At 47.6% G+C, this 123,297-nt stretch overlaps 2 long non-coding RNA genes across 3 annotated transcripts; one reads left to right on the top strand and one right to left on the bottom strand.

The window, feature by feature from the left end:
• Positions 1–1,684: 1,684 nt before the first annotated feature.
• Positions 1,685–29,219, bottom strand: LOC147084787 (uncharacterized). The gene is made up of 2 exons (XR_015075815.1): positions 28,966–29,219; positions 1,685–2,043 (listed from the first exon to the last, which is right to left on the bottom strand). It is a non-coding gene; the product is annotated as an uncharacterized LOC147084787 (long non-coding RNA).
• Positions 29,220–29,348: 129 nt separating this feature from the next.
• Positions 29,349–112,091, top strand: LOC147084786 (uncharacterized). 2 transcript variants are annotated; one of them, XR_015075855.1, is made up of 4 exons: positions 29,349–29,488; positions 41,255–41,385; positions 109,008–110,392; positions 111,802–112,091. It is a non-coding gene; the product is annotated as an uncharacterized LOC147084786 (long non-coding RNA). The 2 variants fall into 2 exon arrangements; XR_015075854.1 differs by lacking the exon at positions 109,008–110,392 and having other exon boundaries at positions 29,353–29,488.
• The last annotated feature ends 11,206 nt before the right edge of the window (positions 112,092–123,297 follow it).

Genomic DNA, 123,297 nt, shown 5'->3' with positions numbered 1-123,297 from the left:
CCAGCTAGTATATCTATATATATAAATCGGTACATCTGTCTGTCATTCCGTCTGTCTGTCATCGCGTGTGCGTCTGGGGGCTACGCGCTCAAAAGTTACAGGGCGTACATACGCACGCGTTACCTCCAAAGAAAGCTTACGCTTCCGAGACGGTTTTAAGCGTATTTACGTTTCGGCCGGGCTAAAATCGCGCCCGCGGTATCTGATAAACCTTCAACTTTCCGCTCATTAGCATCTCATTATCCGCTCATTAGCGACAGAGTGACCTCGAGGTCGACCAATCGTACGGCGGCTTGCTGCCACGTGCGGCCGGACCCTCCTACGGTCGAGTGACGGGACGATTGACCAATCCTACGCTTTGGTGACCTGACGGTCGACCAATCGGTGCGTGTGTGGACGGGCCTTATCGTTCTGAACCGAGGTGAGTCGCCGCCATCTTGCTTCCGTTCTTTTTCCTGCTTTCTGCGTCTTTCTTTTCAATTATACATTTCCAGCAAAATAAAATTGAATTTATTAAATTGTTTAAAAAAAAACTTCATTCATTTGTAAATATTTTTCTAACCTCAACATTCTTTTTGCTACCTTTCACCGTTTTTTTGTTAGGCCCTGAAAGCCTGGGCCTTTCTTGCCCAGCCAGGCCCGAGCTAGGGCTTCTGCTAAGCTCCTCACCACCCCCCAACCCCACGCGTCACGTTACCCGGGGCAACGGCGTCAGCCACGAGGGTCAGGGTGCGCGCGCAGCAGGAGCAGGTGAGACGCGCGTCTCTGTTCCGCGCTCGGCTCGGGCGGGGGGTGGGGTGGGGCTCGGCCGCCGGCCGTCTCCTCAGAGCCGCAATCAGGCTTGGCCGGGGGGGGGGGCGGGGGGCTCGGCCACCGGCCGTCTCTCAGAGCCGCAGTCGGGCTCGGCCGGGGGGGGGGCGGAGCTAGGCGGGGGTGGGGGGCGGGGCGGGGCTCGGCCGCCGGCCGTCTCTCAGAGCCGCAATTGGGCTCGGCCGGTGGGGGGGGGTGGTGGGGCTCGACCGCCGGCCTTCTCTCAGAGCCGCAATCGGGCTCGGCCGGGGGGGCGGGGCTCGGAGAGCGGGGCTCTCGGCCGGCGGGGGCGGGGCTCGGAGAGCGGGGCTCTCGGCCTGGGCACCCCCCGCCCCCCTCCCGTCCCCCCCCGACCCCCCCCTCCCTCCCCCCCCCGCCGCCCCCCCGTTCCCCTTCCCGCCCCCCTTCTCCCCCCCCACCTTTCCCCCCCTCCCTTCCCTTCCCCCTCCGCCCACCCCTTCCCCTTCCCTTCTCCCCCCCGCCCCCCTTCCCCCCCTCCCTTCCTTCCCTCCCTTCCCCCCGCCCCTTCCCCCCCCGCCTCCCTTCCCCCTGCCCTCCTTCCCCCCACCCCGCTCTCTTTCCCCCCAGTCACTCTCTCTCTTCCCCCCAGTCGCTCTCTCTCTACCCCCCAGTCGCTCTCTCTCTTCTCCCCCCCGTCGCTCTCTCTCTCGCTCTTCCAACAACAACATGCCCTCGAAATATAATATATTATTATAATATATATATATTATATTATTTATATTTATATTATTATATTATTATATTATATCTATAAAAGAGCTCTTCTGTCCGTCTGTCTGTCCTCTATACACTCAAAAGTTATAGAGCGTACCTACACATGTGTTATATCAAAAGAAAGCTTATGATTCCGGAATGGTCATAAGCGTATTTAATTTTGGTCAGACAAAAATTGTTCAGACGGTATACAAAAAACATTCAAAATTCCGCTGATTAGCATTGAGTGGCGTGAAGGTTGAGCAATCGGACAGTCGAGCGACACGACGGTAGACCAATTGCCGCATCACGGGGGCAGGTTCATTGCGTTGTGTGGGCGGGCCATCCTAGAGTTGAGTGACATGACGATTGACCAATCCTACAGTTCAGTGACCTGATGGTTGACCATTCGTGCGTGTGTGGGCGGACCTAACCCTTCTGAGCTGAGGTGAGTGGCCGCCATCTTGATTCCTAACTCTTCATTTCTTTTTCCCACTTTCTGCGTCTTTATTTTCAAATCTACATTTCCAGCAAAAAAAAGTGCTTTTAAAACACAATTACATTGTTTTTAAAAAAAGTTAATTAATTGGTAAATATTTCTCTAACCTCATTCATTTTCCTACTTTTCACCGTTTTTGCAGGCCTCGAAGCCTCGGCCTCTGTTCCCCAGCCACGCCGAGCTAGGCATCTCCCGTCCCGCTCAACAAGCGGCCCGCGATCGCTACCATCTTTCTAAAGGCTGGCCGGGTGGGTCTGAGCCGAGCGTAGCCATAGCCGCCATCTTAGTAAAGGCGGGCAGGGCGGGAGTCAGCGTCGCGCGCCAACGTCGGCCCGGAGCGCGACCTGAGCTAAGGTGACTCCAGCCGGGCCTTACGCGCTAGGTCGCGCACCGGCCGCTCTGAGGCGCTGATCTGTGGTGGGGGAGGGAGAGTCCGGACGGGCCTCACGCGCTAGGTCGCGCACCGGCCGGCTCTGAGGCGCTGATCCGCGAGGGGGAGGGGAGGGAGAGTCCGGCCAGGCCTCACGTGCTAGGTCGCGCACCGGCCGGCTCTGAGGTGCTGATCCGCGGAGGGGGAGGGAGGGAGAGGGGGAGAGAGGGAGGGAGAGGAGAGACAGGGAGGGAGAGGAGAGGGAGAGACAGGGAGGGAGAGGAGAGGGAGAGACAGGGAGGGAGAGGAGAGGGGGCGGGAGAGGGAGAGGGGGAGAGGGGGAGGGAGGGGAGAGGGAGAGGGGGAGGGAGGAGAGGGAGAGGGAGAGGGAGAGGGAGGGGGAGGGAGAGGGGGAGGGAGAGTGAGGAGAGGGGCCAGGGAGGGAGAGGGGAGGGAGGGAGAGGGAGTAAAGCAGGGAGAGACATGGGGAGGGAGAGAGGGAGAGGGAGAGAGTGAGGGGGTGGGAAGAGGGAGGGAGAGCTCGCCTTCTTCCTTCCTTCCTTCGCAGGGGTCCAACGGGCCAGGCTTGAGGCGCTTCGTCCCCCCTCTCTCTCCAGGTTAATCCCGAACTAAATCCAGCATTCTCTCTCTCCCCTCTTTCCCCCCGTCTCTCTCTCTCTCTCTTCCCCCCCGTCTCTCTCTCGCTCTTCCCCCGTCTCTCTCTTCCACCCCGTCTCTCTTCCCCTGTCTCTCTTCTCCCCCAGTCTCTCTCTCTCTTCCCCCATCTCTCTTCTCCCCCATCTCTCTCTTCTCCCTCAGTCTCTCACTCTCACTCCCCCATCTCTCTCTCACTCCCCCATCTCTCTCTCTCACTCCCCCGTCTCTCTCTCTATTCCCCCAGTCTCCCTCTCTCCCGTCTCCCTCTCTCCCCGTCTCCCTCTCTCTTCCCCTGTCTCTCTCTTCTCCCCCCGTCTCTCTCTTCTCCCCCCAGTCTCTCTCTCTCTTCCCCCCCGTCTCTCTCTTCCCCCCATCTCCCTCTTCTCCCCCATCTCTCTCTTCTCCCTCGTCTCTCTCACTCTCACTCCCCGTCTCTCTCTCTCACTCCCCCGTCTCTCTCTCTCTCACTCCCCCGTCTCTCTCTCTCACTTCCCCGTCTCTCTCTCTCTCACTCCCCCGTCTCTCTCTCTTCACAGAGCGCGGGGAGAGTGAAGCCAGCAGGTGAGTGGCAGCATCTCTCTCTCTCTCTCTTCCCCGCGTGGCGCGCAGGCCCAGCCACAATCGGCGGTCTTGAAGCCGGCTCGAGCAGGGGGCCGGTGCTCGGGAGGGCGGGGGGGTGGGGCCGGTGCTCGGGAGGGCGGGGGCCGGTGCTCGGGAGGGGGGCCGGTGCTCGGGAGGGGGGGCGGTGCTCGGAGGGCAGGGAAGGGTTACCCCGGCAACCAGCCCCGGCCCTTTCTCACAGCCTCAAGCCGGCTCACGCCCGGTCCCGGGGCTTGGCTCCATTTGCGGCCGCGGGCCGGGGACTCGCCCTCTCTCTCATCCTTCCCTCTGTCTCTCTGTCTCCTTCCCTCTGTCTCTCTCTCCTCCCCACCTCCCCTCTACCCCCTTCGTCTCCCCCCTCCCCCTCCTCCCTCCCCTCTCCCTCCTCCCTCCTCCTCCCTCCCCCTCCTCCCCACTCTCCTCCTCCATCCTCCTCCCCCCTTTCTCTCTTCTCCCCTCTCTCCTCCCCCCCCCTCCCTCCCCCTCCTCCCCCCTCTCCCTCTCCCCCTCCCTCCCCCCCCTCTCCCTCCTCCCCCTCCCTCCTCCCCCTCCCTCTCCCCCCCTCCTGCTCCTCCTTCCCCTCTCCCACTCCCTCCTCCCCCTCTCCCGCTCCCTCCTCCCCCTCCCTCCTCCCCTCCTCCCCCTCCTCCCCCTTTCTCCCCCACCCCCTTTCCTCCCCCACCCCCCTTTCCTCCCACACCCACCCTTTCCCCCCCACACCCTCCCTGTCCCCCACACCCTCCCATTCCCCCCACACCCTCCCATTCCCCCACACCCTTTATCCTTTCTCTCTCTCCCTTCCCTCTCTCTTTCTCTCCTTCCTCTCTGTCTCTCCTTCCTCTCTGTCTCTCTCTCCTTCCCTCTCGCTCTCTCTCCTTCCTCTCGCTCTCTCTCCTTCCCTGCTGTGTCTCTGTCCTTCCCCCCTCTCTCTCTGTCCTTCCCACACAGACAGACAGGCACACTCATTTGTACATAGAAAAATTAATTTTTCTTTTTTCATAACAGAATGCCCCCAAGAAAACGTCAAACCTTGGACGCAACACTTCTGCTGCTTCCCGGAAAAAGGATCAGAGAGCTGCTGCAACTGAGGAGCAGAGACAGGCTCGCCTTCAGGCTAACCAGGACAGAAATGCTGCTGCTAGATCAGCTGAGACTTCTGCACAATCTGAGGGATGTATTACTGCTGACAGAGCAAGACATGCCCAAGCTGATCAGCTGAGACTTCCGAACAATCTGAGGGACGTCTTACAATTGACAGAGCAAGACATGCCCAACGCCAGAACCTCCGAGACTCCTCAGCAGATTCAGGCACGTCAAGCTTCTGATCGGGTGAGCCATTCACAAGCCAGAGCATCAGATACTCCTGACCAGACTCAGTCATGTCGCCAAGCCGACAGTAGACGCAGCGGCATTGCCACATCTGACATTTGGAATCATTGGGTCGGAGCAGCCTTCTCCTATACACCCACCATCAATTATGAAGCCGACCACACAGTCATCATTGGCAAGATGACCATCATTTGCCCTCACTGTGGCACTCTCAAGTGGAAGGAGGAAACTGATGGGATATGCTGCAATGGAGGAAAGGTTAAACTTGCAACACTAACAGCTCCACCTGAACACCTACACTCACTTCTGTTTGGCCGAACTGCAGCTTCAACACATTTCCTCACTCACATCAGAAAGTATAACAACTGCTTTTGCAATGACCTCTTTTGGTGCAAACAGAGTGCGTGAATCTGGATTTTGCCCAACTTTTAAAGTCATGGACCGGTGTACCATACAATTGGCTCCCTACTTCCTCTACCAAATGAAAGACCTCAGTTTCTGTAAATCTACTTCTTGGGTGATGAGGCAGAGCAAGCCAATCACCGCAGGGAAGCTGCTGTTCTCCCCGCACAACACCACATCAAAATGGATAATTGCTTGCGTTACAGCAGATGCTTCATCAGCAAAACCCATACATCCAGAGTTTCAAAACAGCCATGGAACAAACTACAAATCAAGACCTCAAAGTTGTTATCAAAGCTGACAAGACTCCTGCAGATGAACATGAGCGACGCTTCAATGCTCCGACCACCAATGAAGTAGCCATTGCATTGTGGGCCAAGAATTTGAACAACGGGACATTGTCCTTGCATATGAGAGGTGGTCCACTCCAAAGAATTTCTGAGCTTGACAGGTCATATGATCCTATGCAATACCCACTTCTGTTTGCCATGGGGAGATGGATGCGATGCATATAACAAGATCCCAAATGTTGACCCCAAAACTGGTGTGCCACCTACAGCCCAATCTCAAAACTGGTTTCTGCCATGGAATTCTATTAATACAGGCTAATGGAACGACAAGCTGCTTCAAACCACCTCTTCTCTCTGCAGGACTTTTCCACCAGTACCTCACTGACATGTATGCAAAAATTGAAGGAGAACGGCTTAATTGGTTCCGCAATAACCAAATCATTTGAGCGTCACAGACTATATACACTTACGAAATGCTGTGGCCAATGATGGCAACACTCAGGACATTGGACAAATGGTCATCTTACCATCCACCTTTATTGGAGGTCCAGGTACAATGCATGAGCACACACAAGATGCCATGACCTATGTCAGGCACTATGGCAGACCTGACCCCTTCATCACCATGACTTGCAATCCCCAATGGCAGGAGTTCCCACCCAAAGCTGGTACTGAAAGGCATGACCTCATAGCACGGGTCTTCAACCTCAAAGTTAAAAACCTGATCAAACTCCTGAGTGTGGGCAAACTATTTGGTGCACACCATTGCTACAGGTACAGCATTGAGTGGCAGAAGAGAGGACTTCCTCATGTTCATCTTTTACTCTGGCTTCAGGCAAAGATTCACCCCAATCAACTTGATTCTTTCATCTCTGCAGAGCTACCCAATAAGGACAAGGATCCAATCCTGTTTCATGTTGTTGTAAAAAATATGATTCATGGTCCTTGTGGCCGACACAACCCTTCTTCTCCCTGCATGAAAAACAATGCATGTACAAAAGGGTACCCAAAGCCACTGCGCGAACAAACTCAGCATAGCGATGATGGCTATCCTTCCTACAGGAGAAGGGGCAAAGAGAGTGGAGGTTTCACCACTCACTTTAAAATGCGAACTAGAAAATCTAGCGACTCAGCTCATCAACTGAGACAACACAGGAAGGAAAGACATTGGAAGTTGACAACCATTGGATTGTTCCTTACTGTCCACTCCTATCCAGGCTCTTCAAATGTCATTCAATGTGGAGTACTGCCACTCAGTTAAGTCTATCAAATATGTGTGCAAGTACATCCATAAGGGCAGTGACCAAGCTGTCTTTGATCTTGAAATGGCTGGACAACAGAATCAAAATGATGAGATCACCACACATTTGATGGACCACTACATCTGCAGCAATGAGGCAGCCTGATGAACTTTTGGATTTGACATCCACAAGCGTTACCCCACTATCACTAAATTAGATGTTCACTTGGAAAATGGACAAAGGGTTTTATTCCGACCAGGAGATGCCAGGCATTGTGCTGAGGAACCTCCAAAGACAAAACTTACAGCATTCTTTCAGTTGTGCCAAACAAATGACTTTGCCAAGACATTTTTGTATCATCAGGTGCCCAAGTACTACACCTGGCAGCCAAACAAGACATGGCGGGCTCGCCACCCTGGGACAGGTCAAAAGGAAGTTCCTGGTCATACAGAGGTGTACTCATCGGATGCATTTGGCAGAGTCTACACGGTCCATCCAAACAACACAGAGTGCTTTCACCTTCGTCTGCTCCTCCATGAGGTTGCTGGCCCAACATCATTTAATGACCTCAAGACTGTCAATGGCCATCTCTGTGACTCTTTTCAAGAAGCTTGCCACATGAGAGGCCTCATTGAGGGTGACACTCATTGGAATGCAATGATGACAGAAGCTGCTCTGTGTTACTCCGCCAATAGGCTACGAAAACTCTTTGCCATCATCATTGCCCTTTGCAGACCTTCCAACCCGATGCAAATGCGGCAAGATCACAAAGACAGCCTCACAGAAGACATCTTACGCCAACTCGGCAGAGCCAACCCCACAATGGTGCTCAACTGCACTGATGCGATGTACAATCAGGTGTTGATCCTTTTGGAGGACAAGACTTTGGCATTGGCTGGCAAGTCTCTGACTCAGTTGAACCTTCCGTCTCCCAATAGGAATGATTCTCCAGGTCTCAGCAGCGAGGTCCTCAGAGAAACCACCTACAATGTTGAGGAACTGACCTCCTTTGTCACCGTCACTGAGCCTAAATTGCTTCCAGACCAGGAACAGACTTACAGGTTGGTTCTCGGTAGGGTGGAAAATAACACTGCTGGCATTATCTTCCTCGATGCACATGGTGGAACAGGAAAGACATTCCTGATCAATCTTTTGCTGGCCATGGTTCGCTCTAAAGGATTCATTGCACTGGCTGTTGCCTCATCAGGAATCGCTGCAACTCTTCTGCAAGGAGGTCGCACTGCCCACTCAACCTTTGCTCTCCCTCTGGATCTGACAAGACAAGAACAGCTAGTGTGTAACATTAGCAAAGGAACTGGTGCTGCTGAGATGCTTCAAAAGTCTCGATTGATTGTGTGGGATGAGTGTACAATGACCCACAAGAGGTCACTTGAAGCAGTCAACAGAACTTTTCAAGTTCTGAGAGGCAACGATAGGCTGATGGGTGGCATCACCCTCTTGCTGGCAGGTGATTTCCACCAAATCCTGCCAGTTGTCCCAAGAGGAACACAAGCGGATGAACTCAATGCATGTCTCAAGGCATCCCATCTGTGGCCACATGTGCAAACAGTCCATTTGACAACAATTCCTCCAGACTTTGCCTGTCAAATAAAAACAGTTGATGAGTTGATCTCAAACGTGTATCCAAACCTCCTCAATCATTTCAAAAGATCACAACTGGCTGTGTGAACGGTCAATGCTTGCACCCAGGAATGATACTGTCAACGACATCAACATGCTGCTTCTTGAAAAACTCCCTGGCCAAGGGCAAATTTATAAAAGCGTTGATACTGTTTGTGACAGTGCTGATGGGGTAAACTACGCCACTGAGTTCCTCAACTCATTGCAGCCTTCAGGAACGCCTCCTCACAAACTGGAACTAAAGGAAGACGCCCCCATCATGCTCCTAAGAAACATATCTGCACCAAAGTTGTGCAATGGAACCAGACTGGCAGTCAAAAAGCTCATGCCAAATCTCATTGAGGCTACCATCATCTCAGGCTGCGCCAGAGGGGAGGATGTTCTCATTCCTCCAATTCCTGTGATACCAACTGACTTACCATTTCAATTCAGAAGGCAACAGTTTCCTGTGAGAATTTATTTTGCAATGTCAATCAACAAGGCACGGGGCAGACTTTGAAGGTTGCTGGCATCAACTTACTCACGCCCTGTTTTTCACATGGCCAGTTGTACGTGGCATGTTCAAGAGTTGGTGCATCAAGGAATCCGTTTATTTTAACACCCTCAGGAAAAACAGAAAATGTTGTCTATCAACGGGCTCTCCAATAAGGCAGACTGCTTTCACCTTCGTCTACTCCTCCATGAGGTTGCTGGCCCAACATCATTTAATTACCTCAAAACTCTCACTGACCATCTCTGTGCCTCCTTTATAAAAGCTTGCCGCAGCAGAGGACTCATAACACACTGTGCGTTGCTGGGTATAAACACTCCTGTATATATATTATTATTACATATTAACGCACCTCGGTTGGCTATGGAAGATTGTATTTTTAAATCATAACCATTGTTTGAGTTTTTTTAAGCGGAATGTGGTCCCCTCATTAAAAGGCTCACGATTTTTAAATCATAATCATTGTTTGACTCTTTCTTTAAGCGGAATGTGGTCCTCTCATTAAAAAGTTGAAGAATTTAATTGCTTTTTACAATAATTCACAATCATTATATGATCATGACACATTAATGTCAATGATAACATTGCAAAATTATAATTCTGCTTGCTATCTCCAAAATGACATAGAAGGAAAACTGTGAAACCTGGAGTACGTGGCTGCTGGCGATTCTCATTAACAAAAAACGAAGTTAAAGAACCACCTCCTGGGTGCTTAGGAAGAGTTCTCTCTCTCTCTCTCTCTCTCTCTCCTTCCTTCTCTCTCTCTCTCTCCTTCCCTCTCTCTCTTTCTCTCTCCTTCCCTCTCTCTCTCTCTCTTTCTCCTTACCCCTCTCTCTCTCTCTCTCTCTCCTTCCCCCTCTCTCTCTCTCTCTCCTTCCCCCTCTCTCTCTCTCCTTCCCCCTCCCTCTTTCACTCTCTCTCTCTCTCTCCCACACAGACGGACAGACAGACAAACTCATTTATATATATAAAAATTATTTGTACTTTTTTCATAACAACATGCCCTCAGAAAACCCTCGGTACCGCTGGGCACTCCAGCTAGTAAAAGATGTAATAGCAGAGCACTTGGAAAGCAGTGACAGGATGGGACAAAGTCAACATGGGTTTACAAAAGGTAAATCATGCTTGACTGATCTACTGGAATTTTTTGAGGATGTAACTGGTAAAATAGATAAGGGAGAACCAATTGATGTGGTCATAGAGTTATACAGCACAGAAAGAGGCCCTTCGGCCCATCGTGTCTGTGCCGTCCATCAAGCCCTGTCCAATCTAATCCCATTTTCCAGCATTTGGTCCATAGACAAAAACAAGTCAGCTGGGAAGGCAGAGCAAATATGTGAAGGCAAAAGGGAATATGGCAAGGCTGGAAGGCATTTATTTTAATGCAAGGAGTCTTGCAAATAAGGTGGATGAACTGAAGTTGTTGTTGAACACATGGGAGTACGATATTGTTGCTATCACGGAGACATGGTTGAGGGAGGGTCAGGACTGGCAGCTCAATATTCCGGGGTATAGAATCTTCAGGCGAGACAGAGGGGGGTGTAAAAGGGGAGGGGGTGTTGCAATATTAATTAAGGAGTCAATTACTGCTGTAAGGAGGGATGATATATTAGCGGGTTCCTCTAATGAGGCCATATGGGTAGAACTTAAAAACAAAAAGGGGGCAAGCACTTTGCTGGGAGTGTACTATAGGCCCCAAAACAGTCAGGGGGAGATCGAGGAACAGATATGTAGGCAAATCTCAGAGAAGTGCGAAAATAATAGGGTAATAATAGTGGGGGATTTCAATTTCCCCAATATTAATTGGGATAGTCAGAGTGTGAAAGGCTTAGAGGGTGCAGAATTCTTAAAGTGCATCCAGGAGAGCTTTTTGAGCCAACATGTAGAAAGTCCTACAAGAGAGGGGGCGGTACTGGACCTAATTCTAGGGAATATAGCCAGGCAAGTGGTGGAAGTGTCAGTAGGAGAGCATTTTGGCGACAGTGACCATAATTCGGTGAGATTTAAGGTGGTCATGGAAAAAGACAAAAACGGCCCGGAAATAAGGGTTCTAAATTGGGGGAAGGCCGATTTTAATATGATAAGGCAGGATCTGGCCAAAGTGGACTGGGAGCAGCTACTTATAGGAAAATCCACATCAAAGCAGTGGGAGACTTTCAGAAGGGAAATAGAGAGAGTACAACGCCAACATGTTCCCGTAAAGGTCAAGGGTGGGACCAACAAGCAAAGGGAACCTTGGATGACAAGGGATATACAAAAATGCATTAGGAAAAAAAGGGGGGCTTTTGGCAGTTACAAAAGACTAAAGACGGAGGAAGCCCTAGAGGAGTATAAAAAGCGCAGGGGCATACTTAAAAAAGAAATTAGGAGAGCGAGGAGGGGCCATGAAATAATACTGGCGAGCAAAATAAAGGAAAATCCTAAGATGTTTTATAAGTATATTAAGGGCAAGAGGATAACCAGGGAAAGGGTGGGGCCCATTAGGGACCAAAGTGGCAATCTGTGTGTAGAGCCAGATGATGTAGGTGGGGTTTTAAATGAATTTTTTGCATCTGTGTTCACTGTGGAGAAAGACGATGTAGACATAGAAATCGGGCAAGGGGACTGTGATATACTTGAACATATTAGCATCGAGAGGGAGGAGGTACTAGTGGTTTTAGCAGGCCAAAAAGTGGATAAATCCCCAGGCCCGGACGAGATGTATCTCAGGCTGCTGTGTGAGGCAAAGGAGGAGATTGCAGGGGCTCTGACACAAATTTTCAGAACCTCTCTGGCCACAGGGGATGTACCAGAGGACTGGAGAACAGCTAACGTAGTACCATTATTCAAGAAGGGTAGCAGGGATAAACCAGGGAATTACAGGCCAGTGAGCCTAACATCTGTGGTAGGGAAATTATTGGAAACAATTCTGAGGGACAAAATTAGTCTCCACTTGGAGAGGCAAGGATTAATCGGGGATAGTCAGCATGGCTTTGTCAAGGGTAAATCATGTCTGACCAATCTGATTGAATTTTTCAAGGGGGTGACTAGGTGTGTGGATGAGGGAAATGCTGTGGATGTGGTATACATGGACTTCAGTAAGGCTTTTGACAAAGTCCCACATAGGAGACTGGTCAAGAAGGTAAGAGCCCATGGGATCCAGGGTGCCTTGGCACATTGGATCCTAAACTGGCTGAGTGGCAGGAGGCAGAGGGTGATGGTCGAAGGTTGCTTTTGTGACTGGAAGCCTGTGTCCAGTGGGGTACCTCAGGGATCGGTGCTGGGTCCCTTGCTGTTTGTGATCTACATAAATGATTTGGATGAGAATGTAAAAGGTATGATCAGTAAGTTCGCAGATGACACGAAAATTGGTGGGGTGGTAAATTGCGAGGAGGAAAGCCTCAGGCTACAGGACGATATAAACGGGTTGGTCAGATGGGCGGAAAAGTGGCAAATGGAATTTAACCCTGAAAAGTGCGAGGTGATGCATTTTGGACGGACAAATAAGGCAAGGGAATACACAATGAGTGGTAGGACCCTAGGAAGTACAGAGGGTCAGAGGGACCTTGGTGTACATGTACATAGATCCCTGAAGGCAGCGGAACAGGTAGATAAGGTGGTTAAAAAGGCATATGGGATACTTGCCTTCATTAGCCGAGGCATAGAATATAAGAGCAGGGAGGTTATGATGGAGCTGTACAAAATGCTGGTAAGGCCACAGCTGGAGTACTGTGTGCAGTTCTGGTCGCCTCACTATAGGAAGGATGTGATTGCTTTGGAGAGGGTGCAGAGAAGATTCACCAGGATGTTACCTGGGATGGAGCGCCTCAGCTATGAAGAAAGACTAAACAGGCTGGGGTTATTTTCCTTGGAGCAAAGAAGGCTGAGGGGGGACCTGATTGAGGTGTACAAAATGATGAGGGGCATAGATAGGGTAGATAAAGAGGAACTTTTCCCCTTAGTAGGGTGGTCAATAACAAGGGTGCACAGATTCAAGGTAAGGGGCAGGAGGTTTAGAGGGGATTTGAGGAGGAACTTTTTCACCCAGAGGGTGGTTGGAGTCTGGAACTCACTGCCTGAAAGGGTGGTAGAGGCAGGAACCCTCACAACATTCAAGAAGCATTTGGATGCGCACCTGAAATGCCATTTGGTGTATTTGGACTTTCAGAAGGCTTTCGATAAGGTCCCGCATAAGAGATCAGCGTGCAAAATTAAGGCACATGGGATTGGGGTCAAGGTATTGCCTTGGATAGAGAACTGGTTGGCAGATAGAAAGCAGAGTTGGAATAAACCGGTCGTTTCCCGAGTGGCAGGCAGTGACTAGTGGGGTACCGCAAGGATCGGTCCTAGGACCACAGCTGTTCACAATGGCCCAGTAATTCCTGTCGGGGGCTTGCCGCGCGTGCAAGCCCCCGATGTGCACTTACCCGGCGCGCCGGCATCTGTAACCTGGCCCGCAGTGGATTTCCTGTAAGTGGCCCGGTTCTGATCTCGGCGCGCTGTGCTAACCTGACCCAGCAGCGTAGTTAGTGCGATGTGCCGGCTGGGATCAGGTGAGCACTGTTCAGCCAATCAGGGGAGGGGAAACTTCATTCATAAGTTTGATAGTAAAGACTGTCAAACTCATGAAAAGTACGGCACCCCAAAACACTACTTAAACTTTAAATAAAATGTTAAAAAGCGTCCCAATAATTAAATTAACTGTGAATAACTTTAAAAAACTATTTTAAACAATTAATCAAATTTTTGAAAAAAATAAATCTTTTAAAAATAGGGTCTAAAACTAAACTTACCTTACTGTAGATTCTTTAAAAATAATAAACCTGTGGAAAACAAAAATTCTAAATTGCACTAAAAGACCACTGACCTGTAAAACTAAGTACTTACGTGTGGTTTTTCAATGCGTAAAAACCGGAGCCCTTTACACACGCGCAAATCTGTAAAAATACAGGAAATCCAAGTCGCACGCGCTGCCCAATACCGCGCATGCGTTCAGCCTCTTAACCCCTTGGGTCAGAGGACAGGAAATGCCGGTTTTCAGCGCATGCGCTGTGCATGCTGAAAACCGGCAATTCCTCCTGGCACACGCGCGAGTACCCCGTCCGTACTCACGCGTTGTGACAGGAATTACTGGGCCAATATATATTAATGATCTGGACGAGGGAATTGAACGTAGTATCGCCAAATTTGCAGACAACACAAAGCTGGGGGGGAGGGTATGCTGTGAGGACGATGTCGTGAAACTCCAGTACGATTTGGACAGGTTGGGTGATTGGGCAGAAACATGGCAAATGCACTATAATTTGGATCAATGTGAGGTTATCCACTTTGGTGGCAAAAACAGGAAGGCAGATTATTATTTGAATGGCAATAGATTGGGAGAAGGGGAAGTGCAAAGAGACCTGGGTGTTCTTGTGCACTAGTCGCTGAAGGTCAGCATGCAGGTGCCGCAGGCGGTTAAGAAGGCAAACGGTATGTTGGCCTTCGTAGCAAGAGGGTTCGCGTACAGGAACAAGGATGTCTTGCTACAGTTGTACAGGGCCTTGCTGAGACCGCACCTTGAGTATTGTGTGCAGTTTTGGTCGAATTATCTGAGGAAGGATGTTCTTGCCATGGAAGAAGTGCAGCGAAGAGTCACCAGGCTGATACCTGGGATGGCAGGAATGACGTATGAGGAGAGATTGTGTCGATTGGACTTATACTCACTGGAGTTCAGAAGAATGAGAGGGGATCTCAGCGAAACCTGTAAAATTCTGTCAGGCCTGGACAGACTAGATGCAGGAAGGATGTTCCCGATGGCCGGGGAGTCCAGAACCAGGGGTCATAGTCTAAGGATAAGGGGTAAGCCATTTAGGACTGAGATGAGGAGGAATTTCTTCACCCAGAGAGTGGTGAACCTGTGGAATTCTCTGCCACAGAGGGCGGTGGAGGCCAGTTCATTAAATATATTCAAGAAGGAGTTGGATATATTTCTTAAGGCTAAAGGGATCAAGGGATATGGGGAGAAGGCAAGGACAGGGTACTGAATTTGGATGATCAGCCATGATCTCATTGAATGGTGGAGCAGGCTCGAGGGGCCGAATGGCCTTCTTCTGCTCCTCTCTTCTATGTTTCTATGTAACTCCAAGACCAATCGGAGCCTCCGGCCGCTGCCTGACCGCCAGCTAGCTCAGCCAATAAGAGCGCAGCTTGGGCCGACACAGACCAATCACAGCATGGCTCTCACCCACCCAACCCCCGCCTCCCAAGGACAAGCTGGTTCAACCAATCGCTGAGCACCGCTGCTGCGCTCTGACCAATCGTAGCAGAGTCGTGCGGTTAATCTCCCCCCTCCCCCGGCGTCAATGCGTAACTCCGCTGTGATGGACAGGCGAGTCGGGGTGCTGCTGGGCGCCGGATCCAATGAGTGAGCGGAGGTGGGACAGCGTTCTTAAAGCAAAGCCGCGCTCTGAATTATGGTTGTACAACTATAGTTCAGTGATGATCATTAAAGCTGGAACCGGACTGCGGAAAGTCAGAGGGTGAGAGACGAGAAACCCGGGGGAGAGGAAGGGGCAAAGAAATTGTGTAAGGGGAGAAGAAATAAAGAGTCAGAGGTTTAGCGAAGGAATTCCAGAGCTTCGGGGCTCGGCAGCTGAAGGCCCGGCCACCAATGATGGAGTGATTAAAATCGGGGATGCTCAACAGGCCATAATTGTGGGAACAGAGATATCTCGGGGAATTCTAGAGCTGGAAGAGCTTACAGAGATAGGGAGTGGTCCTCTTTTTGTTAGACCCAATTAACTGTAAATTAACTGTAAATTAACAGAAATTTTAAATAAACCATATCAAATTAAATTCTAACGACATTACCCGGGGTGACGCTGCACTCCAGTCCCTGCGGCACCCACCAGTCTCGGAAGGCCTCAAGTGTGCCGGCGGACACCGTGTGCTCCATCTCCAGGGCCACCCGGGCGCGAACATCGCCTCGGAAGAGGCAGGCAATCGGACCGGAGCCCCCCTCGACCACCCGCTGACTGGACCTGTTAATGGCCACTTTGGCCAAACCCAGGAGCAGTCCCACGAGGAGGTCCTCCGACCCGGCCACTCCCCTCCGCACCGGGTGACCGAAGATCAGGAGCGTTGGACTGAAGTGCATCCAAAAATCGAGGAGCAGCCTCTTTAAGTAATGGAACAGGGGCTGCAACCTCACATATTGAATATAAACATGGAACATGGACTCCTCTAGGCCGCAAATAAGGCAGGCGGCCTGGGAGTCCGTGATCCTACTTAACAATTTATTGCAGATAGGGAGTGGTGAGGCCATGGAGGGATTTGTAGACAAGGATGAGAATTTAAAATTCCAGGGTTCTGGACCGGGAGCCAATGTAGGTCAGTGAGCACAGGGGTGATGGGTGAACAGGACTTGGTGCAAGTTAGGGTATGGGGAGCACAGTTTTGCATGAGCTAAATTTTATAGAGGATGGAAAATGGTAGGCCGGCCTGGAGAGCATGGGAAGAGTCGAGTCTAGTGGTGCCAAATTCATGGATGAGGGCTTCAGCAATGTTTGAACTGAGGCAGGGTCGGAGATTGGTGGTGTTCAACACCTGAAAGTAGGCGGTCTTGGTGAGGAACGGATATTTTGTCGGAAGCTCATCTCAAGGTTGCGAACACTCTGGCTCAGCCTCACACAGTTGCCTGGGAAAGGAACGAAAATTGTGGTGGGGACCGAAGACAGTGACTTTGGTCTTCCCAATATATAGTTGGAGGAATTTTCTGCTCAACCAGTATTGGCTGTCGGACAAGCAGTATCACAAATCAGAGGAAGTAGACGTGGTCGAGTGAGGTGGTGGTGAGGTAGAGCTGGGTGTCGTCAGTGTAGATGGGGAACCTGAGGTTGTGTTTTCAGATGATGTTGCCGAGGGTCAGAATATAGCTGAGAAGTAGAAGGGGCCCAGGATAGATACTTGCGGGACACCTGAGGAAATGATGCAGGAGTGGGAAGAGAAGTCATTGCAGGTGATTCTCTGGCTAAGACAGGAGAGATAAAAATGGAACCGGGCAGGGCAGTCCCACCCAGCTGGACAACAGAGGAGATGAGTTGGAGAAGGTTGGTGTGGTTAACCATATCAAAGCACGCTGACAGGTCGAGCAGGATGAGGGGGGATAGTTTAACGTTTAATGATTGAAAACAATTATTTTAATTTTTCAAAACTTTTTACGCTGGTGAAAGCGGGCCTTATGCCTGCTTTTAACAGGCGTAAGAACTTCACAGGCATTCGCTGGGCAGAATTTGGGCAAATAGCTCAACCCTTCGGCCACAGATGCCCATTTCATGGGGATGCATTGGATCTGCAAGTTCCAGGTTTTCAAGCACGCGCTTCACACACCTGAACCTGGATCTTGTGCAGTCCTTACAGGCATGCACGCCCCTCATACCTACCCAATGAGGCCGCAAATTACACACCAATGTTTCATATGTATACTTCAAATGAGCATTTATATAATTTAAAACAGTAAGTATGAATAAAATGGCCTATCTATAACTCAACATTAGAAATATAAATCCAAGCTTCATGTATATAATCTAAGGCAGCCTGTGTACAATGTAACCGGGTCTACTTATCTCCCAACATAGCATATATCGGCAATGTTGTGTTGTCAGCTAAAATTATTAGGGTTTTATATATATATGTGTGCGTGTGTAATTTACTGCAAATTATCTATAAATTCAAATGGCAATTCTTAAATTTCAGAAAACAAGTCTAACTTTAAACAGTGGTTGAATAATTTAAAACCATGTATTAATTCAAACAATTTGTACCTATTTAAAGTAGATTTCTTGCAATCAAAAACAGCCACATTTACACATCATATCCAGCATTTAAACCAGCATGTGCCTATCATAAGAACATAAGAACATAACATAAGAACATAAGAAATAGGAGCAGGAGTAGGCCAATTGGCCCCTCGAGCCTGCTCCGCCATTCAATAAGATCATGGCTGATCTGATCCTAACCGCCAATCCACTATGACAGGACTATCTCCTGAATCTAACAGAATTAGACACACGAAACAGGAGCAGGATCAGGCTACACGGCCCCTGGGCCCGCTCCGCTACCCACAGGGCCATGACCGATCCGCACCTAAACTCATGTCCAAATTCCTGCCCGCTCCCCGTAACCCTTAATTCCCTTTTCTTCTAGGAAACTGTCTATTTCTGTTTTAAATTTATGTAATGATGTAGCTTCGACAGCTTTTTGGGGCAGCATGTTCAAGGGCACGAGACACTGACCTGTTAAATGGGAACAGGAGAGAACGGATGACTTTTAAATGTGGATTCAATCTTCACTCCGTCCAATTACACCCCGCTCTTTCACCCAGCTCAGTTGGTCGCTCTCCCGCCTCTGAGTCACGAGGTCATGGATTTGAGCCCCACTCGAGACTTGAGCCCCCTAATCCAGGCCGATACTCCCCTGTGTCAGTACTGAGGGAGTGTTGCACTGTCGGAGGTGCCGTCTTTGGGATGAGACGTTAAACCCGAGGCCCCCGTCTGCCCCCTCAGGTGGAGGTAAAAGATCCCACGGCAACTTTCAGAAGAAGAGTAGAGGAGTTCTCCCTGGTGCCCTGGGCTGATATTTATCCCTCAACCAACATCTAAAACAGATGCTGTTCTGACGAAGGGTCATCGACCTGAAAGGTTAACTCTGTTTCTCTCTCCACAGATGCTGCCTGACCTGCTGAGTATTTCCAGCATTTTCTGTTTTTATTTCAGGTTTCCAGCATCTGCAGTATTTGGCTTTTCTATAACAGATTATCTGTTCATTCATCTCATTTCTGGTTGTGGGAGCTTGCTGTGCACAAATTGGCTGTCGTGTTTCCTACTTTACAACAATAACTAAACTTCAAAGGAGCTTCATTGGCTGCAAAGCGCTTTGGCATTTCCTGGGGTCGTGAAAGGCGCTACATAAATGCAAGTTCTTCCTTTCTTTCACCTGAGGACTACATGTGAACTTTCCTCCAAACTTGTTCAAGAGCTCTTACAGAAATCTCTTAGGATTCACTCTGCTTCATATCCTTGGCATCTCAGAGAGGCAATCGCAGTCTTCAGTCCGTCTTCCATCTCCTCATCCAGCAGAGAGAACTGGCCTTCGACTGAACTTTGCTCACACAAGCTGACTCTACAGTTATAACACCGTCAATCCTGGGACTGGACACATTGTCAAGGAAACTTTCTTGTTGGTCACCTTCTGAGTCCAGGTGTTAGCGTGTTTGGTGGATACTACACACTGAACTGGTTACATTTACATAATAATGTTATGTGACACCTTTATAAATCACTGGGTTAGGCCTCAGCTGGAGAATTGTCTCCACTTCTTGGGCACCACACCTCAGGAAGGATGTCAAGGCCTGGGAGAGGGTGCAGAGGAGATTGATCAGAATGGTACCAGGTATGAGGGACTTCAGTTATGTGGAGAGCCTGGAGAAGCTGGGATTGTTCACCTTAGAGCAGAGCAGGTGAAGTGGAGATTTAATAGGGGTGTATATAATTACAAGGGGTTTTGATGGAATAAATGAGGAGAAACTGTTTCCACTGGCAGGAGCGTCGGTTACCAGAGGACACAGATTTAAGATAATTGGCAAAAGAACCAGAGGGAAGATGATGAGAATTTTTTTTTACACAGTGAGTTATGATCTGGAATTCACTGCTTGAAAGGGCAGAGGAAGTAGGTTCAATAGGAATGTATAAAAGGGAATTGGATAAATACTTGAAAGGGGGAAATTTAGAGAAATAGCAGGGGAGTGGGACTAATTGGCAAACTCTTTCAAAGAGCCGGCACAGGCACGATGGGCCGAATAGCCTCCTCCTCTGCTGTATCATTCTGGGAATATTGAGGTGTAATACTCTCTGCTACCAGGAGGTGGCACCATTGTCTAAAACATCCCCACTCCCCCTAGAGGCCTGTTGGTGAAATGCAGCCAGCATTGACCCTCCCCATTTAACAGTAACTCTGGTAACATTAGTGATTAATTTACATTGATCTCTCCTTCCTTTCTCCCCCCTCACCCTCCGCAGGTACAGACTGTCGCTGAGGTCGGGATCCACAGACCTGAGCTGCATCACTGGAAAATCACCCCAAGGGTCTGATCTCCTGTGTCAGCCCAGACACTCAGTGTCAGCACCTACCAGCAGGGGGCACTGCTGACCAGGGGAGATAGAAAGAGACAGAGAGGGAGCGAGAGTGAGGGAGAGAGAGTGAGGGAGAGAGAAACAAAGGGGCAGAAACGGGGCAGAGAGAAAGACAGAGAGATAGAGAGAGAATGAGTGAATGATGGAGAGAGATAAACAGAAGAAAGACAGGAAATGAATGATACAGAGGAAAATATAGACAGAGCGGGAGACAGAGAGAAAGATCGAGAGAGGGAGACAGAGAGAGACAGTGAGATAGAAACCGAGAGCAAGTGAGAGAGAGACAGAGAGAAGGGGAGGGACAGAGAAACAGAGAGAAAATCAGAGAGCAGAGAGAGAACATTCTAGTTTTAGGATTAGTAGTTTCGTTTTTTTTTTAATATTCTACTGTTTAACCGACCTGTATGGCTTATGAGGGTAGCCGCTGTTTTACGAGCTCGTCCACAACTTTCCACTTTATTTATTATTTTGTTATTATTAAACAATTTTGTAAGTACTGTTTCTTCACTTATCCGCTACGACCGTCAATCACTTCTGGACATAAGATCGTCCGGAGATATAGGACCTACCCCCGATTTTTCGAACTGGGATTCTGCTGCTACTACCATCTACCCTCCCACCTGCTTACCTGACTTCAATCCTGTGATCAGGAAGCGACGACGGCGCAAGCGGGGCAGACGAGCAGGTACATTAGTGAAGCTGAGTTGACGTGAACACCACCCCCCCCCTTCCGAGTATTCTCCTGGCGAATGTGCAGTCACTGGACAATAAACTGGATGAACTCAGAGGGAGGCTCACCTTCCAGCGAGACATTAAGAACTGCAACGTCTTGAATTTTACTGAGACTTGGCTTGATCCATCGACACCAGCTTCGGCCATTCAACCAGAGGGATTCAACATTCACCGGCTAGACCAAACAAAGGACTCGGGGAAAAATAGAGGGGGTGGAGTATGCTTTATGATCAACAATTCTTGGTGTTCCGACGTGGAACTACTTACATCTTCTTGTTCACCCGATCTTGAACACCTGATGATCAAATGCCGACCCTTCTACCTCCCGAGAGAGTTCTCATCCGTGATCATTACAGCGGCGTATATTCCACCACAGGCCGACGCAAATAGGGCACTAAACGAGCTGTATGGGATCATTAGCAGGCTTAAAACTTCCCATCCAGAGGCTGCATTCATCGTGGCTGGTGATTTCAACAAAGCCAATCTGAAGAAAGTACTGCCTAAATACCATCAGCATATCACCTGCCCAACACGAGCCAAGAACACACTAGATCACGTTTACACTCCATTCCGGGATGGATACAAGGCCCTCCCCCGCCCTCCCTTCGGCAAATCAGATCATGACTCCATCCTGCTGCTACCCAGCTATAGGCAGAAACTGAAACAGGAAAAGCCTGTGATGAGATCTCTACAACGCTGGTCGGATCAATCAGACGCTATGTTACAAGACTGTTTTGATTCCACTGACTGGGATATGTTTCGGAATGCCTCGGACAATGACATCAACACATATACAGATTCAGTCATTAGTTTCATAAACAAGTGCATAGACGACATTGTTCCGAGGATTGTTGTACGAACATTTCCCAACCAGAAACCATGGGTAAATGGCAATATCCGTGCTATGCTAAAAGCACGGTCCATCGCATTCAACTCTGGGGACATGGATGAGTACAAGAAATCAAGGTACGACCTCAGAAAAACCATCAAAAATGCAAAAAGACAATACACGGACAAAGTGGAGTCACACTATCATAGCTCAGATTCGCGAAGGATGTGGAGTGGACTACAATCTATTACAGACTACAAAGGGAAACCCAACTGTGTCATGCCCAGCAATGCCTCTCTCCCGGATGAGCTTAACACTTTTTACACCCGGTTTGAGGCCAACAACAACTGGTCTGTTACAAGGGCGCCCGCGGCTCAGGACGACCGGGTCTTCTCAATCTCCGTGGCTGACGTGAGCAAGACCTTTAAGAGAGTGAACACCCACAAAGCACCCGGTCCAGATGGAATCCCTGGGCGTGTCCTTAGAGCATGCGCTGACCAGCTGGCAGCCGTGTTTACGGATATATTCAACCATTCACTGTACCAGTCTGTAGTCCCCACCCGCTTCAAGATGACTTCGGTTATTCCAGTCCCCAAAAAAACAAAAGTAACCTGTTTAAACGATTCCGCCCCATAGCACTCACTTCTGTCATCATGAAGTGCTTTGGAGAGGCTGGTCAAAACCCACATCAACTCATTACTACCTGACACACTGGACCCACTCCAATTTGCCTACCGCCCAAACAGATCTAGGGATGATGCCATCGCCACTGTACTGCACACTGCCTTATCACACCTGGATAAGAGGAACACCTATGTGAGAATGTTGTTCATTGATTATAGTTCAGCATTCAATACCATTATCCCCTCCAAGCTTGTCAACAAGCTCAGTGAGCTAGGACTTAACACCTCCCTATGCAACTGGATCCTGGACTTCCTGACGGGAAGATCCCAGGTGGTGAAAATAGGCAGAAACACCTCCTCCACACTGATCCTGAACACGGGAGCTCCCCAGGGTTGTGTGCTCAGCCCCCTTCTGTACTCCCTGTTTACTCACGACTGCGTGGCCACGCACAACTCCAACTCCATCATCAAGTTTGCTGATGACACTACCGTTTTAGGCCTGATCACAGATGGCGACGAGACAGGCTACAGGGAGGAGGTAAGAGCCCTAGGAGAATGGTGCAAGTACAACAACCTCTCTCTCAACATCAGCAAAACAAAGGAGATGATCGTGGATTACAGGAAGCGGCAGGGGGAGGGACACACCCCAATCTACATCGAAGGGGCTGAGGTGGAGAGGGTCAGCAGCTTCAAATTCCTGGGTGTATTCATTACGGAGGACTTAACGTGGTCCCATCACATCGACGTTGTAACCAAGAAGGCATGCCAACGCCTGTTCTTCCTCAGGAGACTGAAGAAATTTGGAATGGCCCCCGAGATTCTCACCAACTTCTACTGGTGCACCATCGAGAGTATCCTGTCCGGCTGCATCACTACCTGGTATGGCAACTGCACCGCCACAGACCGCAAGGCTCTACAGATGGTAGTGAAAGCTGCACAACACACTATAGGAATTAAACTACCTGCTGTGCAGGATATCTACCCCGAGAGGTGCCGGGGGAAGGCCCTGAGAATCATTAAAGACACGAGTCACCCCAGCCACAACCTCTTCGCCCTGCTCCCGTCCGGTAAGAGATACCGAAGCATACGGTCTCGTACCAGCAGGTTTCGAAACAGCTTCTACACCCAGGCCATAAGACTCATGAACGATTAATTTATTATTATTTATTACTGTTGTTTTATTTATTACTAGCTGGGGAGCCCCGCGTTGCGAGGGCAATTTTGGGGCGCTTGGTCTCCCTGCCCCTGTGTGTCCCCCCTCTCCCTGTCATGTCCTCTCCCTGTCCTATCCCTCCCTCCCCTCCCCTCCTCTCCCTCCCCTCCCCTCCTCTCCTCTCCCTCCCTCCCTCCACTCCCCTGTCTCCCTCCCCCCACCCCCTCCCCTCCCCCACTCCACTCCCCTCTGTCCCTCTCTCCGGCCCCTCCCCCTGCCTAGCGCCTGAGGTCCGGTGCCGTTGCGATAGCGGCCGTGCGGGGCCTAGCGCTTAAGGCGCGGTCGGGTTCTGAGGCCGGGACGGACTGGAGCTGAGGTCCCCTGCGTATCGCGTGGCTGATGGACGGCCGCTGCGGGCGGGCGGCGCATGCGCGGTCAGTGCGGGCGGCGCATGCGCGGTCAGTGCGGGCGGCGCGAGGCGGCCCGTGGGGAGCAGGCAAGGGTGGCTTGGCGGCCGTTAGCGAGGGGGAAACTTCGGGCGGCCCGCCCGCGCTCCGTTCGCGACACCGTGAAACCTGAGACGGGGAAGTAGAGAGAGACAGAGAGGGAAGAGGAGAAGGAGAGAGAGGGAAGAGGAGAGAGGGAAGAGGAGAAGGAGAGAGAGGGAAGAGGAGAAGGAGAGAGAGAGAGAGGGAAGAAAGAGAGAGAGAGAGAGAGAGAGAAATTTTTTGAGCTTCAGGCCCCGAGTCCCCCCTGCGCGAGGGTGAGGAGGAGGGGGGGGGGTTGCTAAACACAATATAAAACTCAAATAAATTGTTAATTAATTCCCTAACACATAATTCAAATATTTACCTTACTTCCCTAACACACTGAAAGTGTGGGGAAAAAATCGTGAAAAATCAAGATGGCGGCCACTCACCTCAGTTCAGAAGGATAAGGCCCGCCCACACACGCACCGATTGGTCGACCGGTCAGGTCACCGAAGCGTAGGATTGGTCAATCGTCGAGTCACTCGACACTCAACTGTAGGAAGGAACCCGCCGTCCGATTGGTCGACCTCGACGTCACACGGTCGCTAATGAGATGCTAATGAGCGGAAGGCTGAACGTTTTTTGGATACCGTGGGCGCAGTTTCTGTCCGGCCGAAACGTAAATACGCCTATGACCGGTCCGGAATCGCAAGCTTTCTTTTGAGGCGACGCGCGCGTCGGTACGCTCTGTAACTTTCAAACGTATAGAGAACAGACAGACAGACATCGGGACAGACAGAAGAGCTCTTTTATATATATAGATTACTGTCTTTCTATTAGTATTTCTATCAGTATTTTTATCATTGTTATGCCATATTTATTCCAATGTTGGGAGGACTCGTAAAAATCAACATTTCATTGTGCAGTACACATGTCTGCTGCATATACGACAAATAAAATTGCATTGAATTGAAAATTGAAAATAGGAAAGACAGGAGAAGACTGAGAGAGAGAGAGACAGAGAGAGATACAGCAGGAAAGACACAGTGGAAGAAAGAGAGAGAGCCAGAGATAGTGAGAAAAAATAGAGACAGAGATAGAGAGACAGCGAGAAAGAGACAGAGAAAGAGAGAGAGAGACAGGGAGATACAGAGACAAGAGGGAGAGAAAGAGAGACAACATGGAAGGACAGAGGGATAGAGAGAGGGAAAAAGAGAGACAAGAGGGAGAGGCACAAAGAGAGACACAAAGAGAGACACAGAAAGGAAGAGAAACAGATATAGAGCAGAGAAAGAGAGAGAGGCAGAGATAGAGACGAGGCAGCGAGAGAGACAGAGAAAGTGAGAGAGTGAAGAAGACAGACAAAGATGATAGAGAGAGACAGAGTGTGAGGGACCAAAACATAGAGACAGAAAGAGATAGTGGGGGATAGAGGGAAAGAAACAGGGAGAGTGACATAGAAAAACAGAGACAGAGAGAGAGAGAGACTGAGAGTGAAAGAGAGAGGAAGAGAACAAGATGAGTGACAGGAACAGAGGAAGAGAGATAAATAGATAGACAGAGTGAATAAAAACAGAGAATGCTTGTAATACTCAGCAGGTCGGGCAGCACCTGTGGAGAGAGAAACAGAGTTAAAGTTTCAGGTTGTTGACCTTTCATCAGAGCAGGTAAAAGTTAGAGTTGTAACAAGTTTTAAACAAATACAGAGGCAGGGAAAGTGGGTACAGAGGCAGAGAAAGTGGGTACAAAGGCAGGGAAAGTGGGCACAGAGGCAGGGAAAGTGGGTACAGAGGCAGGGAAAGGGGGTACAGAGGTAGGGAAAGTGGGTACAGAGGTAGGGAAAGTGGGTACAGAGGTAGGGAAAGTGGGTACAGAGGCAGGGAAAGGGGGTACAGAGGCAGGGAAAGTGGGTACAGAGGTAGGGAAAGTGGGTACAGAGGCAGGGAAAGTGGGTACAGAGGCAGGGAAAGTGGGTACAGAGGCAGGGAAAGGGGGTACAGAGGCAGGGAAAGGGGGTACAGAGGCAGGGAAAGTGGGTACAGAGGCAGGGAAAGTGGGTACAGAGGCAGGGAAAGTGGGTACAGAGGTAGGGAAAGTGGGTACAGAGGTAGGGAAAGGGGGTACAGAGGCAGGGAAAGGGGGTACAGAGGTAGGGAAAGTGGGTACAGAGGCAGGGAAAGGGGGTACAGAGGCAGGGAAAGGGGGTACAGAGGCAATGAAAGTGGGTACAGAGGTAGGGAAAGTGGGTACAGAGGCAGGGAAAGGGGGTACAGAGGTAGGGAAAGTGGGTACAAAGGTAGGGAAAGGGGGTACAGAGGTAGGGAAAGTGGGTACAGAGGTAGGGAAAGTGGGTACAGAGGTAGGGAAAGTGGGTACAGAGGTAGGGAAAGTGGGTACAGAGGTAGGGAAAGTGGGTACAGAGGTAGGGAAAGGGGGTACAGAGGTAGGGAAAGGGGGTAGAGGAGGAAAGAACAAAAGGGAAGGTCTGTGATAGTGTGGAAGACAGGAGAGATTAAATGACAGAAGGGATGATGGTGCAAAGCACAAGGGGATGGCAGTGGGACAAGTAAAGAAACCAAAGATGGGTCTAGAGGAGGTGTAAATGGCAATAGCAGAATCATTAACAACAGTGACTGTCCGAAAAAATGGTGGCAGAGGATATGATCAGAAATTGTTGAACTCGATGCTGAGTCCAGATGGCCGTAACGTGCCTAATCAAAAGATAAGGTGCTGTTCCTCGAGCTTACATCGCGCTTCATTGGAACAATGCAGGAAGCCGAGGATGGAGAGGTCAGAGTGGGAGTGTAGTGGAGAATTAAAGTGACAGGCGACCGGCAGCTCAGGGTCACGCTTGCGGACTGAACGGAGGTGTTCTGCAAAGCGGTCACCCAACCTGTGTTTGGTCTCCACAATGTAGAGGAGACCACATCCTGAGCAGTGAATACAGTACACTAAATTGAAAGAAGTACAAGTAAATCGCTGTTTCACCTGGAAGAGTGGGAATAAATGGGTTATTTTCAGATTAGCAGGCTGTAACTAGTGGGGTGCTGCAAGGATCACTGCTTGGGACTCAACTATTTACAATCTATATCAATGAATTAGATGAGGGGACCGAGTGTTATGTGTTTAAGTTTGCTTATGACACAAAGCCAGGTGGGAAAGTAAGCTGTGAGGAGGACACAAGGAGGCTGTAAAGAACATAAGGGCATAAGAAATAGGAGCAGTAGTCGGCCATTTGACCCTTCGAGCCTGCTCCGCCATTCAATAAGATTATAGCTGATCTTCTCCCTCATCTCCACTTTCCTGCACTATCCCCATATCCCTAGATTCCCTTAATATTCAAAAATCTATCGATCACTGTCTCAACAACTGAGCCTCCACAGCCCTCTGGGGTAGCGAATTCCAAAGATTCGCCACCCTCTGAGTGAAGAAATTTCTCATCTCAATCCTAAATAACCGACCCCTTATTCTGAGACTGTGACCCCTGGTTCTGGACTCCCCAGCCAGGGGAAACATCCTCCCTGCATCTACCCTGTCAAGCCCTGTAAGAATTGTGTATGTTTCAATGAGATCACCTCTCATTCTCATCACAACCATCTGCAGCTGCTTCATCAATGACCTTCCCTCCAACATAAGGTCAGAAATGGGGATGTTCGCTGAAGACTGCACAGTGTTCAGCGCCATTCACAACTCCTCAGATAATGAGGCAGTCCATGCCCGCATGTAACAAGACCTACTCCTGCTCCTACTTCTTATGTTCTTATGACCTGTTCGACATTCAGGCTTGGGCTGATAAGTGGCAGGCAACATTCGCGCCACAGAAATGCCAGGCACTCCAACAAGCGAGAGTCTGACCACCTCCCCATGACATTCAATGGCATTACCATCGCCGAACCCCCCACTATCAAAATCCTGGGGGTCACCATTAACCAGAAACTTAACTAGACCAGCCACATAAATACTGTGGCAACAAGAGCAGGTCAGAGGCTGGGTATTCTGCGGTGTGTCTCATCTCCTGACTCCCTAATTTCTTTCCACCATCTACAAGGCACAAGTCAGGAGTGTGACGGAATACTCTCCACTTGCCTGGAGGAGTGCAGCTCCAACAACACTCAAGAAGCTCGACACCATCCAGGACACAGCAGCCCGCTTGATTGGCACCCCATCCACCACCTTAAACATTCACTTCCTCCACCACCGGCGCACCGTGGCTGCAGTGTGTACCATCTACAAGGTGCACTGCAGCAACTCGTCAAGGCTTCTTCGGCAGCACCTTCCAAACCCGCAACCTCTTCCACCTAGGACAAGGGCAGCAGACGCATGGGAACACCACCACCTCCAAGTTCCCCTCCAAGTCACACACCATCCTGACTTGGAAGAATATCATCGATCCTTCATCGTCACTGGGTCAAAATCCTGAAACTCCCTCCCCAACAGCACTGTGGGAGAACCTTCACCACACGGACTGCAGCGTTTCAAGAATTCGGCTCACCACCACCTTCTCAAGGGCAACTAGGGATGGGCAATAAATGCTGGCCTTGCCAGCGATGCCCAGATCCCATAACACAAATTTTTAAAAAATGATTCTAAACTCTAGAGAATACAGGCCTAGTCTACTCAATCTCTCCTCATAGGGCAACCCCCATCCCAGGAACCAGTCTGGTGAACTTTCGTTGTACTCTATGGTAAGTATATCCTTCCTTAGGTAAGGAGACCAAAACTGTACACAATACCGCAGGTGTGGTCTCACCAGGGCCCTATATAATTGCAGTAAGACATCTTTACTCTTATACTCAAATCCTCTTGTAATAAAGGCCAATACACCATTTCATTTCCTAATTGCTTGCTGTACCTGCATGTTAACTTTTAGTGATTCGTGTACAAGAAGACCCAGGTCCCTCTGAACACCAACATTTCCCAATCTCTCACCATATAAAAAATACTCTGCTTTTCTATTTTTCTTACCAAAGTGGATAACTTCACATTTCACCACGTTATATTCCGGGCCCCTCACTGACGATCAAACCCGCAGCTTCTGCCCCGCAGGACAGACACGTCACAACCAACGGGACAATGGTTACTGACGTCACACAGCCCGGGTTGTCGACGTCACACAGGCAGCGTTGCCGGTTTGCCAACGTCACACAGCCGCCCTTTCCGATTTACATGAGGTCACTGGCGCTGAGGTGGTTTATCGGCCGCGCGGATGCAAATCGATCGCCACGCTATCACGACCGGCCCCGCCTCCGTCTGAGAATGTGGGCGGCGCGCGTGCAGCTGTGCCGGGCCCCGATTGGTGGGTGCGCTGTCAATCAGCTGTCTTCACCCAATAGCAGTGACTGAGCGCGCTCTGAGCATGTTTCAGGTCGGAGGCGGCTGGCGAACGAAACAAAATGGCGGAAAGTGAATCCGAGAGAGTGAAGCCGGAATGGATTGGCCGGAGGATCAACACCGGCACCGCCTGGACCCGCGGCCTTGGGAGCTGAGGGTGAGTGTCCCGCTGCTCGGAGTAGCCCAGGGAGGGGATAAGCGGGGCTGAGAGTGAGCCGGACCCTCATCTTCCCTAAAGTGCGGGGCCCAGACTCCAGCTGGGACTGAAGCAGAGTTTGATCCAGGCTCAGCACAGCGGCCGGACTCTTGTCCTCTCCCCCCGCCCGCCTCTGTCTGGAAAGCCCCGGATCCCCAGCACAGACATTATTCTCCGCTTTGTTCACCGGTGCCGCCACCTTCCGAGATTTGAGCACCAACACCCCCGGCTCGCTCTCATAGAAACAATATAGAAATATATAGAAGATAGGAGGAGGAGTCAGCCATTCAGCCCCTCGAGCCTGCTCTGCCATTCAATGAGATCACGGCTGATCATCCAAATTCAGTACCCGGTCCCTGCTTTCTCCCCATACCCCTTGATCCCTTTAGCCTTAAGAAATATATCTAACTCCTTTCTTGAATATATTTAATGAATTGGCCTCTACTGCCTTCTGTGTTAGAGAATTCCACAGGTTCACCACTCTCTGGGTGAAGAAATTCCTCCTCATTTCTGTCCTAAATGGCTTACCCTTTATCCTTAAACGGTGACCCCTGGTTCTGGACTCCCCGACCATCGGAACATCCTTCCTGCATCTAGTCTGTCCAGCCCTGATAGACTTTTATAAGTTTCAAGGAGATCCCTTCTCATTCTTCTAAACTCCAGTGAGTATAAGCCCAATTGACCAAATCTCTCCTCATACATCATTCCTGCCATCCCAGGTATCAATTTGGTGAATCTTTGTTGCACTCCCTCCATGGCAAGAACATCCTTCCTCAGATAAGGTGACCAAAACTGCACACAATACTCAAGGTGTGGTCTCACCAAGGCCCTGTACAACTGCAGCAAGACATCCTCGTTCTTGTACTCGAACCCTCTCGCTACGAAGGCCAACATACCATTTGCCGCCTTAACCGCCTGCTGCACCTGCATGCTTACCTTCAGCGAATGGTGCACAAGGACACCCAGGTCTCGTTGCACGCCCCCTTCTCCAAATCTATTGCCGTTCAGATAATCTGCCTTCCTGTTTTTGCCACCAAAGTGGATAACCTCATATTTATCCACATTATACTGCATCTGCCATGCTTCTGCCCAATCATCCAACCTGTCCAAATCATACTGGAGTTTCTCTGCATCCTCCTCACAGCACACACGCCCACCCAGCTTTGTGTCGTCTGCGAACTTGGAGATATTACATCTAGTTCGCTCGTCTAGATCATTTATATATATTGTGAACAGCTGGGGTCCTAGGACCGATCCCTGCGGTACCCCACTACTCACTGCCTGCCACTCGGGAAAAAGACCTGTTTATTCCAATTCTTTGTTTCCTGTCTGCCAACCAGTTCTCTATCCAAGTCAGTACCTTGCCCCCAATCCCATGTGCCCTAACTTTACAAGGTAATCTCTTATGCGGGACCTTATCGAAAGCCTTCTGAAAGTCCAAATACACCACATTCACTGGTTCTCCCTTATCTATTCTACCAGTTACATCCTCAAAAACTTCCAGTAGATTAGTCAAGTACGATTTACCTTTTGTAAGTCCATGTTGACTTTGTCCGATCCTGTCACTGTTTTCCAAGTGCTCTGCTATTACATCTTTTATAATGGACTCTAGCATTTTCCCCACTACCGATATCAGGCTTACTGGTCTATAATTCCCTGTTTTCTCTCTACCACCTTTTTTGAATAGTGGGGTAACATTAGCTACCCTCCAATCCATGGGAACTGTTCCAGAGTCTATTGAATTTTGGAAGATGACCAGCAATGCATCTACTATGTCTAGGGCCACTTCGTTAAGTACCCTAGGATGTAGATTATCAGGCCCTGGGGATTTATCGGCCTTCAATCCCGTCAATTTCCCTTACACCATTTCCCTACCAATACTGATTTCTTTTAGTTCCTCTCATTAGACCCTATGTTCCCTGACATCTCTGGGAGGTTATTTGTGCCCTCCTTTGTGAAGACAGAACCAAAGTATGTATTTAATTGGTCTGCCATTTCTTCGTTCCCTATTATAAATTCCCCTGATTCTGAGTGCAAGGGACCTACGCTTGACTTAACCAATCTTTTTCTCTGCAGATATCTATAGAAGCTTTTACAGTCAGTTTTTATGTTCCCTGAAAGCTTGCTCTCATACTCTATTTTCCCCCTCTTAATTAATCCCTTTGTCCTCCTTTGCTGAATCCTAAACTGCTCCCAATCCTCAGGTTTACTGCTTTTTATGGCCAATTTATATGTCCTCTCCTTGGATCCTATGCTATTGTTGTAGGAAAAATGATTCCTCGGAAACTAGACTTTGAGTAAGAGAGACAACTTTATTAAACGACAGAGCTCTGGGAGAAGCGTCTGCAACCACGCGGTCTGCGAGAGCACCTTCTCCCCGATTGTACTACGTGCCGAGCTTATATACAATTCCAAGAAGTTGGTTTTAGATCATTTACATTCATCCAATCAATTCGTTTATTAGCGCATATCGTTATTTTCCTCCAGTCAGGAGTTTACACACTTGTGTTGCCAATTCTGCCTCTTCAGGTCTTCGTTCCGTCTTGTTCCCCGGCGGAATGTGATTAGTTCGATAATAGGATACAAGTGATTAGTTCGATGATAGGATACCGGTGAACCTTGTTAGTCCTCAGTGATCCAATTAGTCCCAGACAGGACACGAGACGGACTTTGTTCCAGCCATGCGTAAGCGTGGCATGTCTCAATGTGCAGTGATTCAATTAGTCCCAGTCAACGAATTTGTTGTTTGTGTCTTTTCCAGCAAAATCTTGTCCAGCAATCTTGTCCAGCAAAATTTTATTCTAACAATATCCCTAATTTCCCTTGTTAGCCACAGTTGAGTCACCTTTTCTGTTTTATTTTTATGCCATACAGGGATGAACAAATTCTGTAGTTCTTCCATGCGATCTTTGAATGTTTGCCATTGCTTATCCACCGTCAACCCTTTGAGTAACATTCCCCAATCAATCCTACCCAACTCGTGCCTCATACCATCGTAGTTTCCTTTATTTAAATTCAGGACCCTAGTCTCTGAGTCAACTACTTCATTCTCCATCTTAATGAAAAATTCTATGTCATTATGATCGTTCCGACCCAAGGGGCCTCGCACAACAAGATTGCTAATTAATCCTTTCTCATTACATAATACCCAGTCTAAGATGGCCTGATCTCTAGTTGGTTCCACAACCTATTGGTCCAGGAAACCATCCCGTATGCACTCCAGGAATTCTTCCTCCACACTATTGTTACTAATTTGATTAGCCCAATCTGTATGTAGATTAAAGTCACCCATGATGACTGCTGTGCCCTTATTGCACGCGTCTCTATTTTCCCGTTTAATGCCATCTCCAACCTCCGCATTACTGTTTGGAGGTCTGTATACCACTCCCACTAACGTTTTCTGCCCCTTGGTATTTCTCAGTTCTACCCATACAGATTCCACATCATCAGAGCTAATATCCTTCCTTTCAATTGTGTTAATTACCTTTTTTAACCAGCAATGCTACCCCACCTCCCTTTCCTTTTTGCCTATCTTTCCTGAATATTGAATACCCCTGGATGTTGAGTTCCCAGCCTTGGTCACCCTGGAGCCACGTTTCCGCAATCCCAATCAGATGATATCCGTTTACCTCTATTTGCGCAGCTAATTCATCCACCTTATTACAAATGCTCCTCGCATTAAGACACAAGGCCGTCAGGCTTGTTTTTTTTAACACTCTTACACCTTTTAGAATTATTATTTACTGTGGCCATGTTTGATTTAAGCCCTTGATTTCTCTGACTGCCACCTTTGTTTTTCTCCTTCCTGTCTTTTGCTTCTATCCTTATTTCCCTTTCTTCTGTCTCCCTGCTCAGGTTCCCAACCCACTGCCATTTTAGTTTAAACCCTCCCCGAGAGCACTAGCAAACACTCCTCTTAGGACATCGGTCCCGGTCCTGCCCAGGTTCAAACCGTCCGTCCGGTTTGTACTGGTCCCACCTCCCCCAGAACCAGTTCCAATGTCCCAGGAATTTGAATCCCTCCACCTTGCACCATTCCTCTAGCCACATATTCATCTGAAATATCCTTCTATTTCTACGCTGACTAGCACGTGGCACTGGTAGCAATCCTGAGATTACTACCTTTTTGAGGTCTTATTTTTTAATTTATCTCCTAACTCCCTATATTCAGCTTTTAGGACCTCATCCCATTTTTTACCTATATCGTTGGTAGCTGGATGCACCACGACAACTGGCTGTTCACCCTCCCCTTCCAAAATGTTCTGCAGCCGCTCTGAGACATCCTTGACCCTTGCACCAGGGAGGCAACATACTATCCTGGAGTCACGTTTCCGGCTGCAGAAACGTCTTTCTATTCCCCTTACAGTAGAATCCCCTATTACTTTGGCTCTCCGACTCTTTTTCCTCCCGTCCTGTGCAGCAGAACCATCCATGGTGCCAGGAAGTTGGCTGCTGCTGCCTTCCCCTGATAAGCCATCCTCCCCAACAATATCCAAAGCGGTATATCTGTTTGAGAGGGGGATGGTCACAGGGGACTCCTGCACTACCTGCCTGCGCCTACTACTCTGCCTGGTGGTCACCCATTCCCTTCTTGCCTGTGCAGCCTTTACCTGCAGTGTGACCAACTCCCTAAACGTGCTATCCACGACGTCCTCGCATCGCGAATGCTTCAGAATGTATCCACTTGCAGCTCCAGCGCCGCAATGCGGTCTGTCAGTAGCTGCAGCTGGATAAACTTCCCGCACACATGGTCGTCAGGGACACAGGAAGTGTCCCTGATTTCCCACATAGTGCAGGAGGAGCATACCACGGCACAGAGCTCTCCTGCCATGACTTACCCTTTAATTAATTCAAATTAACTTAAATCAAATCAATACCACCAATTAAATGATATACTCAAGGGCCCTTGGTTACTAACACTAGAAACTATAACCACAAAAAATTAAGACCATCTAAACTTTATAAACTATGAACCTTAGCTGTCAAACTAACCTGGCCGTACTCACCCAATCAGCTGCTCCCTCCTGCCCGTGTCACATTTTGAATCGTGACGTGGCTCTGGAACACCGCCGCCGGTCTGAAATTTGTAAGAAAGCCCGCGAAAGTGATTTTAAATACTCACCGGGCCTCGGGTCTCTGGTCTCACCGCTCCCTCTCTCCTCGTGCCCCCTTTAAAATCCCCCTGTTTGGCTCCTCTTGTCTCCTCATTCTGCCCCCAGACACTCTGCCCTCCCTCACACTCTCTGTGCTCAATCCCACCGGCCCTGTGTCCGCCCATTCCACCGGCCTGTCTGTCCTCCTCACTCTTCACCACACGGCCCAGGCTCGGCTCATCGGCACGGCGCTCAGTCCCGCCCCGAGTTCACGGCAGCTTCAGGCCGACACAACCGGCATCAGAGCTACAGACAGTTTGATGGGACAGTGTAGGGGGAGCTTTGCTCTGTATGTAACCCATGCTGTACCTGCCCCGGGAGTGTTTGATCTTACAGTGTTCTCTCTCTCTCTCTCTCTCTCTCTCCCCCGTCTCTGTAATTGGTTATTTTGTAAATTTATCTGACATTTTTGAGCAATTGACAAGCGATTCCTGCTGATCTGCGCGTATTTCCATATAGGACACAGATGCTTCGGGGGAGCAGAGCTCTCGGTCATGTTGAAATAATGCTCAACAGATTATTGTAGAGACCGCCTAGCAGTGGAAGAAAACTGTGTCAGCAAAACTATAAAAAGAGTAAAATACATATCCTGGTCATGGGAGATTTTAACTACACCAAATGATCTGTCAAGAAGAGGTAGGGAAAGCGGAAAAGGGAATGGAGTATTTACAGTGTGCTCAGGTTTCCTTTCTTACCCAGTACGTAAGAAGCCCAACCAGAGAGGAATCACTGACGGATCTATAATGGGAAATGAACCAGAGCAGATAAGAGAAGTAAGCTTAGGTGAAAATCTACACTATCGATCACAACATAATAATGATTGAGAAAGACAGGAGTAGTAATAAGATTGTGAACAAGCTGATTTTGTGGTGATGACAATGGAACTCGGGAAGATAAACATGGAACTGAAGAGACAGACAAAGAGAGAGAACAGCAGTGGGAAATATTTAAAAAGGTGATCAGTAGAGTTCAAGAGAAATATATTCCATGACAAAACAAGAACAAACTAGCCAATAATAAAACACCAGGGCTGAATAAAGAGATGAGGGTAAAATGGATACTGATGAAAAATACAGACACCGAGTACAGTGACAATAAAGGAGAGGATGACAAGGGAATTGGAAGAGGCTGGGAAAGAATAAGAAAAACAATTAGGAAGGCGAAAAGAAACTGCAAAATTAAATTATCAAGGAATATAAAAAGAAATAGTAAAGTATCGTACAGGCACATAAATAATAGGAAATTCAGGATAGGGACAGAGCCACGAAAGGATCACAAGATAAACCAACAGGTAATGACAGCAAAATGGCAGAAATATTGGATACAAAAGCCTGACCTGCTGAGTATTTGCAGCACCTGACTGGCTGAGTATTTCCAGCATTTTTTGTTTCTGTTTCAGAAATATTGGATAGTTACTTTGCCTCAGTTTTTACCAACTCAACGAAAAAGGTGGACATGACATTGGAAGAAGAGATCAAGACATATAAAATAGAAAGGGTGAAATAATTAATAAACTAGCAAAAGTTAGAGGATAAAACCCCGATACTTAAATAAGCAAGGGAGAGAGAGAACAGAGGCACCATTATATATACTTGGGAATAGTTAGTGTAATTTCCAAATTTACAGATGACACCAAATTCTGGTGTATAAATACTGAGGAGCACTGTGACAAAATAGAAGATGTTAATAAACTGGCAGGTTGGTGTGTAAATGGCAAATTAATTTCAATATAGATAGATGAGAGATGCTGCAATTTTGGTAGGAGGGATAAGGAAACATACTCCTTGTAAAGTTAGTGTCTAAATGGGGTAGAGGAGCAAAGGGATCCAGAGGGACAGATGCACAAATCATTAAAAGCAGGTTAACCAGGCCATGAAAATGCAGACAAAGCACTGGGGTTCATTTCTAGAATGATAGATATACAAAGCAGAGCAGGTATTTTAAACGTGTATAGAACCTTGGTTAGACCACACATGGAGTTCTAAAAGCTTCCCCACCACCAAGGTTAAGCTGACTGGCCTGTAATTGCCAGGTTTATCCTTCTCCTTGTTTGAACCAGGGTGTAACATTTGCAATCCTCCAGTCCTTTGGCACCACCCCTGTAATCTAAGGAGGATTGGAAGATTGTGGTCAGCACCAACACAATTTCTACCCTTACTCCCCACAGTAACCTCGGGTGCTTCCCATCCGGACCGGGTGACCTCTTCACTTTAATTACCGCCAGCCTGTCTGGTACGTCCTCTTCATCTATTTTATCTCATCCAGTATCCCAGCAATCTCCTCGTTTACCATAACTTTGACAAATCCTCGTCCTTAGTTAACGCTGATGCAACGTACTCATTTAGTACCTCAGCCATGCCTTCTGCCTCCACCAGTAGTTCTCCATTTTGGTCCCTAATCGGCCCCACAACTCCTCTGACGACCCTTTTTCTGTTAATATGCCTAAAGAAGACCCTTTGGATTACCGTTATGTAATTCTGTGGTGAATTCTGAAACGACATGGTACAGCACTCGAAACAATCTTCAGCAAGGGGCTGGGTGTCAGAGGGTCAAAACTCTGACCTTTCACCCCTACCGATCTGAAGGTCTTGTGTAAAATAAATGTGGGGATTTCAAACACAGTCCTTGGTGAGAGGTCAGATTTGTGCCAAACTAGGCCGTTTGACAGTTCAAGATTTCCACTTGGCTTTGTGTGAAGACGCGCTTCCTGACCTCACCCCTGAATGGACTGTTTATAATGTAAATATTATGCCCTCTTGTTCTGGACTCCCACTAGAGGAAAGAGTTTCTCTGTCATTTTGACAAACTTGATTTGAGGCTTTTGACGAGGTAACAGAGGGTGGATGAGGGCTGTTCAGTTGATGCTGTGTATATGGACTTTAAAAAGGCGTTTGAAGAAGTACCACGTAATAGGCTTGTTGGCAAAATTGAAGCCTGTGGGATAAAAGAAGCAGCAGGGATACAAAATTGTCTAAGGGATAGAAAACAGAGTTGTGGTGAATGCTATTTTTTGGAGTGGAGGGGGAGGTATTCAATGGTGTTCCCCGGGGATCAGTACCAGGATAACTGCCGTTTTTGATACATATTCATGACCTGGATTTGGATAAAGGGCACAATTTTGAAATTTGCAGCTGACTCAACTTGGAAGTGTTTAAAACCGCGAGGAAGTTAGTAATAGACTTCAAGAGGACGTAGACAGGCTGGTGGATTGGACGGACACATGGCAGATGAATTGCAACACAGAAAAGTGTGAGGTTATACAGTTTGGGAGGAAGAATGAGAAGAGACAATGCAAGCGAAATGGTACAATTTTAAAAGGGGTGCATGAACACAGACCTGGGGGGATGTTTGTGCACAAATCTTTGGTGGCAGGACAGGTTAATAAAGCCAATGGGTTCCTGGGCTTTATAAATCGAGGCGTAGAGTACAAAAGCCAGGAATCGATGGTAAACCTGTATAAAACACTAGTTTGGCCTCAGCTGGAGTATTGTGTCAATTCTGGGCACCACACTAGGAAGGACGTGAAGGCTTTGGAGAAGAGACTTGCTAGAATGGTTTCAGGGATGAGGGATTGCAGTTACTTGGATAGACGGAGAAGCTGGGATTGTTCTCCTTAGAGCAGAGAAGGTTAAGAGGAGATTTGATCGAGGTGTTCTAAAATGAAGAATTGTTTAGATAGAGTAAATAGAACAACTTGTATTTATATAGCACCTTTAATGTAGTAAAACGTCCCAAGGTGCTTCGCAGGAGCCGCATAAGAATATATTGGGGCAGATGACCAAAAGCTTGGTCAAAGAGTTCGGTTTTCAGGAGCGTTTTAAACAGGCCATGAAAATGAAAACACAGCACTGGGGTTCATTTCTGGAGAGATCGAATTGCAAAGCAGCGAAGTTATGTTAAACTTGTAGATTCTGTTAGAGCCTTGGTTAGACCACACTTGGTGCACTCTGTACAGTTCTAGTCTCCATATTATGAAAAGGATAGAGAGACACTGGAGAAGGTGAAACAAAGATTGACGAGAATGATACCAGAACTGAGAGGTTCTAAGTATCCAGAATGTCTGACCGTGCTGGGGTCTTTTCTCTAGAAAAGTGAAGTCCGAGGGGTTATTTATTAGAGATCTGTATAATTATGAAGGGCTTTGATCAGGTAGATGACGAAGATGTTGCCACTTGTGGTGAATCCAAAACTGGGGGTCAAAAACATAAGATAGTCACCAATAAATCCAGTAAGGAGCTCAGCAGAAACCTCTTTACCCAGAGAGTGCTAAGAATGTGGAGCTTGCTGGCGCATGGAGTAGTTGAGGTGAATAGCAGAGTGCCTTTAAGGGGAAGCTGGATAATTACGAGGTAGAAAGGTATGGACGGATATGATGATAGGGTGAGGTGAAGTAAGGTGGGTGGAGGCTCGTGTGGAACATGAACACTGGCATGGACCTGTTGGGCTGAATGGCCTGTTTCTGTGCAGTAAATACTGTGTAATTCTATGGTGAATTCTGAAGAGACACGGTACAGCTCTCGAAACAATATTCAGCAAGGGGCTGAGGGTCACAGAGGGTCAAAACTCTGACCTTTCACCCCATCCAATCTGAAGGTCTTGTGTACAATGAATGTGGGGAGTTCAAACACAGTCCTTGGTGAGAGGTCAGGTTTGTACCACACTCGGCCCTAAATCGTTAGACTGGCTGTTAGGTGCTGATCAAGTGCCTTCAAAATCCTGTTTAAAACCTCTCTCTCCATCACTGATCTCAATCCACCTACAATCTTAACCCATTCTCTCCTGCTCAGTTTGTTTGTGTCTCTACATGCGTGTGTTTCTGTGTCCCACTATACGTGTGTTTTTGTGTGTGTCTGTATATGTGGGTATGTCTGTGTAGGTGTTTCTGCATGTGTCTCTTGTGCTGATGTGTGTGTCTATAAACAGAACCCTAGCTAATGAAAATATATCAGTCTGAGTCTTGAGCTTTTCAATTGAGCTCCAGCATGAACAGCTTTTTTGGGGAAAGTTCCAGATTTCTACTACCCTTTGTGTGAAGAAGTGCTTCCTGACATCACACCTGAACAGCCTAGCTTTAATTTTAAGGTTTTGCCCCTTGTTCTGGACACTCCCACCAGATGAAATAGTATCTCTCGATCATCATAAAACCTCAATGATCGCATCCTTAATTTTCTATATTCATGTTTATAAATTCAGGAACAGAAATGGTATGGAGTGGGGAGAGGAGCAGAGTAACAGTGGTAATGTCTAGGTAATGAAGAGGGAGCTCAGTATTTTACCTGCCTTTGAGGGCTCGATGCTGACACTATAAAGTGGAGGTAGGAACAGGAGTAGGCTATTCAGCCCCTCGAGCCTGTTCCCCCATTCAGTGAGATCATGGCTGATCTATCATAACTCTATCCGCCTGCCTTGGCTCTGTATCCTTTCTCCACCCTTGCCTGGCAAAAATCTATTGATCTGGGAATTAAATTATTAATTACGCGAGCATCTACTGCTTTTTGTGGGAGAGTTCCATACTTCTACCACCCTTTGCGTGAAGAAGTGTTTCCAAACTTCTCTCCTGAATGGCCTGGCTTTGATTTTGAGATTATGTCCCCTTGACCTAGACTCCTCAACCAGTGGAAATAATTTATCTCTCTCTACCGTGACAATTCCTTTTAACATCCTAAAATCCTCAATCAAATGAAATCGCCCCTTAACCTTCTATATTCCAGGAAATACAAGCTCAGTTTATGTAATCTCTCCTCACAATCCTGGAACTCCCTCCCTAACAGCACTGTGGGAGTACCTTCACCACATGGACTGCAGCGGTTCAAGAAGGCGGCTCACCAATATCTTCTCGAGGACAATTAGGGATGGGCAATAAATGCTGGCCTTGCCAGCGATGCCCAGATCCCAGTAACGAATAAAATAAATAACTTAACCCTTGGTACCCTGGTTACATTCTGGTCTATCTGTGCTGCACTCTCTCCAAGGCCAGTATATCCTTCCTGAGGTGCGGTGCCCAGAACTGAATGCAATTCTCCAGATGGGGTCTTTCCAGAACACTCCACAGCTGAAGCACCAACATTCCATTAGCCTCTTTAATTATTATTGTACCCGTCCACGAGCTTTTACTGATTGAAGTACTTGGACCCCTAAATCTCGCCAGTAAGAGGTGTGGGGTGTGTGTATTTTCTGTTTAAATTGGTGCATTTGATTTCATTTGATTCTGGTATTTAACAGCAACAAACAACTCCTGTAAACCCTCAGCAACTGAATCTCTATTTGGATTCGTTCACCAGTCTTGGCGACTGACCAACTCGCCCTACGTATCTCTCTGTCCCACTATCCTTCCCCGGTGGGTTCGGATGTTGCAGACCGACAGTGAAAGATCCAGTGTCTGATTCCCACCAGCCCGAGCTCTCCACGTTCTCACTGAATGAAACCTTCCTTCACGGGAAGCAGGCTCTGTTTGATTGTTTAGGTCCCGTAACCCCTGACCCTGTATTACTGCTGTCAGAATAATGGGCTGTACTCAGAAATAAAACTTACTGCATTGATCACAGCTTCACATCCGTGTCTTGTTTCTCTTTAGGATCAGTGTGCCGGAGGACAAGGTGTCCGGGGATGAAATGAGACTGGGAGAAGATTTGGGAATCGCAGGAAATGGGAAGAGGAAACTGGCACAGGGAATCTCTCCAAGTGTCCAATAACACATTCAGAAAGGTACTGAGATAAGACAGGTGTCCCAGAGTGTCAGCACTCTGACCGTTTGGGGTTTAAGCTGTTTAACTTGAAACGTTGCCTTCAGGCAGATTGAAAATGGACATCTATTGCATCAGACCCACAGATCGTTTGATGGAACAGTAGAGGGAGATTTACACTCGGTCTAACCTGCCTATCCTCTATCTTGGTTTTTTCTCTATCTGCCTCATTTAATCTCTCGCTCTCTCTTTGCCTCAACTCACTCTGCCTCACTCTCGTCTCTTTCTTTCTCAATGGCTCTATCTCTCCTCGCCTCATTTTCTCTCTCTCATTCACCTTTGCTCTGTCTCTCTTCTCTCTCTCTATCTCTCTCTCATTTCTCTCTGCCTCGCTGTGTCTCATGCTTTCTGCCTTTCTCTTCTCTGCCTCGGTCTCTCCTTCTGCCTCACTCTCAGTCCCCCTCTCTCTGCATGTATCGACTGTTGTATCCTAAAAAGTGGACCTGGTGTTGTGCCAGGTCGACACTTTCCCCCTCAGAGTGGACTAAGTGATATACAAAGTCAGCGCTTAGCTTTGGTACAGATGACAGACTTCGAGTGAAGGATGGTTCAAAACGGTCTTTATTCACAGGCCCGGGGAGAGCCTTCTGGGACCCCTCTCAGATCCGACTCCACTGATTCCCTAGCAACAATCACAGTTATACAAAAATCAAACCCCTGCCCTAGGGGCGGGGATAAAGCTTATCTGCATATACAGAGTTATAGCTAAATGGCAATTATAAACCGTGACATTTCATCTTCTTACCACCCACAAATCCCACATTTCTGTTATCGGTTGGTCCCGTCACCTGTGACTGTGGGCCTCATCTTAATTGCTCTACAACCCTCCATTTGCCCATAGCCAGGTGGTTTTGCTTGTTACATGTTGTCTTAAGGTAACAGTCCTCGTTAAGGCGTGCAAAGCACAGACTTTTGGCCTCGTCTCGGGTTACCTCTGCAAAGCAAGTGCATTCTGATTAGTCCCACCATACTTTGAAGAATGGAACCCTGTTGTGATTTACAACAAATGAATTCTTCGGTGTGTTATCTCGCATATGTGTTGCCTCGCCTGGCCAAACAGACATCCTCCTCAATCTTCCCATGAGTTGTTCTGCAGTTTAATCTCTCAGCATTTGAAGTCACTTAATCATGTTTTAAAACTTACCTGGGTAAATGCAGTATACAGACCTCTATATCGTTTAACTCCGGATAGGGATTAACCCATTATCTCCACCTTGTACATTGGTGCTGCATTATACATATTCTAACATACAAACTAAGATATAATAGTAATTTGACTACTTCAGTCCCCCCTTATGGCCCATTGGTCATTTTGACCCAATACGGCCAATATGCTGCAGTTTAAGATTGTTTGCTATGAGGACCGTCGCCCTAGTGGTACCAAGCCAGGGTGTCTAGTACTCATACTTCCGCAATCCTAAACGCAGTCTTCATAATGATTCTCCTCACGCCCTACCCCTTGCTTGTTGGTGGTTAGCAACAGTGTTTCTTTCTTTCTCTTCTTCCTTCGCTATTCGTTTGGTTATGGCCTGTGCGAGGTTGTGGTTCTTTTGCCATCGGCAATATCCACAAAGTAAGAACAAAGGGATCATTAATACGGCGCCTTGTACAACTGCCAGCACGTGTGACATGATCCTGATCCAGGGGTGTATATCGACATTTAGCCCCCAATTCCAGATCTTACTGTACCAAGGAGTTTCTGCTAATGTTGTGCCAATGTCTTTTTGCTGTTGCTGTAAGTCTTCCTCTATTTTATGATAGTACTTTAAAATTTCCTTCGTCTCCTGCCGTAATTTCTTCCAACCCTCCTCTTCCTCTAACTTAGCAATTGCCTTGGGCTCTGGTATGACATAAGCTTCAACCTCTTTATTAAGTACCATACGATCAAGTGACCATGTTTTCGTTTCCTGTGGTCTTGGTGGGTGTATATATTGATGTCCTATCTGTGTAGATATCTTTGGATCAAAACAAAAGTTTGGTTGGGGAATGGGACAAATCATCTTGATATTCATATTTCTGTTCAGTTGTGGTGACAGAAAATGCCCCGTTGTTCCTTGGTGCTACCCTTGTCCGGTGTATTCCCCTTGGGTGTGCCTCAATGGTGCAATTGGTGGTTTTTGTGAATCCGCACTCGGATGTGTTTCCCTCGGTGGGGGGGCGGTGTGCATGCCCATGTCCTTCCCTTGTGGTGGCACCCGTCCATTACCACCCCCCTTAAGGTTCCATTCTTCTGTTTATTATCTTCTTCCCCTTCCCAAAGTGCCTTGGTAGGGACATCATGATATTTAACCCAACTTTCCCTTTGTATCTCTCCTATGTTAATCACGTCGTATAGGGGCTGTCCCTCTTCTGGGAGTTGTGGGATGGCCAGTACAAAGCCAATCACCTTAGTCCATGGGGCCAGACAATTGTCTGCCCGGTATACTTGTCCCATTTTACGCCCCTTACATAGGCTTTTATTTGTGTCAATCCAAGGTTCCAGACCCTCATTAGTAATCCAGTCAGGGATCTGTCCATTATTTATTTGCCTCATGTTATGCTCAGCATTTGACAATAGCCATGAGCCATACATGGCACATACTAGTTCCTTATGGTTTGGCGAGAAGCATTGTCAAGTCGATCAATAATTGTATTGATTGTTTCTGCAAGCGGGGCTACTACCTCTTCCACCCCCAACAATTGCATTATTGTTTGTTTTCCTGCCAGTGCCAGTTGCTGGCAATTTCCAGTGGTTTGTTTTAGTAACTTCTTTATTTTTGCTTGTAGTTCCTCTACTCCTTCGTTTACTCATTCTATGTCCAAGTTATTAACTGTTGCTAACCCGGCCGCATACCCTGCTCCGGCCATTTCCAATACTCCCCGTTTCTTACGTCTTTGTAAGAGAGATTTTCCCTGTGGACCCTCTAATTGTTTTACCCACAGGGAGTTCCATATTTGTTTTGTATGATTGTTACACATCGCGGACATTGCTAGAGTACTCCTATTAATGGCAACCTTAATAATTCCATGTGTTACACTAAAGAATGTTAGAACGGATTCTTTTACCCTCAGTCTGTTTCAGTAAACACTGAGTCGAACAACTGGAGAATTCAAACGATTTATTATCCGCGGAGTCTTACTCTGATATATCGACACTGACTCCTGCAAGAGTCTGCGAATCCAACAGAGCAAGCAGTTTGTCCTACAGTGTGTTACATTATTATACTTGCATTTGAGAAGACATTAACACATCGTACAGTCTGCACCAATCCCGAGCTGTGCACTTATACAGTTAATTTGATTTCCTGGCCTGGCAGTTTGAAATAAAGAAGTCACATTTTACTGAATGGGTTACAGTTAAGTAAATATCCTGGTAATGGGTTCCTGATCACCTAAACATTATGGTAATGTGTTTGCAATCATGGTAATGCGTTTTCTGATCGCCTATTGTCTGTATAACTTCTGCACACTGACTTATATTGTTCCTAACAGCAAGGTGTGACATTTGTGGGCGCCAGCCATATTAGCAGCCAAAGATCAGTTTAGCCTTTTTATTTTACTTCTTGCTGCCTTCACAGTTTCTTGTTTCTATTTCCTTGACCTTGGTATTCTCAAGTACACCTCATCTTGTGTTTTCCTTGTTATTAAACCCCCGGGTGCCCCTTTTTCCATTGGTGGGCCAGTTAGTGGAGTGAGGGCATTTTTATGCTTGTTGCCTTTCCTTTGTAACCCTATCCCCTCCGTCCTTTCCCTGATTTCCATCTGTAATATTTGTCCTCGCCGGGATCCCTTTTTGCGTTCCGCATTATAACATCCTATCATTCCCCTTTCTTTTACCTATTTTGGGCCAATTTAGTGGATTCGAACTCTGTCCCAAATATGGGAGCCCTGTGTAATTTGGTGTAATCTCAACTGCTTTATTGAATCCGAATCATGTATCCATGAAATATCCCTTTCCTACTTGAAACTTTGGAGTTATTTGAACGTTGTCCTTAGTACATAGGCACTCTATTTTAATCCCTTCGCCCTCCGTGACCCGGACAAACAAAGTCCCGTTAGCTGTACTTTCGTATTCACAATAATCACAGTACACAGTAATATCGCATCCGTTTCCCGAAGCCGCCCCCCATTCTAATGGTGTCGTATTGTTGGTGGTCATCTTGATTCCATTCTGGATGATGATTATGTTTGAAGTCGGGTCGATACCAAAGAGCATCAGAAGTCCCATCACAGATTCAGGGCGTATATTTAACCATAAACTCCCGAGTTGCTCGCGCCTCCCACTAGACTCAGCGCTTATACTTAGCCATAGAATCCCGATGAGAGCGCGATTGATGCTCCACTTCATTTTTCTATGCATTTATCGTTCCTGTAAAGATAAATAAAGGGGGCCAGTCATCACCAGCCGATAAGAATGGCATAATTCTATCAGTTCAAACTGCTGTACGTCTGGTTCATTTCCTGGTCTGTGGCTCTGTTTCCAGATATACTTGAAGATGCAAACCACGATGTATAATATTAATATCCCGCAGAGCCCTAGCATTAATATATGTAGAAACTGCCCTTCCCATTCTTTATACCTTCTAGCATACTCCTCACTCTCCTCAAAAGGCACCATCTCTGGCTTACTCATTGTTTTTGTCATATATTTTTAACTGAGTCCAGTGCTCCCATCTTCCTTTACCTGTTCCGGACTCATCTATACAAGCGCATGTGTCACTGTTCATTAATACTTCGTAAGGCCCTGACCATCTGGGTGCCAGCCCTGGTTTGGCTGGTATTATTTTTGCCATCACCTTGCTACCGACAGCTGGGACCTCCTTCTGGTCGTCCTGTGCATCCTGTTCTAGATCCCGTATAATCTGTTGCTCTGGCCTCATGTCTGAGAGCGTGTAATTGCGTACACAATTGTTTAATAAATCTCCTAATTCTATCCTTCGGGGGCCCTACGTCCTCACCCCCGGTAGCGACTCCTTCCGGCAGTGTCATTGCTCGTCCGGTCATTAGTTCGAAAGGTGTCAGCCCCGTGGTTCTATTCAGAGTTGCTCTAAGTCTCATCAGTATACTCGGGAGTAACTCTGCCCATCCCTTCCCCGTGTCTTCTACTGCTTTAGCTAAGGATAATTTCAAAGTCCGGTTCATCCTTTCCACCATCCCTGAACTCTGAGGGTGGTATGGTATGTGGAACCTTTGTCTGATACCTAATAATGCACATGTTTCCTTTATAACCTTCCCTGTAAAGTGTGTTCCCTGGTCTGAATCAATTTGCAGCGGGATCCCCCATCGTGGTACAACCTCCTCTGCCATTATTCGTGCTACGGTTGTTGCTGTGCAATCTCTAGTGGCGAAAGCTTCAACCCATCTAGTAAATTGATCTATTATTACCAAACAGTACATTTTCCCCTTTGATTTCGGTAGAGGTCCAGTAAAGTCTATCTGCAACTTCTCCCATGGGCCTCTTGGTCTCGGCTGATGTCCCCACTTTACCTTGACAGGTTTCCCTATGTCATACTGCGCACATATGGGGCAGTGTCTACAGAATCTGTCCACAGCTTGTTTCATTCCGGGCCACCACCAGCATCGCTGGAGGTTGTTTAACATATTGGATATACCTGTGTGTTGCCTACCATGGTACATTTTCATTAATTCCTGTTGTATACAGCCTGGTGCACATATCTGCTGCTCTTTCCTCCATATTCCCCCCCGCCCTTTCTCCTTGTCCCCCTCGTTCCCATAGCTGTTTCTCCTCTTGGGATACTTCCTTATGTAATTTGGATATATCTATATCTTCTGGCAATGCAGTTACAGCAGCTATGTCTATCTGTGTTTCTGGTTCTGTGGTGCTCTTGTTTGCTGCTGCAATCTGTTGCTCTACCACTTTTCTGGCTGCAAGGTCGGCGGCTCTGTTTCCCCTTTCTGTGGGGGAGTTCCCCCTCTGGTGGGCTTTTACCTTCACTACAGCTGTTTCAGTGGGTAACCCTGAGGCAGCTACCAATTCCTTTACTAATTCCTCATGCTGTATGGGTTTGCCACCTGAGGCAATATACCCCCTTCTACTCCAAGCTGCCATATAATCATGTACTATGCCAAAGGCATAGCGACTATCGGTATAGATATTCACCCATTTCCCTGCTGCCAATTTTAATGCTTCTGTCAATGCTGTTAGCTCGGCAACCTGTGCTGAACTACTCCCTGGTAATCTTCCTTCCCTCTGGACGGTGCCATCTCCGGTCACCACGGCCCAACCTGTTCGTGGTGTTACATAAGAACATAAGAAATAGGAGCAGGAGTAGGCCAGTCGGCCCCTCGAGCCTGCTCCACAATTAGTAAGATCATGGCTGATCTGATCCTAACCTCAAATCTTCTATCACTCTCCATCCACCCGAACCCATGCGATCTCCCGGGAGAGGCGAAAAACCAGATAAAAAACCCAATGGCCAATTTGGGAGAAAAAATCTGGGAAATTCCTCTCCGACCCATCTAGGCGATCGATACTTGTCCAGGAGATCACTCTGTCCCTATATTTTCTACAGTACTTACCTTCTGTAAAGGCGATCTCCACTCCAGCCAGGAACAGGAATAAAACCATCTCCTGAAATCTAACACAGAATTAGAACACAAGAAGTAGGAGCAGAACCAGGCTACACGGCCCCTGGGCCCGTTCCACTACCCACAGGGCCATGACCATTTCGAACCCAGACTCCTGTCCAATTTCCTGCCCGCTCCCCGTAACCCTTAATTCCCTTTACTGCTAGGAAACTATCTATTTCTGTTTTAAATTTATTTAATGATGCAGCTTCCACAGCTTTCTGGGGCAGCAAATTCCACAAACCTACCACCCTCTTGAGTGAAGAAGTTTCTCTTCATCTCAGTTTTGAGAGAGCAGCCCCTTATTCTAAGATCATGCCCCCTAGTTCTAGTTTCACCCATCATTGGGAACATCCTCACCGCATCCACCCGATCAAGCCCCTTCACAATCTTATGTTTCAATAAGATCGCCTCTCATTCTTCTGAACTCCAATGAGTAGAGTCCCAATCTACTCGACCTCTCCTCATATGACCACCCCCTCATCCCCGGGATTAACCGAGTGAACCTTCTTTGTACTGACTCGAGAGCAAGTATGTCTTTTCTTAAGTATGGACACCAAAACTGTATGCAGTATTCCAGGTGTGGTCTCACCAATACCTTGTATAACTGCAGCAATACCTCCCTGTTTTTATATTCTATCCCCCTAGCAATAAAGGCCAACATTCCATTGGCCTTCTTGATCACTTGCTGCACCTGCATACTAACACTTTGAGTTTCGTGCACCAGGACCCCCAGATCCCTTTGTACTGCAGTACTTTCCAGTTTCTTGCCATTAAGATAATAACGTGCTCTATGATTTTTCCTGCCAAAGTGCATAACCTCACACTTTCCAGTATTGTATTCCATCTGCCAAATCTCTGCCCACTTACTTAGCCTTTCTACGTCACTTTGCAGGTTTTTTATGTCCTCCTCGCTCACTACTTTCCCTCCCATCTTTGTATCATCTGCAAACTTTGATATGTTACACTCGGTCCCCTCCTCCAAATCGTTAATATCGATTGTAAAGAGTTGGGGACCCAGCACTGACCCCCTGTGGAACACCACTAGTTACTGATTGCCAGTCTGAGAAGGAACCATTTATCCCAACTCTTTGCTTTCTGTCAGAGAGCCAATCTTCCACCCATGCCAGAATATTACCCCCAATCCTGTGATTTTTTTTATCTTGAGCAATAATCTTTTGTGTGGCACCTTGTCAAATGCCTTTTGGAAGTCTAAATACACTACGTCCACTGGTTCTCCTTTATCCATCCTGTATGTTACTTCCTCAAAGAACTCAAGCAAATTTGTCAAACATGACTTCCCCTTCATGAAATCATGCTGAGTTTGTCCTATTAAATTATGTTTATCCAAATGTCCTGTTACTGTCTCCTTAATAATGGACTCTAACATTTTACCAACCACAGCTGTTCGGCTAACAGGTCTATAGTTTCCAGCCTTCTGCCTACTACCCTTTTTAAATAAGGGTGTTACATTAGCAGTTTTCCAATCTGCCGGGACCTTTGCTGAGTCCAGGGAGTTTTGGAAAATTATTACCAATGCATCCACAATCCCTACTGCCACTTCCCTCAAGACCCTAGGATGTAAGCCATCAGGTCCAGGGGATTTATCCGGCTTGAGTCCCATTATTTTACCAAGTACCACTTCCTTAGTGATTTTAATCGTATTTAGCTCCTCTCCCCCTAGAGCCCCCTGTTTGTCCAGTGTTGGGATATTCTTAGTGTCCTCTACCGTGAACACTGATACAAAATATTTGTTCAGCATTTTTGCCATCTCCATGTTTCCTACCATTAATTTCCCGGTCTCATCCTCGAAGGGACCAACATTTACTTTAGCCACCCTTTTTCTTTTTATATAACTATAGAAACTTTTGCTATCTGTTTTTATATTTTTTGCTAATTTACTTTCATAATCTATCTTCCCTTTCTTAATCAATCTTTTAGTTATTTTTTGCTGTCTTTTAAAGACTTCCCAATCTTCTATCCTCCCACTTGATTTGGTTACCTTATATGCCCTTGTTTTTAGTCGGGTACTATCCTTAATTACTTTACTTAGTCACGGATGGCTATCTTTTCTTTTACACCCTTTTTTCCTCAGTGGCATATATTTTTTTTGGAAGTTGTAAAATAACTCCTTAAATGTACACCACTGATCATGTACCGTCTTACCCTTTAATCTATTTTCCCAGTCCACTCTAATCAATTCCGCTCTCATACCTTCATAGTCTCCTTTATTCAAGCTTAGCACGCTTGTTTCAGATCCAACCTTCTCACCATCTACTTGAATATGGAATTCAACCATGTTATGGTCACTCATTCCAAGGCAACCCTTTACTAGGACATTTTTAATTAATCCTGTCTCATTACACAGGACCAGATCTAAGGTTGCTTGCCCCCTGGTCGTTTCAGTTACATACTGCTCAAGAAACCCATCCCTAATACTCTCAATGAACTCACCCTCAAGGCTGCTCTGTCCAATTTGATTTGTCCAGTTAATATGATAGTTAAAATCCCCCATAATTATAGCTGTTCCCTTATTACAAGCCTCAACTATTTCCTGATTAATACTCCGTCCAACAGAGTTGCAACTGTTCGGAGGCCTATAGTCTACGCCCACTAGTGTTTTTTTCCCCTTATTATTCCTTATCTCCACCCAAACTGTTTCACTATCCTGCTCCTTTGACCCAATATCATTTCTCTATTATAGTGATTCCTTCCTTTATTAACATAGCCACCCCACCTCCCCTCCCTTCCTGATTGTTAAATAACCTGGTATGTTTAATTCCCAGTCATGGTCACCCTGCAGCCATGTTTCTGTAATGGCCACAAGATCATACCCATATGTAGTTATTTGTGCCGTTAACTCATTCATTTTGTTACGAATGCTACGTGCATTCAGATAAAGAACTTTCAAATATATTTTGTGACACTTAGTTCCTGTTTTTTCCCCTTTTACTACTTTACCTTTTACTCCATACCTTCTGTCCCTTCCTGACACGTTCTATTTTTTAATTTCCCCACTGCTGCCTAAATCTATGACCTTCTCCGTTGTCATTTCTGTTATTTGCTCTCGAGAAACCTCCCCCCCCACTAATTAGGTTAATGCCCTCTCTACAGCCCTAGTTATATGATTCACCAGGACTGTAGTCCCAGCACTGGCCAAGTGGAGTCCGTCCCAACGGAACAGCTCCCTCCTGTCCCAGTACTGGTGCCAGTGTCCCGAGAAGCAAAACCCATTTCTCCCACACCAGTCTTTGAGCCACGCATTTAACTCTTTAATTTTATTTATCCTAGCCAAATTCGCTCGTGGCTCAGGTAATAATCCAGAAATTATTATACTTGAGGTTCTGTTTTTTAATTTGACCCCTAGCTGCTCATACTCCTTTAACAGAACCTTCTTCCTTGTCCTATCTACGTCGTTTGTACCAACATGGACCACGACAACTGGATCCTCCCCCTCCAAGTTTCTTTCCAGTCCAGAAGAGATGTCCTTAACCCTGGCACCGGGCAGGCAACACAGCCTTCGGGACTCCCGCTCTTGACTGCAGAGAACCCTATCTATCCCCCTAATGATACTATCCCCTACCACTACAACATTTCTTTTTACTCCCTCCACTTGAATGGCCCCCTGTACCACGGTGCTGTGGCCAGGTTGCTCATCCTCCCTGCAGTCCCCGCTCCCGCCCTCGCAGGGAGTAAGAACCTGGATCCTGCTTGACAAGAGCAAGGGCTGCGGCTCCTTCAACACTACATCCTGGATCCCTGTACCTTCCTCACTCGTAGTCACACCGTCCTGTCCCTGACCACCTGAACAGTGTTCCTCTCCCTCCATTCCCATCATAACTGTGGGGTTCTGGCTCATATCTCTAACTATCTGTATGGATTTATCTTTTGGTAACAGGACAGCCTCCCAAGCAGCCTTCTGGCCGTTTGAGATGGTTTTTAATCGTCCGGTGTTTAACAATTCCACTAGGGTGTGTTGTGTATGTAACACAATATCCCCTGCCATTACTACAGGTTCACTCACTTTGACTGCCCACCGTGCACAATCAATCGCGGCAACGCATCATGGCATACTGGCTACTATCGGGGATATTCGTGTCGAATAGTAGGCTACAGGTCTCATGTAATCCCCATGCTTTTGTGCTACCACTGCACTGTAATGTCCCCTGTGATTGTGGCAGAAGATCTGATATGGCCTCCCCATATCGGGTAATCCTAAGGCTGGTGCGGCAATCAGTGCCTGTTTTAATTTAGTGAAGGCTTCCGCCAGTAACACTGCCCATTCAATGGGTTCGTTTGCAACTTTTCCCCCTTTGGTCAATTCATACAGAGGTGCAGCTAGTTGTGAGAATCCTTCAATAAAATTTCTGCTATAATTAAATAGTCCCATTACTTGTCGAACTCCACTTATATTCACAGGTTTAGGCATATCGTTTATAGCCCACTTTCGATCCTCTGGCATGGCTCTCTTGCCCATGCTGATGTTATACTCCAGAAAGGCTACCTCTGATTTCCCTACTTGAGCTTTGGTGGGGTTTACTTTAAAGCCTGCATCCCGAAGAGCTTTCAGAATTTTAGACAAGGCTTTAACATGCCCCTGAGTGCTTGTGGAAGCTATCAGTAGATCGTCGACATACTGCAACACAGTGCTGCTGTCCTCCTCTAATTCTACTTCCTCCAGGGCCTTGGCCATGTGTCGGTGGAATATAGCTGGACTATTATGGAACCCTTGAGGGACCCTCGTCCAAGTATATTGTTTCCCATCTAGTGTGAAAGCAAATTTCTCTTGCGATTCTTTGTCCAATGGTATGGACCAGAATCCGTTCGCAATGTCTAATACTGTAAAAAAATTGTGTGTTCAGGCTTTAGTCCATTAAAAGTTGTACCAGGGCTTGCAACTATCGGGTATTCCTTTGGGGTCACCTTATTTAGTTCTATATAATCTATTGTCAGTTGAAATGATGCATCAGGTTTCCTTACTGGCCATATCGGGGAATTAGTTTCAGATATAGTTTCTCGTAAGATTCCCTGTTTGGTTAATTCCAACACTCTGTCCCTTCTGCTGCTTTGGCTTCCTCCTTTAAAGGATATTGTTGATGTGGGCGATGCATTGCATTAGTCCTGGTATTTTCACCGGGGGAGTTTGGACTAAACCACAATCTTGTTTGTGTTGCCCACACCCCAATATACTCTCTGCATGGGATTGCCCACGGTCCCTTCTTATCCCATTCTGGGTCTATAACTTTAATTGCCGCTACCCGATCTGCTGTGTTTCCCGGGGCTGCCTGTTTGTTTGACTTATAATCTGGTGGGCAGTACACTTCATTCGCTTTAGGGTCGACTAAAGCTCCTACTTCTCACAGTATGTCTATCTCTAGGATTGTTCCTTCAGTATTCTCGCATACCCACAACCGTGTTGGTATTATTATACATCCAATTTCTAGTAAAACTGTTTTGCTCTTATAAGCCCTGATTTTCCGTCCACCGATTCCTGTTACATTAATGGAAAGTTTCGTTCGGGGCAAGGGTAAGTCTGTCAATGAGATTGTGGCTCCTGTGTCTATTAACATTTTGCACTGCCGGCCCCCTACCAATGCGTTAACAAACATCCTTGGATCCCCCTCCCCATTCTCCCTGAGGGCCGCTACCTTTCATTTAATATTCAACTTCTTCGTTATGTTTCTCATTTGCCTCGTAGTGCATACATCGCCTTCTCCCCCGTCCTCTGAATCATACCCATGTCGCCTCTCACTTCGGGTATTTTTCCAGTTACTATATTCCCTAAGCTCCCTTTCTTCCCTATCCCTTTGTCGCGGTCTATCCCTATCTGTGTCTCTATCTCTTTCCTCCTGTTCCTCTCTTTTTTTTCCCCCTCATCCATCTTTTAAAATCCTCTCTTTCCCCCGTCTCCTCCTGGCTGTCCACTTTGGGGTCACCCCCCTTTGGTTTGGTCCCTGATTTTCCCTTCCTCCCCCTTCCAGCAGTCTATTCTCTTATGCCCTGGCTTGTTACAATTATAGCAAATTAGTTTTGTATCCGATGCTGATCTGGCAGCCCTTCTCTGCTTCTGTTTGCATTCTTTAATGAAATGTCCCTCCTCTCCGCAAGTATAACAGTTCGCTATCCCCACTGTTTCCTCCTGTTCCCCGAACTCCCCTGCGGCAGCTATCTTAACCTTTTGCATGTTATCCGCTTCTGTCGCCCACCTAATTAAGTCTTCATAGTTGTTCATTGTAACAACTCCTAATCGTATGGCTGCCTGATGTGCGGGACCCAGTCCGGCTTTAAATGACTGCAGGAAACATTGGTTCTCTGTGGTGGGGTTTCGGATGCCGGAACGTCCCACAAACCTTTCCCATTTCCGTTTACTATAGTCTACGGCAGATTCCCCCTTCTCCTGAGTTATATTGGTTATGGCTGCCCAATTTACCGGGGCCTGTCCCATAACCTCTTCTACTGCTCGCTTGAATAACTCGTAGTTTTGGTCTGACTGTTGCGGGGTGAGATTACACTCCAGGCACCAAGTTCCGTCCCTGAAATTCACAGGCAATTGATCCCAACGATCATCCGAAACTTTTGCTCGCACCAACTGGTTTACACCTTTATTGTGTAAACTATGACTCATCCTCAATTCCCTCATCTTTTGCCAAAATGGGTAGTTATTCCCCCGATGTTGCAGCTGGGGTAATTTATCCACCAGCATTTGTTTCTCTGGGTTTGAAGGGCTGGTAGGTAGTTCGAATTATCTGGGGTCTTGCCGGAACTGCAGGGACCGCTGGAATTTCCGGGTTGTCTCCTACCACAGGGATCATGGTGGTACTGGGAATTTCTGGGTGTCCTGGGCTTACTTCAGTTTTTACCGGGGCCACTTTTACCGTGCAGTCCACCGGATTATAGGGTGGTGGGAAATTATTTTCTTCGGGCCAAGGCAGTGGCTCCAGCCAGTCCCTTTCCTTACCATCTCCTGCTGTTTTCTCTCCTAACCCACCCCCATCTATATTACCTTTTCCCAGTAGGTTTGGGTATAGGGATGTACTGCTGGAACTGGCTGCCGCCACCAGGTGTCCCTCTCCTCCTGGTTTGGGAGTTGTAACTTCTTTCTCTTCCCTTTTTCTTTCTGTTTCAACTCATTACATAGTTTCTGGTAACAAGCCAAAACTACCATTCCCCCTTTCCCCTCTTTGTCTTTGGATTGTCCTCTCCACCAAGCTCTTTGGCTCTCTGCACTATCTTCGGGATCCCATCCTTTCTTTTTCATATTTTCGCTAAGTGTTCGATTCTTGTCTGCTAAATAGCGGGTGACGGAGCCGGGATCTCCCCAAGGGGACGGTCCCTTCTCCTGTATATCTGCATTCCCTTTAGGCATTCTATATAGCTTCCGACTTACTTCTCAATGGTTCTTATATTACCCTGTCACTCACTCTCTCACACACACACACTTATTTTGCGCAGACAAACTCGTCACGGGGTCACGATCCTGTGGTGTTTCGTTCCCTACACCTACTTGGTCCTGGCCGTCACGTGGGACTACGTTCTCTTAATTCGGGCTCAGGCTAGGCGTTTAGGATAGACAACCACCCTTGTCCGTGTTGGTCACCCCGTGACTCCCAAGGATCCACTATTCGTAGGAGTTACCGCCCACTTAACCACCTCTTTACCCTAGAGACCTTGCCGTCTTAACGGCTCTGAGGATTCGGTGTGCTGCCTCCCGGCTTCCTTGTAGGTCTTTATAACCCACTTATCTGCCTCTTTATCCTAGAGACCTTGCCGTCTTAACGGCTCTGAGGATTCGCCGTCTCCCGGCTCACCAGACCGCACCCCCTTTCTCGAGTCTGTCTCTGCCAACTTTAGTTCTTTTAATCACAGCCTTACCAGATCTCACAGTACGTTCTGAGCTTTCTAATTTATGGGTGGTAATTTAAAACGTACTCACCCTTCTTAGCTCGTCGTTCCTGTGGACCGGTCAGAGTCTGTGATCCTGTTCGTGACGCCAATTGTTGTATCCTGAAAATTGGACCTGGTGTTGTGCCAGGTCGACACTTAACCCTTTCCCCTCAGAGCGGACTAAGTGATATACAAAGTCGACGCTTAGCTTTGGTACAGATGACAGACTTCGAGTGAAGGATGGTTCAAAACGGTCTTTATTCACAGGCCTGGGGAGAACCTTCTGAGACCCCTCTCCGATCCAACTCCACCGATTCCCTAGCAACAATCACAATTATACTAAAATCAAACCCCCCTCCCTAGGGGCGGGGATAAAGCTTATCAGCATATACAGAGTTATAGCTAAATGGCAATTATAAACCGTGACATTTCATCTTGCTGCCCACAAATCCCACATTTCTGTTATCGGTTGGTCCCGTCATCTCCTGCGACTGTGGGGCCTCATCTTAATTGCTCTACAACCATCCATTTGCCCGTAGCCAGGTGGTTTTGCTTGTTACATGTTGTCTTAAGATAACAGTCCTCGTTAAGGCGTGCAAAGCACAGACTTTGGCCTCGTCTCGGGTTACCTCTGCAAAGCAAGCACACTCTGATTAGTCCCACCATACTTTGAAGAATGGAACCCTGTTGTGATTTACAACAAATGAATTTTTAGGGGCGTTATCTCGCATATGTGTTGTCTCGCCTGGCCAAACAGACATCCTCCTCAATCTTCCCATGAGTTGTTCTGCAGTTTAATCTCTCAGCATTTGAAGTCACTTAATTATGTTTTAAAACTTAGCTGGGTAAATGCAATAGACAGTCCTCTATATCGTTTAACTCAGGGTAGGGATTAACCCATTATCACCACCTTGTACATTGGTGCTGCATTATACATATTCTAACATACAAACTAAGGTACTGCCTGCCACTCGGAAAAAGACCCATTTATTCGAACACTTTGCTTTCTGTCTGCCAACCAGTTCTCTATCCAAGTCAATACCTTGCCCCCAATCCCATGTGCCTTAACTTTACACGCTAATCTCTTATGCAGGACCTTATCGAAAGCCTTCTGAAAGTCCAAATACACCACATCCACTGGTTCTTCCTTATCTATTTTACCAGTTACATCCTCAAAAAATTCCAGTAGATTAGTGAAGCACGATTTACCTTTTGTAAATCAATGTTGACTTTTTCAGATCCTGTCACTGTTTTCCAAGTACAAGAGCGCTTGTTTTCCAAGTGCTCTGCTATTACATCATTTATAATGGACTCTAGCATTTCCTCCACTACCGATGTCAGGCTTACTGGTCTGTAATTCCCCATATTCTCTCTAGCACCTTTTTTGAATAGTGGGGTAACATTAGCCACCCTCTATTCCATGGGTACTGTTCCAGATTCCATTGAATGTTGGAAGATGATCAGCAATGCATCTATTATTTCTGGGGCCACTTCCTTAAGTACCCTAGGATGTAGATTATCAGGCCCTGGGGATTTATCGGCCTTCAATCCCATCAATTTCCCTAACACCATTTCCCTACAAATACTGATTTCTTTCAGTTCCTCCCTTTCATCAGACCCTATGTTCCCTGACATCTCTGGGAGGTTATTTGTGTCCTCCTTTGTGAAGACAGAACCAAAATATGTATTTAATTGGTCTGCTATTTCTTTGTTCCCCATTATTAATTCCCCTGATTCTGATTGCATGGGACCTACGCTTGACTTCACCAATCTTTTTCTCTTCACATATACTTTTACAGTCAGTTTTTATGTTCCTTGCAAGCTTACTCTCGTATTCTATTTTCCCCCTTCTTAATTAATCCCTTTGTTGACTCCTAAACTGTTCCCAATCCTCAGGTTTACTGCTTTTTCAGGCCAATTTATATGTCCTCTCCTTGGATCTTATGCTATCCCTAATTTCCCTTGTTAGCCATGGTTGAGTCACCTTTTTTGTTTTATTTTTATGCCAAACTGGGATGAACAAATTCTGTAGTTCACCCATGCGGTCTTTGAATGTTTGCCATTGCCTATCCACTGTCAACCCTTTGAATGACATTCCCCAATCAATCCTACCCAACTCGCGCCTCAGACCTTCGTAGTTTCCTTTATTTAAATTCAGGACCCTAGTCTCTGAGACAGAATTCTTCATTAAGATGGAGAATGAAGTAGTTATCATATTATGATCGCTCCGACCCAAGGGGCCTTGTACAACAAGATTGCTAAGTAATCCTTTCTCGTTACATAATACCCAGTCTAAGATGGCCTGAGCTCTGGTTGGCTCCTTGACATATTGGTCCAGGAAACCATCCCGTAAACACTCCAGGAATTCCTCCTCCACAGTATTGTTACTAATTTGGTTAGCCCAATCTAGATGTTGGTTAAAGTCACCCATGATGACTGCTGTGCCCTTATTGCACGCTTCTCTAATTTCCCTAACTTTTCTGCCCCATGGTATTTCTCAGTTCTACCCATACAGATTCCACATCATCAGAGCAAATATCCTTCCTTACAATTGTGTTAACCCCTTCTTTAACCAGCAATGCTACCCCACCTCCCTTTCCTTTTTGCCTGTCTTTCCTGATTATTGAATACCCCTGGATGTTGAGTTCCCAGCATTGGCCACCCTGGAGCCATGTTTTTGTAATCCCAATCAAATCATATTTGTTTACCTCTGTTTGCACAGCTAATTCATCCACCTTATTATGAAACACACTCACTGACAGACTGAGTACATCATAATCCACCGCCAGAGAGACACTGTGAACTGTAAAACACTTCTACTGACCTCAGGAATATTAACACGCTGACAGAGACCCCAGGTTAATATTATCACACTCACTGCGACACTCTGTCCTTATGTTTATACTGCCAAATGCTGACAGTAATCAATAACACACTCCCACAGACCCTTGGCTCATATTTGCAATGAGAGGGAGAGAAAACCTCGTACATATTAACACAGACCCGGTATAAATATTAACTGAATCACAGAATGCCTGGCATAAAATAAAACATTACTAAAGACAGTCTTTGTGCAATAAAATTCTGCTACAAATCCACAATAAATATTAACACGCGTTTAGAGACAAATTGTTCATAGTGACTCTGTCATGGATTTCCTGTGGGAAAATCTTGTTCACTCTCTCTACTTTCCCCTCATTCTCTCTCACTTATTCTATTTGCAGTATGTACTGGAGCTGACACTGAGACACACACGGGCTATACAGTGCCAGACAGGAGTGAAGCGTTCCCTTTTACCCGCTGTGTGCTGTACATGTACTGGAGCTGACACTGAGACACACACGGGCTATACAGTGCCAGACAGGAGTGAAGCGTTCCCTTTTATCCGCTGTGTGCTGTACATGTACAGGAGCTGATACTGAGACACACACGGGCTATACAGTGCCAGACGGGAGTGAAGCGTTCCCTTTTACCCGCTGTGTGCTGTACTTGTACAGGAGCTGACACTGAGACACACATGGGCCATATAGTACCAGATAGGAGTGAATTGTTCCTTTTACAAGCTGTGTACTGTATATCACAGAGTCTTAGAGTCCATTGGCACAGAAGGAGGCCATTCGGCCCATCGAGTCCATGCCGACTCGCTGTAGAGCAATCCAGTCAGTCCAATTGCCCCACTCTATCCCTGCAGCCCTGCAAGTTTATTTCCCTCAAGTGCCTATCCAATCTCCCTTTGAAAACATTGAGTGTCTCCGCTTCCGCCACTTCCGTCGGCAGTGAATTCCAGTTCATCACCACTCACTGTGTAAAAAGATTTTTCCTCGCATTCCCCCCTGTATCAAAACCTTAAATCTGTGTCCCCCTAGTCCTTGTACCATCAACCAGTGGGAACAGCCTTTCCCCGTCTAGCCTTTCCAAACCCGTCATAATCTTGTACACCTTGTACATCTCTATCAAATCACCCCTCATCCTCCTTTGCTCCAATGAAAACAAATCCAGATTCTCCAACCTGCCCTTGTAGCTAAGATCCCCCATCCGCGGAACCATTCTGGTAAATCTCCTCTGCACCCTCTCAAGGGCCTTCGCATCCTTCCTAAAGTCTGGTGACCAGAATTGGACGCAATACTCCAGTTGTGGCCTAACCAGCGCTTTATAAAGTTTCAGCATTACTTCTCTACTTTTGTACTCAATACCTCTATTTATGGAGCCCAAGACCCCATATGCTTTGTTAACCACTCTCTCAATATGTCCTGCCACTTCAGGGACCTCTGCACATTAACTCTCATGTCCCGCTGTCCCTGAATATTCTTTAAAACTGTGCCATTAAGTGTATATTGCCTCTCCCTGTTCCTTCTGCCAAAATGCATCACCTCACACTTCTCTATTAAATACTGTCTGCCCGTTCCTTTCGCCTTCTCTTTCCTGTTGCAGTCGATTGGTATCATCATCACCGTTTGCCACACCCCCAAGATTGGTGTCATCGGCAAATTTAGAAATTCTACTTTGTATTCCAATATCCAGGTCATTTATATATTTGAAAAAAAAGCAGTGGCCCCAGCACTGAGCCTCCATTTTGTTAACCAGCCTTCTATGTGGTACTTTGCCAATCGGCTTCTGAAAATCCATGTAGACAACATCCATTGTATTCCCTTCATCAATACTCTGTTACTTCATCAAAAAATTCAATTAGATTAGTCAAAAACGATCTGCCTTTTACAAATCCATGTTGGCTCTCCTTAATTAGCTTTAACCTCTCAAAGTGCCCGTTAATTTTTTCCTTTATTGTTGTTTCTAAAACTTTACCCAACGCTGCTGTTAAACTGACCTACCTGTAGTTACTAGGATTGTCTTTGCACCCTTTCTTGAACAATGGTGTCACATTCAGACTTGGGCTGACAAGTGGCAAGTAACATTCGCACCACACAAGTGCCAGGCAATGACCATCTCCCACAAGCGAGACTCTAACCACCTCCCCTTGACATTTAATGGCATTACCATCGCTGAATCCCCCACTATCCACATCCTGGGGGTTACCATTGATCAGAAACTGAACTGGACCAGCCATATAAATACTGTGGCTACAAGAGCAGGCCAGAGGCTGGGAATTCTGCGGCGTGTCTCACCTCCTGACTCCCCAAAGCCTTTCCACCATCTACAAGGCATAAGTCAGGAGTGTGATGGAATACTCTCCACTTGCCTGGATGAGTGCAGCTCCAACAACACTCAAGAAGCTCGACACCATTCAGGATAAAGCAGCCTGCTTGATTGGCACTCCATCCACCACCTTCAACATTCACTCCCTCCACCACCGGCACACTGTGGCTGCAGTGTGTACCATCTGCAAGATGCACTGCAGCAACTCGCCAAAGCTCCTTCAACAGCACCTTCCAAACCCACGACCTCTACCACTTATAAGGACAAGGGCAGCTGACGCATGGGAACATCACCACCTACAAGTTCCCCTCCAAGCCACACACCATCCTGACTTGGACCTGTATCGCCGTTCCTTCACTGTCGCTGGGCCAAAATCCTGGAACTCCATTCCTAACCGAATTGTGGGTGTACCTACACCATATGGACTGCAGCAGTTCAAGAAGGCAGCTCACCACCATCTTCTTGAGGGCAATTAGGGATGGGCACTAAATGCAGGTTTAGCCAGCGACGCCCACACCCCATCAATGAATAAAACATTTTTCTTTTGCCACTTTCTAATCCTCAGGCACCTCCCCCGCATCTAGGGAAGATTGGAAAATTATGGCAAGCCCTTCCGTTATCTGCTCCCCAATTCCCTTCACAACCTGGGATGTGTTGTATCCGTGTGTTAATGGAGACACGGAATGCAGGAGTTGGTTTCACAGGGGTTTACTGAACAAAGTCTAGAGGTGAACTAACAGATACAAGACACTATGCAGGCTTATATAGCCCGAGTGGCCATTACCGGCATTACAGTACACGGGGGCTCTTAAAGGCACATACACCACAATTCCTCCCCTTTTAGACAACCAGCACAGAACATTTTAGGTAATCATTAATTAACATGTTACAAGAACAATAATCTACACATTTGCTGCAGTTAATCAATTATAAGTCAGTCTCTCTGGAGGCTTCCTGACTCGGTCCGGATAACGCCTCGGTGGTGTAGTAGTTTCTGGTGGTGTAGTAGGTTCTTTTGGCAAGGTCGATTCGGCTTGAATGCCAGTGTCGGGTTCATCTGGTTCCAGTATCACCGGATCGGAGGTAGATACTATGGGTATCTCTGCTTCATCATTAGGCGTATAGAGTTGTGGTGTAGGTTGTCCCTTTTCGGATGACTATGATCTGGTCAGCATGGCGCCTTATTATGCTTTCTCCAATGTCCACGGTATACATCAGCGGTCCTAGTCGTGTGCAAATAGTTCCAGGCTGCCATTTCTCGGTATGGTAGTCCCGGGCCAAAACTTGTTGACCTATCTGGAAGGTTCTAGTTGGCCTTTCATTCATGCCTTGAAATTGCCAGTTATCCACGTCCCTTCTGATGTTTGGCTTGATCAAATCCAGCCGGCATCTTGGGCTTCTATTGAAGAACATCATGGTGGGAGTTTGGTTTGTAACCACATGTGTTGCATTCCTGTACGCAAACAAGAAGTTATCTACCTTATGCTGTAGATTTATGTCTTCATTACCCATGGCCTTTATGGCCTTCTTGAAAGTCTGGACAAACCTTTCAGCCAATCCATTGGTGGCGGGATGGTATGGGGCGGACGTGTAGTGCTTAACCCCATTGTTTTTTTTAAGAACTTCCTGAATTCTTCGGACACAAATTGCGGTCCATTATCAGAACAGATCTGTTCAGGCAGCCCATTCCTGGCAAATATGGTCCTTAATATTGTGATGGTTTTTTCCGTGGTGGTGGAGGACATCTTTATTACCCCCGGCCACTTGGAGTGTGCATCAACCGCGATTAAGAACATTGAGTCCATAAATGGACCAGCAAAGTCGATATGTACCCTTTGCCATGGAGATGAGGGCCACTCCCATGGATGTAGAGGGGCTTGTGGTGGGGCGTTTTGGACCTTCTGGCATCCTAGGCAGCTCTTGGTCATTTCTTCGATGTCTCCATCGATACCTGGCCACCACACAAACGCTCTAGCTAGGTTCTTCATTTTCACTCCACCCAGATGCCCCTCGTGAAGCTCTTTTAGCACTTTATCCTGGAGTTTGGGCGGAATCACCACTCTGGATCCACACATCAAGGTTCCTCGGCACACTGACAGCTGTTCTCCTCTTTGCGAGAATGCTGGCAACAGTGGTTCGCCATGTGCTGGCCATCCCTTCACCGTTAAATCGTAGACTCGTGAGAGAGTTGGGTCATTTCTCGTTTCCTTTTCAATGGCAGAATTTGTTACTGGTAGACATTCCACTATGGTTGAGTGGAACATCTCCACTGGGTCCACTGTAGGTGCCTCTTCTACCGTTGGCAACGGTAGGCACGATAAACCGTCAGCATTCCCATGCTGTTTTGATCCTTTGTATTCTATGTCATATTGGTGTGCCCCTAGGAAAAGGGACCACCTCTGTAGCCTTTGCACTGTCATAATGGGAACACCCTTTTTAGGGTTAAATATGGAGACAAGGGGTTGATGGTCAGTCAACAAGGTAAATTTTTGTCCGTGTAGGTAATGGTTGAATTTCTTAAGTCCCCATACCAGGCTGAGTGCTTCCCTGTCGATCTGGGCATAGTTACGCTCAGCTGAGTTCAATGAGCGTGACGCAAAAGCTATCGGCCGCTCCGAGCCATCAGGGAATCTATGTGATAATACCGCTCCTACGCCGTAAGGGGATGCATCGCACGCCAGTCTGATTGGCAGTGATGGGTTGTAATGAGCCAAAACTTCCTTGGACGTGATCAGGCCTTTGCATTTATGGAAGGCACGTTTACAGTCTTCGCTCCATTTCCAAATTACTCCCGTTTGTAGCAGTGCGTTAAGAGGGTGCAGAACAGTTGACAAGTTCGGTAAAAATTTATGATAGTAATTTATCAATCCCAGGAACGACCTTAATTGTGAAACATTTTCAGGTGCTGGGGCTTTTATGACCGCTTCAATTTTTTCAGGTGACTTATGCAACCCTTCCTCGTTAATTATGTGGCCACAATATGATATTTGTTTCTGGAAAAATTCACACTTGGGGCGATTTGCTCGTAGGCCCCGTTCTCTCAGCCTAGTGAGCACCTGCTCCAAATTGGCAAGGTGCTCATTGTCGTTTTCTCCTGTTACAAGGATGTCGTCTAGGTAGCATTGAGTCCCTGAAATCCCTTGGAGGACTTGCTCCATAGCTCTTTGCCAGATAGCTGGAGCTGATGCTACTTCGAAAACCAGTCGATTGTACTGGTACAGGCCTTTGTGTGTATTAATCGTGAGATACTTTTTTGAGGCCTCCTCAACCTCCATCTGTAGATATGCCTGTGCCAAGTCAATTTTGGTGAAACATTTCCCTCTGGATAGTGAGGCGAAAATATCTTCTACCCTCGGAAGAGGATACTGTACCGTGTGAAGGACCGGGTTTACAGTCACCTTGAAGCCCCCACAGATGTGAATTTTTCTCTGTTCTTCAGATTTATCATTATTCAACGTTTTCTTCATGACCGGGACGATGGGTGTTGCCCACCCGCTCCAATCTATCTTGGATAACATGCCTGCCTTTTCCAAATTCTCCAGCTCTGCCTCGACTGCTGGACGAATTGCGTATGGCACCGGCCTTGCCTTAAAAAACTTGGGAATTGCCGCATCTTCCACTTTTATTGAGGCGGTGACGCTGTTCAAGGCTCCAAGTTCCTGTTGAAACACTTCCTTGGCGTTGGCCAAGATGTCTTTTAATCGTTCAGGTATGACGTCGTCATCATTTTTTTTCTTGCTGGTCACCGTCAGTGCCTGAATGGAGTGCCAGTCTAAACGTATCTTCCTGATCCATTCACGTCCCAACAGCGGTGGACCACCATCTTGCAGAACGTATAAATACAACTTCTGTATTTCCTTGCCGTTGTATACAACAGGCACCCTTATTTTCCCCTTGGGGTATACTTTCTGCCCCGTATATGTTTTCAAGATAATGGATGTGTCTTTCAGAGGTTTTTGCGGAAATAGCCGCTCGTAATCCCGTCGACTTATGACGGTCAGAGCTGATCCTGTATCTAGCTCCATTTTAACTGGGGACCCTGCTATCGTGAGGGTAACCCAAATGGTCTGGTAATCTTCTTTGGCATTTACATTATGTAATTTGAGACAGCTTAGTCTCGTTTCCGGAGTCGCTATCGCTCTTCTGGTCTTCGGAGCTACTGTCCGTCATCATTTGTACCTTTCTGTACTTTCCCTTATTGATTTTTTTCCTGTCCATGGATTTTTTGTTTCCAGATCGGCATACACGTGCAATGTGTCCAATCTTTCCGCATTGCCTGCATGTTTTGTCCTTGAACCAGCAGTCCCTCGTCATGGGTGGATCTGCCGCAGCGATAACCTCTCTCGAAACCCTGTGTCATTTCATGGGTGCCGAAGTCCTGTGGCTTTTGCTGTATCTCTGCAGCTCCTCTTGCGGCTGCTTCATATGATACAGCCACACTGAAAGCCTTGTCCAGTGTCAAATCTTTCTCGGAATGTAGCCTTTTCTGTGTTCCTTCACTTAGGAGACCGCAGACGAATTTGTCTCGAAGAGAATCTGCCAGTCCTGCTCCGAATTGGCAGTGCTTTGACAGCTTCCTTAATTCGGTGAGGTAATCAGCGTTACTTTCATTCTTGTGCTGATTCCTCCTGAAGAATTTGAATCGTTCCGCTATCAGCAGCGGTGTTGGGTTTAAGTGCTCCTGTAGGGTATCAACAATCTCCTTAAAATTCTTGTCCCTCGGTTTGGCTGGAGTGATTAAGTTTCGTAACAGCCCGTATGTCCTTGCGCCCATTAGATTTAGAAGTACTGATGCCTTTTTATCACCCTCTATTTCATTTGCTGTGCAATATACCTCCACTCTTTCCACATATGTGGTCCAATCCTCTATCGCTATCGAAAGCAGTAATATTGCCAGCCTTGGGCATCCTGAAAAAAAAAATGTCGCCTCCCGCGCTTTCCTTTCTCCCCTGCAGAAAGAAAATGGCGCCTCCCGCGCTTTCCTTTCTTCCCCGCAGAAAAAAAATGGCGCCTCCCGCGCTTTCCCGCCGCTGCCGCTGCTGACTACGCTGTTCTCCGCGGTTTTTATTTACACTTTTTTTTAATAGGTGGAGACTCGTTCCCGCCGGACTCTCTGGGACTTTTCCCTCCCTCTGCTTGGTCCGAACGCCGACCTGCGTTGCAGCGCCGGCCGTCTCCCGAGTGCTCCACCCTCTGTCTCTGTTTGCCTCCGCCTTCGCTGCTCGGCCCCGCTACAGAGCCAGCCGATGGAGCCCCAGCCCGCCGCCCAGGAAGGATTATTGCAGTACCTGCCACCAGCTCGGCTAGCTGGTGAAACCACAGTTTATTTTTATTTTTTTCTTGTTTTTCTTCGACTTTTGTCTGAGGAATCGATCTCCTTGAGGTGCTGCCGAATTGCAGGTAAGTCCGTTTCCAATTCGTTGCCACTGTTGTATCCGTGTGTTAATGGAGACACGGAATGCAGGAGTTGGTTTCACAGCTGTTTACTGAACAAAGTCTGGAGGTGAACTAACAGATACAAGACACTATACAGGCTTATATAGCCCGAGTGGCCATTACCGGCATTACAGTACACAGGGGCTCTTAAAGGCACATACACCACAGGATGCAAGTCATCTGGACCAGGCGACTTGTCCACTCTAAGCATACCCAGCCTTTCTAGTACATCCTGCCTGTCAATTTTCACCCCTTCCTTTGCTTCTACCTTTTTACACTTCTACCGATTATTTTGTCAGCATCCACCTCCTCAGTAAACACCGATACAAAGTACTGATTGAGTATTCTAGCCTTGCCCTGCGCCTCTAAGCATAAATCACCTGCTTTGTCTGTAATAGGCCCCAACCCACCTCTTACTACCCGCTTACTGTTTACATGCTGGTAGAAGATTTTTGGGTTCCCTTTTATGTTAAACGCCATTCTACTCTCATATTCTCTCTTTACCAATCTTATTTTCATCTTCACTTCCCCTCTCAGCATATTGTTTTTGATCTGAAGATACTGAAGGAAAGAGACAGGAAGAAACAGACACAGTGAGGTGTAGAAAAAATTGAGATGGAGATGGAGACAATGGGAGAGAGACAGATAAAGAGACGGGGAGATACAGAGACAAAGGGAGAGAAAGAGAGACAAGATGGAGGGACAGAAGGATAGTGATAGAGAGAGAGAGAGAAAAAGAGACAAACAAGAGGAAGAGAAACAAAGAGACACAGACAAAGAGAAACAGACATTGGGCAGAGAAAGAGAGAGAGAGGCAGAGAGAGCGATGGGGCAAAGAAAGACAGAGAAAGAGATGAGTGACAGGGTCAGAGGAGGAGAGATAAATAGATAAGAGACAGAGCGAATAAAAACAGAATGCAGGAAATACTCAGCAGATCAGGCAGCATCTGGAGAGAGAAACAGAGTTCACGTTTCAGGTCGAAGACATTTCATCAGCTGAAAAAATGTTAGAGGTGTAATAAGTGTTAGAGGGGTACAGGGGCAGGGAAAGGGGGTACAGGGGCAGGGAAAGAACAAAAGGGAAGGTCTGTGATAGTGTGGAAGACAGGAGAGATTAAATGACAAAAGGGATGATGGTGCAAGGCAGAAGGGGATGGTAGTGGGACAAGTAAAGAAACAAAGATGGGTCTAGAGGAGGTGTAAATGGCAACAGCAGAATCATTAACAACAGCTGCTGTCCGAAAAAATGGGGGCAGAGGTTATGATCAGAAATTGCTAACTCGATGCTGAGTCCAGATGGCCGTAAAATGCCTAATCAAAAGATAAGGTGCTGTTCTTTGAGCTTCATTGGAACAGAGTACGAGGCCGAGGATGTAGAGGTCAGAATGGAAGTGGAGCAGAGAATTAAAGTGACAGGCAACTGGAAGCTCGGCATCACGCTTGCGGACTGAATGGAGGTGTTCCGCCAAGCAGTCACCCAATCTGCGTTTGCTCTCCCCAATGTAGAGGAGACCGCATCGTGAGCAGCGAATACAGTATACTAAATTGAAAGAAGTACAAGTAAATTGCTGTTTCACCTGAAGAGTGGGAATAAATGGGTCATTTTCGGGTTGGCAGGCTATAACTACTGGGGTGCTGCAAGGATCAGTGCTTGGGCCTCAACTATTTACAATCTATATCAATGACTTCGATGAGGGGACCAAGTACAATGTATCCAAGTTTGCTGATGACACTAAGCCAGGTGGGAAAGGAAGCTGTGAGGAGGACACAAGGAGGCTGCAAAGGGATGTAGGCAGGTTAAGTGAGTGGGCAAGAAGGTGGCAGATGGAGTATAATGTAGAAAAATGTGAAGTTATTCACTTTGGTAGGAAAAATAGAAAAGCAGACTATTTTTGAAATGGTAAGAGACTTGGAAATGATGTTTTCAGAGGAACCTGTGTGTCCATCTACAGGAATCACAGAAAGTTGATATGCAGGTACAGCAATTTGGTAAGCAAATGGTATGTTAGCCTGTCTATCAAATAGATTAGAGTACAACAGTAATGAATTCTTACTACAATTATACCGAGCCTTGGTAAGGCCACACCTGGTGTACTTTGTAGTTTTGGCCTCCTTACCTAAGGATGCATATACTTGCCTTAGAGGGAGTGGAACGTAGGTTCACTAGACTGGTTCCTGGGATGGTGGGGATTGTCCTATGAGGAGAGATTGAGCAGACTAGGCCTACGTTCTCTAGTTTAGAAGAACGAGAGGTGATCTCATTGAATCATAGAAAATTCTTAATTACAGGATAGATGCAGGGTGGTTGTATCCCCTGGCTGGGGACTTTAGATCTCGGGGTCACTGTCTCAGAATAAAGGGTCAGCCATTTAGGACTGAGATGAGGAGAAATTTCTTCACACAAAGGGTTGTGAATGTTTGGAATTCTCTACCCCGGGGGACTGTGGAGGTTCAGTCGTTGAGTATATTCCAGGCAGAGATCAATAGACTTTTGGTCTCTGAGGGAATCACGGGATATGGGGATAGTGCGGGAAGGTGGAGTTGAGGCAGACGATCAGCCATGACCTTATTGAATGCCGGGTCAGGCTTAAAGGGCCAAGTGGCCTACTCCTGCTCCTATTTCTGATTTTTTAAATCTAGGATGGGAAGCCTGAGTTCAGCAGTTATAGGATCCAGGCAGAGAACAAGGAGCAGATGGAGAGACTGATGTGGATTTCAGCACAGTGATGATGTAGGGGGAGGGAGCTTAACAGCAGCAACAACAGCAGAATCCAACCCTGCAGTCACTTGTGAACTCGCTGATGTTTCTGCAGATGGGATGATGGAGTGAATCTCGTCCCACACACGGAGCAGGTGAACAGTCTCGCCCCAGTGTGAGTGCGCCGATGCACTTCCAGCTCAGACGGGTGATTGAATCACTTCCCACTGTCTCCACATTTTCACGGTTTCTCCATGGAGCGGGTGTCTCTCCAGGATGGACGATCAGTTGAAGCCTCGTTCACACACAGAACAAGTGTACGGTTTCTCCCCGCTGTGGACGGTGCGATGATTTTCAGGCTGTGTAACTGTGTACACGGCCATCCTGTGGGGTCAGTGCCCTCCCTGTCCCTGGTGCCAGGTTACTGACGTCACACAGCCCCCGTTGCCGGGCTACTGACGTCACACAGCCCCCGTTGCTGGGCTGCTGACGTCATAAAGCCTGCGTTGCCGTATTACATGACGTCACTGCCGCTGAGGCGGTTTAACGGCCGCGGGATTCAAATCCGGAGCAGCGCGTCCCCGCCTCCGACTGTGAAAATGGGTGGGGCGTGGGTCGCTGCGCCGGGCCCTGATTGGTGGCTGCGCTGTCAATCAGCTGTCTTCAGCCAATAGCCGGGGCGGATAACACTGATGCTGAGCACGTTCTGAAGCCGCACTGCGCATGTCCCGGTCCCCGGATGAAGGCGGTTATTGAAGGAAAACAAAATGGCGGAAAGTGAGGCGGTGAATCCGAGAGAGTGAAGCCGGAATGGATTGGCTGGAGGATCGTCGCCGCCTGGATCCGCGGCCTCGGGGGCTGAGGGTGAGTGTGCCGAGACTGAGCCGCTGCGGGCGCAGTCGGAGAGGGGATAAGCGGGGCTGAGAGTGAGCCGGACCCTCATCCTCCCTAAAGTGCGGGGCCCAGACTCGGCCCCCAGACTCCAGCTGGGACGGAAGCAGAGTTTGATCCAGGCTCAGCACAGCGGCCGGCCTCTTGTCCTCTCTGCCCGCCCCGGGAGTGTTTGATGGGACAGTTCTACACTGTACAGTGTACCCTCTCTCTGTCTCTCTCTCCCCCTGTTTCTCTCTTCCCCCCTCTGTCTCTGTAATTGAAGCAGATTGGTTATTTCGTAAATTTATCTGACATTTTAGAGCAATTGACAAGCGATTCTTGCTGATCTGCACGTATTTCCATATACAGGAAACTTTGGTTTATCCGGAGGTTAACTGTCCAGAATGCTCGATCCACCGGCAAAATTCGGGAGTCGGTTCAGTAAGTTTTTTTTCTTTTCGTTGCTTTTTTTTCACCAGTCAGGCTCTGCAAGGTCTAGCTAAAGCTGTTGCTTAGCTACAGAGACGCTTGCAAGCTACGGCTGACTGTTTAGAAGCTGTTGCTAAGCAACAGGGTTTGTTGCTAGATACGTATGTTTTAACATTACCGCTGGTTTGTCCGGCAGTTTTGATGGGACGGCAACAGCTCGGTCCCGTCAGTGCCGGATATCACAGTTTCCTGTATATTGTTTCCCATCTAGTGTGAAAGCAAATTTCTCTTGCGGTTTTTTTTTTTTTTTTTTGTGCAATGGTATGGACCAGAATCCATTCGCAATGTCTAATACTGTAAAAATTTTGTGTTCAGGCTTTAGTCCATTAAAAATTGTAGCAGGGCTCGCTACTATCGGGTATTCCTTTGGGGTCACCTTATTTAGTTCCGTATAATCTATTGTCAGTCGAAATGATGCATCTGGTTCATTACTGGCCATACCGGGGGAATTAGTTTCAGATATAGTTTCTCGTAAGATTCCCTGTTTGGTTAATTCCAACACTATGTCCCGTACTGCTGCTTTGGCTTCCTCCTTTAAAGGATATTGTTGATGTGGGCGATGCATTGGTCCTGGTATTTTTACCGGGGGGGTTTGGACTAAACCACAAGCTTGTTTGTGTTGCCCACACCCCAATATACTCTCTGCATGGGATTGCCCACGGTCCCTTCTTATCCCATTCTGGATGTATAATCTTAATTGCACCTACACGATCTGCTTTGTTTCCCGGGGCTGCCTGTTTGTTTGACTTATAATCTGGTGGCCAGTACACTTCATTCGCTTTAGCATCGACTAAAGCGCCTACTTCTCACAGTATGTCTATCCCTAGGATTGCTCCTTCAGTATTTTCGCATACCCACAACTGTGCAGGTATTATTATACATCCAATTTCTAGTAAAACTCTTTCGCTCTTGTAAGCCCTGATTTTTCGTCCACCGATTCCTGTTACATTAATGGAAAGTTTTGTTCGGGGCAAGGGTAAGTCTGTCAATGAGATTGTGGCTCCTGTGTCTATTAACATTTTGCACTGCCGGCCCCCTACCAATGTGTTAACAAACATCCTTGGATCCCCCTCCCCATTCTCCCTCAGGGCCGCTACCTTTCATTTAATATTCAACTTCTTCTTCATGTCTCTCATTTGCCTCACAGTGCATGTGTCGCCGCCTTCCCCGTCCTCAATCATACCCATGCCGCCTCTCACTTCGGGTATTTTTCCAGTTACTATATTCCCTAAGCTCCCTTTCTTCCCTTTCCCTTTGTCGTGGTCTATCCCTATCTCTGTGTCTATCCCTTCCCTCCTGTTCCTCTCTCTCTTCCCTCATCCATCTTTTAAAATCCTCTCTTCCCCCGTCTCCTCCTGGCTGTCCACTTTGGGGTCCCCCCCTTTGGTTTGGTCCCTGGTTTTCTCTTCCAGCAGTCTATTCTCATGTCCTGGCTTGTTACAATTATTGCAAATTAGTTTTGTATCTGATGCTGATCTGGCAGCCCTTCTCTGCTTCTGTTTGCATTCTTTAACAAAATGTCCCTCCTCTCCGCAAGTATAACAGCTCGCTATCCCCACTGTTTCCTCCTGTTCCCTGAACAACTCTGCGGCAGCTATCTTAAACTTTTGCATGTTATCCACTTCTGTCGCCCACCTAATTAAGTCTTCGAGTGCGGTCGGTGTTGAGTGCAAGCGAGAGTTTGGTAAGTGAGAGTTCGGGCAAGTGGGAGGTGAGGGGGTGTTTTTGCCCTGTTTTGTTTCCCACTTTCGGGCTTAGCCAGCACTGCGGAAGCGGAGCAGCGAGGCAAATCAACCTAACAGGCCCCACAGACAGCATTCAAAAGGGAGGTAGGTGATCAGCTGGTTGGTAGGTCCTCTTCCTTCTCTTTTATACCTTTTATAAGTTGGTAAGTCCTATTAAATAGTGGTGTGATATTATCATCTATATCGGGGCAGAGTGTCTTCTTAACTAATAAGAAATTTAATTAATTATATAGAATGGGTGAGAAGGTGATGTGTTACTGCTGCGAAATGTGGGAGCCGGTGGACACCATTGATGCTCACGGTGATTACATTAAGTGTTTGATGCTAGAGGAACTCCGGCACCGTGTTGATGTGCTCGAGACTGTGCTTCAGACACATCAGGGAGGGGGACAAGTTCCTGGACTCTGTTTCAGGAGGTGGTCACACCTATGAAATTAATTAATTCAGATGTTGTCCGTGGTCAGGGACAGAACGGTGTGACTATGAGTGAGGCAGGTACGGGGATCCAGGAGGTAGTGTTGGAGGAGCCGCAGCCCTTGCTCTTGTCAAACAGGTTCGAGGTTCTTACTCCCTGTGGGGGCGGGAGCAGGGACTGCAGGGAGGAAGAGCAACCTGGCCACAGCACTGGAGCGGGGGGCCATTAAAGAGGGGGGAGTAAATAGAAATGTTGTAGTGGTGGGGGATAGATAGGGTTCTCTGCAGTCGAGAGCGGGAGTCCTGAAGGCTGTGTTGCCTGCCCGGTGCCAGGGTTAAGGACATCTCTTCAGGGCTGGAGAGAAACTTGGAGTGGCAGGGGGAGGATCCAGTTGTCGTGGTCCATGTTGGTACCAACGATGTAGATAGGACAAGGAAGAAGGTTCTGTTAAAGGAGTATGAGCAGCTAGGGGTCAAATTAAAAAACAGAACCTCAAGGTTATTACCTGAGCCACGAGCGAATTTGGCTAGGATAAATAAAATTAGAGAGTTAAATGCGTGGCTCAAAGACTGGTGTGGGAGAAATGGGTTTTGCTTCTTGGGACACTGGCACCAGTACTGGGACAGGAGAGAGCTGTTCCGTTGGGACAGGCTTCACTTGGCCAGTGCTGGGACTGGAATCCTGGCGAATCATACAACTAGGGCTGTAGAGAGGGCTTTAAACTAATTAGTCGGGGGGAGATTGCTAGAGAGCAAATAATAAAAATGACAACGGAGAAGGTCATAGACCTAGGTAGCAGTGCGGGAATTAAAAACCAGAGAGTGTCAGGAAGGGACAGAATGTATGGAGTAAAAGGTAAAGTAGTAAAAGGGGCAAAAGCAGGAACTAAGTGTCACAAAACATATTTGAAAGTTCTTTATCTGAATGTACGTAGCATTCGTAACAAAATGGACGAGTTGACGGCACAAATAACTGCATATGGGTATGATCTTGTGGCCATTACAGAAACATGGCTGCAGGGTGACCATGACTGGGAGTTAAACATACGAGGGTATTTAACAATCAGGAAGGACAGGCAGGAAGGAAGGGGAGGTGGGGTGGCTATGTTAATAAAGGAAGGAATCACTGCAATACAGAGAAATGATATTGGGTCCAAGGATCAGGATAATGGAACAGTTTGGGTGGAGATAAGGAATAATAAGGGGAAAAAGCACTGGTGGGCGTAGTCTATAGGCCTCCTAACAGTTGCAACTCTGTTGGATGGAGTATTAATCAGGAAATAGTTGGGGCTTGTAATAAGGTAACAGCTATAATTATGGAGGATTTTATCTTTCATATTAACTGGACAAATCAAATTGGGCAGGGCAGCCTTGAGGAAGAGTTCATTGAGTGTATTAGGGATGGGTTTCTTGAGCAGTATGTAACTGAACTGACCAGGGGGCAAGCTACGTTAGATCTGGTCCTGTGTAATGAGACAGGATTAATTAAAAATGTCCTAGTAAAGGATCCCCTTGGAATGAGTGACCATAACATGGTTGAATTCCATATTCAATTAGAGGGTGAGAAGGTTGGATCTCAAACAAACGTACTGAGCTTGAATAAAGGAGACTGAAGGTATGAGAGCGGAATTGAGTAGAGTGGACTGGGAAAATAGATTAAAGGGTAAGACGGTACATGATCGGTGGTGTACATTCAAGGAGTTATTTTACAACTTTCCAAAAAAATATATTCCACTGAGGGGAAAAAAGGGTGTAAAAGAAAAGACAGCCATCCGTGGCTGAGTAAAGTAATAAAGGATAGTATCTGACTAAAAACAAGGGCATATAAGGTAGCCAAATCTAGTGGGCGGATAGAAGATTGGGAAGTCTTTAAAAGACAGCAAAAAATAACAAAAAGATTGATTAAGAAAGGGAAGATAGATTATGAAAGTAAATTAGCAAAAAATATAAAAACAGTTAGCAAGAGTTTTTATAGTTATATAAAAAGAAAAAGGGTGGCTAAAGTAAATGTTGGTCCCTTAGAGGATGAGACCGGGAAATTAATGGTGGGAAACATGGAGATGGCAAAAACGCTGAACAAATATTTTGTTTCAGTCTTTACAGTAGAGGACACGAAGAATACCCCAACACTGGACAAACCGGGGGCTCTGGGGTGGGGGGGGGGAGCTAAATACGATAAAAATCACTAAGGCAGTTGTACTCGGTAATATAATGGGACTTAAGGCGGATAAATCCCCTGGACCTGATGGCTTACATCCTAGGGTCTTGAGGGAAGTGGCGGTAGGGATTGTGGATGCATTGGTAATAATTTTCCAAAACTCCCTGGACTCGGCAAAGGTCCTGGCAGATTGGAAAACTGCTAATGTAATACCCTTATTTAAAAAGGGTAGTAGACAGAAGGCTGGAAACTATAGACTAGTTAACCTAACATCTGTGGTTGGTAAAATTTTAGAGTCCATTTATTAAGGAGACAGTAACTGGACATTTGGATAAACATAATTTAATAGGACAAAGTCAGCATGGTTTTACGAAGGGAAAGTCATGTTTGACAAATTTGCTTGAGTTCTTTGAGGACGTAACATACAAGGTGGATAAAGGGGAACCAGTGGACGTAGTGTATTTAGACTTGCAAAAGGCATTTGACAAGGTGCCACATACAAGATTATTGCTCAAGATAAAAAATCACGGGATTGGGGGTAATATTCTGGCATGGGTGGAGGATTGGCTATCTAACAGAAAGCAGAGAGTTGGGATAAATGGTTCATTCTCAGACTGGCAATCAGTAACTAGTGGTGTTCCGCAGGGGTCAGTGCTGGGACCCCAACTCTTTACAATCTATATTACCGATTTGGAGGAAGGGACCGAGTAACATATCAAAGTTTGCAGATGATGCAAAGATGGGAGGGAAAGTAGTGAGTGAGGAGGACATAAAAAACCTGCAAAGGGACATAGACAGGCTAAGTAAGTGGGCAGAGATTTAGCAGATGGAATATAATACTGGAAAGTGAGATGTTATGCACTTTGGCAGGAAAAATCATAGAGCAAGTTATTATCTTAATGGTGATGCGCTATCAATTACTGCGAAAGACTGGAAGTGAGTAACAAACAGGCTTTTATTAGCTAAAGAACGAAGGCATGCCTCTAGTGGTCGACCGGTCCTGAATGCCTGGGGGGCTGCAGAGCAGCCGCCTTTATACCAGGGCATATGGGTGGAGCTAGGGGCGGAGCCAGCTGAGGCATGCACAGACAGGTACAACAATGGGCAAGAGTGAACAACAGTGAAGTGAACAACAGTGGTTTACCACATTCACCCCTTGCTTAAAATGAGTCCGACGGGGTGAAGTGTATTAAAAGTTCGTATAATTGAGTCTTTCTGGGGGTCTTGTATGCCGTCGTGGCGACGGCGGAGGTGGTGCAGCTTCCGACGCCGAGTCCCGCGTGGGCCGGCGCATTGGCGTGTCGTCCTCCTGGGTGTTGGGTTGGTTGGTGATCAATGGCGGGTCACGGGGCCACGGCGTGCCGTCTACAGGGGTTAGGTATGGGTCCGTTGCCGCCGGTACATTGTGGGTAGCGGTGATGTTGGTTTCAGGGGCCCCTGAGGGTGCGAGGTCTCGTATGGAGACTGTGTCCTCCCGCCCGTCCGGGTACGTAATGTAAGCGTACTGGGGGTTGGCGTGGAGGAGGTCAACCCTCTCGACTAGGGGGTCCGTTTTATGGGTCCTCGCGTGTCTTCTTAGTAGGACCAGCCCCGGGGACGTCAGCCATGGCGGTAGCGATGTCCCCGATGTGGACTTCCTTGGGAAGACAAACATTTTCTCGTGAGGGGTGGAGTTAGTGGCAGTGCAGAGCAGTGACCGAATAGAGTGAAGCGCATCGGGGAGCACATCCTTCCAGCGTGAGGTCGGAAGGCCCCTAGACTTTAAGGCTAGCAGGGCGGCCTTCCAAACTGTCGCATTCTCTCTTTCCACCTGTCCGTTCCCCCGGGGGTTGTAACTGGTGGTCCTGCTTGTGGCAATACCCCTAGCGAGCAGGTACTGGCGGAGTTCGTCGCTCATAAACGACGAGCCCCGGTCGCTATGGATATAGCTGGGGAAACCGAACAGGGTGAAGAGGTCGTTCAGACATTTAATGACCGTGGCACTGGTCATGTCCGGGCAGGGGATGGCGAACGGGAAGCGCGAGTACTCGTCAATAATGTTGAGGAAGTACACATTGCGGTCGGAGGAGGGGCGAGGCCCTTTAAAATCAACGCTCAGGCGCTCGAAGGGGCGAGTGGCTTTTATCAGGTGAGCCCTGTCTGGTCTATAAAAGTGCGGTTTGCACTCAGCGCAGACTTGGCAGTTCCTGGTCATGGTCCTGACCTCCTCAATGGAGTAAGGCAGATTGCGGGCCTTGATAAAATGGAAGAACCTGGTGACCCCCGGGTGGCAGAGGTCATTGTGGAGGGCCCGCAGTCCATCAACCTGCGCGTTGGCGCAGGTGCCACGCAATAGAGCATCCGGGGGCTCATTGAGTTTCCCGGGCCGGTACAAGATATCGTAATTGTAGGTGGAAAGTTCAATTCTCCACCTCCCAAATCTTGTCATTTTTGATTTTGCCCCTCTGCTTGTTATTAAACATAAAAGCAACTGAACGCTGGTCAGTGAGTAGGGTGAATCGTTTTCCGGCCAGGTAATGCCTCCAATGTCTCACAGCTTCCACAATGGCCTGGGCCTCCTTTTTGACAGAGGAGTGTCTGATTTCGGAGCCTTGGAGGGTTCGTGAAAAGAAGGCCACGGGCCTTCCCGCCTGGTTAAGGGTAGCGGCCAGGGCAAAGTCGGACGCATCACTCTCCACCTGGAAGGGGATGGACTCGTCCACCGCGTGCATGGTGGCTTTAGCGATGTCCTCTTTGATACAGTGGAAGGCTAAGCCGGCCTCTGCTGCCAGGGGAAAAGAGGTGGACTTGATAAGTGGACGGGCTTTGTCCGCATAATTAGGGACCCACTGGGCGTAGTAGGAGAAAAACCCCAGGCATCTCTTCAGGGCCTTGAGGCAGTGGGGCAGGGGAAGGTCCATAAGAGGACGCATGCGGTCGGGGTCGGGGCCGATGACTCCGCGTTCCACAACACAGCCAAGGATAGCGAGGCGGTTCGTGCGGAATATGCACTTCTCCTTGTTATACGTAAGGTTTAGGAGTTGGGCAGTGCGGAGGAATTTGTCGAGGTTGGCGTCATGGTCCTGCAGGTCATGGTCGCAGATGGTCACATTGTCCAGGTAGGGAAAAGTGGCCTGCAACGCATTTTGGTCGACCATCCGGTCCATCTCCCTTTGGAAAACGGAGACCCCGTTGGTGACGCCGAAGGGGACCCGAAGGAAGTGGTAGAGGCGGCCGTTTGCCTCGAAGGCAGTATACTGGCGGTCCTCATAGCGGATAGGGAGTTGGTGATATGCTGACTTAAGGTCAATAGTGGAAAATACGCGGTATTGCGCGATCTGATTGACCATATCAGATATGCGGGGGAGGGGGTATGCGTCCAGTTGGGTATATCGATTTATTGTTTGGCTGTAGTCAATGACCAGGCGCTGCTTCTCGCCGGTCTTGACGACTACAACCTGGGCTCGCCAGGGGCTGGTGCTAGCTTTGATAATCCCCTCCTTCAGGAGCCGCTCCACCTCAGATTTAATAAAAACTCTGTCACCAGCGCTGTATCGCCTGCTTTTGGTGGCGATTGGCTTACAGTCTGGGGCGAGGTTGGCGAACAACGGGGGCGGGGGGGTGACTTTAAGCGTGGAGAGGCTGCAAAAGGTGCGCGGCAGGCAATTTGAAAACTGCTGGTTGCAGACTGAGAGTGGGGGAAGGGGTCCACCGTACGCCATCGTGACACTTAAGGTGGCACTGAAAATCCAACCCCAGTAGAACGGCAGCGCAGAGATCGGGTAGGACAAGCAGTTTAAAGTTTCTGTACTCTGTGCCCCTCACCGAAAGGGTCACCATGCAGTAGCCGCCGACGTCCGCTGAATGGGACTTGGAGGCCATAGAGACCCGGTGGCGCGCTGGCAGGACCGGGAGAGAGCAACGCCGCACCGTGTCGGGGTGGATAAAGCTCTTTGTGCTCCCGCAGTCGAAAAGACAGGTCGTGGCGCGGCTGTTTACCTTTATGTCCATCATGGACCTGGCTAGTTGGTGAGGTCTAGACTGGTCCAGTGTAACGGAGGCCAGCGTAGGGTCAGGCGCGTCGCTGTAGTCATCAGGTGAGGCGGTGGGTGAGTCGGGGGCCCGTTGCAAAAATGGTGGCCGGAACGGATCACACATGGTCGAGGGCGTTTAAGATGGCGGCGCCCATGATCCACACGTGGCTGGAGGCGTCCAAGATGGCGGCCCACACGCGGCACTACTGGAGTTTGGGGTAGGTTTGGCCTTGCAGATGCTGGCGTAGTGCCCTTCCCACAACCAGAGCAGGTAGCGTTTTTCGCCGGGCAGCGCGCTCTGGGGTGTTTGGCTTGGCCACAGAAGTAACACTTCGGGCCCCGGGACATCGCTGCAGAAGTTGGGCCGGTGGCGGTGGTGGCGCGGTGGCGGTCCTACCGTGTCCCAGGATGGCGGCGCTCGCGCCATCCACGATGCGGCCGTGCGGTCAGGTGAGTAGGCGTCCATATTCCGTTGGGCCACATCTAGCGAAAGTGCGAGGGCCGTGGCCGCCTTCAGGTCGAATTCGCCCTGCTCTAACAGTCTCTGCCGGGTGTAGTTGGACCTGAGGCCCGCGACGAAGGCGTCCCGGACAAGTTCCTCCGTGTACACCGCAGCCGACGCCTCTTTTCATTTGCAGGCCCGGCCGAGCACCTTCAGCGCCCGTAGGTATACCTCCAACGATTCCCCGGGTTGCTGTTTGCGGGACCCCAGGAGGTGTCTGGCGTAAACTTCATTTACCGGGCGTGCGTACTGTTCTTTAAGAAGGTCGAGGGCACCCTCATAGGTAGTCGCATCTTGGATGAGCGAATAAGCTTGGTGGTTCACCTTGGAGGTCAGAATTTTTAGTTTGTCGCCATCGTTTTGAACAGAATCAACGGAGGCTTCTAGGAAAAGTTCAAAGCATCGCAGCCAGTGTGCGAACTTGGTAGATGCATCCGCCTCTTGAGGGTCCAGTTCCAGGCGTGCTGGTTTGAGGATTTGCTCCATCGGAAAAAACTTTAGCTAATAAAATTGATGCGCTATCAATTGCTGCGAAAGACTGGAAGTGAGTAACAAACAGGCTTTTATTAGCTAAAGAACGAAGGCATGCCTCTAGTGGTCGACCGGTCCTGAATGCCTGGGGGACTGCAGAGCAGCCGCCTTTATACCAGGGCATATGGGTGGAGCCAGGGGCGGAGGCAGCTGAGGCATGCACCGACAGGTACAACAATCGGCAAGAGTGAACAACAGTGAAGTGAACAACAGTGGTTTACCACAAATGGCAAGAAACTGGAAAGTACTGCAGTACAAAGGGTCCTGGTGCACGAAATGCAAAAAGTTAGTACGCAGGTGCAGCAGGTGATCAAGAAGGCCAATGGAATGTTGGCTTTTATTGCTAGGGGGATGGAATATAAGAACAGGGAGGTATTGCTGCAGTTGTACAAGGTATTTGTGAGACCACACCTGGAATACTGCATACAGTTTTGGTGTCCATACTTAAGAAAAGACATACTTGCTCTCGAGGCAGTACAAAGAAGGTTCACTCGGTTAATCCCAGGGATGAGGGGGTTGACATAGGAGAGGTTGAGTAGATTGGGACTCTACTCATTGGAGTTCAGAAGAATGAGAGGCGATCTTATTGAAACATATAAGATTGGGAAGGGGCTTGATCGGGTGGATGCGGTGAGGATTTCCCAATGATGGGTGAAACTAGAACTAGGGGGCATAATCTTAGAATAAGGGGCTCTTTCAAAACTGAGATGAGGAGAAACTTCTTCACTCAGAGGGTGGTAGGTGATATACCTATCAATCCATCCAATAAAAAGCGACGAGTTAAGAAAGTAACTATAGGTTTTTATTGGCTAAATAACAGAGCCCACCCTCGTGGGTGATCGGATCCAACAAGGAATATCAGCCAGTCGACCACCTTTATACCTGGGCAGGTAGGTGGAGCCATGGGCGGAGTCAGCAGTGGTCAGCCCAGGTATAACAGCGTGACAAGAGGCAACCTCGTATAGTGATACAACAGTGTGAACAGTGATAACGATATAACAGTGATAACTATAGTGTAACGATAGTGAACGATAAAAGTGGTTTACCACATTCACCCCTTGTTTAGATTTGAGTCCGGCGGGGTGAAGTGTACTACCAGTTCTGGTAAGTCAGTCTGTCCGGAGGCCTCGTAAGCCTTTCTGATCGTCGCAGCGGCGGTGTTGCATTCTCCGGTGTTGACGCTGGTGTCTGCGTGGTCGGTGAAGGCTCGTGGGGTTCCGGCATGCCGGCATGCCGTCTACCTGAGCTGGAATGGGGGGGGGGTAAAGGTGGTGTCTCCGGAATGCCCGAGGGGTCTCGCAAGGAGACTGTGTCCTCCCGCCCGTCCGGGTAAGCCACATAGGCGTACTGGGGGTTGGCGTGCAGGAGGTTCACCTTCTCGACCAGGGGGTCCGTTTTATGGGTCCTCACGTGCTTTCGCAGCAGGACGGGCCCCGGGGAGGTCAGCCAGGTTGGTAGTGTGGTTCCCGTAGTCGACTTCCTGGGGAAAACAAACATTCGTTCATGGGGGCTGGCGTTAATGGCAGTGCAAAGTAGTGACCGGATGGAGTGCAGGGCTGCCGGGAGGACTTCCTGCCAGCGGGAGGTTGGGAGGCCCTTAGACTTTAAGGCTAAGAGGACAGCCTTCCATACCGTCGCGTTCTCTCTTTCTACCTGGCCGTTCCCTCGGGGGTTGTAGCTGGTGGTCCTGCTTGCAGCAATACCTCTCGCTAGTAGGAACTGACGGAGTTCCTCGCTCATGAAGGAGGCGCCCCGGTCACTATGTATATAGTTTGGGAACCCGAACAAGGCGAAGAGGTCGTTCAGGCATTTGATGACCGTGGTACTGGTCATGTCTGGGCAGGGGAAGGCAAAGGGGAAACTGGAGTACTCGTCAACGATGTTGAGGAAGTACACATTACGGTCAGAGGACGGGAGGGGCCCCTTAAAGTCGATGCTCAGGCGCTCGAAGGGGCGGGTGGCCTTGATCAGGCTTGCTCTGTCCGGCCTAAAGAAGTGCGGTTTGCACTCGGCACAGGTCTGGCAGTTCCTGGTCATGGTCCTGACCTCCTCGATGGAGTATGGCAGGTTGCAGGCCTTAATGAAGTGGTAAAGTCTGGTGACCCCGGGGTGGCAGAGGTCGTTGTGGAGGGTCTGAAGTCTATCACTTTGCGCGCTGGCGCATGTAATTCGTGACAGAGCATCAGGGGGATCGTTCAGCTTACCTGGCTGGTACAAGATATCATAATCATAGGTGGATAGTTCGATTCTCCACCTCCAATATCTTGTCATTCTTGATTTTGCCCCTCAGCTTGTTATTAAACATAAAAGCGACCGAACGCTGGTCGGTGAGGAGGGTAAATCGTTTGCCTGCCAGGTAATGCCTCCAGCGTCGTACCGCCTCCACAATCGCTTGGGCCTCCTTCTCGACCGACGAGTGTCAGATCTCAGGGCCCTGTAGGGTCCTTGAGAAGAAGGCCACTGGTCTCCCCTCCTGGTTAAGGGTAGCGGCTAGGGCGAAGTCGGATGCATCGCTCTCCACTTGGAAGGGGATGGACTCGTCCACTGCGTGCATTGTGGCCTTGGCGATGTCTCCCTTAATGAGGGAGAAGGCTGCGCACGCTTCCTCCGTAAGGGGGAAGGATGTGGACTTCATGAGGGGTCTGGCTTTGTCTGCATAATTGGGCACCCATTGGGCATAGTAGGCGAAGAGCCCCAGGGTTCTCTTCAGAGCCTTTGGACAGTGGGGGAGGGGTAGCTCCATGAGGGGACGCATTCTTTCGGGGTCGGGGCCGATGACTCCGTTCTCTACTACACAGCCGAGGATGGCAAGGTGCGAGGTGTTAAACACACATTTCTCCTTATTGTAGGTGAGGTTCAGCCGTTGGGCCGTACGGAGGAATCTCTCCAGATTAACGTCATGGTCCTGCTGGTCGCGGCCGCAGATGGTGACGTTATCTAGGTAGGGGAACGTGGCGTGCAGCCCGTTCTGGTCAACCATCCGGTCCATCTCTTTGGAAGACCGAAACCCCGTTGGTGACGCCGAAGGGAACCCTAAGGAAGTGGTAGAGGCGGCCGTTCGCCTCGAAGGCTGTATACTGGCGGTCCTCAGGGCGGATAGGGAGTTGGTGATAGGCCGACTTAAGGTCGATGGTGGAGAATACCCGGTACTGCGTAATCTGATTGACCATATCAGATATGCGGGGAAGGGGGTATGCGTCCAGCTGGGTGTACCTGTTTATGGTCTGGCTGTAGTCGATGACCAGGCGGTTTTTATTGCCGGTCTTAACGACCACGACCTGGGCACGCCAGGGGCTGGTGCTCCCCTCGATGATGCCCTCCTTCAGGAGACGCTGCACCTCAGAGCTAATGAAAGCTCTGTCCCCGGCGCTGTGCCGCCTGCTCTTGGTCGCGACGGGTTTGCAGTCGGGGGTGAGGTTAGCGAACAGGGAAGGTGGCGGGACCTTGAGGGTGGATAGGCCGCAGGTGTTACGCGGTGGGCGGTTTAAAATCTGTCGGTTGTCGACAGAGTGGGGGGAGGGGTCCGCCGTATGCTAGCGTGACGCTTTGGAGGTGGGATTGGAAGTCTAGCCCTAGTAGGACGGCAGCGCATAGCTGGGGGAGGACGAGGAGTTTAAAATTTTTATACTCCGTACCCTTAACCGATAGGGTCACAACACAGTAGCCGCTGATGTCTGTGGCGTGGGATCTCGATGCCATCGAGATCCGGTTGCGCGTTGACAGGGAGGGAGTAGTGGCTCACCGTGTCTGGGTGGATGAAACTCTCCGTGCTTCCGCTGTCGAACAGGCAGGTTGTGGCGTGGCCGTTTACTCTGATGTCCATCATTGACTTGGACAGGTGATGCGGGCGGGCTTGGTCCAGTGAGACGGAGGCTAGTGTATAGCTGAGCAAGTCGTTGTAGTCTGCGGGTGAGGCGGTAGTCAGGTCTAGAGGCACAGTGGCGGTCGAGCGTGGTGGGTAAAATGGCGTCTCCCACGAGGTTGGACAAAATGGCGGAGAAGACGGCTGCCACCGTAACTCACATGAGGCACTGCTGGTGTCGGTTGCCTGTATCAAAGATGGCCGCCCCATGACTCACATGTGGGGATGCTGGCCTCTGTTGCCTTGAAGGAAGATGGCCGCCCCCACAGCTCGCATGAGGCACTGCTGGCCTCTGATGATCCACCTCTGCAGGCCTTAGCGAAGTGGCCTTTCTTCATACAGTTTGAGCAGGTAGAGTTCTTGGCTGGGCAGCGCGACCTCGGGTGTTTCGCCTGGCCACAGAAGAAGCAGCCGGCGGCCCGATCGCGGGGGTCCGATGTCGGAGCCGGTACCGGGGGTGGCGGTCTCGATCGGGTCCGGGACGCTGAGGTAGGTCCCAGGGGGGGCGCTGCGGGGGGTATCGCGGTCGGGGTCGGTCCCAAGTCCCAGGGTTGCGAGTTACAGTACCTTGAGTATGCCTCGAGGTCCCGATGGGCCACCTCTAGAGAGAGAGCGAGGGCTGCAGCTTTGTCCAGGTCGAGGTCCCTTGCTTCCAGTAGTCTTTGCCGTGAGTAGTCGGACCGCAGGCCTTTCACGAAGGCATCGCGGACATTGTCTTCAGTATTTTCTGCAGCCGTTACCGCTTTAAAGTTACAGTCTCTGCCGAGTGCTTGTAGCACCCGTAAAAGTTCCTCCACGGGCTCTCCTGGCTGTTGCGGGCGGGATCTTAGGAGGTGTCTGGCATACATGGAATTTACCGGGGTTTGGTACTGTCTTTTCAGCCGGTTGATGGCGTCCTCGTATGTTTTGAGGTCCCGGATGAGTGCGAATACTTTAGGGCTCACTTGGGCGTTCAGAACTCTGAGCATGGATTTCTGAGGCACGCCGGATTCTCCCAGGTAGGCTTCGAAGCAGCTCAGCCAGTGTTCAAAGTCGAGGGCTGAGTTTGCTGCCTGTGGATTTAGGTCCAGGTACGGTGGTCTGAGGGCTCGCAGCCAGGCAGGCTGTTGTAGCTGGGCGTCTGGCTGGTCGCTTGGCTGGTCGTTTGACTGCTCAAGTGTCGACATTTTAAAATTTAGCCAATAAAATTGATATACCTATCAATCCATCCAATGAAAAGCGACGAGTTAAGAAAGTAACTATAGGTTTTTATTGGCTAAATAACAGAGCCCACCCTCGTGGGTGATCGGATCCAACAAGGAGGAATACCAGCCAGTCGGCCACCTTTATACCTGGGCAGGTAGGTGGAGCCATGGGCGGAGTCAGCAGTGGTCAGCCCAGGTATAACAGCGTGACAAGAGGCGACCTCGTATAGTGATACAACAGTGTGAACAGTGATAACGATATAACAGTGATAACTATAGTGTAACGATAGTGAACGATAAAAGTGGTTTACCACAGTAGGTCTGTGGAATTTGCTGCCCCAGAGAGCTGTGGAAGCTACATCATTAAATAAATTTAAAACAGAAATAGACAGTTTCCTAGAAGTAAGGGGAATTAGGGGTTACGGGGAGCGGGTAGGAAATCGGACATGTGGCTAGTTTCGGATCGGTCATGGCCCTGTGGCTGGCGGAGCGGGCCCAGGGGCCGTGTAGCCTGGTCCTGCTCCTACTTCTTGTGTTCTAATTCTGTGTTAGATTTCAGGAGATGGTTCTATTTCAGGAGATGGTTCTATTCACAGGGATTAGTGGAGACCTCAGGAACAGGCTGCCAGCTAGGAGTCCTTCAAGAGTAAATTGGGCCTGTTCCTGGCTGGGGTGGAGATCACCTCTTACAGAAGGTAAGTACTGCAGGAAATACAGGGACAGAGTGGTCTCCTGGACGAGTTTCGATCGCCTAGATGGGTCGGAGAGGAATTTCCCAGATTTTTTCTCCCAAATTGGCCATTGGGTTTTTTATCTGGTTTTTCGCCTCTCCCGGGAGATCACATGGATTCGGGTGGGATGGAGAGTGAAAGTAGATTTGAGGTTAGGATCAGATCAGCCATGATCTTATTGAATGGCGGAGCAGGCTCGAGGGGCCGATTGGCCTAGTCCTGCTCCTATTTCTTATGTTCTTATGTTCATTGTAACAACTCCTAATCATATGGCTGCCTGATGTGCGGTACCCAGTCCGGCTTTAAATGACTGCAGGAAACATTGGTTCTCTGTGGTGGGGTTTCGGATGCCGGAACATCCCACAAACCTTTCCCATTTCCATTTACTATAGTCTACGGCAGATTCCCCCTTCTCCTGAGTTATATTGATTATGGCTGCCCAATTGACCGGGGCCTGTCCCATAACCTCTTCCACTGCTCGCTTGAATAACTCGTAGTTTTGGTCTGACTGTTGCGGGGTGAGATTACACTCCAGGCACCAAGTTCCGTCCCTGAAATTCACGGGCAATTGGCCCCAACGGTCATCCGAACTTTTTGCTCGCACCAACTGGTTTACATCTTTATTGTATAAACTTTGACTGATCCTCAATTCCCTCATCTTTTGCCAAAATGGGCAGTTATTCCCCCGATGTTGCAGCTGGGGTAATTTATCCACCAGCATTTGTTTCTCTGGGTTTGAAGGGCTGGTAGGTAGTTCGAATTATCTGGGGTCTTGCCGGAACTGCATGGACCGCTGGAATTTCCGGGTTGTCTCCTACCACGGGGATCATGGCGGTACTGGGAATCTCTGGGTGTCCTGGGATTACTTCAGTTTTTACCGGGGCCACTTTTACCGTGCGGTCCACCGGATTATAGGGTGGTGGGAAATTATTTTCTTCTGGCCAAGGCAGTGGCTCCAGCCAGTCCCTTTCCTTACTATCTCCTGCTGTTTTCCCTCCTAACCCACCCCCATCTAATTACCTTTTCCCAGTGGGTTTGGGTTTCGGGACGTACTGCTGGAACTGGCTGCCGCCACCAGGTGTCCCTCTCCTCCTGGTTTGGGAGTTATAACTTCTTTCTCTTCCCTTTCTCCCTTTTCCTTCTGTTTCAACTCATTACATAGTTCCTGGTAACAAGCCAAAACTACCATTCCCCCTTTCCCCTCTTTGTCTTTGGATTGTCCTCTCCACCAAGCTCTTTGGCTCTCTGCATTATCTTCGGGATCCCATCCTTTCTTTTTCATATTTTCGCTAAGTGTTCGATTCTTGTCCGCTAAATAGCGGGTGACGGAGCCGGGATCTCCCCAAGGGGACGGTCCCTTCTCCTGTATCTCTGCATTCCCGTTCGGCATTCTAGTTAGCTTCCAACTTACTTCTCAATGGTTCTTATATTACCCTATCACTCACTCACACACACTTATTTTGCGCACACTCACTCATAACTGGGTCACGATCCTGTGGTGTTTCGTTCCCTACACCTACTTGGTCCTGGCCGTCACGTGGGACTACGTCCTCTTAATTCGGGCTCAGGCTAGGCGTTTAGGATAGACAACCACCCTTGTCCGTGTAGGTCACCCCGTGACTCCCAAGGATCCACTATTCGTAGGAGTTACCGCCCACTTAACCACCTCTTTACCCTAGAGACCTTGCTGTCTTAACGGCTCTGAGGATTTGGTTTGTCGCCTTCCGGCTTCCTCGTTGGTCTTTAAAGCCTGCTTATCTGCCTCTTTGTCCTAGAGGCCTTGCTGTCTTAACGGCTCTGAGGATTCGCCGCCTCCAGGCTCACTAGACCGCACCCCCTTTCTCGAGTCTGTCTCTGCCAACTTTAGTTCTTTTAATCACAGCCTTACCAGATCTCACAGTACGTTCTGAGCTTTCTAATTTATGGGTGGTAATTTAAAACGTACTCACCCTTCTTAGCTCGTTGTTGCTGTGGACCGGTCAGAGCCTGTGATCCTGTTCGTGACGCCAATTGCTGTATCCTGAAAAGTGGACCTGGTGTTGTGCCAGGTCGACACTTAACCCTTTCCCCCTCAGCGGACTAAGTGATATACAAAGTCGACGCTTAGCTTTGGTACAGATGACAGACTTCGAGTGAAGGATGGTTCAAAACGGTCTTTATTCACAGGCCTGGGGAGAACCTTCTGAGACCCCTCTCCGATCCGACTCCACCGATTCCCTAGCAACAATCACAATTATACTAAAATCAAACCCCCCTCCCTAGGGGCGGGGATAAAGCTTATCAGCATATACAGAGTTATAGCTAAATGGCAATTATAAACCGTGACATTTCATCTTGCCGCCCACAAATCCCACATTTCTGTTATCGGTTGGTCCCGTCATCTCCTGCGACTGTGGGGCCTCATCTTAATTGCTCTACAACCATCCATTTGCCCGTAGCCAGGTGGTTTTGCTTGTTACATGTTGTCTTAAGATAACAGTCCTCGTTAAGGCGTGGAAAGCACAGACTTTGGCCTCATCTCGGGTTACCTCTGCAAAGCAAGCACACTCTGATTAGTCCCACCATGCTTTGAAGAATGGAACCCTGTTGTGATTTACAACAAATGAATTCTTGGGTGCATTATCTCGCATATGTGTTGTCTCGCCTGGCCAAACAGACATCCTCCTCAATCTTCCCATGAGTTGTTCTGCAGTTTAATCTCTCAGCATTTGAAGTCACTTAATTATGTTTTAAAACTTAGCTGGGTAAATGCAATATACAGTCCGCGATATCGTTTAACTCAGTGTAGGGATTAACCCATTATCTCCACCTTGTGCATTGGTGCTGCATTATACATATTCTAACATTAAAACTAAATTATACATATTCTAACATACAAACTAAGATACTGCCTGCCAATCTGAAAAAGACCGTTTATTCCAACACTTTGCTTTCTGTCTGCCAACCAGTTCTCTATCCAAGTCAATACCTTGCCCCCAATCCCATGTGCCTTAACTTTACACGCTAATCTCTTATGCGGGACCTTATCGAAAGCCTTCTGAAAGTCCAAATACACCACATCCACTGGTTCTTCCTCATCTATTTTACCAGTTACATCCTCAAATAATTCCAGTAGATTAGTCAAGCACAATTTACCTTTTGTAAATCAATGTTGACTTTGTCCGATCCTGTCACTGTTTTCCAAGTGCTCTGCTATTACATCATTTATAATGGACTCTAGCGTTTCCCCCACTACTGATGTCAGGCTTACTGGTCTGTAATTCCCCATTTTCTCTCTAGCACCTTTTTTGAATAGTGGGGTAACATTAGCTATCCTCCATTCCATGGGTACTGTTCCAGATTCCATTGAATGTTGGAAGATGATCAGCAATGCATCTATTATTTCTGGGGCCACTTCCTTAAGTACCCTAGGATGTAGATTATCAGGCCCTGGAGATTTATCGGCCTTCAATCCCATCAATTTCCCTAACACCATTTCCCTACAAATACTGATTTCTTTCAGTTCCTCCCTTTCATCAGACCCTATGTTCCCTGACATCTCTGGGAGGTTATTTGTGTCCTCCTTTGTGAAGACAGAAACAAAATATGTGTTTAATTGGTCTGCCATTTCTTTGTTCCCCATTATTAATTCCCCTGATTCTGATTGCATGGGACCTACGCTTGACTTCAATCTTTTTCTCTTCCCATATCTATAAAAGCTTTTACAGTCAGCTTTTATGTTCCCTGCAAGCTTACTCTCGTATTCTATTTTCCCCTTCTTAATTAATCCCTTTGTCCTCCTTTCTTGAATCCTAAACTGCTCCCAATCCTCAGGTTTACTGCTTTTTCTGGCCAATTTATATGTCCTCTCCTTGGATCTTCTGCTATCCCCTAATTTCCCTTGTTAGCCACGGTTGAGTCACCTTTTTTGTTTTATTTTTATGCCAAACTGGAATGAACAAATTCTGTATTTCACCCATGTTGTCTTTGAATGTTTGCCATTGCCTATCCACCGTCAACCCTTTGAATGACATTCCCCAATCAATCCTACGCAACTCGCGCATCAGACCTTCGTAGTTTCCTTTATTTAAATTCAGGACCCCAGTCTCTGAGACAAGTACTTCATTCTCCGTCATATTATGATTGCTCCAACCCAAGGGGCCTCGTACAACAAGATTGCTAATTTATCCTTTCTCGTTACATAATACCCAGTCTAAGATGGCCTGATCTCTGGTTGGTTCCTCGACATATTGGTCCAGGAAACCATCCCGTAAACACTCCAGGAATTCCTCCTCCACAGTCTTGTTACTAATTTGGTTAGCCCAATCTAGATGTAGATTAAAGTCACCCATGATGACTGCTGTGCCCTTATTGCACGCTTCTCTAATTTCCCTTTTAATGCCATCCACAACCTCCGCATTACTGTATGGAGGTCTATATACCACTCCCACTAACGTTTTCTGCCCCTTGGTATTTGTCAGTTCTACCCAAACAGATTCCACATCATCAGAGCAAATATCCTTCCTTACAATTGTGTAAATCCCTCTTTAACCAGCAATGCTACCCCACCTCACTTTCCTTTTTGCCTAGCTTTCCTGAATATTGAATACCCCTGGATGTTGTGTTCCCAGCATTGGCCACCCTGGAGCCATGTTTTTGTAATCCCAATCAAATCATATTCGTTTACCTCTATTTGCACAGCAAATTCATCCACCTTCTTATGAAACACACTCACTGACAGACTGAGTACATCATAATCCACCGCTAGAGACACTGTGAACTGTAATACACTTCTACTGACCTCAGGAATATTAACACTCTGACAGAGACCACAGGTTAATATTAAGACACTCACTGAGACACTATATGTACATCATAATCTACCATCAGAGACACACACTGAACTGTAAAACACTCCCATTGACCTCAGGAATATTAACACTCTGACAGAGACCCCAGGTTAATATTATCACACTCACTGAGACACTCTGTCCTTATGTTTATACTGCCAAATGCTGACAGTAATCAATAACACACTCTCACAGACCCTTGGCTCATATTTGCAATGAGAGGGAGAGAAAACCTCATACATATTAACACAGACCCGGTATAAATATTAACTGAAGCACAGAATGCCTGGCATAAAATAAAATATTACTAAAGACAGTCTTTGTGCAATAAAATTCTGCTACAAATCCACAATAAATATTAACACATGTTTAGAGACACATTGTTCATAGTGACACTGTCATGGATTTCCTGTGGGAAAATCTTGTTCACTCTCTCTACTTTCCCCTCATTCTCTCTCACTTATTCTATTTGCAGTATGTACTGGAGCTGACACTGAGACACACACGGGCTATACAGTGCCAGACAGGAGTGAAGCGTTCCCTTTTACCCGCTGTGTACTGTACATGTACTGGAGCTGACACTGAGACACACACGGGCTATACAGTGCCAGACGGGTGTGAATTGTTCCCTTTTATCTGCTGTTTGCTGTACATATACAGGAGCTGATACTGAGACACACATGGGCCATATAGTACCAGATAGGAGTGAATTGTTCCTTTTACAAGCTGTGTACTGTATATCACAGAGTCATAGAGTCCATCGGCACAGAAGGAGGCCATTCGGCCCATCGAGTCCATGCCGACTCGCTGTAGAGCAATCCAGTCAGTCCAATTGCCCCACTCTATCCCTGCAGCCCTGCAAGTTTATTTCCCTCAAGTGCTTATCCAACCCCCCTTTGAAAACATTGAGTGTCTCCGCTTCCACCACTTCCGTCGGCAGTGAATTCCAGTTCATCACCACTCACTGTGTAAAAAGATTTTTCCTCACATTCCCCCCTGTATCAAAAGCTTAAATCTGTGTCCCCCTCGTCCTTGTACCATCAACCAGTGGGAACAGCCTTTCCCCGTCTAGCCTTTCCAAACCCGTCATAATCTTGTACACCTTGTACATCTCTATCAAATCACCACAAGGGAAGAAGATGTTACCATGTGTGGCGAGTCCAAAACTAGGGGTGATCAGTGTTATCCGCCCCTGCTATTGGCTGAAGACAGCTGATTGACAGCGCAGCCACCAATCGGGGCCCGGCGCAGCGACCCACGCCCCACCCATTTTCGCAGTCGGAGGCGGGGTCGCGCTGCTCTGGATTTGAATCCCGCGGCCGTTAATCCGCCTCAGCGGTAGTGACGTCATGTAACCTGGCAACGTGGGCTTTGTGACGTCAGCAGCCCAGCAACGGGGGCCCTCCCTGCCCCTGGTGCCAGGTTACTGACGTCACACAGCCCCCGTTGCCGGGTTACTGAGGTCAGATTTGTACTACACTCGGACGTAAATCGGTAGACTGCCTGTTATGTCCCGAGCAAGTGCCTTCAAAAGCCTCTTGAACCCTTTCTCTCCGTCACTGATTTCAATCCACCTACAACCTTAACCCGTGTGTGTGTGTGTGTGTGTGTGTGTGTGTGTGTGTGTGTGTGTGTGTGTTTCACCGTGTCTGTCTCTCAATATACAGACACACAAAACCCTGCCTATCAATCTGAGTCTTGAATTTTTCCAGCTCCAGCCTCAACAGCTTTTTGGGGAGAGAATTCCAGATTTCTACTGCCCTTTGTGTGAGGAAGTGCTTCCTGACATCACACCTGATCAGCCTAGCTTTAATTTTAAGGTTTTGCCCCTTGTTCTGGACTCTCCCACCAGATGAAATAGTATTTCTTGATCATCTTAAACACCTCAGTGATATCACCCATAATTTTCTATATTCAAGGAAGTAAAAGACTAGTCTATGACACCTGTCCTCCTCATTTAAACCTTTCAGCCCGGGTATCATTGTGGTGAATCTGTGCCGAACCCCCGCCAAAGCTAATACATCATTCTTGAGGTACGAGGTCCGGAATGCAATGGGTTCTTCCCTTGCATGTTTTGGTATACTCTGATGTAATTCATCCGGTCCTGAGGATTTATCATCTCTAAGTATTACTAGTTTATAAATTCAGGAACAGAAATGGCATGGAGTGGGATGGGGGACAGAGTAACAGTGGCAAAGCAGAGGGAGCTCTGTATTGTACCTGCCCTTGCAGTGCTCGATGCTCCAAGGGGAACCAGTAGATGTAATGTATTTGGATTTCCAGAAGGCATTCGATAAAGAGCCGCATAAAAGGTTACTACACAAGATAAGAGCTCACGGTGTTGTGGGTACAGGAAACTTTTTTTTATCCGGGACCGACGTGGTGCCGGTTCATCAAAAATTCCGGATAACCGAGAGCTATAGTAAAAGATACGGAGAGCTGAGAGCTCCATATAAAGCAACAAACCCTGTTGCTTAGCAACAGGTGCAGAACAATGGCCACAAGTTCCAAGCATCTCTGTAGCTTAGCAACAGCTGCAGCCACACCCAATTGCACAGCAACAGATCGAGGAAGGCAAGTAATATGAAGTAAAACTTACCTGAACCTGCTCCAGAATTTTGCCGGTTAACCGAGATTTCCGGTTATTTAGGTGCCGGTAAATCAAAAGTTTCCTGTAATATATTAGATTGGATAGGGGATTGTTTTCTGTTCGTTAACCAGAGTCGGAATAAATGGGTCATTTTCAGGTTGGCAAACTGTAACTAGTGGGGTGCCACAGGGATCAGTGCTGGGGCCTCAACTATTTACAATCTATTAATGACTTGGATGTACTGTAGCCAAATTTGCTGACAATACAAAGATAGGTGGGAAAGCAAGTTGTGAGGAGTACACAGAGTCTGCAAAGGGATATAGATAGGTTAAGTGAGTGGGCAAAAATTTGGCAGATGGAGTATAATGTGAGAAAATGTGAGGTTATTCACTTTGGTAGGAAGAGTAAAAGAGCAAAATCTTATTTAAGTGGAGAGACTATAGAATGCTGCGGTACAGAGGGATCTGGGAGTCCTCGTCCATGAAACACAAAAAGTTACCATGTAGGTACAGCAAGTAATTAGGAAGGCAAATGGAATATTGGCCTTTATTGCAGGGGGATGGAGTATAAAAGTAGGGAAGTCTTGCTGCAGCTGTACAGGGCGTTGGTGAGACCACACCTGGAGTACTGCGAACAGTTTGGGTCACCTTATTTAAGGAAGGATATACTTGCATTGGAGGCAGTTCAGAGACGGTTCAGGAGGTTGATTCTGGAGATGAAGGGGTTGTCTTATGAAGAAAGGTTGGGCCGATACTCATTGGAGTTTAGGAGAATGAGAGGTGATCTTATTGAAACATAATATTCTGAGGGAGCTTGACAGGGTAGATGCAGGGAGGATGTTTCCTCTCATGGGGGAATCCAGAAATAGGGGGCATAGTTTCACAATAAGGGGTTGCCCATTTAAAATGGAGATGAGGAGAAATTTCTTCTCTGAGGGTCGTGAATCTTTGGAATTCTCTACCCCAGAGAGCTGTGGAGACTGTCATTGAATATATTCAAGGCGGAGATAGACAGATTTTTGAAAAACAGGGGAATCGAGGGTTATGGGGAAACGGCCGGAAAGTGGAGTTGAGGCCAAAATCAGATCAGCCATGATCTTGTTGAATGGCGGAGCAGGCTCGAGGGACCGAATGGCCAACTCCTGCTCCTATTTCTTATGCTGGTACTCTATAAAGTGGAAGTAGGAACAGGAGAAGGCATTCCGCTCCTCGAGCCTGTTCCCCCATTCAATGAGATCATGGCAGTTCTGTATCTTAACTGCATCCACCTGCCTTGGCTCAGTATCCTTTTATACCCTTGCCTGGCAAAAATCTACCACTCTCAGAATTAAAATTATTAATTGTGCTTGTATTTGCTTTTTTGTTTGAGAGAATTCCACACTTCTACCACCCTTTGTGTGAAGAAGTGTTTCCTAACTTCTCCTGAATGGCCTGGATTTGATTTTAAGACTATGTCCCCTTGTCCTAGACTCCTCCACCAGTGGAAATAGTTGCTCTCTCTCTACCTGAACAATTCCTTTCAACATCCTAAAAACCTGCATCAAATTAAATCACCCCTTAACCTTCTATATTCTAGGGAATATGTAATCTCTCCTCATAATGTAACCCTTGGTACCCATGTAACATTCTGGTCTATCTGTGCTGCACTCTCTCCAATCCAGTATATCCTTCCTGAGGTGCGGTGCCCAGAACTGAATGCAATTCTCCAGATGGGGTCTTTCCAGAACTCTCTACAGCTGAAGCACCAACATTCCATTAGCCTCTTTAATTATTATTGTACCCGTCCACGAGCTTTTACTGATTTAAGTACTTGGAGCCCTAAATCTCTCTGCTCATCTACAGCTCCTAGCTTCTCGCCAGTTAGAGAGGTGTATGTGTCTGTGTGTCAATCTGTGTGGCTGTGTATGCGGTTGTCTGCATATATTGTGATCTATATGTGTACATGCTTGTGTATGTGCTTCTGTGGGCATGTCTCTACATGAGTGTGTCTGCATGTCTGTGGATGTGTGTCTATGTACATGTGGGTCTACGTTTGTGTGTCTGTGATGTTGTCTGAGCCACCATCCCTTTGCTCTGTTTCTTTCTAAATACGGTTCCGTACCAATGTGTTTGGGCCATTCACCTCCCCAGAAAGTGCAGAATTTTTTGTTTCAATTGGTGCATTCTCATTAATTTGATTCTGGTATTTAACAACAGCAAACAACTCCTGCAAACGCACAGCAACTGAATCTCTATTTGGAATAGTTCACCAGTCACGGCGACTGCTCCAGAGCAACATAGGAACAGGATTAGGCCATTGAGCCCCTCGAACCTGTTCCGCCATTCAATGAGATCATGGCTGATCTGCACGTTGGCCCATATCCTTTAATACCTTTAGTTAACAAAAACTATCAATCCCTGATTTTAAATTAACAATTGATCTAGCATCAATTGCCATTTGCGGATGAGAGTTCCAAACTTCTACCACCCATTGTGTGTAAAAGTGTTTCCTAATTTCACTCCTGAAAGGTCTGGCTCAAATTTTTAGACTATGCCCCCTAGTCCTAGAATTCCCAACCAGTGGAAATAGTTTCTCTCTCTCTCTCTACCCTATCTATTCCCCATAATATCTTGAAAACTTCAATCAGATCACCCCATAAACTTCTAAATTCTAGGGAATACAACCCTAGTTTGTGTAATCTCTCCTCGTAACAACCCTTGCAGTCCGGGTATCATTCTGGTAAACCTACACTGCACTCCCTCCAAGGCCAATATATCCATCCTAAGGTGTGGTGCCCAGAACTGCTCACTGTACTCCAGGTGTGGTCTAACCAGGGTTTTGTATAGCTGCAGCATAACCTCTACCCCTCTGTGCTCCAGCCCTCTAGACATAAAAGCCAGCATTCCATTAGCCTTTTTGATTATTTTCTGCACCTGTTCATGACATTTTAATGATCTATGTACCTGGACCCCCAAGTCTCTTTGGATCTCCACTATTTTTGAGCCTTTCACAATTTAGAACGTACCCTGTTGTATCCTTTTTAGGTCCAAAGTGGATGACTTCACATTTGCCTACACTGAAATCCATTTGCCACAGTTTTACCCATTCACATAATCTATCGATATCACTTTGTAATTTTATGCTTTCATCTACACTCCCTACAATGCCGCCTATCTTTGTGTCATCGCAGATTTAGATATATGACTTTCTATGCCATCATCTAAGTTGTTAATAAATACTGTGAATAGTTGAGGCCCCAACACAGATCCCTGTGGGACACCACAGTCACATCCTGCCAATTTGAGTACGTATCCATTATCCCTACTCTCTGCCTCCTGCAGCTCAGCTAATTTCCTAACTAGGTCAATAATTTGCAATGAATTCCTACTATCACCAAATTCTTCCACTCTGCTTGTGTGAAAGATCCAGTGATGGATTCCCACCAGCCCGAGCTCTCCACGTTCTCACTGAATGAAACCTTCCTTCACGGGAAGCAGGCTCTGTTTGATTGTTTAGGTCCCGTAACCCCTGACCCTGTCTTACTGCTGTCAGAATAATGGGCTGTACTCAAATAAAACTTACTGCATTGATCACCGCTTCACATCCGTGTCTTGTTTCTCTTTAGGATCAGTGTGTCCGAGGACAAGGTGTTCGGGGTGGATTGAGGCTGGGTGTAGATTTGGAAATCGCAGGAAATGGCAGGGGGAAACCGCTGTAGGGAATCTCTGCAAGTGCCTAAACACATTCAGGAAGGTACTGAGATAAAACGGGTGTCCCAGAGTTTCAGCACTCTGACCGATTGGATTCAGGATATCTCACTTACAGAATCATAGAATGATCCAGCACAGAAGGAAGCCCTTCGGCCGATTGACTCTGCACCGGCTTTTTCACAGAGTAATCCAGTTAGTCCCCCTCCCCCGCTCTGTCCCCATATCACGGCAATTATTTCTCCTTCACGTATTTAGCCAATTCCATTTTGATGGCTATTCCTGAATCTGTATCCAGCACCCTATCAGTCAGTCATTGCAAATTCTAACCACTCGTTGCATAAACACATTTTTCTTCATGTCACCTCTGATTCTATTGACAATCACATTAAATCTCTCGTTATCGACGCTTCAGCCATTAGAGAGAGATTCTCATTATTGACTCTCTGAACCCTTCATGATTTTAAACTCCTATCAAATCTCTACTTGGCCTTCCCCGCTCCAAGGAGAAAACCCCATCTTCTCCAGTCTATCCATGTAACAGTAATCCCTCATCCCTGAAACCATTCTAGTAAATCTCTTCTGTACCCTCTCCAAAACATTCTCATCCATCCTAAAGTGTAGAGCCCAGAGTTGGACACAACACTCCAGCTGGGACCGCACTAGTGTTTTATATCGGTTTAACACATTGTTCTGACTGTTGTTAACCTGTCCTCCCCCCAAAGGTTTGTGCACAAACAACCCCAGGTCTCGTTCTCGCACCCCCTTTAAAATTGGAACATTCAGATTGTGTTGTCTCTCCTCATTCCTCCGACCAATCTGTATCACCTCACACTTTCTGTGTTGAACTTCGTCCACCATTCCAGCCTGTCTATGTCGTCTTGAAGTTTATTACCATCTTCCTCACTCTTTACTGCACTTCCACATTTCGTGTCATCTGTACATTTCTAAATTCTGCTCTGTATCCCCAAGTTCATGGGTTTCCTCAGGCAGACTGAAATGAGACATAATCTACATTAGACCCACAGACACTATCTAACCCGTGCTGTACCTGCCCAGGGAATTTTCGATGGGACATTGTAGAAGGAGTTTTAGTCTTCGGCTAACCCGAGCTGTACCTGCCCTGAGAGTGTTTAATGGGACAGTGTAGACTGAGCTTTACTCTGCTTCTGTCCTCCACTGCACCTGCGCTGGGAGTGTTTGATGGGACAATGTCGAGGGAGCTTTACTCTCTATATAACCCATGCTGTAACTTCCCTGAGAGTGTTTGATGGGGAAGGTATAGAGGGAGCTTTACTCTGTATCTAACCTGTGCTTTACCTGCCCTGGGAGGTTTTGATAGGGACAGTGTAGAGTGAGCTTTATTCTGTATCTAACCCGTGCTGTACTTGCCCTGAGTGATTAATGGGACAGTGTCGACTGAGTTTTACTCTGTTTCTGTCCTGTGCTTCACCTGCCCTGGGAGTGTTTGATGGGACAGTGTAGAGGGAGCCTTACCCTGTAACTAACCCAAGTAGTGCCTGCCCTGAGAGTTTTTGATAGGGACAGTGTAGAGGGAACATTACTCTGTATCTAACCCGTGCTGTACCTACCCTGGGAGTGTTTGATGGGATGCTGCAGAGGGGGCTTTACTCTGTGTCTGTCCTGTGCTGTACCTGCCCTGGGAGAGTTTGATGGGACAGTGTAGAGTGAGCTTTACTCTGTATCTAACCCGTGCTGTACCTGTCCTGGGAGTGTTTGATGGGATGCTGCAGAGGGGGCTTTACTCTGTATCTAACCCGTGCTGTACCTACCCTGGGAGTGTTTGATGGGATGCTGCAGAGGGGGCTTTACTCTGTATCTAACCTGTGCTGTACCTGCCCTGGGAGAGTTTGATGGGACAGTGTAGAGCGAGCTTTACTCTGTATCTAACCCGTGCTGTACCTGTCCTGGGAGTGTTTGATAGGACAGTGCAGAGGGAGCTATTCTGTGCAACTAACCCGTGCTGTACCTGCCCTGAGAGTTTTTGATAGGGACAGTGAAGACTGAGCTTTACTCTGTTTCTGTCCTGCACTGCACCTGCCTTGGGAGTGTTTGATGGGACAGTGTAGAGGAAGCTTTACTCTGTATCTAACCCGTGCTGTACCTACCCTGGGAGTGTTTGATGGGACAGTGTAGAGGGCACATTACTTTGTATCTAACCTGTGCTGTACCTACCCTGGGAGTGTTTGATGGGATGCTGCAGAGTGAGCTTTACTCTGTATCTTATCCGTGCTGAACCTGCCCTGAATTTTTTTGATGGGACAGTTTGAGTGATCTTTACTCAGTTTCTGTCTTGTGCTGTACCTCCACTGGGAGTGATTGATGTGACAATGTAGAGTCAACTTTACTCTCTATATCTGTCCTGTGCTGTACCTGCCCTGGGAGTGTTTGATGGGGACCGTGTCGAGGGAGATTTACTCTGTATCTCTCCCGTGCTGTACCTGCCCTGGGAGTGTTTGATGGGGCAGTGTAAATGGAGTTTGACCGGGGACCCATGTGAAGCTGGCAGTATAACTCAGATCTGCTGGATAACCCTGCTCTGAAGTCAGTGCCTGTCTCAAAACCTGTACTGACTGAACAAAATCTCATTGCTTTAAAGTTAGTGATTATAACCTGACATCGATATGATATGATAGAGTAAGAAAACTTCGAGAAATATTAAACTGAACAGAGAAGGAGCGATTTAAAAAAAAAAAAAAAAAAAAAAAAATCTCTTTCCGTCTCTCTGCCTCTTTCTCTCTTACTATGCTGGCGCGCTCTCGCGCTCTCTCATCTTTCTCTCTGCCTCGCTGTCCTTTACTCTTTCAGCCTTTCTCTTCACTTCCACTTGGTCCCTCTTTTTGCCTCTCTCTGTCTCCCTTCCCTTCTCTGTCTCCCTTCCCTTCTCTGTCTCCCTTCCCTTCTCTGTCTCCCTTCCCTTCTCTGTCTCCCTTCCCTTCTCTGTCTCCCTTCCCTTCTCTGTCTCCCTTCCCTTCTCTGTCTCCCTTCCCTTCTCTGTCTCCCTTCCCTTCTCTGTCTCCCTTCCCTTCTCTGTCTCCCTTCCCTTCTCTGTCTCCCTTCCCTTCTCTGTCTCCCTTCCCTTCTCTGTCTCCCTTCCCTTCTCTGTCTCCCTTCCCTTCTCTGTCTCCCTTCCCCTCTCTCTCTCCCTACCCCCTCACTCTCCCTCCCCTCTCTCTCCCTCAGACCCCCCTCCCCTCCCGTCTGTCAGTTTCTACCTTCTCAGTCAAGATTCCTCACCTAACTGCGCTCTCTGAACACAACCACTTTATCACTGAGCCCAGCCTGTGCTCTGAACACATTGCATGAGCTGGTCACAGCTTCTTCACCCCCCAGTTTTAAAATGTGCTTTCCAGGATGTGTCTGGTCCCACCAGGGGCTTGGAGTCCTGCAAGATTTCGCTGTTAATCTAGAGGGAAGCTTGCTTTTTATTCTAACCTCTGCTGCACCTCTTCCGCCACATCTCATTCATCCCCATTCCTGAATTCATTTTATTACATTTCCATCGTCCACTGACATCTCCGCCCACATATGTACACATTGCCTCCGATGTGCTCCTCTCTGTAAATCTACTGGGCCTTGTTTTTCAAGATTTTTGTCAGCCTGCCTCTGTAATTGAAGCAGTTTGGTCATTTTGTAAGTTTATCTGCAATGTTTCAATAATTGGCAAGCGATTTCTGCTGATCTGCTGAGCGTATTTCCATAGGACACATGCCTCAGGAGAGCAGGGATCCAAACCAGGTTAACATGACACTGAAAATGTTATTCTACAGTCCAGCTAACAGTGGAAGGGAATTGGAGGGAAAATATGTCAGTACATCTATAAAATAAGTCAAATACAAATCCTAATCATGGGAGATTTCAACAACACCAAATAATCTGGCAAGGAGAGGTAGGGAAAGGGGAAAAGGGAATGGAGAATTTACAGTGTGTTCAGGACTCTTTTCTTACCCAGTACGTAAGAAGCCCAACAAGAGAGGAATCAGTGATGGATCTATAATGGGAAATGAACCAGAGCAGATAAGAGACAGACAGAGAGATAGAACAGCAGTGGGAAATACTTAAAAAGGTGATCAATTGAGTTCAGGAGGAAGATATTCCACTAAAATAAACAAGAATAAACTAGCCAATAATGAAACACCATGGATAAGGGCAAAATTTAAACAAAAGGAAAGGCAGACACTGAGTACAGTGACAATAAAGGAGAGGATGAGAAAAGGAGTAGGGCGAGGTTGGGAAAGAAGCAAAAAAACAATTAGGAAGGCGAAAAGGAACTGCGACATTAAATTATCAAGTAATATGCCAAGAAATAGTAAAAAGTAATCTACAGACCCACAAAAGAAAAGGTAAAACAAGATAGGGTCAGGGCCACTAAAGGATGCAGAAGATAAACTCGCAGGTAATGACAGCAAAATGGCAGAAATATTGGAGAATTACTTTGCCTCAGTTTTTAACCAGGTCGACTAACAAGGTGGATATGACATTGCAAGAGGAGATCAAAAAAGATACCAAGACCTTTAAAATTGAAAGGGGAAAATAACTGATAAACTAGTAAAAGTTAGAGAGGATAAAGCGGCGGGTCTGGATGTGTTAATTCACGCATACTAAACGAAGCAAGGAAGAGATAGCAGCGGCACTAATATATTTACTCAGAATTGTTGGTACAATATCAAAATTTGTGGATGACACCAAATTTGGGATTGTAATCAATACTGAGGAGGATTGTGACAATACAAGATGTTAATAAACTTGGGTGATGGGCGTGTGAAGGGCAAATTAATTTCAATACAGATAGGTGTGAGGTGGTGCATTTCCTTGGAAAGTAAGTGTCTAAATGGGGTAGAGGAGCAAAGGGATCTGGAGGAACAGCAGTACAAATCGTTAAAAGCAAGCTAATAAGGCCATGGAAAGGCAAACAAAGCATTGGAGTTCATTTCTAGAGTAAGAGAATTGCAAAGCAGAGAAGTTATGTTAAACTTATATAGAACCTTGGTTAGACCCCACTTGGAGTACTGTGTACAGTTCTGGTCTCCATATTACAGTAAGGGTATAGAGTCACTGGAGAAGGTGCAAAAAAGATTTACAAGCATTATACCGTAACTGAGAGGTTCTTAGTATTCTGAATGACTGAATAGGCTGGGGCTCTTTCTCTAGAAAAGGGAAGGCTGAGCGATGATCTAATAGAGACCTTTATAATTCTGAAGGGGTTTGATGGGGTAGATATAGAGATGTTACTACTTGTGGGGAGTCCAAAATCAGGGGTCATAAATATAAGATAGTTACTAATAAATCCAATAAGAAATTCAGGAGAAACTTCTTCACCCAGAGAGTGGTTAGAATGTAGAGCTTGCTGGCACATGGAGTAGTTGAGGTGAATAGCAGAGTGTCTTTAAGGGGAAGCTAGATAAGTACACGAGAGAGAAAGGTATAGAAGGATATGATAGGGTGAGGTGAAGTAAGGTGGGTGGAGACTCGTGTGGAACATAAACACCGGCATGGACCTGGTGGACTGAATGGCCTGTTTCTGTGCTGTAAATTCTATGTAATTCTGTGGTGAATTCTGAACAGACACGGTACAACACTCGAAACAATCATCAGCAAGGCCTGGGTGTCACAGAGGGCCAAAGCTCTGACCTTTCACCCCTACCGATCTGAAGGTCTTGTGTAACATGAATGTGGGGAGTTCAAACACTGTCCTTGGTGAGAGGTCAGATTTGTACCACACTAGGCCCTAAGTTGGCAGACTGGCTGTTTCATGCCAAACACGTCCCTTCAGAAGCCTGTTTAAAACCTCTCACTCCGTCACTGATTTCAATCCACCTACAACCTTAACCCTCTCCCTCCTGCTCAGTCTGTGTGTGTGCCTATCTGGACGTGCGTGTGTTCTGTCTGTCTGTACGTGTATGCATGTCAGTGTCTGTTCATGTTTTTGTGTGTGTGTTTCTTGGCACCATGTGCAGATCCCGCATCTATATTACCCTCTACATTCCGCACAGTGCCAGTTTCTGAGCTGGTGTCTGAGTGTCTGATGCAGTGACGTGTGGTGGGCCATCTTCTTCTTCTCCACTTTCCTCCATTATTTCGGGGACAGGCTACGTGGGTGGCAGATCTTGGTCATCTGAAAGCAGAAAGGCACAAGTGTCAGGTTATGATGAGGGGAGGGGGGAAAGCAAGATATCCATGCATGCAGCATCAGCAGCTTGTAAGTGAGAAGAGCTTGTGGGATGAGGGGATGTGGGATATGAGAAGGAGGATTAGGAATGAGCAGAGCGTTATTGCCCCCAAGGGCTTCAACTTCCCCGTTTTCGCGGCTTCGGTGACTGCCCCTCCAATCATGTCGAGCACTGTCTCCTCCAGTTGGCAAAGGTCTGTAAAGCGGTTTGGCCGCTACCCGTCTGCCGTTGCTCGCGGCGGTTGTGAGCTACCTTGGCCTGCAAGAAAAAGGGAAGTGTGTCAGTGAGTGCAGTGAGTGTTTGGGTGATGTGCCTGCCTTAGTTGAATAGCTCTCAGTATGTGCAAGGTGTGAGATGTGGCTGTGAGTGTTGCAGCAGTGGTAAGGTTGTGAGGGTGAAAGGAAGCTATGATTGTGAGGTCTGTGTGGTGAAAGGTAGGTGAATGATTGGGGTGTGGTATATTGAGCAGTGTCTGAGGCTTGTGGTGCAGATGCTGGGATATGACATTTGCTGAAGCCTTCACTCACCTTGACCTGCCGTGTGAGGTCGTTAAACTTCTTGCGGCACTTGATCCATGTCCGCGGGACGACACTAATGACCGTGACATGATACTGTTGGCCGTGATGTACCAGCTATCTCCTGCCACAGCCTTCTCGAAGTGTGCACTGATGGCTTCCTGATGGATCTATAAAGGGTGATGAACCAGAGCAGATAAGAGAAGTGAGCTTCGGTGAAAATCTAGACAATATCAATCTCAACATAATAAGGTTTATGATTTGAGAAAGACAAAAATAATCATATGGAAAAAGCTGATTGAGGTGATGTAAATGGAGCTAGTGAAGATAAATTGGAACGGAAGAGACAGAAAAAGAGAGAGAGCAGCAGTGGGAAATATTTAAAAGGGTGATCAGTAGAGCTCAGGAGGAATATATTCCACTAAAATAAACAATAAACTAGCCAATAATGAAGCACCATGGATGAATAAAGAGATGAGGGCAAAATTGAAACTAAAGAAAAAGGCAGAGACTGAGTACAGTGACAATAAAGGAAAGGATGACAAAAGGGAATAGGAAGAGATTGGGAAAGAAATTTTAAAAAAACAATTAGGAAGGCGAAAAGGAATTGCGACATTAAATTATCAAGTAATATAAAAAGAAATAGTAAATAGTAAAATCTACAGACACACAACAAAAGGTAAAACAGGATAGGGACAGAGCCACTAAAGGATGCACAAGATAAACTCGCAGGTAATGACAGCGAAATGGCAGAAAATGCCTCAGTTTTTAAACTGGCTGACTAACGAGGTGGATATGACCTTGCAAGAGGAGATCAAAAAAGATATCAAGACCGTTAAAATTGAAAGGGGAAAATAACTGATAAACTAGCGAAAGTTAGAGAGGATAAAATCGCAGGTCTGGATGTGTTAATTCACACAGACTAAATGGAGCAAGGGAAGAGATAGCAGAGGCACTAATATATTTACTCGGAATTGTTGGTACAGTTTCAAAATTTGTGGATGATGTCAAATTTGGGATTTTAATCAATATTGAAGAGGATTGTGACAATACAAGATGTTAAACTTGGATGATGGGTGTGTAAATGGCAAATTAATTTCAATATAGATCGGTATGAGGTGGTGAATTTTGGTAGGAGGAGTAAGGAGGCTACGAGCTCCTTGGATAGCAAGTGTCTAAATGTGGTAGAGGAGCAAAGGGATCTAGGGGAACAGATGTACAAATCATTAAAAGCAGGTTAACAAGGCCATGAAAATGCAAACCAAGCACTGGGGTTCATTTCTAGAGTAAGAGAATTGCAAAGCAGAGAAGTTATATTAAACGTGTACAGACTTTGGTTAGACCACACTTGGAGCACTGTGTACAGTTCTGGTCTCCAAATTACGAAAAGTATATCGAGACACTGGAGAAGGTGCAAAATAGGATTGACGAGAATTATACCAGAACTGAGAGGTTCTAAGTATCCAGAATGACTGAACATGTTGGGGCTCTTTCTCTAGAAAAGAGAAGGCTGAGCAATGTCTAATAGAGATCTTTATATTTATGAAGGGCTTTGATGGGGTAGATGTAGAGAAGATGATCCCACTTTAGGGAGTCCCAAACTAGGGATCATAAACATAAGATGGTCATTAATAATTGCAATAATGAACTCGGGAGAAACCTCTTTACCCAGAGAGTGGTTAGAATGTAAAGCTTGCTGGCAAATGGAGTAGTTGAGGTGAATAGCAGAGTGCCTTTAAGGGGCAACCAGATAGGTATATGATGGAGAAAGGAATAGAAGGATATGATGGTAGGATGAGGTGAAGTAAGGGGGGAGGAGGTTGGTGTGGAGCATAAACACCGGCATGGACCTGTTGGACTGAATGGCCTGTTTCTGCGCTGTAAATACTATGTAATTCTATCGTGAATTCTGAATAGACACAGTACAGCTCTCGAAACAAACTTCAGCGAGAGGCTAGGTGTCACAGAGGGTCAAAACTCTGACCTTTCTCCCCTACCGATCTGAAGGTTTTGTGTAAAATGAATGTAGGGAGTTCAAACACAGTCCTTGGTGAGAGGTCAGATTTGTACCACACTGGGCCCTAAATCGACAGGCTGGCTGTTACGTGCCGAGCAAGTGTCTTTAAAAGCCTGTTTAAAACCCCTCTCTCCGTCACTGATCTCAATCCACCTACAACCGTAACCCTTTCCCTCCTGCTCTGTGTGTGTGTCTGTATGTATGTGCGTGTTATCAGTCTGTCTACGTGTATGCATGGCAGTGTCTGTGTGTGTGTTTCTTGGCACCATGTGCAGATCCCGCATCTATATTACCCTCTACATTCCGCGCAGTGCCAGTTTCTGAGCTGCTGTCTGAGTGTCGGATGCAGTGACGTGTGGTGGGCCATCTTCTTCATCTCCACTTTCCTCCATTATTTCGGGGACAGGCTATGCGGGTGGCAGATCTTGGTCATCTGAAATCAGAAAGGCACAAGAGTCAGGTTATGATGAGGGGAGGGGGGAAAGCAAGATATCCATGTATATAGCATCAGCAGTTTGTAAGTGAGAAGAGGTTGTGGGATGAGGGGATGTGGGATATGAGAAGAAGGATTAGGAATGAGCATTATTGACCCCCAGGGCTGCAACTTCCCCGTTGTTGCGGCCTCGGTGACTTCCCCTCCAATCATGTCGAGCACTGTCTCCTCCAGTTGGCAAAGGCCTGTACAGCGGTTTGGCCGCCTCCCGTCTGCCGCTGCTCACGGTGGTTGTGAGCCACCTTGGCCTGCAAGAGAAAGGGAAGTGTGTCAGTGAGTGCAGTGAGTGTTTGGGTGATGTGTCTGTCAAAGTTGAATAGCTGTCGGTGTGTGCAAGGTGTGAGATGTGTCAGTGAGTGCAGTGAGTGTTTGGGTGATGTGTCTGTCAAAGTTGAATAGCTGTCGGTGTGTGCAAGGTGTGAGATGTGTCAGTGAGTGTTGCAGCAATGGTAAGGTTGTGAGGGTGAAATGAAGCTATGATTGTGAGGTCTGAGTGGTGAAAGGTCGGTCAGTGATGGGGGTGTGATGCATTGAGCAGTGTCCGAGGCTTGTGGTGCAGATACTGGGATATGACATTTGCTGAAGCCTTCACTCACCTTGACCTGCCGTGTGAGGTCGCTAAACTTCTTGCGGCACTGTATCCATGTCCGCGGGACAACACTATTGACCGTGACATGATGCTGTTGACCATGATGTAGCTAATGTTACCCCACTATTCAAAAAAGGTGGTAGAGAAAAAGCAGGGGATTATAGACCGGTAAGCCTGACATCGGTAGTGGGGAAAATGCTAGCGTCCATTATAAAAGATGTAATAGCAGAGCACTTGGAAAGCAGTGACGGGATCGGACAAAGTCAACATGGATTTACAAAAGGTAAATCATGCTTGACTAATCTACTGGAATTTTTGGAGGATGTAACTGGTAAAATAGATAAGGGAGAACCAGTGGATGTGGTATACTTGGACTTTCAGAAGGCTTTCGATAAGGTCCCACATAAGAGATTAGCGTGCAAAATTAAGGCACATGGGATTGGGGGCAAGGTATTGACTTGGATAGAGAACTGGTTGGCAGACAGAAAGCAAAGAGTTGGAATAAACGGGTCGTTTTCCGAGTGGCAGGGAGTGACTAGTGGGGTACCGCAAGGATCGGTCCTAGGACCCGAGCTGTTCACAATATATATTAATGATCTGGACGAGGGAATTGGATGTAATATTTCCAAATTTGCAGACGACACAAAGCTGGGTGGGAGGCTATGCTGTGAGGAGGATGTCGTGAAACTCCAGTACGATTTGGACAGGTTGGGTGATTGGGCAGACACATGGCAAATGCACTATAATGTGGATAAATGTGAGGTTATCCACTTTGGTGGCAAAAACAGGACGGCAGATTATTATTTGAATGGCAATAGATTGGGAGAAGGGCAAGTGCAAAGAGACCTGGGTGTCCTTGTGCACCAGTCGCTGAAGGTAAGCATGCAGGTGCAGCAGGCGGTTAAGAAGGCAAATGGTATGTTGGCCTTCGTAGCACGAGGGTTCGAGTACAGGAAAAAGGATGTCTTGCTACAGTTGTACAGGGCCTTGGTGAGACCGCACCTTGAGTATTGTGTGCAGTTTTGGTCGCCTTACCTGAGGAAGGACGTTCTTGCCATGGAAGGAGTGCAGCGAAGATTCACCAGGCTGATACCTGGGATGGTAGGAATGACGTATGAGGAGAGATTGTGTCGATTGGGCTTATACTCACTGGAATTTAGAAGATTGAGAGGTGTAAGGATTCCGGGGGCTTCTTTTAAACTGGTTTAAGGTAATCTACCTGGCCAGCAGTCTTTTTGCTGCTGCACTCTAAACCAGTTTACAAACAGCGCTTTCGAATCGCTACCCCTCCTTTAGTTCTGAGTGGAGGAACTTATAATTAATGATATTAAAACGGAACAAGTGGTTTGGATGAGAGCAAAAATCAAGCTTTATTAACTAAAAGAAACTATAATCAAAAATATCAAACTATCCCACACGAACACAGTGAAATTGTAAAACTATATAACGGGGGTTGCAGACATTGAAAACGAGGGATACAATGGCTACAATGTTATTTAAACAATCTTAGCAATTCCCTTAAATCACCATCCCCCCTTAACTCCTGCTTGGTTGCCTTGTTGAGGAGTCAGAAACTCTGCTCACATGTGGTCCAGCAAAGAGGAAGAGGGAGAGAGAGAGAGAGAGAGCTCACCTATGGTCCCAGGAAGTCAAGAGAGCGAAATAGCTTCAGCATCTATCTTTATACCTGGTGAGCCCCTCCCGTTCTGCCTTGCAAGGCTGTGTGCAAAATTCCCCACCCAAAAGGGTCCAATACACAAGAGAAAGCTGTGATAGGTTAACTCAAAGTGGTTGGATTGAGTTAATGTGATTTTCGGAGCTCCCTGTGCTGAAACAAAAGGGAGATACGACTGCTCTATTGTCCAGTACTGGGGTGATTTAAAATCCATTCAAATGTTAACGCTTCCCATTCATGATACAAAAGTCTCTTCTGCAGTTTAGATGTCCTCCGCTCGATATACAAACAAATGCTAATAGCATTCAGTTGCTTTGTAAACAAAGCATTGACCTTTGTCTTCATCGAACCTTACTTCCAGACATACAAAGCTGCATTCCAAGCCTCTTTTGTCATTCGGCCATGTGGTGCGACTGCCATTCGGCCTCGGGCGACTGTCTGTGTGGAGTTTGCACATTCTCCCCGTGTTTGCGTGGGTTTCCTCCGGGTGCTCCGGTTTCCTCCCACAGTCCAAAGATGTGCGGGTTAGGTTGATTGGCTATGATAAAATTGACCCTTAGTGTTGGGGGGATTAAATACGTGGAGTTACGGGGATAGGGTGGGATATGTGTTGGTGTAGGGGTTACGGGGATCGGGTGGGATATGTGTCGGTGCAGGCTCGATGGGCCGAAATGGCCTCTATCTGCACTGTGGGGCTTCTGTGATACTTTAATCAAAAAAATGAATCTTCAGAACTGTAAATTATTGCGAATTCTTAGAGGGGATCTCATGCAAACCTACAAAATTCTGTCAGGCCTGGACAGACTAGATGCAGGAAGGATGTTTCTGATGGCCGGGGAGTCCAGAACTAGGGATCACCGTCTAAGGATAAGGGGTAAGCCATTTAGGACTGCAATGAGGAGGAATTTCTTCACCAAGAGAGTGGTGAACCTGTGGAATTCTCTGCCACAGAGGGCGGTGGAGGCCAGTTCATTAAATATATTCAAGAAAGAGTTGGATATATTTCTTAAGGCTCAAGGGATATGGGGAGAAGGCAGGGACAGGGTACTAACTTTGCATGATCAGCCATGATCTCATTGAATGGCGGAGCAGGCTCGAAGGGCCGAATAGGCTACTCCTGCTCCTATCTTCTATGTTTCTATGTGATGTACCCAGCTATCTCCTGCCACAGCCTTCTCGAAGTGTGCACTGATGGCTTCCTGCCACGCTGCAGGAACAGGACAGCCCGCCTCCTCTCCACTGCCGCGACCAATGCCTCCAGAGCCGCATCGGAGGACCTTGTGGCTCGTTCTCTTTGCTGCTGCTGAGACTTGTGGGCCAACTGCAATTCCAACCCCTACTTCAGTGACAATGAGGTGCTGCTGCATCAAAGCACCTCCACTCTAAATAGTGGAGAAACACTAGGCCACACATTACAGGCCATTAGACTGCACAAGATATTAGCCCACCTGTTTAGCGCTGTGATCAGCACTACAATCATGTAAATGAGCAGACAGCATGAATTGTGCGTGCTGCCTGGGCCACTCTGAACGGGGGCAGCCAAATAGCACTGGGCCACGACACCGCCCGTTTTCGGGCCATATCCAATTTCTAGGCCTAGGTTTGATGGGTTAAAAGTCCTGTTGAGAACATAAGGACATAAGAATAAGGAGTAGGAGTAGGCCATACGGCCCTTCCAGCCGGCTCCGCCTATCAAAAATACCATGGCTGATCTTTGACCTCAACTCCACTTCCCCACCTGATTCCCATAATGTTTGTGTACCAGCTGCATCATGCCAGCTGAGCTCAGGAGTTCAGACCTGGAGTTGGGCCCAAACACACAACCTTGTCTTCTGAAAGATAGAGAACTGCCAACTGGGTCCAGCTGCCAACTGATCCACGTCACATAAAAAGGAAACGCCTTTTCCCAGGATATCTCCAGAGAGCAGAGCCACTCCCCGTGTGTGTGATTATAAATGCAGCAAACTCGGAGTCCGGATTCAGAACATTTCCACTCCAGCCGCCTGAATCTGACTCTGGAAAACATCGCAGAAGATGAAAGCTCTGCTCTTGATTCTTGGATTCCTGGTGCTGACTCAGGCCAGCCTCACTGGAGGGGAGATCGGTGGAGGCACCAATTGGAAGATATTAGGAGGAGGAAGAGGTAGATTTGGAGGAGTAGGAATAGGTTTTGGTTTCTAGGTCTCTCTGATCTCTCCGCAGTCAGTGTCCAGTCAGTTTTATGTTTTAAACTATTGTATTCTCTGTTTGAATGTCACAGTTTGATTAATTGAGTGAAGGTGATTGTAAGAAAGTCTGAAGAATTTAACCTGAACCAGTTCCACGGGTAAATCCCCCTGATTATTCAGCGGGTACCTCAGTGGGTCGAGGGAATGGCGGGTGTTTGCTGATCCAAACAGACCAGCAATAAAAGCACAAATTACTGGCCGGTGCCGAGTGGGCGGATCTCAGCCGCAGCATTGACCCGGTTAGGAGACTCTGTAATTGGCCTCAGTACCCAGGTACTGCGGAGGGGAAACTCCCAGTTGTTGCTCCCGATCACTGCTACCCACTGCAAAGTGTGAGAGTGCGGACTCTGTGAGGACAGGAGCGGGAGATCCTTCAGTCCCTTTCCCCCACACTCACTGTCCAGTCTCACAGATGAAGAATGGTGAATTGGGAGCGATGCTGGAGGTGTGTGAGGAACCGGTCCCCAGACAAGAGTCAGCTTTTCATTACAGGAGGGCAGGGAATGGGATCAAAAAGGTTTCAAAACAGGTTTATTTAATTGGAATAATTCTGCAGCCTTCATAGAGATCGGGATGTGAGAACACGGACTAAGTAGAGGAGGCAAGCGGTGAAATGATCAATTGCCAGTAGCTGGGTGTCAGTTTGGCTCAGTTGGGAGTTGAGTGAACAAGTTGTGGGTTGATGCCCCAGTCCAGTACATACAGCCCAGCACTGGGGGAGTGCTGCACTGTTGGAGGTGTCATGTTGTGGATGAAATGTTAAACGGAGACCCTGTCTACCTGTTCATGGGGCAGGAAACATCTGGTGACATTATTTGAAGAGCTGGGAGTTCTCCCGGTGTCTTGGACCGACATCACACTCTCATCCAACATGAGCAGAGACTCCCCATCCTGTCCAATCTCATTTGCTGTTCGTGGGACTTTGCTGTGAGCTAATTGGCTGCCACGTTTCCTACAAAACAGTGTCGGCACTTCAGAAACAAGCCCTGGTCTGTGAAACTCTTTGGGCCCTTCTGGTGCCGGGAAAGGTTCTCCATCAATGTCAGATCTTTCCTCTGTGTCTCTGGTCTCAGATAGCGGGTGTGGTGGGCTCCATTCTGAGGAAATCCCCTTGGGCTGCCCTTCAGGACAAAGAGTGAGTCTGCACAGGTCGGGGGAGGGGGAGAGGTGTGGAGTTTCATTAAGTATAAAAGAGTTAAGGTTCATGTGTGGTCCAGAGTCAGTCTTAGTAACACTGACAGACTCAGCTTCATGTTTTCTCATTGTTCTCCCTCCCTCTGTGTACAGAACCATCAATCAATTAATTCTTCATTTTGGATTTTAGTGCCCTGCACCTGGTATGGAGGAGCATGTCGTGATGGCGGCTGTAACACAGACGAGATGCCTTTCCCAAAAAAGTGCCCTGATATGTTACAATGCTGCTTTCTGAAATGATGAAAGATCCAGTGACGGATTCCCACCAGCCCGAGCTCTCCACGTTCTCACTGAATGAAACCTTCCTTCACGGGAAGCAGGCTCTGTTTGATTGTTTAGGTCCTGTAACCCCTGACCCTGTATTACTGCTGTCAGAATAATGGGCTGTACTCAGAAATAAAACTTACTGCATTGATCACAGCTTCACATCCGTGTCTTGTTTGTCTTCAGGGTCAATGTGTCCGAGGACAAGGTGTTCAGGGATGGGATGAGGCTAGGAGAAGATTAGGGAATCGCAGGAAATGGGAAGAGGAAACTGCTGCAGGGAATCTCTGCAAGTGCGAAATAACACATTCAGAAAGGTATTGAGATAAGACAGGTGTCCCAGAGTGTCGGCACTCTGACCGTTCAGGGTTCAGGATATCTCGGTTGAACAGATTTGTTCAGGCAGAATGGAAGCGGACATACTTTGCATCAGACCCACAGACTGAGGGGACACTGCAGAGGGAAATTTACTCTGTATCTAACCCGTGCTGTACCTGCCCAGGGAGTCTTTGATGGGACAGTGTAGAGCAGGGGTGGGCTATTATTTGGGCTGGAGGGCCGGTCAACAAGTTTTGTTGAGCTGTTGAGGGCCGCACACCAATGTTCCCCCGAAGGTGCGTGGCCGCGGACCAATGGTGAGGTCACGTGTAGGCCGCTCACCAGCTCCTGCCGCTGGAAGAGAAACTGCAAATTTAAAGGGACCGCGCACAAAAAAATAATTAGAGGGAACATTGCCGCTCAAATAAAATGAATTGTGTTCACCACAGCTACCATTAAAATTCGTTCTGGCATTTATTGTATAAAAACTCTTCATGTCGTTTGCACACTGACTAAAAATAACAACACTTATTAACAGGCTAACCAACATGATGCAGGTTCACCAGTCACTTTGAAAAGTGCTCGGTCTGTTTATTCCAAATGGTCTCAATTCATTCTTATAGTGGAAAATGAGAGATCGACTCTGCTTCCACTGGCGATTATAACCACGGTATAAGGCACAATCAAGGATAAAGTCATTGATACAACCTTTAAAAATTGCACATGAAAGTGCTACTTTGGTGCTTAGGAAAACCTCACTGAGAAATAATTAGGTGACTCGGAAAATGATTTAATCCACAAATTGCAGCCCAGGTCAGCCATCAAATTGGGCTTGTTCATTGTCAACGCGCGATCACTCCTGAGAAAAGCCAAGACGCCGATAGAGTTTGTGGATTTTCACTTGAGAATGGCCACAAGTAATGCACCATTATAATGTACATTTCATCCCCGAGTGCTATTTATTACTGGGACTGGCCAACGACATCAATCTCTACAGCTCTCGCGCTCTCTCTCTCTCTCTCTCTCTCTCTCTCTCTCTCTCTGCCCCCCTTTCTCTACTTAGGAATACATAGGATATACAGCACAGAAACAGGCCATTGGACCCAACCAGCCATGCTGGCATTTATGCTGCACTCGAGCCTCCTCCCACTTTTCTTCATCTAACTATCAACATAACCCTCTATTCCCTTCTCCCTCATCGGCTTATCTACCCTGCGCTTAAATACACCGATACTATTCGCTTCAACCACTCCCTGTGGCAGCGAGTTCCACATTCTCACCAATCTTTATCTCTCACTGTCTCACTTACTCTCTTCCTGCCCCCTCTCTCTATCTCCATTTCTCTCTGTCTCTTTCTCTCTCTCTCTGCCCCGTCTCTCACCCACTCGTTCTTTCTCTGTCCTCTATCTCTGTCTTTCTGTGTTTCTCTCTCTTTCTCCCCCCTAATCTCCATCTCTCTGTCACTATCCCTCTGCCCTTCCATCTTGTCTATCTTTCTCTCCCTCTTGTCTGTCTCTCTCTCGCTGTCTTTCTATCTCTCTTTTTCACCCCATCAGTCTCTCGCTCTTTCTCCTTCTGCCTTTCTTTCTGTATCTCTCCCTGCCTTTGCCTGCTGTGATACTTTCTCTCTCGCTCTCTTTCTCTCTGTTCTGTGTCTCGCTCCCCCTCTCTCTTTTCTCTCACTCAGTCTCTCTATTTCGCATTCTGTCACTCACTCTCCTCTCTTTATATTATTCTCTCTGCCTCTCTGCTTTATGTCTTTCTCTCAGTCTCACTTTCTCTCCCTCTCTATCTGTCTTTCTCTCACCCTTTCTGTCTCTACCCCACTATATTTTCCTCTCGCTCGCATTCCTTCTCTGTCTCTGTTTTTCTCTAAGTTTCTTTTTTTGTCTCACCGTCTCACTTGATCTCTTTCTGTCTTTCTGCCCATCTCTCTCTTCCATCTCACACTGCCCTCTATTTCTGTTTCTCTGTGTCTCTTTGTGTATCTCTGTCTCTCCCCCCTCTCTCCCTCCCTCTTGTCTCTGTCTCTCACTATCCTTCTGTCCCTCTGTCCCTTCATCTTGTCTTTGTCTCTCCCTTCGTCTCTTTCCTTCTGTATCTCTCCGTCATTATGTCTCATTTTGTTCTCACCCTGTCTCTCTATCACTGTCTGTCTTTGCCACCCTCTCTCTCTCTCTCTCTCTCTCTCTAAGTCTCCGCCACTATCCCTCCCTCTTCTCTCAGCTCTATGATTCTATCTCTCCTCCAACTCTTTGTTTATCTCCCCTTACGTCACTCTGTCTCACTCTCTCTCAAACTCTCTTGCTTTCTCTCTCTGACTCACTGTCTCGGTCTCTCTCTCTGTCTCTCTATGTCTTTCTTTATCTGTCTCTGTTTTTATGTCTCTCACTCCTTCGCTCTCTCTCTGTCTCTCTCTTTCTCTCTCTCTCCCGCTCTCTCACTGTGTCTCCCGCTCTCTCACTCTGTCTCCCCTTCTGTCTCTTTCTATCTCTCCTGATCAGCAGTGCTCCCTGCTGGTAGTTGTCGACACTGAGTGTCTGGGCTGACACAGGAGATCAGACCCTTGGGGTGAGGTTCCAGTGATGCAGCCCGGGTCTGTGGATCCCGACCCTCAGCGACAGTCTGCACCTGTGGAGGGTGAGAGGGGGAAAAAAAGGAGAGATCGATGTAAATTAATCACTAATGTTACCAGAGTTACTGTTAAATGGGGAGGGTCAATGCTGGCTGCATTTCACCAACAGGCCTCTAGGGGGAGAGGGAATGTTTTGGGCAATGGCGCCACCTCCTGGTAGCAGGGAGTATTACACGTCAATATTCCTGGAACGATACAGCACAGGAGGACGCTATTCGGCCCATCGTGCCTGTGCCGGCTTATGAAAGCGCTACCCAATTAGTCCTACTCCCCTGTTATTTCTTCAAAGCCCTGCAAGTTTCTCCCTTTTCAAGTATTTATCCAATTCCCTTTTGTAAGTTGCTATTGAATCTACTTCCACAGCCCGTTCAGATAGTGAATTCCAGATCCTAATAACCTGCTGTATAAAAAAAATTCTCATCATCTCCCTGTTATTGAAGGGAGTGAAGATTGAATCCCCATTTTAAAGTAATCCGTTCTCTCCTGTTCCCATTGAACCGGTCAGTGTCCCGTGACCTTGAACCTGGGCATATAAAGAGGAAGACACACTGGAACAAGTATTTTGAAAGGAGATGATATCGATCGATAGGCACATGCTGGTTTAAATGATGGATATGGTGTTTAAATGTGGCAGCTTTCAATTACAAGAAAACGATTTTAAATAGGCACAACTTTTAATAGATACGTGGTTTAAAATTATTCATGCAATGTTTAATTTATACTTGTTTTCTGAAAGTTTAGATATGCCATTTCAATATATAGATATGTTGCATTAAATTACACACACGTATATAAATTCCACTAATAATGCTAGCTTATAAATACAATATTGCAGGAATATGCTATGTTGAGAGATAAGTATACCCGGTTACATTGTACACAGGCTGCCTTAAGTTAAATGCATGTAGCTTGGATTTATATTTCTAATCTTGTGAGTTATAGATAGGCCAATTTGTTCATGTTAATGTTTTAATTTATATAAATGCTGATTTGAAGTATATACATATAAAACATTATGCTGTGGATACTTAATTGAACTCTCTCATTAGTATACATACCTATCAACAACATCAACATGCATTTATGTAGCACCTTTAACGTAGTAAAACATCACAAAGCGCATCACAGGAGCGATTATCAAACAAAATTTAACACCGAGCCACATAATGAGATATTAGGACAGGTGACCGGAAGCTTGTTCAAAGAGACAGGTTTTAAGGAGCATCTTAGAGGAGGTACTGTCCCCCTCACATTCAAATCTGCCGTCATCACCCCCTTCTCAAAAAATCTACCCTTGACCCCTCTGTTCTAGCAAACTACCGCCCCATCCCCGACTCTGTTTCCTCTCCAAAGTCCCTGAGCTTGTTGTCACCTCCCAAATCCATGCCCATCTTTCCTGTAACTCCATGTTTGAAACACTCCAATCAGGTTGAACCCCTGCCACAGTCCTGAAATGGCCCATATCAAAGTCACAAATGACATCCAAAGTGACTGTGACCATGTAAAACTGCCCCTTCTTATCCTTCTCGACCTGTCTGCAGCCTTTGACATGGTTGACCACTCCATCCTCCTCCAACGGCTCTCCTCCGTCATCAAGCTGGGTTGGGTTGCACTCACCTGGTTCCATTCTTATCGATCTAACCATAGTCAGTGAATCGCTTGCAATGGTTTCTATTCCTGCTTCCACACTGTTACCTCTGGTGTCCCCCAAGGATCTACCCTTGGCCTCCTCCTGTTTCTCATCTTCATGCTGCCCCTCGGCAACATCATTTGAAAACACAGCGGCAGTTTACACATGTACGCTGAGGACACCCAACTCTCACAACCACCTCCCTCAACCCCTCTGCTGCCTCTTAATTGTCACACTGCTTGTCGGACATCCAGTACTGGATCAGCAGACATTTCCTCCAACTAAATATTGGGAAGATCGAAGCCATTGACTTTGGTCCCAACCACAAACTCTGTTCCCTAGCCACCAACTCCATCCCTCTCCCTGGACACTGTCTGAGGCTGAACAAGACCATTCACAACCTTGGTATCCCATTTGACACTGAGATGATCTTCCGACCACATATCCGCTCCATCACCAAGACCGCCTATTTCCAGCTATGTAACATCACTCAACTCTGCCCCTGCCTCAGCTAATCTGCTGCTGTAACCCTCATCTGTTGCTGAAACCCTCATCCGCTACTGAAAACCTCATCCGCTACTGAAACCCTCATCCGCTACTGAAACCCTCATCCACTGCTGAAACCCTCATCTGTTGCTGAAACCCTCATCCGCTACTGAAACCCTCATCCGCTACTGAAACCCTCATCCACTGCTGAAACCCTCATCCGCTGCTGAAACCCTCATCCGCTACTGAAACCCTCATCCACTGCTGAAACCCTCATCCATGCCTTTATCACTTCAAATCTCGACTATTCCAATGTTCTTCTGGCCGGCCTCCCAATTTCCATCCTCCATGACATTTAGCTCATCCGAAACTCTGCTGCCAGTGTCCTAACTCGCACCAAGTCTCGTTCACCCATCACCCCTGTGCTCGCTGACCTACATTGGCTTCCAGTCCAGAAACGTTCATTTTAAAATTCTCTTCCTTGTTTTCAAATCTCTTCATGGCCTCGCCCCTCCCTATCTCTTTAACCTCCTCCAGCCCTACAATACATCAAGATACCTGCACTCCTTTAATTCTGGCCTCTTGAGCATCCCCGAGTTTAATCGCTCCACCATTGGTGGCCGTGCCTTCAGCTGCCGAGGCCCGAAGCTCTGGAATTCTCTCCTTAAACTTCTCCACATGTTGTATTTCTTTCCCTTCCCAAAATTTTGTTCCCCACACCCATTTATTTCCCCAAACCCCACCCCCATTTTTTCCCCCTTCCTCTCCCCCGGGTTTCTCCTCTCTCACCCACTGACTTTCAGCTTTAATGATCATCAGTGAAATATAGTTGCACACTTTAATTCTCAGTGCAGCTCCTCTTTAAGAGCGCTGTCCCACCTCCACTCTCTCATTGAGTCCGGCACGACTCTCCGTCACAGTGGGATGACGCAATGAAGCTGGGAGGAGAATAACGAAACGCCGCTGGGCGGAGATAAACCACATGTCTGTGCTCTGATTGGTCATAGCGTGTACACGGCGCTCAGCGATTGGTTCAGTGAGCTGACGTCACAGTCTGCGGGTGGTTCCACTGTGATTAGTCCATCGCGTTTTAGGCTGCGCTTTGATTGGGTAAGACAGCTGTCTGTTACACAGCGGCTTCTCCGATTGGCCGTAAGGCCTCCTCAGAGGGTGGGGATTGTCAGTGAGCCGGCGGGCGATGGATCAGTGTTGAGCGGCAGCAACAGGCAATGTCCCAGCCTGCGGCCCCTGCTCCTAATCCATCGCGGGGACTTGGGGCTGGGAATCCCCGCGAGGCCGGAGAGCAAATCCCCGATAAAGGGTTTCCAAAGGAGCTTCCTATGTAAACATGTCACGCTGCAGCACCCGCTCCTGCCAGTGGCGGCGCTGCACCACAACTCTTCAAACCTCCTGGTGTCAGCCAGATAGACCGGCCCCATTCACCAGGTGAGAGAGGGCAGCTCACTGGGATTATCCTGCTCTGTGTGTGGGGCTCAGTACCACAGCGGGTGAGAGAGGGCAGCTCACTGGTCACAGGCCCGGCATGGAGCCTGGGACCTTCCTGCTCTGAGTGTGGGGCTCAGTACCACACTGGGTGAGAGAGGGCAGCTCACTCAGACATGGCTGGGGATGGAGCTTGGGATCTTCCTGCTCAATGTGTGGGTCTCAGTACTAAACCAGGTGAGAGAGTACAGCTAACTGGGCACAGGCCGGGCATGGAGCCTGGGATCTTCCTACATAGAACATAAATAGGAGCAGGAGTAGGCCAATCGGCCCCTCGAGCCTGCTCCGCCATTCAATAAGATCATGGCTGATCTGATCCTAACCCCCAATCCACTATCACAGAACCATCTCCTGAATCTAACAGAATTAGACACACGAAATAGGAGCAGGATCAGGCTACATGGCCCCTGGGCCTGCTCCGCTACCCACAGGGCCATGACCGATCCAAACCTAGACTCATATCCAAATTCCTGCCCGCTCCCCGTAACCCTTAATTCCCTTTACTTCAAGGAAACTGTCTATTTCTGTTATAAATTTATGTAATGATGTAGCTTCTACAGCTTTTTGGGGCAGCATATTCCATGGACCTACCACCCTCTGAGTGAAGTAGTTCCTCCTCATCTCAGTTTTGAAAGAGCAGCCCCTTATTCTAAGACTATGCCCCCTAGTTCTAGTTTCACCCATCATCAGGAACATCCTCCCCGCATCCACCCGATCCAACCCCTTCACAATGTTATATGTTTCAATAAGATCGCCTCTCATTCTTCTGAACTCCAATGAGTAGAGTCCCAATCTACTCAACCTCTTCTCATATGTCCATCCGCTCATCCCCAGGATTAACCGAGTGAACCTTCTTTGTACTGACTCGAGAGCAAGTATGTCCTTTCTTAAGTATGGACACCAAAACTGTATGCAGTATTCCAGATGCAGACTCACCCATACCTTATACAACTGAAGCAATACCTCCCTATTTTTATATTCTATCCCCTAGCAATGAAAGCCAGCATTCCATTGGCCTTCTTAATCACTTGCTGCACCTGCATACTAACCTTTTGAGTTTCGTGCACCAGGACCCCCAGATCCCTTTGTACTTCAGTACTTTCCAGTTTCTTGCCATTAAGATAATAACTTGCTCTACGATTTTTCCTGCCAAAGTGCATAACCTCACACTTTCCAGTATTGTATTCCATCTGCCAAATCTCTGCCCACTTACTTAGCCTGTCTATGTCCAGAGTCTGGGCTCTACCTGTGCTCTGTGTGTGTGGGGTTCAGTACCAACCGGGTGAGAGAGGGCAACTCACTCAGCACAGGACGGGGATGGAACCTGGGATCTTCCTGCTCTGTGTGTGGGGCTCAGTACCACACCGAGTGAGAGAGGGCAGCTCATTCAGCACAGGTCGTGCACGGAGTCTGGGATCTCCCTGTGCTGTGTGTGTGTGGGGTTCAGTACCAACCGGGTGAGAGAGGGCAACTCACTCAGCACAGGACGGGGATGGAACATGGGATCTTCCTGCTCTGTGTGTGGGGCAAAGTACCACACCGGGTGAGAGAGGGCAGCTCATTCAGCACAGGTCGTGCACGGAGTCTGGGATCTTCCTGCTCTGTGTGTGGGGCTCAGTACCAACCGGGTGAGAGAGGGCAACTCACTCAGCACAGGACGGGGATGGAACCTGGGATCTTCCTGCTCTGTGTGTGGGGCTCAGTACCACACCGAGTGAGAGAGGGCAGCTCATTCAGCACAGGTCGTGCACGGAGTCTGGGATCTACCTGTGCTCTGTGTGTGTGGGGTCCAGTACCAACCGGGTGAGAGAGGGCAACTCACTCAGCACAGGACGGGGATGGAACCTGGGATCTTCCTGCTCTGTGTGTGGGGCAAAGTACCACACCGGGTGAGAGAGGGCAGCTCACTCATCACAGGCTGGAAATGAAGCCTGGGTTCTTCCTGCTCTGTGTGAAGAGCTCAGTACCACACCCAGTGGGAGAGGGAAGCTCACACCAAACAGGCCTGGGATGGAACCTGTGATCTTCCTGCTCCGTGTGGGAACCTCAGTACCTCACCGGGTGAGAGTCACATGTTGCGAGAGACCGAGTGTTAATTATTGTGCCCTGCCCTGATTTGGGCCCCAATCTCTGTTGCTTTTCCTCCCCCAGCTCCTGCTATGTCCAGCCTGGTGATGTCGGGTACCTGGGCTGAGGAGTTTCTGGTCACTGAGCTGACCCTAGGCACATCGCAGGCTGACAGCAAAGTCAATTGGTCAAAGGAGTTCCTAAGGAGATGGGATTGTGGGTTCAAGGCCACTGATCCTGTGCATTGTGGGTACTTGGTCACTGACCCTTGGCATTGTGGGTAAGGTCACTGACCCTGGGCATTGTGGGTGCAGAGTTACTGATTCTGGGCATTGTGCATAAGGTCACTGACGCTGGGTATCGTGGGTGTAGGGTATAGGTTCACTGACCCTGGGCATTGTGGGTGTAGTGTTAGTGATCCTGAGAATTGTGGGTAAGGACACTGACCCTGGGCATTGTGGGTACAGTGTTACTGACCCGGGTTTCCTCCGGGTGCTCCGGTTTCCTCCCACAGTCCAAAGATGTGTGGGTTAGGTTGATTGGCTATGATAAAAAATTGACCCTTAGTGTTGGGGGGATTAAATACGTGGGGTTACAGGGATAGGGTGGGATATGTGTTGGTGTAGGGGTTATGGGGATCGGGTGGGATATGTGTCGGTGCAGGCTTGATGGGCCGAAATGGCCTCTATCTGCACTGTGGGGTTTCTGTGATTCTGTGTGATAAGCATTGTGGATATAGGGTCACTGACGCTGGGCATTGTGTGTATAGTGTCACTGACCCTGGGCATTGTGGGTTTAGGGTAAAAGGCCATGAGCATTCTGGGTATCGGGTCACTCACAATGGGCATTGTGGGCACTGGGTCAGTGACACTAGGCATTGTGGGTTTAGGGTCACTGAACCTGGGCATTGTGGGTATAGGGTCACTGATGCTGGGCATTGTGGGCACTGGGTCACTGACCCTGGGCATTGTGGGCACTGGGTCACTGAGCCTGGGCATTGTGGGCACTGGGTCACTCACCCTGGGCATTGTGGGTACAGGGTCACTGAGCCTGGGCATTGTGGGTTTAGGGTCACTGACCCTGAGCATTGTGGGTACAGGGTCACTCATCCTGGGCATTGTGGGTTTAGGATCACTTACCCTGGGCATTGTGTGTTTAGGGTCTCTGACCATGGGCATTGTGGGTACAGGGTAACCGACCCTGAGCATTGTGGGTACAGGGTCACTGTCCCTGGGCATTGAGGGTACAGGGTCACTGACACTGGGCATTATGGGTTTAGGGTCACTGACCCTAGGCATTTTGGGTTGAGGGTCACTGACCCTGAGGATTGTGGGTACAGGCTCACATGACCCTGGGCAATGTGGGTTAGGGTCACTGAACAGGCTCGAGGGGTTGAATGGCCTCCTCCTGTTCCTCTGTTTCGATGTTTTCAGATTTGCAGTAAATCTGTACATTTTGACTGTTAAAGTTAATTCCACCGCTCGCTCTGTTAATAAAAGTTAAAGTGGAGGAACTGAAAAGAGCTCCCGTCCTGTTTCCAGCCCACGATCTCTTTCACTGTTAACAATCTCCCAGGCTGGAAAGTAATCCCACCCAGGGCTCAGTAACTGCCACAGAGATTTCAGCAATCCTGTCCCTCCTGTATTTCCCTAATTTAAATATTTCCCAATTCTTCGAGGGGTATTTGGGAATAGGGGAGAATCCCTTGGTTTAAATAACCAACATTTAAATGCGGAGAAATCCGTCTGTTGCTCCCAATTCCTTGTGTTTTTTGTTAGTAATAACTTGCGGGAGCAGAATTGGAATCAAGTCCGCCGTTTGTTCCGTCCTCTGTTCCTGTTCTCTCTCGATGTCTCTAAAAGACGATTCACTGTACCGGGAATCGAGTTCCGATCAGTCCTGTGACGGACAGACCTGCTGAGTATGACAAGCATTTTCTGTTTTTATTGCGGACTAGAATCCGTCTCTGAAACACGGAGACACAGGGAACGCTGCTCAATCTGCTCCAGGGACACTTTCCTGAACCGCTGAAACGTTTGACAAATAACTAACCTGAGACAAAAGCAAAATGTTACGGATGCGGGAAATCGGAAATAAAAACAGAAAATGCTGGAATCTCTCAACAGGTCAGGAAATGTGTTCTGACGAAAGGTCGTGGACCTTAATCGTTAACTCTGTTCCTCTCTCCACAGATGCTGCCTGAGCTGCTGAGTATTTAGAGTATTTTCAGAAAAATTTGTCCATTCTGAGTTTCGAGTTGCAAAACTGACTCAAATGTTGTCCGAATCGCTCTGTAAAAGTTGTATAATAATGTTCAAACCAATTATTAGAAATGTTTAAAGCCTTGATTCTCATTGACTCTGATTACCGTAAAGAGTAAAGAAATTGAAAGAAAAGCCGCACAAAGCCTCGTCATCTTATATATATAAATCGGTACTTCTGTCCTTCTGTCTGTCTGTCATCGTGTGTGCATCTGGCGGGCTATGCGCTCGAAAGTTACAGGGCGTACCTATGCGCGCATTACCTCCATAGAAAGCTTACGCTTCCGAGACGGTTTTAAGCGTATTTACGCTTCGGCCAGGCTAAAATCGCGCCCGCGGTAACCCAAAAACCTTCAACGTTCCGCTCATTAGCATCTCATTATCCGCTCATTTGTGACAGAGTGACCTCGAGCTCGACCAATCGTACGCCGGGTTGCTGGCGTGTGCCGCTGGGCCAATCGG

This window comes from Somniosus microcephalus, unplaced genomic scaffold (assembly GCF_052327205.1).
Source record: "Somniosus microcephalus isolate GS21.2 unplaced genomic scaffold, FLI_Smic_1.0 unresolved_chr9, whole genome shotgun sequence".
Taxonomy (NCBI): Eukaryota; Metazoa; Chordata; class Chondrichthyes; order Squaliformes; family Somniosidae; genus Somniosus; species Somniosus microcephalus.
This window is presented reverse-complemented; position numbering and strand designations above follow the sequence as displayed.